General features: G+C 32.9%; 5 protein-coding genes across 14 annotated transcripts in view; 3 read left to right on the top strand and 2 right to left on the bottom strand.

Annotated features, from left to right (window-relative positions):
* Nucleotides 1–20,466: 20,466 nt before the first annotated feature.
* On the bottom strand, nucleotides 20,467–38,164 carry LOC139520487 (transcription factor 21-like). Its single transcript, XM_071313154.1, has 2 exons — nucleotides 37,620–38,164; nucleotides 20,467–20,713 (listed from the first exon to the last, which is right to left on the bottom strand). Exons 1-2 carry the CDS (start codon nucleotides 37,929–37,931, stop codon nucleotides 20,597–20,599), a joined length of 429 nt encoding a protein of 142 aa, XP_071169255.1. The 5' UTR covers nucleotides 37,932–38,164; the 3' UTR covers nucleotides 20,467–20,596.
* A 20,720-nt stretch (nucleotides 38,165–58,884) lies between these two features.
* On the bottom strand, nucleotides 58,885–115,335 carry LOC139503787 (kinesin-like protein KIF2A). The gene is made up of 21 exons (XM_071293692.1): nucleotides 115,156–115,335; nucleotides 111,697–111,791; nucleotides 106,226–106,309; nucleotides 105,745–105,802; nucleotides 98,603–98,719; nucleotides 90,295–90,442; nucleotides 89,605–89,708; nucleotides 89,032–89,194; nucleotides 86,682–86,772; nucleotides 84,159–84,225; nucleotides 80,492–80,580; nucleotides 79,456–79,673; nucleotides 78,966–79,012; nucleotides 78,625–78,713; nucleotides 77,472–77,582; nucleotides 76,941–77,008; nucleotides 73,475–73,601; nucleotides 71,000–71,101; nucleotides 66,196–66,268; nucleotides 63,271–63,333; nucleotides 58,885–62,809 (listed from the first exon to the last, which is right to left on the bottom strand). Exons 1-21 carry the CDS (start codon nucleotides 115,211–115,213, stop codon nucleotides 62,733–62,735), a joined length of 2,049 nt encoding a protein of 682 aa, XP_071149793.1. The 5' UTR covers nucleotides 115,214–115,335; the 3' UTR covers nucleotides 58,885–62,732.
* On the top strand, nucleotides 111,978–122,658 carry LOC139503788 (peptidyl-prolyl cis-trans isomerase G-like). Of its 2 annotated transcripts, none has more exons than XM_071293708.1 (4): nucleotides 111,978–112,134; nucleotides 120,497–121,368; nucleotides 121,734–121,885; nucleotides 122,285–122,658. In XM_071293708.1, the coding sequence occupies exons 2-4, from the start codon at nucleotides 120,507–120,509 to the stop codon at nucleotides 122,543–122,545; spliced, it is 1,275 nt and encodes a 424-aa protein (XP_071149809.1). In that variant the 5' UTR covers nucleotides 111,978–112,134; nucleotides 120,497–120,506; the 3' UTR covers nucleotides 122,546–122,658. The 2 variants fall into 2 exon arrangements, with proteins under 2 accessions (XP_071149809.1, XP_071149820.1); XM_071293719.1 differs by having other exon boundaries at nucleotides 111,981–112,148.
* A 6,481-nt stretch (nucleotides 122,659–129,139) lies between these two features.
* Nucleotides 129,140–134,914, top strand: LOC139503783 (enolase-phosphatase E1-like). Of its 2 annotated transcripts, none has more exons than XM_071293676.1 (4): nucleotides 129,140–129,241; nucleotides 130,368–131,250; nucleotides 132,898–133,049; nucleotides 133,354–134,914. In XM_071293676.1, exons 2-4 carry the CDS (start codon nucleotides 130,419–130,421, stop codon nucleotides 133,993–133,995), a joined length of 1,626 nt encoding a protein of 541 aa, XP_071149777.1. In that variant the 5' UTR covers nucleotides 129,140–129,241; nucleotides 130,368–130,418; the 3' UTR covers nucleotides 133,996–134,914. The 2 variants fall into 2 exon arrangements, with proteins under 2 accessions (XP_071149777.1, XP_071149767.1); XM_071293666.1 differs by having other exon boundaries at nucleotides 129,154–129,276.
* Nucleotides 134,915–139,749: 4,835 nt separating this feature from the next.
* The window catches only part of LOC139503746 (myb-like protein X), an 8,648-nt gene continuing 4,218 nt past the window's right edge, over nucleotides 139,750–144,179 (top strand). The window contains exons 1-4 of one of the 8 annotated variants that reach the window (XM_071293633.1): nucleotides 139,750–139,861; nucleotides 140,212–141,198; nucleotides 141,567–141,718; nucleotides 142,018–143,204. In XM_071293633.1, coding sequence (XP_071149734.1) covers nucleotides 140,331–141,198; nucleotides 141,567–141,718; nucleotides 142,018–142,248 — 1,251 coding nt within the window. In that variant the 5' untranslated portion in view covers nucleotides 139,750–139,861; nucleotides 140,212–140,330 and the 3' untranslated portion in view covers nucleotides 142,249–143,204. Of the gene's footprint in view, nucleotides 139,862–140,203; nucleotides 141,199–141,566; nucleotides 141,719–142,017; nucleotides 143,205–144,179 lie in introns of those variants that run through there. The other 7 variants (XM_071293647.1, XM_071293641.1, XM_071293654.1 and 4 more) reach the window with 7 other exon arrangements.

The raw sequence follows: 144,179 nt of genomic DNA, 5'->3' as shown, positions 1-144,179 counted from the left end.
ACAAGTATCTTGTTTTAGAGAGGGGTGCATCCTACTTTGTAAAAATTCACTCTGATTCAATCAAACAATTTTTGAAAGTGATGTTATCAAGTTTCTTCTTGATTTCATGATTGACAACAAATTTGCAACGTTTAGATGACGTGTTTTTCTACCAAGAATCGGCATTCCCATGGGAACCAACTGTGCACCTCTTCTTTCATTTAAATGAATCTGACTTCAAAAGGAAATAATTCTTTGGAACAAAGAAAATAAGTTGGAATTATCATTTAACTTTTCTTTCCGCTATATACATGATATTCTCTCTAAATAATTCAAAGTTTTGTGGCTGTTCAACGCATCTCTCCCATACAACTTAAGATAAAGGATACACAGGATACATTTAAGTCTGCCTTATATCTTGAATTATATCTCGAAATTGACAATAATGGTATGTTGAAAAGCAAAAGAGATGATTTCAGCTTCCCAATTATGAACTTTCAATTTCTATGTAGCAACAATCCAGTAGTATCTGCATAGGAGTAATAATATGTATATCCAAGTTTATACGATATTCCATGGCTTGTATTTTCTATCATATTGATAAAGGAAGATGTGGTATGAGTGTCGATGAGACAATTCTCCATCCAAGTAACAATTTATAAAAGTAAACCATTATAGGTCAAGTTACGGCCTTCAATTCACATAAATTCCTTGATAGAGGGTGACTATTCAAAAGAAAGCTATCAAACCAAAGGTTTCCAGTGGTGACGTTGAAATCATCCTTTCTTAAGTTTAACAGACGCCATCACGAGTTGGTTGACTGTTATGGAATATCCGTTTCACAGAATATGGCCTACCGAACAAGACTTATTACCGGGTTTCGTTTTACATGATTAACACGACTGGTACAACATGTGGCCAGGGTATTTTACCCTTCCGGAACACTGAGATCACCAAAATTTAATAGTGGGTTTTCTGTTTCTCAATTTTTAGTGTTCTTTGTTGTGTTTTGGGTTCTTTTGTTTTTCTGTTAGTGTTTTTTTTTCTTTTTGAGGCATGGCATTATTAGTTTATTTTCGACTTATGAGTTTAAAGGTCCATTTGATATCTTTCGTCTCTCTTCCACTAGTAAAATGTGTTACAAATTTATCTTAACATGTGGCATTTAAACCAGTAATTAAAGGGGTCAATTCTTCAATATTATGAACCTACTTCCATTGGTCTAAACAAAATCAATAACAACTAAGTGAGGTGTTTAGCTAGCAAAGAACTAGGTTTAATCCACCATTTTCTACATAAGCTAATGTCTGTACTAAGACAGGAATATAACAGTTGTTATCCATTCATTTGATGTGTTTGAGCGTTTGATTTTGCAATTTGATTCTGGACTTTCCTTTTTGAATTTTCATCGGAGTTCAGTATTTTTGTGATTTTTCTTTTTACAATTTTTTTAAATGTATTTTCTGCTTTTATTTCAATCGTTCATTATCAGTTTCTTTGTCCTTTGAAACTGTTCAGATACTAACCCTACCTTGTTGGTGAAAAATTCAAATAATCTGCTATTGAATATATATTTTTATATACCTTCTATATATATATGGGTTTATAATGTTGTCACGTCATAATTGCGTTTCAAGCTTTGTTGTTGAATTCATTCAACATTTTTTGGTATCTGTTAGTCTTCTTGTGTGACCCTCGGGCAATTTCTTAAGAACCAAGATTTTGCCATTGTGAATAAATAAAACCATGCAAAATTAATTACTAAAATATTTCAAAAACTCAAAGCGTCTAACTTTTGGGTCAATACCCCTGCAGGTACTTTGAAACTGACATGAAAATATGGATAATGTTTTATTCAAATTTGCTGTTATAAAATTACGATTTCATTTCAAATCTAGTAATGATTCTCCCTTCTGTGTTGACTTGAGTTATCATTGATATGTTCATAAATATAAATTAATTGTTATCAAAATTTAGAATTTTTGGTATACTAAGGCTTTTCTACCTCAGGAATAGATTACCTTAGCAAACTTTTAGGAATATTTGGTCCTCAAATGCTCTTTTACTTTGAACTTTATTTGGCCTTTTTAACAAGTTTTGATTCTATCGTCACTGATGAGTCTTTTGTAGACGAAACGCGCGTCAGGCGTAAATATGAAATTTTAATCCTGGTATCTATGATGAGTTTATTTACAACCAATGGGTCAATGCCACTGCTGGTGGAGATTTATTTCCCCGAGGGTACCACCAGCTCAGTAGTCAGCACTTCTGTGTTGACTTGAGTTATCATTGATATGTTCATAATTATAAATTAACTGTTAACAACATTTTGAATTTTTGAAATACTAAGGCTTTTCTACTTCAGGAATAGATTACCGTAGCAAACTTTTAGGAATATTTGGTCCTCAATGCTCTTCAACTTCGTACTTTATTTGGCCTTTTTAACAAGTTTTGAATCGATCGTCACTGATGAGTCTTTTGTAGACGAAACGCGCGTCAGGCGTAAATATGAAATTTTAATCCTGGTATCTATGATGAGTTTATTTACAACCACTGGGTCGATACCACTGCTGGTGGGGATTTATTTCCCCGAGGGTATCACTAGCTCAGTTGTCAGCACTTCTGTGTTAACTTGAGTTATCATTGATATGTTCATTATTATAAATTAACTGTTAACAACATTTTGAATTTTTGAAATACTAAGGCTTTTCTACCTCAGGAAAAGATTACCTACCGTAGCTGTATTTGGCAAAACTTTTAGGAAATTTTGGTCCTCACTGCTCTTCAACTTCGTACTTTATTTGGCCTTTTTAACTTTTTTTATTCGACCGTCGCTGATGAGTCTTTTGTAGACGAAACACGCGTCAGGCGTAAATATGAAATTTTAATCCTGGTATCTATGATGAGTTTATTCACACAAAGCTCTGATTTATAGTCCTGATTTGGTATAACGTTTTTCTTTTTGTCTAATCAGCTCTTCAGTATCTGAGTTATGTTTTAGGGTTTTCAATCATTTTCTTATCGTGCATTAATGGTTAATCAGCTCTTTAATATTTGTATTGGGTTTTTGTTTTTGTGATCATTTCGACCCCGCACATTGCTGAAGTTAATGCTGTTCCATTGAAGAATTAGCTTATCAAACATTTGCATATACTAAGCTTGTGACATCAGCAGTAGTATTCGGACACGATTGTCCTAACTTAACTCACCAAGTGCACCAGTGATAAAAAATTAATTGAATCTAATATAACCTCAAAACAAATTAATACAATTAGACTAAGAAAGAACGACAACAAGTATTGGGCGGTAATGTACTGATAAACGACAGGAGTTATTTCTCCTGTGTTAGCAATCATTAAGCGTATGATTCAAAATAAAATATATAGGGTATGCGCTGTTCCCAATGATGAATCAACACATTAGAATAACGCAAAGACTCATAGAACTCATCTACTATCGCGCTGTTCCCAATGATGAATCAACACATTAGAATAACGCAAAGACTCATAGAACTCATCTACTATCGCGCTGTTCCCAATGGTGAATCAACACATTAGAATAACGCAAAGACTCATAGAACTTTATATCTACTATCTCCCAACAATGACCCAACAGATAGTAGGTATCGTATTAACCGTGACAAAACATAAGATGAAAATGGATAATGATGAAGGAATGAATAATTTGATTGAAAAAATGTGAAGAAAAAAGGGAAAAACAATCATACAAGTAAATAAATGAATAACTTTTCTATTGCATGTGGTAACAGTCAATAAGTAATACGCATACATATCTTAGGATAAACTATTATTGACGTCTAATAGAGTATGCTTAAAGAATGAGTAATCGTTTGGACACCTCTCCTCCCATACAACTTTCGAGGGAGTCGAGTCGAAACCTAGGTCTCGAACCATTTCAAAATGTATTTAAAGAAAAGTTTAGAAAGGTTTGTTATAAATCATGTCAATACCAAAGTACTACTGAGCTGATGATACACTCAGGGACAGACAGTCCACCAGCAGAAGTATCGACCAAGTTCTGTACTACTGAGCTGATGATACACTCGGGGACAGACAGTCCACCAGCAGAAGTATCGACCAAGTTCTGAACTACTGAGCTGATGATACACTCGGGGACAGACAGTCCACCTGCAGACGTATCGACCAAGTTCTGTACTACTGAGCTGATGATACACTCAGGGACAGACAGTCCACCAGCAGAAGTATCGACCAAGTTCTGTACTACTGAGCTGATGATACACTCGGGGACAGACAGTCCACCAGCAGAAGTATCGACCAAGTTCTGTACTACTGAGCTGATGATACACTCGGGGACAGACAGTCCACCAGCAGAAGTATCGACCAAGTTCTGTACTACTGAGCTGATGATACACTCGGGGACAGACAGTCCACCAGCAGAAGTATCGACCAAGTTCTGTAAAAAAAAAATGAAAAATGAAAACAAAGCGTTATAAATATCTAGCGTCCGAAGCGTTTTTCTGTTGATTTCGAATTTATATGTTTTTCAATATTTTCATTTGTATTATTCGATATTTGGATTTTACACCAATAACAATTTGATTTGATTTGGTTAGATACATATACATTTATGATGGTAGCTATGGCTATATAACACTATGACTGAATAGTTTATGTGACAGTTAAATTGTTTTTATCGGAAAAGCTCTGTAGTGGACGAAAGGAAATTTACGATAACAAAAAAAAAAACAGGATTTAATTTGCACATTTCCCCTCTATTTTCATTATTTAAAGCAGAAAATCATAATTTTAAAATCCCATTTGAAATAAGAGATTCATATCTAATAAAAAAAAAATGAAAATAAGAAATACTTCATTATATTTTTTAGAAAAAAATACAGATTGACCCATCAACAGATTTATCTTTATAAATCATTAGGCTTTAAGTGTGGAAAGTTATTAGTAAAAAGGCAATTCCAATATATGATGTGAAGTTTTCCCTTCATTTTTATTTCCCTTAAACATATTGATAGGTTCCGTCCTATATGCCTATAGCCAGAAGATCAATTGTATTGAATCGAAGTCAGCAGATGTAAATTAGCTTTTGTACTTTATAATTTCTTTTTGATATAGTCTCCACTTTCAGAAAAAGGTTTCATTGTAGCCATTGTGACGATGTTTTTATTTATATTTTCCACATCGCACGTAACAGAATAGGAAAGTGCAAATATACAAAAAAACTTTAAGATATATATTTTTTTTTGTTACTCCTGCAGTTAATCTCTGCAATGCGAGATGGTAATGGAGAGATGATCTTGAATGTGGTGTGGGATGGTCTGAGGTTCAATTCCTTTGAAAGATGGTCGTGAATCGATGTCATGGTGTTGTTTTATCAATACTGAAGAGTATGTAAGCTAACTATAGAAACCATTGCATCAAATGCTTATCTTATACACCACCATTGTTTCGCCGATTATCCAGCTACATACCATTTCAGTATGAAACTCGTAACTATTGATGAAAGGCTTTATAAAAATAAAATTATTTATATTTTGCACTTTACAAACCATATCCTTTCAAACAGTGATCTGTTTTTAGCTCACCTGGCCCAAAGGGCCAAGTGAGCTTTTCTCATCACTTGGCGTCCGGCGTCCGTCGTCGTCCGTCGTCGTCCTGCGTTAACTTTTACAAAAATCTTCTCCTCTGAAACTACTGGGCCAAATTTAACCAAACTTGGCCACAATCATCATTGGGGTATCTAATTTAAAAAATGTGTCCGGTGATCCGGCCAACCAACCAAGATGGCCGCCATGGCTAAAAATAGAACATAGGGGTAAAATGCAGTTTTTGGCTTATAACTCAAAAACCAAAGTATTAAGAGCAAATCTGACATGGAGTTGTATTGTTCAACAGGTCAAGATCTATCTGCCCTGAAATTTTCAGATGAATCAGACATTTCGTTGTTGGGTTGCTGCCCCTGAAATGGTAATTTTAAGGAAATTTTGCTGTTTTTGATTATTATCTTGAATATTATTATAGATAGAGATAAACTGTAAACAGCAATAATGTTCAGCAAAGTAAGATCTACAAATAAGTCAACACGATCAAAATGGTCAGTTGACCACTTTAGGAGTTATTGCCCTTTATAGTCAATTTTTAACCATTTTTCGTAAATCTTAGTAATCTTTTAGAAAAATCTTCTCCTCTGAAACTACTGGGTCAAATTTAACCAAACTTGGCCATAATCATCATTGGGGTATCTAGTTTAACAAATGTGTCCGGTGCCCCGCCCAACCAACCAAGATGGCCGCCATGGCTAAAAATAGAACATGGGGGTAAAATGCTGTTTTTGGCTTATAACTCAAAAACCAAAGCATTTAGAGCAAATCTGACACACAGTAAAATTGTTCATAAGGTCAAGATCTATCTGCCCTGAAATTTTCAGATGAATCGGACATTCCGTTGTTGGGTTGCTGCCCCTGAAATGGTAATTTTAAGGAAATTTTGCTGTTTTTGGTTATTATCTTGAATATTATTATAGATAGAGATAAACTGTAAACAGCAATAATGTCAGCAAAGTAAGATCTACAAATAAGTCAACATGACTAAAATGGTCAATTGACCACTTTAGGAGTTATTACCCCTTATAGTCAATTTTTAACCATTTTTCGTAGATCTTAGTAATCTTTTAGAAAAATCTTCTCCTCTGAAACTACTGGGCCAAATTTAACCAAACTTGGCCATAATCATCATTGGGGTATCTAGTTTAAAAAATGTGTCCGGTGAACCGCCAAACCAACCAAGATGGCCGCCATGGCTAAAAATAGAACATAGGGGTAAAATGCAGTTTTTGGCTTATAACTCAAAAACCAAAGCATTAAGAGCAAATCAGACATGAAGTAAAATTGTTGATCAGGTCACGATGACCTGCCCTGGAATTTTCAGATGAATCGGATAATCGGTTGTTAGGTTGCTGCCTCGGAATTGGTAATTTTGAGGAAATTTTGCTGTTTTTTTGTTATTATCTTGAATATTATTATAGATAAAGATAAACTGTAAACAGCAATAATGTACAGCAAAGTAAGAACTAAAAATAAGTCAGTATGACCAAAATAGTCAATTGACCCCCTAAGGAGTTATTGCTCTTCATAGTCAAATTTTAACAATTTTCTTAAAATTCTTAACATTTTCCACAGAAAGTACTGTTATAGATAGAGATAATTGTAAGCAGCAAGAATGTTTCGTAAAGTAAGATCTACAAACACATCACCATCACCAAAACACAATTTTGTCATGAATCCATCTGTGTCCATTGTTTAATATTCACATAGACCAAGGTGAGCGACACAGGCTCTTTAGAGCCTCTAGTTTATTAGCAGGACCGATCTCGTCCAATTTCCCTCGGTTTTTGTTTGTAACCAAGATTTGTTTTCTCTCAATCGATTAATGACTTTTGAACACCTATATACTACTGTTGCCTTTATTTTTTCACCCATCTTACCCGTCAAATTTCAATACCATCATCATTGTTATAACTTATTACAAACTATAACACAAAGCTTACTCATCTTTCTAAAATAACTAGTTTTAATTAATTGGTTTTTTTATATTGCCACCGAAGCAGATAAAAAAAAATGTGGACATGTCCTTAATATTCAATTATTGTTTTCCTTCCATGTGCATATTTGTCTTAATTTCCTCTTGAAATTTGAAAAGTGTTTTTATTTTTGGTACAGGTTGTAGGATTTTTGAGATGCTTCAGATTAAGATTTCAGAATAAAGTTATATCACTACAATTATATTTCACTCTTAATGTTCTGTTAGTAAATGATTTTGTGTTTCTGAAGGGGGAAAATGTTTATAAATGTAATAATATTATAAGCAAATATATTTAATTAAAGTCAGTTGATAAACAAGCAAATCAAGTATAAAAAATATTCTACAACGTTTCCTAGCACTATTACATTTCCAACTTATATAATTAATACCATTCCTACTTAATCATCTGTAGATTGAACCCATCAAAATAACTGTCACTACAGCATGTCAACATGCTCATTTGTCGTTAATAACTTCAAGATAAAAGAGTTACATTTTGCACAAAGATTTTTTTTTAGTTCAATTTTTTTTTTATTTGGGACGAGATCTGAGAAAGGTAAAACGCCTTCATATGCACACTGAAAGCTGAGTAAAGAGCGATAACAGGAATTCAATTTTTAATAACTCTCGGATCAGTATGGATTATTCTTCTTTGTTTTCTTATTTGAACATTTCTTATTTTATTTCAAGTCTTTTTTTTTCAATTACAAATCATTGCTTATTGTTTGGAGTGTATATTTCGCCATTTTGCCCATTAAGAGCCCTTAATTCAAGTAATGAATATTCCAATTTCTATTTTGTATCTTTATTATAAGGTTTGCTAACTTTTTGTCTTTTACTTTTGATAAACATTGAATAAGCCTGACAATTTGTGTATTTTTAATTATAGTGCACAATTTTACTTTTATTGCATGTGGACTTTAGTGCACAACACTGTATAGTTTAATGGTTTTTTTTACATTCCTTTATGCTGGTACACAATAAATTGAATTTATACTAGACCCAGTCTGTTTTATAGTTATGGCTGTTTCATAACTTTTCGAGCATTTGCACAATTCTTCAAATAAACGACAACCATGTAACCATGGGCTCAAGAATAAAGAAAAGCGCTCAAACCTTCCCAAACCTGGTACAGTGGTGAACCATTAAATAAAGGCAACAGTAGTATACCGCTGTTCAAAACTCATAAATCCATGAACAAAAAATAAAATCGGGGTAACAAACTAAAACTGAGGGAAACGCATTAAATATAAGAGGCGAAAAACGACACAACATTAAAATGTAACACACACAGAAACGGACTGAGCATTAGACAAAATCCTAAGAGAATAACAAATATAACATCAAAACCAAATACATGAATTTGGGATAGATAAGTACCGTGACACGTCTTATAGTAATGTAAATTCACACTCAAAAATAAGAGAAAACAAACGACACAACGGAAACACAACGTTAAAATGTAACACACACAGAAAACGTGAACACAAACGGTAAACAGTGATTTATAACAATGCAGGAACAAGCCTGCTTTCAAGGACGCTATCAAACCAAGAGTTCAAAGTAGTGAAGCTGAAATTATCCCTTCGAAAACTCTACGGACGCGATCAAGAGCGGTTCACCGTTATGGAATATCTATTTTTTGGTCAAAATGAATATATCTTTCAAATTTTTCAATTTTAATTAACAAGTGTCTTAATTTTCTACAGATCATTCCATGTTCGTTTAAACAAATGTAAGATATTACATTATGCTTGAAAAAGATACGACTTGAAATGAATACTGTCATTTAGAGGTAAATCGTGTTCGTTTTTCCAACCAGGTCTATACCAGTGCTAGAAGGTCTTTGGATGTATCATATATTATGTGATTGATGTAAACTATCACATAAACAGCGATTTACGTCACAGGCATTTAAAAGCAGTATCTAACCTAAATTTTTAAAGCATTACAAATGATACGGATTTTGAGTAAATATTATTGAAAATTTACTGTAATTTTAAGGTCAAATATATTTTTTTTTTACACAAGGCAAAATTTGTATGGATTGACACCTGATCGGTAGCTTTTAATTAATTAAACTTAAGAATATTTGAAAAATTCAAAAAAAAAAAATGAATGAACATTTTAAACAAACACATTTAAATATTATCATTCAAACAGTCTAACAAAAAGTAAAATCACAAAAATTCTAATCTCCGAGGAAAATTCAAACGGAAAGTCCCTTATCAAATGGCAAAACCAAATGATAAAACACATTAAACGAATGGACAACAACTGAGACAGACGTCAATTATTTTTGGTGTATAAAAAAATCAAAGTGAAGTCTTTGAAACTCAATTCTATTTATCCTGTAGTCAACTTAGCTATTTAATATCTAAAAATGTTTCTACCTTATATGCTACTCTTTCGCATGATCACATAGATTTTTATGAATGAACTTTTGATAAATTAGTGTAAAAATAAACTGTTTCAGTCATAAACATATGAAAATCATGGTTCAAGCGCTTTGGTATTATTACGGCTTTAAATTTCGTTTTTGATAATACTTTTGTATATTTAATCAGAATGCATGAAAGTACTAAAAAGTGAAATAACAAAAATACCGAACTCCGAGGAAAAATTAATACGGAAAGTCCGTAGTCAAACGGCAAAATCAAAATCTCAACCACTTCAAACAAATGTTTAACAACTGTATCATTATTTGCAACAATAAAGCAGATACCATGTTAATGTGTATACTTTTGATAATCTAGACTGTATTAAATACTTTACGCTTATTTTCGCTAAGAGTTTCGGATTAACGAAGCTTATTATGTCATTTTTTAATTTTTTTTTAGTCAAAACTGTATACAAAAATATTAAAACTAATAATTTCAAGGTTAATAAAAATATTTCTGCATCAGAGATCGCATTTATACAATTGATGTCTTTTCATTGTTGTTCGAGAACTAAATATTAAAAAATTCAAAACCTATATTTAAAAAGATGAAGAGTTTATGATTAAAAAAAAGAACAAAAAATATAGTCAATTCAACACAGGGATGAGAGTTTTGCATCAGGGAGATACATTCCTTGGTTTTATATAATTTCCGAATTTTGTAACAGCAAATTTTAATAACACAAAATCCGTATTTGTATGCCAGTACCGAAGCACTTGCTACTGGACAAATGAAACCATCCGGGACTATCAGTCCATCAGCTGAGGTATCGACCCAGTGGTAATAATAACATAAACCGTAATAATTTTCTGCACCAGATGCGCATTTCGACAATAAATACAACTGATAATTCTAGTTGCTCATATTCTTTTTTTTTTCAATCATAAGCTTATGTACCCTCAGACTTCTTTTTTGACATATATTTCTTCTTTTAAATTATACTCTTTATAATTTGATGTTTCAAAATTAAGAAGTCTTTTTTTATTTGAGAGTTTACGTACTTTTAAACTTTTAGATATTTTCAGCATATCTGATAAATTTAGTACAGATATAAGCACATTATGTAACACATTCTATTACATTTCGGTCGTCTAAATTCATATGATTCATGTTTATAGTGAATGGAAAAAATCAAAATAATTGTCACAATTGCATGTCAACATGCTACTGGTTGTTGTAACATCTTTAGGATGAAAGAGACAATTAAGAGACTGATCCTTTAAGTTCAAACTAACATGAGATAGGTGGAACCCCTTCTTATGCACATCTAAAGCTTAATAAAGAGAGATACCAGGCATTCATTCCTAAGAACTATAAAATCAGCGTAGATTATTTTTCTTTGTGTTATGTGTTGTACAAATATATTATTGACTGTAAGAAATGGGAATAAAGGCAACAGCAGTATACCGCTGTTCAAAAGTCATACATCAATTGAGAAAACAAATCTGGATAACATACCAAAACCGAGGGAAACAAATCAACTATGAGAGAAAACAATGAAACAACAGAACACGGAAGTGCAATAAAAAACAAACGACAATGCAACATGCATAGAAACAAGCTATTAGATAATAACTGCCATATTCCTGAGTAGGTAACAGGACATTTAAAAAAAAAATGGTGGGTTGAACCTGTTTTTTAGGCTAGCCAAACATCGCGCTTAATGTCAATGTTGAATATACCGTTATAATGATACATTTCATGACGGGAATACAGTACAAATAAATGTAAGAACACCCAAGATAGAGAAATACATAAATGAATTAATTAATAGTACATTTCGACATGTTAACCACAGAATAAAAACGAATAACTCAAATTAATTGAGGACAGTACACAAACATAGCTTAATAAAATTACAAACTGTGTGTCTGCCACACGTATATATGAACGCCACAAAAAGTAACAACACTTGCAAATTTCGAAAAGTGGATGTAAATCAAAATTAGGTTTCTAATTATGTTATTTGGTGTATTTTAACTGTTTACAAAATTTAGAATTTTTGAAATACTAAGGCTTTTCTACCTCAGGCAAACAACATCGTTTTTGTATATAAAACTCATTAACTGCTTGATAAACGAATTAGGTATTGACAATTCACTTGGAAACTCAACATATACCCTCACGACACTTACCAAAGAGGAAATCCTGGATAACTATAGGTCTGTTTTATGTTCGCTTGGCATTCCAACCAAAGATGAAGAACTGGATCTTCCATCACTGTATTGGATACCTAAACTACATAAGTGTCCTTACAAACAACGGTATATTGCTGGGTCTTCCAAGTGCTCCACGAAACCTCTTTCTAAATTATTAACATCTATTTTATCAGCAATCAAAGACGGGCTTCAAAGTTATTGTGAAACTGCCTATTCTAGAGGTGGCGTGAATCAGATGTGGATACTTAAAAATTCCAAAGATCTTTTAGAGTACAAACAATCTAACTCTCTTTCATCTTGTAACAGTATTAAAACATTTGACTTTTCTACTCTTTACACAAGTATTCCACATTCCAATCTAAAATACAAATTGAAAGAGTTGGTATTGCTTTGCTTCATAAAAAAGAATGGCCAACGTAGATACAAGTGTCTTGTCTTAGGGAGGGACAAATCCTAGTTTGTAAAGAATCACTCTGATTCAAACAAAAAATTCTCTGAAACTGATATTATCAAGATGCTTGATTTCTTGATTGACAACATATTTGTTACGTTCGGAGGACGTGTTTTTCAGCAGACTGTAGGCATTCCAATGGGAACAAACTTTGCCCCTCTACTTGCCGACTTGTTTCTTTATTATTATGAGGCTGACTTCATGCAGGAACTTCTTAGGAAGAAAGATAAGAAGTTAGCAGTATCCTTTAACTCTACTTTCCGATATATAGATGATGTTCTTTCACTAAATAATTCAAAATTTGGTGACTATGTGGAACGCATCTATCCCATCGAGCTAGAGATAAAGGATACTACAGATACAGTTAAGTCGGCCTCATATCTTGACTTACATCTAGAAATTGACAATGAGGGTCGACTGAAAACAAAACTTTACGACAAAAGAGATTTCAGCTTTCCAATTGTGAACTTTCCATTTCTAAGTAGCAGCATTCCAGCAGCACCTGCATACGGGGTATATATCTCCCAATTGGTACGATATTCCCGTGCTTGCATTTCCTATCATGATTTTCTTGATAGAGGGTTGCTGCTCACAAGGAAGCTATTAAACCAAGAGTTCCAAATGGTGAAGATGAAGTCATCCCTTCGTAAATTTTACGGACGCCATCACGAGTTGGTTGACCGTTATGAAATAACCGTTTCATAAATGATATCGGATATGTTCCTTACGTCGTAACTACAATCCCCTTCCCTTTCATGAATGTGACCTACCGAATTAGACTATTTACCGGAGTTAAAATCACATAAGCAACACGACTGGTGCCACATGTGGAGCAGGATCTGCTTACCCTTACGGAGCACCTGAGATCACCTCTAGTTTTTTGGTGGGGTTCGTGTTGTTTATTCTTAAGTTTTCTATGTTGTGTCATGTGTACTATTGTTTGTCTGTTTGTCTTTTTCATTTTTAGCCATGGCGTTGTCAGTTTGTTTTAGATTTTATATGAGTTTGACTGTCCCTTTGGTATCTTTCGTCCCTCCTTTTACCTTAGCTGGATTTGGCAAAACTTTTAGGAATGTTGGTCCTCAATGCTCTTCAAATTCGTACTTTATTTGGCCTTTTAACTTTTTTGGATTCGAGCGTCACTGATGAGTCTTTTGTAGACGAAACGCGCGTCTGACGTATATACAAAATTTAGTCCTGGTATCTATGATGAGTTTATTTATAACAATTTGGCTTTATAACTTTTTTTATCTGAGCATCACTAATGAGTGTTGTGTAGACGAAAGGCGCGTCTGAGCGTCACTGATGAGTCTAATGTAGACGAAACGCGCGTCTGGCGTATTAAATTATAATCCTGGTACCTTTGATAACTTTTTACAAGAAAATAATATAGAATTGTGTTAGTAATTGTGCAAATAACTATATCGGCCTTTCTTCCAAATCAAACTGTGTAATACAAATAAATTATGTGCACATAGTTGCTTTAATTAGTTATCTTTCCTTTCAAAAACGAATATAAAATATAAAATAAAGAATAACTACAAACGATAAAAAGTAAAATAAAAAAAATACTGAAATGCAAAACGGAAAGTCCCTAATCAAATGGCAAAATCAACTGATAAAACACATCAAACGAATGGACACAAAACAATATCCGATCAGAATTACATATAAAACTTCGTAACTCAATTCATGAACGCTAGATATAAAAAAATACCGCGACACGTCTTACGGCAATGCGAATTCACACTCAGCAAAATACACAACTGTTTGTTTTATTTTCATTCTTGTGAAAAGTGTACTTGCCTAAATGGCCGCCGCTGATATTTTGGGATATCAATATGTAAAAACTAACCAGTACTTTCTATTTGTTTCATTTCACACAAATGTCCTTTGTTCCTCTTAGAAGTAGAAGATGAATTTCATTTCACTTTAAAATGTACAAAACTAAATATAATTAGAGACCAACTGTTTTCCAAAATTAGTGAAATAGTTCCCTCTTTTTAAATATGACTAATGAAGCAAGATTTAAATTTTTGTATACGTGTGTTGAGACTGATTTAATTGGAATTATTGTTAAATTTATAAGCGACATGTACATTTCTAGAAATGCTTTATTAAGCACTAAATAACTTTGTGGTACCACCTCCTCATATAATGTTTATGAAATTGGTATGATATATATATATGTTTGTATGTTTGTGTATAACAAATTTGTATTGTCTTGGTATCGATCCTGTAATTTTGGATTTTAAACCAATAAAAATTACTTACTTACTTACTTACTCACAAACGATCTACTGAATCGGTTTGGAAAAGTCTGTTGATGAAAAAATATCCTATTGCACATTATATTTTGCTCAACATATAAGAATTATTCCATCTAGGTTGATTTGTTTAAAATATGCATTTTTTTTTCTACAGTTTTTCATCATCTTATTGAAAGATACATTCATGTATAATTATGTATTTAAGAGCCAAAAATGAAGGCATTATTCCTCGAATGGAAAATTTATTGCGAGTTTGATGGAAGCTTTAAATTTCCATGCACATTTCTTTACATAGATGGAATTTATTTTGCCTTTAACGAAGTATGCCTACAGTACGGTTTGTTTGGGTTTGTTTATTGCGCTTTTACTACATGTATAGTAGAGGATTGAGACTCTAGTAACCACTAGTTCTGTGTGTTTTGTTTTAAAATTTGGGTCCATTATTTGGTGAACTAGTGAACATTATTGTTTTGAGGTTAGCTGAAGCCCGCCTCCTGGCGCAGGTTTTTTTTTTTGGCTGTGTTGAGGACCTTTCGATGGTCTTGTGCTGCGTTCAGCTCTTCGATCGGGTTTTTGTCTCTTAGACATATTACCTTTTTCATTCTTTATTCTATTTAACTGCAAGTTTGTACAAAATAAAAATATTAACTGGGATTTATTTCTCTCACAAAATCTCAAAAATGCATAGTTTTGACAAATCTTCGTGATTTTTGAATTCGATAAAGTAAACATTTTTCGAAAGGTCATATGATCTCTTTCTGAGCTGATTTTAATTTACCAACGTGTAAAAACCTAGTCCATAACACTTACTATATGTTATGAACTATTCCCTCATTTAGATTTTCATAAAAACGTTTTACCACAATCATTTGAAATGTTCACATCATTGTCCTTACTGCAACAGCATTAAATATCAAAGTGATGATCGATTCAAGTTTATCTTGAAATATTTACAATACGGAAACGAGATATAATAGTTTAAGTCTTTGAAGATTAATAAAAACAAGATGGAAAGAAAATATATATATTTCCCTAGAACACATGTTTGTAGAAAGTTATTTATTTTTACAAAAGTAGATACGAGAGATACCTCACGCAATTTCGATGTCGATATCTTAGGTAAATTTGTCTAGATCTCGTTAGCCTCAGTAAATGACATGGAATATATCTAGTGTGATGATAAGACAAACAGCTATCTCTATGCTACAGACACATGAGAGATGTAAATGGTGATAAATATATAAAATATCCCACCAAGTGTGACTTTGTATACACAAATTACCGCTATATATCAAACTTTTACTCCGTAAAAATCATCAATTTTCTACAAGACAGTGACAAAATACTACAGACATTAGACTTAGTATTCTACAAGACAGTGACAAAATACTACAGACATTAGACTTAGTATTCTACAAGACAGTGACAAAATACTACAGACATTAGACTTAGTATTCTTATTTGGTAGGTACCTTCAAGACAGGTGATAAATAACACAGAAAAATGGGAAGTCGTCCAGTTATAAATTGATAGTAACAAAAGATGTACACCCTGCTTTTTGTTTAGTACTTCCAATTCCCGCAGAATGAAACCGACTTTGCATATACACTGATGACATCGGTAGAGAAACCTATTAGTAGTGTATGCAACATATTTCTGTGACATGGTTAGACTGTAGTCATTCTGTTTATTAAATTTGTCACAGTTTTCATATAACTTTATTATATGTAATTTTAGTTGTAGAGATTTGAAGGAAACTCAAGTTTAGTGAATCTTTTTATCATAGCCTATTCCAAATTAGTTTAGAATTCAGCATAGCTAGGTTTTCCTTTTCTCTAGATCACTATGTTATTCTGATATAGACTTCAATGTTTGTTTTCGTTCGAGTAAAAATCAGGAGTTGTGTTATGATTGAAAAACATAGTCAACCCCGTCGCATTATAAATGTACATGTTCCAAGTCAGAAACCGATAATAGAGTGCTTGGCGTACGTTGCTTTCAACCATACTATTTTTTTTCGTTCATTGCTGGTGCGTGGATCTTAGTTTTCTCTTTCGTATTGTTACAAACTCTGTCATACAGGGCTTTTTGATATATGAGTTTTGCTCATGTTTAAAAGCCGTAAAGTTCCCTGTCATTGTAGAATCTATTCCTTTGGTCGACTATTCTGTATGAATTGCTGCAATGATAATCATATCAAATCTCTTCATCTAATTTTACTCTCTTGTATGTCTTATTTCTTGTCTTGTTTTGACTATACATGTATACTATTGGTACTTTAATTATGTTTTGGATTTTCATATAATTTTACCTTGAACATCACTGAAAAGACATAAAAATTGTCAAAATATGCATCTGTTGTTGTATTACTGCTTGTGATTAATGATAATAAATATTAAAAATGTTTACTTGGTCACAATTTGTTTCCGTTTTATTTTTCTTTCTGTCAGAAATACAAAAAAGAGGAGACGTGGTATGATTGCCAATGGAACAACTATCTACCAAGCGTGTAAACAACTAGTAATTATTCTAGACTATAATGTTGCATGTATTGCTTTTTATTTGCTTTCTCTTATTTTCAAATATTTATCGAAAAAAACGAAAAATATACTTTGACATATTTTGCTGTCCTACTAATTCAAATGCTAATACAGTAGTAGAACATATAACAAATACATACTGTGTTTGTTATATGTCTGGGGTGATATTAAATGTTTGGAATACTTAATATTATAAAAACAAAATAAGAAGAGAGAAGCTTATTCTGAGAAAACGCTATTTTTATACATTTCAATACAATGACAATATAACGGGCAACTTTGAATTCAAGAAATCATGTTTCGTTTTTGATGGGAGCAAAAATAAGATCATGACCGTCTTCGTCCTTATTGGAACGGGCACGTTACAATATATATATATATCAGATTTGTCTAAAGCTTTTGTATGCAAATTTTCTCAAATATTGAATATTAAATTCCGTGTTGAAGATAGTTCCACAAAGCTGACATTCCGTACTAAAATCCAACGATCGACCATTTATGTGTACATGTGATCTTCAACTATATCCAAAAATGCATTTTAAAAAATTTCCAAATTGCAATCTTCAATTAAAGTAAAAACTTTGATATACATCATAGACTGGTCAACGAAAGTTGAAGAATTTACAAATTTGAATCTCAGTCTTGTCATACAATCCTTTTGATTTTTTTATTTGGTTTGAAAAGAACATCAATATCAGTGAAATACTCCTAATTAGATAATTTTTGAGTTTGGTATTATTACTATTATATTATAGATGCAAATTATAAAAAAGGGAGGCGTGGTATGATTGCCAATGAGACAATTGTCCACCAGAGACTAAATAATAAAAGTAAGAAAATATGTGTCGCTGTATGGGCTTAAATAATGATTAAAACTCATATAATTTTGCTCAGGATGTTGCAACTACTACTAGAGGTAAGTTTTTCAACTTCACTTCGTACTTTATTTTGGCCTTTAAAAAACACTGACTGGAGCGTCACTTCATTCTTTTGTAAACAAAACGCGCGTCTTGCGTATAAAATTGTAATCCTGGTATTTATAATGAGTTCATTTACAACTATTGGTTTGATGCCACTGCTGATGGAGGCTTTCTCCCCGATGTTATCAGCAGCCAAGAAGTCAGCTAGCACTTATATGTTGCTATGAATTATCATTGATATATTCACAATTGAAAACTAACTGTTTATAAAACTTTAATTTTATTTTAGTAAAACTAAGGATTTACTAACCCCCTTGCTTTATTTGGCAAAACCCATTTAGATTGTTTGGGTCCTCAGTACTCTTCACCTTCCTACGTTTTTTAGCCTTTTAACCTCTTTTGAATCGAGGAACTGATAAGTCTTTTGTAGGGGAAACGCGCGTCTGGCATGCACCATTTTAATCCTTGTATCTATGATGAGTTTATTGTATAGACATACTCCAACTATTTCGTTTTTTCAATCGAACGAAATGTGATTCTAAGGATGATCATTTGTATACTATTATTTTATTTTGTTATTTAGTATTTTATATAACCTTCTTTTGATGTCCCGGCTATTAAACTTGAACGCAACTAGAATTTGTCTTTTAATTCCATTTCATGTAATTTTTCTACATGTCTACATGTCATAAAAAATAAAAATAAAAAACTACAAAACGCCACGGAAAACAAATTCAAAACGGAAGTTCCTTATCAAATGGCAAAATCAAAATCTCAAACGCATGGAAAACAATTGTCATATTCCTTCACTTGGTACAGATATTTTCTTATGTAGAAAATGGTGGATTCAGCTTGGTTTTATAGCTAGCTGCGTAAAGGTAAGAGTAATATACCGGTGTTCAAAAGTCGTAGATAGATTCAGAAAAAAACAAATCTGGGTTACAAAGCAAAAGCAATGGAACACATCTACTATAAGAGGAAAACAAAAGAACAACAATAGCAACGAATTGCAACAAAAACAAACTCGAACACACATAGAAATTAACTATTTGTTTACAACTGCCATATTCCTGACTAGGTACTGAACATCTTAAGAAAAAGCTGACCACAAATGAAAAAAACTCTCTCTGTATGACTGTGGTAATTACACCTACTGCATGGTAGAAAGATTTGCGACTTCTCTCTTTTGCTATACATTTTATATAAAAATACATGTTTTTTTTAAATTATTTTGATAACATGTATTGTTCGACTTTTACGAACCAGCTACGTTAAGACACATAATTGTATAAAGTATATTTGTCTAATTGGTCATTGTTTTGTCGTCAATTGTTTTTGTTTTTGTTTTCACTTGTTTGATATGAACACGTATAGAATTTATAAACAGTAATAAAATAATACTCGTGTTTATCATAAGAAAATTAAAATCGCTCGACGACAGAAATATAACCAAGGAAACAAATTAGCCTAAAACAATTCTTCTTTAATTGGTACCAAGTTGATAAAGATGCGACAACAAATGACTCTACAATATTTTTTTTGGAGAAAACTTAATTTGATATGAATATAGTGAAGAATATAACAAGTGACGAATACTTATGGTCATGTACTTTGTACATACTGTAATCAAGAACGTTCTTCAGAAATCATCATACTTATGGTCATGTACTTTGTACATACTGTAATCAAGAACGTTCTTCAGAAATCCTCATACTTATGGTCATGTACTTTGTACATACTGTTATCAAGAACGTTCTTCAGAATTCCTCATGCTTATTTCTTAAAATCTTACTTATCATGTTTATCAAATACTTAGAATAAAACGCATACTTTATTAGCAACGTTTTGTAGGATATTTTAAAAGATGACAAGGGCCGTTTTTGGCTCAACCTCTAAATTTTACTAAAATTGCAAATAACCGAAACAAGTTTTAACACAAAAACAAAAATGAAATTAGAAAATACAGGCACATTTCCCTAGTACATGTGGCTTTTATTTTCCTTGCAACGTTTCGTTCAGTATTTTATATTGATATTTGTGTGTGTTTGCCCTTTGTTTTGGAAGGAATGCGTTTTGTTGAGTCTTGTTATGTAATGATTGTGAAATATATGATATTAACAACAACACAATTTATGACTTAAAAAATTTAGATAATCTTTTACAAAGTTATCCAATACATCAATAAAACTGAGACAAAAGCGACATTCTAGAGTTTATCACTGGATTTCATTAATCTTATTTCAACGCTGTGAACGTTCATTATGACATCATATCGTCAGACGGTGACATCATTCTGTCGTTGTGCATTTTGATTGGCTCTGGTGATTTACTTTCTGTACCCGATCCAGATTTCGCACTGAAGCTGAAAGGCCATGTCTGAAAAGGAAAGGAAAATGATACAAGGTAAACAAAAAAAAAAAAAAAAAACATTAGATAAATACGAAACTAAAATTATTTTAAATAAGGCAATATAGTTTTCGAAGTAATATGATAATATCTGTAAGACCATATTTAAAACTGCACACATGTGGAATCCTGCTTGATTGTTTTCTGTCTTTATGTCAAAAAATAAACAAATTACAAAGTAATATATAGTTTTCGAATTTTAGTTTTATAAATCTACAATTCAAAGCACAAAACAAATGACAATTATCGAAATTTAATTGTAATAAAACCTTGCAAAATCAACGATGTTTAATAAAACAAAATTTAATAGCTTCTCTTATGTAGAAAAGATGGGGATGTATGTGTTAATTTTGGAAAGAATATCTCTGCATTCAAGATGTAATACAATGATAAATGTTCAGATGAGTTATTCTATTCTAACTCACTGTATGGTGTTAATAATTTTGAAGTTGTTCCTCATTTACATTTATTTGTTTTCTAACTAAAATCAATTCATTAAAGATACTAGACTTAGCATTTTAAATATGCCCAACTCGTGTTTCGTCTACAGAAGACCTGCAACTGGCGCTCGATTCAAACCAATAGAAATTAAGGCAAATTCAATAACAGAGTTGAAGAGCACAGAAAACCAAATCTTTTTTAATACGTTGTGCAAAAAATTGTAATGGCAATACATTGAATATGCCTGTGACAGAAAAAAAAAGTAATGTTTGAATAATTGTAACATTTTTATTAAATACTAGTACAGTTCATTTACAGAAAATGAACATATCAACACATGTTTTCACAAGAGGACTGACTACATTGTTTGTGATATCCCAGGGGACGGGGCCAGTAGTACTATCGACAATATGGAGGCTAAATTATTAACAAAGATGAAAAACATTATCGCAAAAACCCGTGTAACAGAAGCAGAAAAAAAAACATTTTGAGTAATTTAACGAAAAGAAATGTTGCTATTAAAGTTCGTTTTACATGCTCGGTAAATGAATATTTTGTCTAATTTCAGTTTGTTTTACATACATCCTCGTATTTGTCGATGTATTTTTTCTATAGAAACCCATATCACCATGTAATAACATAATTATAATTTCCGAACACATTTATATAAACCGTTACATCATTCTCGGAAACACATTTGTATATCTTACATTCTTGTTAAATAATCACTTAGTCTAGTAACCTATAACAATTTCGTGTTTTCATTCTAATACATGTGTTCTTTCATTGACCGTAAACAAATACATGTCTAGAATGAGAGAATGGTTTTAACTTTTAAACCGGACGGGGATGTTACATAAGTATACAGGACGTTAACTGGAGTAGACACCTACCACGGTGCCGCCACACACCATTTAAGAAATAATTTACGTAAACTCCATCAAATACTGTTGATTGTTAAACTGTAAATGTCGTCACTCTTATAAGTTTTCCTGTCATGTTGATTTATATCTGGCCGAAATCTGTCATAATTTACGAGGCGAAGTATAATTTATTTGCATGAATTGTTTTACTTGTTTTTTTTAAATGATGAGAAAGCATCAACGTTTTTTTTTTTTTTTTTAAAGTAATGAGTTCATTCTTACCTTTTGTATTTTTTTGGGGACAATATAAATGTGATAAGTACAAATACGATAGAGAAATGCACATAAAGGACAACTTTGCTTAATGCCATTAAAGAGTGAAATAAAAAATCAATTTGTGGTACCGAATAAACATGTCATGTTTCTGTTAATTCATTCATAATATAAAGATTGTATACATCCCCTAGAATAACGTAGTTGATGTCAATGTACAATGAATAGGGTCGCATAATTACGAGGCAGAATGAAGTAAGAGATTGATTAATTTATTGAAAATTTCGTCTAAAGTACATAAGAAATGTTAGGATAACCACAATAATATATGTCATATTCATAAGTCTGGTTCGGGTTAAAAAATAGATATAAACATATCAGGTTAACCCGTGATAAAATTATGGCTATTTATTTCGCATTCTTTTGGTGTGTAGAATGTATTTAACATTGGGTCAGAAGACCAATAAAACACTAATTCTTAACATGCTCATGCCGGGGAATTATATAGCTTATTATACGGTATGAATTTTCCTAATTGTTGAAGGTCGTTCCATGCTTATAGCTGCTAAAAATATCACATTGTTTTATTCTTATATCAGTTTTGAATTTATAGGTATATGAAAAGTAATAATAGCAAAAGCAAAAAGGATTCGTGTCCTCTATTGCCCCAAAAACTACCATAATGGCATTAATGGTTCAATGTCGTTTTTTATGATACTCTGTTTTGTATTTCAATATGTGTTCTCACAACTCTTGTACAAACTCCGAAAACTCGGACATGTTTAAGGTTTATTAATTTCTATAGCTAGGTTATACTTCAACGTTAGACAAAAGACAATTAAAGTACGACAAAAAGTGTTGAATGATTTTAATTATACTTTAGTTTTATGAATGTGTACTCACTTATTATTACTCACGACCCAATGAAAGATAAATAAAATGAATAAAATAAATAAAAATAAATAAAATACATATATTAAATAAATAAAATAAATTAAATAAATTAAATAAATAAATTAAATTAATTAATTAAATTAATTAAATAAAATTAGATAAATTAAACAAATTAACAAATAAAATAAAAATAAATAAATAAATAAATATAAAATAAATAAAATTAATAAAATTAATAAAATAATAGAGATTTATACCGATCATGCATTATACCGTTTAATTTCATCTGGCAAAAAGTGAAACCCATGAAATAACCTTGCAACAGGTAATGAGTGAAAAGTGATATTCTTGAAAACCCTAGACTACTACAGTAATATCTCATTTGTAGTTACATCTTTTCTCTCGTAAATCAATCTTCAAAGTAAAGAATGACTTTGTCAGCTGATGTAACACAGTATATTTATTACAAATGAGCAAAGCGCACTGATCTCAAATACTATTGCAAAAAAAGAGAAAGGATATTTAAGGGGACTTGCAATTTGACACTGACCACATTAATTCAACACATTAAGGTTTGAAGAAACAAAAATGAAAGTGTTAATGATCATAATTACTCTAAATATTAGCACAACAATTTTAAATCTGCAAATTTGCAGAAGCAATTTTTTTGTTCTTGACTCGCCGGGATTCGAACTCATGCTATTGGGAAATCGAGACAACACCGTCTGCAAGTGTCCAGCGATCTAGACCACTCGTCCACCAAGACTGACAAATATATCTTTTATATATATAAGTAAGGAATAAGGGATACATGTGTACCAGGAAATATTTTATAATATTTAGAATAGAAAAATTTATCATTTTCAACAGTGATAAATCTTTGAGAAGTCAGCATTCGCCATGAAAACTTGGTCAATCATTTTACTTGAAAACAAATAATAACTGTCTATGGTTACGTGGAACACATTGGAGCTGTTTTTTCTTCAACAAAGATGTTCCAATTATTAACCATTTGTTTATATACTTGGCAATGTTTTATTGTTTATGTTAAAGGTGTTCTGATATTTTTAGAAAAACTAAGAAAAACAAAGGTATGATAATTTTCGTCAATGAAAGCCAAGAGCATTAAATACAATTGTATTCGTTGCATATCTGCTGAATAACATGCCTAATTCATCTTCAGCACCCTCACGTTGTCAAATTAATGTGTAATGAGCACAAACATTATGGGATATGCCACAAGAATTACATATTTAGTCAGATGGTTGTTTTATTTAATAAGTGTTATCATTACAGTCAGTGTGATTTTCATGCACACTGCTTATATTTTGTGATGTAAAATTTTGCAGTCAGTGGTGTGAAGAGTAAAATAAAAAAAAATACTGAACTCAGAGGAAAATTCAAAATGGAAAGTCCCTAATCAAAATGGCAAAATCAAAAGCTCAAACACATCAAACGATTGGATAACAACTGCCACATTCCTGGCTTGGTACAGGCATTTTCTTATGCAGAAAATGTTGGATTAAACCTGGTGCGTTGAATGTAAAATCTCGCAACAAGTAGTGTGAATGGATTGTAAAATTTTGCAATAAGAAGTAAAACTTGTAAAAGGAACTCATTGTGACAAAAAAAACCAATAAACAACACTTTTATAACTATTCTTCACAATAATTGCTTCTTCTTGGTCACCTAAATGAATGTTTGCTAAATTTTGTGCTTGCAAAACGGAATAGTTTACACCTAAGAATGCACTGACAGTGTTGAAAGTAGAATACATTTGGCTAAAAGACGACTGAGAGATACCTATTTATAAAAATATTAAATATTGGTATAATGCAAATATAAAAGTTATAAGTCTACCTCAATAGTAACAAAATTAAAAGAAATAAAGGCCTGAATATGGATGAATATTTATGAAACCATTCAGTTATTAAATATATCATATAAGCAAATGATCTTTATTGCTTGTGAAGTGTCGACAGAAGAAAGCAGTAACGATAACCGCTACAAATGGTCTAAAGTTTAAGATGTGCATTGATATGCTGCAAGAGCAATAACAAAAATAGTCACATATTGTCTTTCTATACTCATGTGCTGTCGTCGTAAGAACCACAATTAAACTATTATAAATAAACACACACTTTCAAAGAATATAATATATCAACAGTCTTACATTTGTCATTTCGGTGCCTTTTATAGCTAACTATGCGGTATGGGTTTTGATCATTGTTGTTGGCCTTTAGTTGTTAATTTCTTTGTCATTTGGTCTTTTGTGGAGAGTTGTCTCATTGGCAATCATATATATATATATATACAACATCTTTGATTTTTTTATATAATTATCAGAAACGAAATGTAAGGTTGAAAAAGCCATATACATTTCAGGTAACTGGTACGCCAATGAGCGATCTCATGGATTTTAATAAAACTTTACAAGCAACTAAAGGAGATAAATATTGAAATCCCAAAACATTTTTACAACATTTTAGATTAATGATTTGATTTACCACTTTTTGTTTAATTGAAAATAAGGGTGGCAATAGCCTACTTTTTTAAAGTATAATTTATAAGGCTATATTTTTTTTAAACAAATAATCGAAGTCAAAATTACAAAATATAAAATAAAATTCTGTTTATTTTCTGGGACTATTATACTAGTCCCATGTATTTTAAACAATCGGTATATATTGCTAAATCATTTGATATAAAATACGTATTTTATTGTGTATAGTTCACTAATTTACGTTGATATATTTTGTAAACATATGAATTTTGACAAACGAGTTCATATTATAGACTTCTGACTAAATGCATTATACCTACTTCTTATTTTTATATAATGCAGTAATTTTGAAAACATTTAGGGGTTGTATGTACGTATACCTATGAAACATTCCGGGCCCTGGGTATGCGAACTTCTCGGTTGAAATTTATTTTCAGGTTCTGGTAGAGATATTTACCCTTATAATATGTATTTGGTTAATTTTTTTTTATATGTATTCAGAAAATTTCTAAATCTTATAAGGCCTCCGGACTAAAAAAAAACCATTTATATAAGGGCGAAGAAAATATGATAATGATGCATGAAGTAAAACCTACTGCAACAGCTCGGAGTAGATTTAAATCTTCTAACAATAGAAATGAAAATGAAAACAATATTATATCAATAACTAAAATTAATTAATCTAATCTTTAACAAATGAAATTTGTTTTGGACAAATTATGAAAAAAATGAAGAATAATAAATAACACTTTAAAAGTACGACGGAAAAGAACAAGATAATTGGATAATTGGAATTAAGTAGTTTGGTTCTCTGCAACAATCGCAGAAACTGCACTAATTTGTAGAAAATTATTCCTTCCTTCCAACATTAATAAGTGATAAAAAATTTACAAAATTGAAACGGTCATAAGAAAATGTTTTAAAAAAAACCTTACAACCTCTTATCCATTCGGAATACCAGAATTCATCTCGATTTTAAATTGTGTTATGTTTTGTAGACTATTTGTTATTTTTCATGGGGTTCTTTCAGTTTTTTTTTTGTTTGTGATATATAATATAATTCAGAAGGATAAGATGTAGTTATGCATGATACAAATATGATTGAGTACTTAGGCAAACGAAGAGCTCTTTGATTGTTTTTCTTAATTTTAAAGTCATAGTGAGGCCCACACCACGGAACAGAATTTTATCATTAGCTCCTTCATACATTTTGTTTATTTATAAAAACAGTTGCAGTTAACATATGAATTATTATATACTTTCAGTATTTAGTGGTTAGATTATAGATTTTTAAAGTTCTATATATTTTTAGATATTGATTTACATTACAGAGAACTTGAAGAGTCAATAACCTTTTTCATATTGAACTTAACTAATTGTTATAAAACAATGAAACTACGTGTTATTTTCAAACTGACAAATGAACTTTTGAGTATCCTTGAAGCTAGAACATCTTTGGTGGGACGGAAATTTATTTTCTCTAGTTGTCATATTGTCATGTGGCAGACAAACTTGATTTATGACTGTAATGGTGTATCATCTAAATGGAATTAACTTTTTAATCAAAAGAACTCGGCTCATATATTTACATAAGTATGATAGATAAACACAGTGCAGATTAGTTTTTGAAGAATTTTACCTGTATTTTTATAAAAGTTCTGAAGTAAAATTTTGTGTTTTTCTATGAAAATAAAAGTGAAAAGTACAATTCAATGTTTGATATACATCATATACTGGGCAGCGTACGTATAACAGTTATGTCAAATCAATCTTTTATGTTTGACATACACAATTATACAGTTAGATCAAACGCTAATGACTGGACGTGTAAAATAGACACAATATCTTCTATTTATACTAATCGAAGTTTGTCATTGCCGAACACCGTGTTTTTCGTATACTTTTCGTGGCGTTTTAATTGAAACCTACTCCAATGTATAACCGCCGATGATTTAGTATAGAACGGCATGCTCTCGGTATCATCAGAGTTGGTACTTTGAACTGCCCAAATGTGATCGAGAGAATAAATTGACGCGATATTGTTTTTGCTCTTGTCTTTCATATATTTGAGGGGCATGATGGGTTATTTTCGTTCTTCGTGATCGGCGCATTTTCGCTATCGTGATCCTTTTTTCTACAGATTTTTTTTTATATTTTCGTGATCATTGAAATTTATTTTCTGTGAATCGTGATTGACCATAAAATCAACTCATGAATCGTGATGAGACCACCACCCCACCAATCAGGCCCCTCATATTTATCATTGAGTTCTCTCACGGTTTTTAAAAGATTTTTACTTTTGAGTCCTTTTTGTCACAGAACTCTACATGGCATTTGATTTTTGTGTTGTTAGAGTTTATCTCCTTCATATATAACCCCTGTCTCATTTTCTTAGCATGTGTTTATTAACTAATTTAACATACTGAACGAACAGGAGTTTGAAAGCTACAGTTGAAACAAGGGATGCAGAGCTTGACATATGGTGTGGATACTGGCAGAAGAATGAATGCTAACATACATGTATGTACGCTGGTGGTAACCTTTAGACGAGTACGGTCGTTAAAAGATAGTATCGTTACCTCCATATGCGAACATCTATAGAAGATAGTAAGGTGACCTTTAAGTTTTTAAGGTCGTTGAAGACTGTAAAGTGATCCTTATATGCGAACATCTATTAAGAAAGTATGGTGACCTTTGAGTTTTTTAAGGTCGTTGAAGACTGTAAAGTGATCCTTATATGCGAACATCTATTAAGAAGGTATGGTGACCTTTAAGTTTTTAAGGTCGTTGAAGACTGTAAAGTGATCCTTATATGCGAACATCTATTAAGAAAGTATGGTGACCTTTGAGTTGTTTAAGGTCGTTGCAGTCAGAATAGTAACTATCAAACGTGTATACTCATTAAGGACAGTAATGTGACCTTCATATGCGAACATCTAATGCAGTGGCGGATCCAGAGGGGGGGGTTCCGGGGGTCCGCACCCCCCCTTTATTTTGGCCGATCAATGCATTTGAATCGGGACATATGTTTGCACCCCCCCTGCACCCCCCTTTGCCCTGGGCTAGCACCCCCCTTTCGAAAATTCCTGCATCCGCCACTGCAATGAAGTGATATGGTGACTTTTAAATGTGGACGATCGTTGAATACAGTATGGTGACCTGAAAGCAAGTTCATATGCGAACATGTCATGGGTAAGTATGGTGACCTTCAAGTGTGGAAGGTAGTTTAAGACAGTATTGGACCTTATGGTGGACGGGTACCGTAATTTATCCCTTTTTAATTTTCTTGTTGGTTTCTCGTGTATTGTGGTTCTGTATACATTTTGTGTTTTTCATATCTATGATGGAAAAAAATAGTAGTAATTATAGAAATTTATTTGTTTTACGATAAAAAATAATCTAATAGCGGAAGTTGAAACTGAAAGGCTTAGGTAAAGATTATTTGTAAATCTAGTGCAACAAAGATGTTGCAAATCACAAGCATTAGAAGTCATTCGATACAGAGCACAAAAAAATATTTAAACGATTAAAAGATATGAAGTTAAACTAGACTTGTGTATTGTTACTCGGCCAAAGTGGATTGTCATATCTGTTCGAGTTATCTTACAGCATTCAGGTAAAATTATGGTTTAAAGCTCAAGGCAATTTTATATTTTTGCCTTGCTCTGTTCCTTATTAATCCAGTGTTATAAAAAGACATAACAATATTTAACAACATTTTAACGTGATTGTTTTGTTAATGATATCGTAGCGGGAGGTATCACACGTTATGATAAACATATAAAAGGTTCATTTTACTGATAAATGTGCAGTTTTCCTAATTTTTTATCACATTTTCTTAACATTTAAAGCACCTAAGATCTGATCAGAGTATATAAGGAATGTAATATTCTACTAACACAGATTTTATTACACCAGTAAGAAGAAGAATATATACTAGAGACACCTTACACTTACAGAGAAAAATACTAAAGTCACCTTAGTTAGAAATACGGAGACACTTTAATTATGATAAAAAGAAAAAAAGACGGTTTACATGTACAGCAAGAATACCATAGACACCTTACATTTACAGAAAGAATACTAAAAAGTAAACTAAAAAAAATACTGAACACCCGAGAAAAATTTAAAAAGAAAGTCCTTAATCAAATGGCAAAATCTAAAGCTCAAATACATCAAACGAACGGATAACAACTGTCATATTCCTGATTTGGTACAGGCATTTTCTTATATAAAAAAATAGTGGATTAAACCTGGTTTTTAGTGCTATCTAAACCTCTCACTTCTATGACAGTCTCTTCAAATAACATTATATTGACAACGATGTGCGAACAAAACAAACAGACCCAACATGTAAAAATGTCAAAAATAGGGGTACAGCAGTCAACATTGTGTGTTATAATGTTAATCACTATAAAAACAAACAAATATGTAACAAAGAAGCACAAAATTATGCTCTTTTACTTCGTATTTTATTTGCCCTGTTTGATATTTTTTTATTCGAGCGTCACTGATGAGTCTTTTGTAGACGAAACGCGCGTCTGGCGTAAATATAAAATTTCAATCCTGATATCTATGATGAGTTTATTTGCACATAGACCAATAGATATAGGAAGATGTGGTGTGAGTGCCAATGAGACAACTCTCCATCCAAATAACAATTTTAAAAAAGTAAACCATTATAGGTCAATGTACGGCCTTCAAAAAGCATATTACCAAAAATTAAAGACCCCTTACACTTGCAGAGAAAAATACTAAAGTCCCCTTACACTTTCAGGAAGAAAACGAAAGACACTTGCAATAATAAGAGAAGAAACCAAAAGACGGTTTACATTAGCAGTAAGAATTGTAAGCACACCTTAAATCTACTGTAACAATATCAAAGACACCTTACATTCACAGTGAGAAAACTAAAAGACACCTTACATTTACAGGAAAAATACTAAGGACACATTACAGGAGGAATAACAAAGACACCTTACATTCACAAGAAAAATATTAAGGACATCATACATTTACAGGAAGAAAACTAAAGGCATTATACAATACAGAAAGAATATACTAAAGAAACCTTAAACTAACATGAAGAATACAAAAGACATATTTGTTTTTCGTTCATTTTTTTTTACATAAATAAGGCCGTTAGTTTTCTCGTTTGAATTGTTTTACAGTGTCTTACCTTTTATAGCTGACTATGCGGTATGGGCTTTGCTCATTGTTGAAGGCCGTACGGTGACCTATAGTTGTTAATGTCTGAGTCATTTTGGTCTTTTGTGGATAGTTGTCTCATTGGCAATCATACCAAATCTTCTTTTTTTATATCTTACATTCACAAGAAAAATATTTAGGCCATTATACATTTACAGGAAGAACCTTGCATTTACAGTGAAATTACTAAGGACAACTTACATTTGCAGGGATCTTCCATTTACAAGAAGAAACTTAAGAAATCTTACATTTACGGGAAGAAAACAAAAGGCATTATACAATACAGAAACATGCATTTATATGAAGAATACTAAAGATATCTTACATTTACGGAATGAAAACTAAAGATACCTTACATTTACAGAAAAAAAGGAATAATACTTAGAACACCAAATATTTACAGAGAAAAAGCTTACAGCGAGAAAAATAAAGACACTATATATGTACAGGAAGAAAACTTAGAACACACGTTAAAATAAGAAAAACATATCAAGGCCTTTTTGGAGATATGTGCATGTAGATGGATTTTTTTTTAATACTGAGCCGAATGGCTGCTGTTCTAAAATCATATTGTAACGAAATTTTAATCCGAACGCACTACCGTGCGCAACGTACGTACATTCACAGGAAGAAAACTTTTTTTAATTTACAGGAAGATTACAAACGGCACCACGCACCATAGCAAGAACATTAAAGAGACCTACATTTACAGTAAGAAAACTAGAGACCTTACATTTACAGGACAAATGTCATCATACATTTACAGAAGGAAATTATAGACACCTTTATTTTACAGACAGAGTAATAAAAACATATTGCATTTGCAGGAAGAATTGTTAAGACACATTATATAAATAAGTAAATAAGAAAACAGTATAACTTTCCAAGAAAACATAAATTCATTTTAAAGAAAAGTTTCTGTCTTTCATATACAAACTAGTCAGTTCAATTCAGATTGCAAACAATACATACATTTACACATATTTTTGTAGTTTGCAGCAATTTTAAGAGTAGACTAATTTTGTGTCCAATAAAATAATTGATTTTGATGGCAGCTCTAGAATAGCCTCTGTTTAATTTAGTGACAACATTTCTAAATTCATGAACATTTAAAATCTTGATATATCATATAGATACTTTTCTGTTGTTTGAGACCGTATGTTAACATCGAGATATGTTTGGGTTATTGTGTTATTAGGTTCTGTATCACTGATAAAGACACAACATTTCCTTTTTACAGAATTTTATTTTCCAAATATAGACCAATAACGTCCAGAACAAGTCTAAATTTTGGACACTCAAAGATAAAAAAAAATGGACACTCAAAGATAAAAAAAAAAAACACAAAAAAAAGAAAACAATCACTTGGTCTATTTTCTTTAGAGTTGTAGTCATATCTCTGTTTCTGAACTGTCAGTTAATTCCGTTACAGACATTTTATTGAATTTCGTCATTTTTTCCACGTGAGATGTTTAATGACATTACTAAAGGGAAGTAGATATAGGTTATTTGAAATGACTCATTAGTTTTTTTTTTTTTTTTTTTTAAGTATAGATGCAGGTGCTTTTATCAATAGAAGTTTTCAATGCAGCCTGCTTTAAATTATAGTATCTGAAATCTTTTGTTTGTAATTTATATCTGACGTTTGGTATGCCACAAGGTGCTAAAGACAGATTCTATGCTGCTCTAGTAATAGGTGGACTTTTTTTTTTGGGGGGGGGGGGGGGGGTAAGGGGTACACAGAAAGTTCAAAATATTTATTTGTGCACCAATGTAAACCCACACAATAGTTACGTTTTAGTTTTAATAATTACATGAAAGATATTTAATGATAAATAACAATTAAAATACGATTAAATTATAGAATACCACCAATGAAAACCGAAGTGAATTTAAGGCTTAATTTGATTGAAAAGGATATTGCTCTATGGAATTGAGAGTTGAACTTCCAATGACAACCAGCATGAACATATCAAGGTCAAAACATGTGAAAACCTCAACTAAAAGAATCTCACAATGAATGAAATGAAGGTAGAGGGATATATATATATATATAAACTATTTCAACCGACTTCAGAAATAATAACACTGCAATGTAATTAAAACAATCCGATATCTTGCTTTTAAATGAATATATCGTGTTCCAACGGCACGTTTTGCATGGTGATTTACTAAGCTCTCACAAAGTCAAAAACAAATAATGGCAAATCTTGTGTACCCTATGGTAGCTTGTTGATCAGTTGCTTGGTGTAAAAAGCCGTTTACATTTCTAATTTCTCATTTATTATGTCGATGTATGCATTTATTATATTTTGATTGATTTACGTTGCATTCGAATAATATAACCTTAAAGTTTTTCTACTAGAAATTATAATGGAAGAAACACTTTACATTACTAGTATTACAAACTTATTTTCTTCTTCTGTTTTCTTTTAGTATTTAAAATATTGTTGACCATAATATATTGAAAATACTTATAAAGGATATGATTTTCAAAGAATTCAAAACATAATGCTTTCCTCTCGCTATGAGTTCGTTTTATTTATGTTTCCATCAATAATGTATCTTGCTTGACACGTTTTGTTTATTTTGAATCACTTTCATTGAAGTGTATTGAAAACGTTCCCTTTTCAAAATAAGCAACATCTAGACTCCTTGTTTAAAATCTCTATGATATACCCCAAAAGAGGGACGAACGATACCAGAGGGACAGTCAAACTCATAAATCGAAAATAAACTGACAACGCCATGGCTAAATATGAAAAAGACAAACAGAAAAACAATAGTACACATGACAAAACATAGAAAACTAAAGAATAGGCAACACGAACCCCACCAAAAACTATGTCATGATATCTTTTTTTTTACATGGTAAGATTCCGTTGTTTAAGTACAAGTGCTTAAAGCAAAAGCCAAAACAATCAGAAATATTAAATCTTTTGACATGCATATTAATGCCTCGTTCACACGGACATTTAATTCGAATTGAATTCGCTAATCGCGTTCACACATTCTTCTTTTTTTTATTTCGAATTAATTCGAATTGGCTAATTCGAATTGGCTAATTCGAATTATCTAATTCGAATTAGAAATACGCTTTTGTGAATACGAATTAAAAGTTAACGTCGTTTGGACAGTAAAGCGAATTTGACGCGCATTGTAATTCGAATTAAAATTGACGTTAGGCCGGTATCGTTATGCCAGTTGTGTTAGTCAATATGTCGTTCTACACAACTGGCATAACTATACTTTTATTTAAAAGTAATTTGTTAAAGCTTTCTTTCTTAGTGTCTTCTGATTGTAAATATATGATGTATTGGCTTATTCACACTTGTCTTGTTGCTTTTCAGTCAAATCATTGGTGTAATAATATTCACCAAATTACATTTGTCTAACTCTGTGAAATGGTGGAGAATATAAGAAAGATTTTTATAATTTTGAAGAAAAGTATGCAGAATTGTTTTGTTTGATATCAGTATCTCATTCAACGTCATTCAGCTATAAAAAGTTTCTTATTTTCCTTGAAAATGTCTACTTTGAAAAGGGTAAATGCTGTAAGATTTAAATATATATATACAACGAAATGTAATGCATAAATTGCACATGACACCCATTGGTGGCCTTCGTCTGTTTTCTGCTGTTTTGTCGGGTTGTTGTCTCTTTGACACATCACCCATTTTCATTCTCAATTTTATTGTTCATATTGTTTGATGAAGAAGACTTTTTAAATATGATTTACTAGTACTTGTGTTTAATCCATACTGCTTTAATTTAGCAAATAAAATATTTTAAACTTACGATGAAATACCTAAACACACACACTCTGGTATTTCGCAACAGAAGTTCCGGGTTATGAACCATTTAATATCTAATATAAAAAAGAAGATGTGGTATGATTGCCAATGAGACAACTATCCACAAAAGACCAAAATGACACAGACATTAACAACTATAGGTCACCGTACGGCCTTCAACAATGAGCAAAGCCCATACCGAATAGTCAGCTATAATAGGCCCCGATAAGACAATGTAAAACAATTCAAACAAGAAAACTAACGGCCTTATTTATGTAAAAAAAATGAACGAAAAACAAATATGTAACACATAAACAAACGACAACCACTGAATTACAGGCTCCTGACTTGGGACAGGCACATACATAAATAATGTGGCGGGGTTAAACATGTTAGCGGGATCCCAACCCTCCCCCTAACCTGGGACAGTGGTATAACAGTACAACATAAGAACGAACTATAAAAATCAGTTGAAAAAGGCTTAACTCATCAGATGAACAAAAATAACGCTGTTCTCAGCTGTGAATTAAACCAATAGGAACGGTTTGACAGTTTTATATATAGCACCGTCCCTTGGTGCCTCCTGCAGTTCAGCTAGATATATTTAGCCTACTCACATTATTCTTTTTTGTTACTTTCTAGAGGTGTGCCTGAGACAAAGGTTTTATATATATACTAATATGTGAAAACTGTTGTTTCTTGTTTGTGTTTGTAACTATGTATACTGTATTGTTTATTATATTTGTAAAAGAATAATATAACAATGATATTAAATTATGCTTCTTGTGAGCCCATTTTATGGAAATAAAGCATCTTCTTCTTCTTCTTCTATATCATGTACGAAATTTGATTTGGAATTGCATATAAACGTTAATATTCCGGTAAGATCAATCGACTTCAAGTCCTTTCTCTTTTTTAAAAAGCACCATTTTGGGGCCGAAATAGTATTAACACTTGAAATAAAATTTACTGACTCTTATACAGATACAATATAAAGACTTAGAGATTTCATGACGGAAGATTTTCAAGCAAGATATTTTTAGAACTTAAAAGTATGTACTTTTACCAGCATGACACTTTCATTTGATTGAGTCAGTATATTCTTGCGCGATTACATGTTTATATTCAGTCAGAATATTTAGCAAAATATTTTCTTTTCCAAATTGTTATTGAATCTATTGCTAGTTAGTTATAGATTTTTTTTAAACAAATGCTAAAGATAATTTCAAATCTCAGAAATTTAAATTTCATATGTTTATATATATAAGGAGAAAGAATATATATTTTGTAAACTTTGAAGTTTGGTACTGTAGCGTGAATGTGTTTTTATCATCTTATAAAATATTCCAATGAAATCTAATTTTTCAAATATCGAAAGATTGTGGTTTAAATACAGAAAAGGATAACATAAGAAGCTTTTGCAAATAAAAAAACAAAATTGATTATTAAAAATTAAGATAAAATAAATAAATATAATAGATAAATAAGTAACAATTGTCGATATTTCACATTCATTCGTTATAATATATATTTGGTTAAATATCTCTCATCAATTGCAAGTATAATTCAATTTCCCTTGACGCGTTTTACCAAAACTGATTTCATTTAATTCAACTATTTTTTGTTTGTTTTATATACATTAAATATATTATTGTTTCAATTATTTAATTAAAAATTGTTCAGTAAAATGTAATTTGTAGATATGTTTTTGGTCTACTTTTAGACGATTTAATATATATATATATATAGGCCATGTGTCCGGAACATCACCCTACCTAATCAATTATACCAAAGCAGAAGGTTAAAGAAAAAATCACTTGCTGGATTTAAAACAACATTAAATTTATGAGTCTACCGTAGTGTTTTTAGTTGAGCACATGAAGTGATGACAGAATATAAGATATGAAGTTTCTGTGGGTAGATATCATCTCTATATCCAAGTTTACATAGCTAGGTATTTTATCTAACTGGGAAATCAACTTTAATGAAAGAATCAAGTGCAAATTGACAATTTCTTCGGATAGCATTCGAAGAATATTTATACCTACACAAATTAATGATGTTAAACAAGCCTTTCTCGTAGATAAGTTTACACTGATAAAATATATTTGTGTAAAGTTTCTAATTTCACACGCTAACCGGGTTTATAACTTCACTGCACATTAAAACTCCATAAAAACATCGTCAAATAAAAGTATATATCATTTAATTGGTTATATAATTGCATTTTTATTGCATGTTTCTGCAGCAAAATGCAACATGGCAATTAAGTTGCGAGAGATGATGATAAAGTAATAACAATTAGCATGAAACATAAAACATAAATTGTCCTTATCTTTTTGTACAGAGAAGAAAATGTCACAAGGAATATAAGTTTATGTAAGTCGCATTAAAATTTATTTAGTGACATTGTAGGTATTCGTCAATATAAATTCCAAATTCAAATAAAGAAAAACTGAAGAAAAAAATTTGTATGACAATGTCAACACTATGAGAAATAAACGCGTCACAAAAATAATGAAAATGGATCGGGAGATTGGAAATTTTAGCTAATTTCTGTATTATTTGTTTTACATTTGTTTGTGAAAAACACAATAATTATTTGTATTTTTACAAAAAAAATATTTTAGTAAGATTTGCTCTGCAATTCCAAATTTACACAGATTTCAATGTTGTATGACAAAAAATAGTGGAAAAAATATTAGACAACAAAATAAATATAATAACAGTGCACATTATAAGACTAATAAAACACCTGAGTAATTTCTTAATCAGAAAATATTCATTTATAACCAATAATACTAATAACATTTCTGGAATGTCATCTGTTAATATTTGTACATTGTTATTTTTCTAAATATAGGCAAACTATAGATATATAACAATATTTGTGTCCTTACCAGATTAAGTGGATGTATAAAGGAGGTCTGTGGATCAACATCGTCTTCGCCATTTAAAACTTGTCTGAGGTGTGCAATATAACTAGATGCCAATCTTAAAGTGTCTAATTTTGATAGTTTAGTGTCAGCTGGTACCCATGGTAGTGTGGTTTTCAGTTTTGAGAAGGCTTTACTTAACACACGCATCCTCGCCCTTTCTCTAGCATTCGCGGTGTTCCTTTGTATAGGAGGCTTACCGAACTTGCCTCCTTTTGAAGCATAGTCACTGTCTTCGTCGTCTTCACTATAATACTCCTTCTTCCTTCTCGGCATTTTTGTTTTTCATTTATTCTTCACTTCTTTCACTTTCTTGGGACATTACTCACAGAAATTCATGCATTCTTTTAATAAAACCTAAACTAAAGATAATATTTTTTATCCAAAACGTTGTGTACTTCTGCAACAGATTAGCGATCACTTATGATCCATGGTTTATTTTATACTATCTACATATAAGATATACAAGAAGTTAAGTAAGGATAGGTATCCATCATCAACCTCGTGTCAAAAGTAGAAGACCTCTGTGTCACGTGATGCTAATGGGAGTTACTTACTTTTCTTTAGTGAATGTGATAGGTGTAAAACTAGACATCCTTATGGTTTATTGTCTACAAAATATAATATTAAAACATTGTTTCTATAATATTTTTCATGTTTTATTCAATTAAAATATTGTTTCAATTATTTTTTTAAATGATAAAAAATAATTTTATAAATTATGATATGTTCATGCACACGCAAAAAATTTTGATCCAGTTTTGTTAGCTGAGAATAGCAAAATATTTACTTTTTGCTTAAGCCGATATTTAGTTTCAATTTCATAAGAACTTTTTATTTATTCTATTCATCCCGTTTCAACAAAAACACGGATGTATTTACATACAATATTTTTTTATTGAGTTGCTTTATTTCAATTGGCAGCAGCAGTGCTCAATATCAATATCAAATTTTAAGAAAAATAGTGAAGCGTGAGTGTGCGCGTTTTGTTTTCTTTTATGTTTTTTTTTAATTACACCATAAACAATACGGGAAGCAGAGTACTAGTGTACCTGTTTTCATATTTCTTTTTATAATATATCTAAAAGTGATCTTACTTTTCAATATTGATTGTATGTGTCAAGAATCATCAGTGACAATATTTTGTATTGTTTCTCTTACTTTTTAGGGAATGAAGAGCAGCGAGTGTTGATTGTTAAAATTAGTATACCACTGTTGTTACAGGAAAATATACCTTCACAAATTTAACATACATGGGCGTTTTTCAATAAAAACGTATTTTCTTGTCCCAGCCACTTTAAAAAAAAATATGTTTGATCTTTGCAAGTAATTTTTTGTGCAGTCAGTACATTGAATTAGATTTAACATTTTTAAGCAAAGAAACAGTTTATTTTTAGAGGGATTGATAAGATATTGACTCCTGAATGGTCCAAAACAACCAAAATGGCATGTCCCTAGACCGCCTGTTCAACATTCATACTCTAAAATATCGTAAAAAAATAAGAAATAAATGTTATTTTTACTTTACATAAGTTCTTTAATAATTCAAAAGTATGTTCAGAACCAACATATTTTAAAAAACAGCTTTCAATATAGGATTTTTAATTTCAGAAGGTGTGTCCCTCACAAAATGTCCACTACGAAACGAAGTCATTAAAATTTGCCAATAAACAGTTTTATAAAACCAATGTAATTTTTGTTTGCAAGAGATATAGACATTAGGGTCTTACAAAAGAAGTGATGCTTTTATAACGGCAATTAAATTGTTGGTAAGAAAAAGTTAGCACGTCAAATGGACCAGAGTGATACCGTATTTGTGTTAATGTCCACTACGAAACGGGTCAAATCTCCTTCAGTATCTGGTTTTAAAATTATGAAAAAAATATCAGTGTACAGCTTAATAAATGCTTTGATGAATACAATCAGTCTTGTTACTATTGCAATATAGGGATTGTGGGGGGAAACATAAAACATGCGAATATGTCCCCTACGAAACGGTCCCCTACGAAACAAGTATGGGAGAAAAACGTTTCGTAGTGGACACTACCACTACCATGCAGTCTTTTTTTAATCTTTTTCAATTATATTCGTGCAAAACAAATAACAAGGGTTAGTTTCATGTAATTTTTATTATGTTTTTATTAACATATAATAGGGTTGATATCAACTACGAAACTTTTTGTCCACTACGAAACGGTTTTGTCCACTACGTAACATGAGTTGTACCTTCATATGTGAAGTACTGTCTAATCTTTTTAAACGATAAAAATGGCTTTCCAATTCAGAAAAAAAATGAGATTATTCTAGTATTTAATGTAAACCAACTGGAATGTCTATAGGAAACATTTAAAATTGAAAAAAATATGTGTTTAGAAGAAGTTTCGTAGGGGACTTTTACGAAACAGTACACAAATTATGAAAATAATATCATTTTAAAGAATATTTAAGATTGCACTTTTTGTTTACAAACAGGTCGATAAAAGCTATTAGGTATTTAAAATAACTCTTGAAATCAAATTTTAGACAAGTTGATTTTCCATTTTTTTTAGGTCTGAAAGTTACGCTTTTATTGAAAAACGCCCAAATGTCAATAGCTTGATAAAAATTTGGAAGATCAACTCAAAGGGATAATGTATGTCAATAACTTATCATTTCAACCATTAATGAAATGCAGCAAATTTAATTTTTTGAATATTTTACTTTTTACTACTCTTTTACCTTGCTTTTACGAACAAATTTGTTGAGCTTATATAAATTATTTCTGCTTGAAATCGTTTCGAATTGTAAAAGGTCTGTGTTCTGATGCTCTCAGTAACTAAAGCCATTGTAAATTCTACATATCCATCTAAGCAAAGCAAATAACTACAGATCTATATGCGTTGTCAACAGAGTAACGCCAAGCAAAGAACTACACATCTATATGCGTTGTCAACACAGTAGCACCAAGCAAAGAACTAAAGATCTATGCGTTATGTCAACACAGTAGCACCAAGCAAAGAGCTACACATATATGCTTTATCGACACAGTAGCACCAAGCAAAGAACTACAGATATATGCGTTATCAACACAGTAGCACTAAGCAAAGAACTACAGATCTATGTGTTATGTCAACACAGTAGCACCAAGCAAAGAACTACAGATCTATGCGTTATCAACACAGTAGCACCAAGCAAAGAACTAAAGATATATGCACTGTCAACACAGTAGCGTCAAGCTAATAACTACAGATCTATGCGTTGTGTCAACACAGTAGCGCCAAGCTACGAACTACAGATCTATGCGTTATCAACACAGTAGCACCAAGCAAAGAACTAAAGATATATGCGTTTTCAACACAGTAGCGTCAAGCTAAGAACTACAGATCTATGCGTTGTGTCAACACAGTACCGCCAAGCTAAGAACTACAGATATGTGCGTTATCAACACAATAGCACCAAGCAAAGAACTACAGATCTATGCGTTATCAACACAGTAGCACCAAGCAAAGAACTAAAGATATATGCGTTTTCAACACAGTAGCGTCAAGCTAAGTACTACTGATCTGCGTTGTGTCAACACAGTAGCGCCAAGCTAAGAACTACAGATTTGTGCGTTATCAACACAATAGCACCAAGCAAAGAAATAGAGATCTATGCGTTATTAACACATCAGCACCAAAAAAAGAACTAAAGGTATATGAGTTGTCAACACAGCGTCAAGCTAAGAACTACAGATCTATGCGTTTTACAACAAAGTAACGTCAAGCTAAGAACTATGTAACATTGTAATATATATCTTGTAATTTTTCATTAATAAATACTGTTTAAACTAAGCTAAGAACTACATATCTTTACGCTTTTTGAACACAGTAACGTTAGGCTAAGAACTACAGATCTATGCATTATGTCAAAACAATAACATCTAGCGTTGAACTACAGATCTTTGCGTTACAACAACACAGTAACATCTAGTTATGAACTGCAGTTTATGTGGTATGTCAACACGTGAAGTCATTATAAGAACTACAGATCTATGTCTTATGTCAACACAGTAGCGTTAAGCTAAGAACTTAAGATGTATGCTTTATTTCTCAACATAGTAGCGTTTAACAGGAACGACCATTTAACTTCCAAAAAAGGGGGGTGGTATGGTTTCTTGATTTTCCCCATACTATATAGTGTTAATTTTTCTGACTCACAAAAAACATACTCCCCTTGAAGTTAATTGGTTGCTCCTTAAGCACCTACATTCTACGATTCTATCATTTGCCTTCACCTAACCGTTGGACAGGTCTTTTTGTTTCTTGTTAGAATATCGACTATATAGTGGTATTTGCAACATATTGTATGATATTTCCTCTAAATAATGTTTTGTTTTCTGTGATGTTAGATTTCTGTATTGTTGTAATAAGGTACATTGTCGATATCGTGCATATCAATATGGTGCATTTCAGCTGGTTGCTTGTATTAAATCTACACACGTGTATGTATATCTATGATATTTTCCGGGGTTGAAAATACTCCATATCTGTTCACTTTGACCAAAAATCATTGCTGCAAGTTTTTGGGAAGAGGAGTTGTGAGTGCTCAAGCTTAACCAACAAAATGCACAAGTGAAAAGGGAAGAATCACTGCATTTTTATGATACAGGCGATGGGGTTGTTCTGTAGATCCCAGCCTCGTTATATAATCTAAAGTAATCGCCTAAAAAACTGTTTATATGGTGTTAGTCTATGGTCACAGAGAAAGACTATGCAGGCGTTGATATTTCCATGCAAAAGACTACCAATTTTTATTCTGAAACAATGAAATATGCTGTGATAAGAATATTAAAAAAAATATGATATCTTAAAGCCTCGGACACACCTTACCGGATAGCACGAACGGACGCCTAACGAATGAAAATAAAAGTTGTCCGTTAACAAAATTGTTATCCGTTGAGAGTCCGTTGATGTACTGACCGAATAAAACGGACACGTACCGGACAGAACGGATGTCGAACGTACATCCAACGGACGAGTACTGCATAAAACGGACACCTAACGGAAGCGTACCGAAAAAAACGGATGAACAAGATATACGGAAAAATCAAAGGCGACAATAATAATACATGTTAATCGCATATATATTCAAAATGTTTCTGTGTAAATGGTTTTGGTTTATTTTTCAAAATTCCGCCAAAGGGCAGTGTCTGGCCTGAATAAGAACTGCTTGATTGTGAAGACATGCCTATACTCTAAGATCGATTCTGAATAATAAGAATTCATGAACCTTAAGAAATCTGACATACCAATAATTGGCATTTCTGACGCGAAATTTTCAATTTGCATTTATCCGTTTCAGATCCGTTCATCATCCGTTTTATCCGTTATACGTCCGGTAGAAGTCCGTTTCTCATCCGTTTTATCCGTTAAACGTCCAGTAGAAGTCCGTTGGTGAATTTATCTCCCAGACCTCCAACGGATGTATAACGGACACGTAACGGATACAAAACGGAAACGAAACGGACGAGTACCGTACAAAACGGACGCCTAACGGACGTTCAACGGACATTTTATCCGTTGGACGTCCGTTTAAAGTTTTGAACATGCTCAGATTTTTCCACCGTACAGAATGGACGCCGACGGATAAAACGTACGCTTAACGGACATGCAACGGATATGGACGGACGTCTAACGGATAAGACCGGATGTCTAACGGACATGAACGGCTTGAAAAAAAGTTATCCGTTAGGCGTCCGTTCGAGCTATCCGATAAGGTGTGACCGAGGCTTAAGGTATGAATTATCTAAAGCAGGGATACAGTGAGTAACTGATCAAATCTTTCATTAATATTTATCCCAATTGAGTGATTAATTACATTTACACTGTTGCAGATTCACAGTGTTTGAAGTCTTACAAATAACATTTAAAAATGCCGATTATGTCATATAAGTAGAGTACAAGTCTTGTTGTGCCGATTATGTCATATAAGTAGAGTACAAGTCTTGTTGTGCCGATTATGTCATACAAGTATAGTACAAGTCTTGTTGTGCCGATTATGTAATACAAGTAGGTTACAAGTCTTGTTGTGCCGATTATGTCATACAAGTAGGGTACAAGTCTTGTTGTGCCGATTATGTCATACAAGTAGGGTACAAAACGGACGCCTAACGGACGTTCAACGGACATTTTATCCGTTGGACGTCCGTTTAAAGTTTTGAACATGCTCAAATTTTTCCACTGGACAGAATGGACGCCGACGGATAAAACGTACGCTTAACGGACATGCAACGGATATGGACGGACGTCTAACGGATAAGACCGGACGTCTAACGGACATGAACGGATTGAAAAAAAGTTATCCGTTAGGCGTCCGTTCGAGCTATCCGGTAAGGTGTGACCGAGGCTTAAGGTATGAATTATCTAAAGCAGGGATACAGTGAGTAACTGATCAAATCTTTCATTAACATTTATCCCAATTGAGTGATTAATTACATTTACACTGTTGCAGATTCACAGTGTTTGAAGTCTTACAAATAACATTTAAAAATGCCGATTATGTCATATAAGTAGAGTACAAGTCTTGTTGTGCCGATTATGTCATATAAGTAGAGTACAAGTCTTGTTGTGCCGATTATGTCATACAAGTATAGTACAAGTCTTGTTGTGCCGATTATGTAATACAAGTAGGTTACAAGTCTTGTTGTGCCGATTATGTCATACAAGTAGGGTACAAGTATTGTTGTGCCGATTATGTCATACAAGTAGAGTACACGTCTTGTTGTGCCGATTATGTCATTCAAGTATAGTACAAGTCTTGTTGTGCCGATTATGTCATACAAGTAGAGTACAAGTCTTGTTGTGCCGATTATGTCATACAAGTAGGGTACCAGTCTTGTTGTGCCGATTATGTCATACAAGTAGAGTACAATTATGTCATACAAGTAGAGTACAAGTCTTGTTGTGCAGTATCTGTTTGCAAGTCGGACGCTATTTTTCTACCAACAAGACCCTATGGATGAGAGCGTATTTTTTCCGGATTGATCGTCCTCACCGGAAAGTCTTTTAGGTTTGGGTTCTTTGGATGCTAGAATCGATGAAGAACTTAAACAGTAATGTTTTTTCAAACGTTGATCAAATTTTTAGATGGTAAGTCAGCAAAAATGAGAATCTTTTTTTCTTATAATACTCATAAATTTTGGTTGACGTTGTTTGCACGCGAGAAGTCTCTATAAATGTGTTTTTGGTAACACCAGTTGGGTGAGTGGCGGCGAACATCTTATAATTGCTTTGTTACAGTATCTATGACATTTCAATACCAAACCTTGGCCAAGATCTCAATACAGTCTTCAATGCCATTTGCATGAGGGATGTTAGTATAGAGTGAGGTAACGTCATGCGAGGAAATAATAGTTTCTGATAAAAGAGGGTCAGTTTCATGATATTCGTGTTATCTCCATATTTTATATAACAAGTTTCTAATTTACAGAAAAGTCTACATTTTAATTGAAATTATTTTGAAAAAGTATGAAATATTTGCCACTGTACGTTATTTCATCAATCTTTTTACTCGGTCTTCCTTCACAGAAACGCACTGACAGCATAAATTAATTGATTGCTGAAAGCTTTGAATAGATTTTGATATTTTAAAGAAATCTTGGATAACTTTTATCATCTACGACAAAAGTTCCATTTACCTCTGAACTAGTATTGACAACCATTTACTTATTCGATATACATAATTCCTCATTTCCTAAAATTTCACGATCGCCAATTCGCGTAGCTGTTATCCTGTTATCTTAAGTTAGTGAGAGATTATAATATAAATGTGATAATTTTATTTGCTATATCATTTACTTTTCATCATGCTAATTTTGATATTCGGATAAAAAGTAAAAAAAATAACTATAACCCAACGTGTTTTTAAGCTACTACAAAGCTCATTGTGTGAACAGAAAGAAAAATACATCGAATTCAGAAATAAGAGGATAATTTTTCTAAACTTATTTAAGATATGAGATCACTGTTTTCGTTTTTTGTTAATTGATGAATGATATTTATCTGCAGAAAACACATGCAGTTTCTTGATCAGAAAGAACACTAGACGATAGAATCCTGAAATAAAATACAAAAATATAGCTTTTAGAAAAGAGAATTTAAAAGCTATAAAATCAGTGTTTATTTTCCTGCAAAAAATGTACTATAGATGATCATAGATTGATGGAATTATCTCCCCTATTAAATTAAATTCTAAATTTTCGTTGTAGTAAATCACAACGTTTCCTGTATTTTGAATAACAGTTATAACAGTTAGAATGTAATAAAAATGTTTTCTTCTTGAATAAAAAAAATTTCATATAAACTGCATTTCCAGAGTAAACTGTTCTAAACTTTAAATCGCTTTTATACTCAAAAGAATTGCGTACCAGGAGGATTTATGGGCGAGTGCTTAATTTTCACATGAAAACAGTTGGTTTTGAAGCATTCTTCGTAGTCAATTAAAATGAATAAGAATAATAGATAAACACATCGTCATTAGGCAGATTGGAAAGATAAAGGTAGGTAATTATATTATTTGTTTTCTAGAAGACAAAGTACACATAGAAACGTATAACAAATACATCTAGAATAGTCTAAAATCCTTTTTTTTACGTTTTAAAATTTTGAATAGAACCGTAAGTTTATTTTTTTCATATGCCCGAAGAGTCGTTAATCGAAGAAGACTAATTAAAAATGGAAAGGCTTCAAACACATTCAAGATTTCTGAGAAAAAATCTATAGCTCTCGAACTTTATTCTCCTAATGGAAATGAATTTTAGATACCATATTCAAAATAGAACGATTTCAAATGTCACTTCATTTGTTTGGGTTAACCCCCTTCTCCCCTTCAAAACAAAACTGAGTTGATTATTTTAGCCTGGAAAAACATACAGTATTCGTTAGACATATTTTGAAAATATAAATTCCTTTTGGACCTGCTCACATGCCTACATTGAAAAAAATACTGTGTTGGTTAACATATGACAAGAAACACATTAGAGTATTGTCACATATAGTCTCTTAATTATTTATTTTGTCAATTTTTCTTGTAGTTATGCCATTTTAAAACCCAAATTACTATAAATTTAGTGTCCCTATTAATTCAAATTAATTTATTGTGCAATATATATAAAACTTATATACATTCTAATTCCGACAGCGATACCGTTAACTTGTGTGAGATCGTATGTTCGATTATAAACTTTACTGTGTAAATGTCCATTAGATTGGCTTTAGATATAAACAAAAACATAGACAAGTGTCAGAGGTGGTGATATCAGTCAAACACATGGCATCCAATGAAATATATTGATGGGAGAAAAATTACTTATTTACAAAATTTGTTTTCACTTGAAAACATTAAAATCACATTCTTTCTTATTAAAACAATATTAGATAAACATTTCTAGAATAAGTATCATTCTCGTTTATATTAGATTATAATGTTGAAGGCAGTTACCTCTTTTTAGAATGATAGGATAAAATAATAATTGATGGGCATTTTTTTTTTTTATTAATTATGCACATTTTTTCTTTATTCAATATATATCTGAAATAATAAGGCAGTAACTTCTGTTAGAATAATAAATGATGGGCAGTTTTTTCATTATACATAATTTTTCATTATTAAATATATATCTGAAATCAAGTTTGAAAATATGAAAATATTCCGTAATCATAAAATATACATGGCTTTCAAATGATTCATTTGCCTCGCTTTCATTAAAGTATAGACCTAAGGCAAACTTTCATGCAATTTTAATATCCTTTCACAGCACTGTTATCGTTATGAAAAATTAATTTATCAAAAAAGCGACAGATTGTGTTTTATCTCGGTATACCACATGAGTATTAAATAAAAGTTCAACCAACAAAGTCGCGTGCTTACAACGTAATTTGTAAGAAGTTATCTGCTTACATTCACTTTGAAGCAAATTAAAACATGACTTATGGGCGTGATCTTAATAACGTCTTCATACACGACTTTCATCCGATAATCCGGCGCCGATTTTTTAGTATTATCCTGAAATTAAAACTGTGGGGCTAAAGTTGAAAACCTTGAATTAAATATTGATACCACATGAAAGTTATTATTAATTGAATTATCTAATGATGGTGTTGTTAAATATGTTCTGACATATATATGGACTATAAATTTCAATCGTGATTTCCATAAATGGTTCTGTGTGGCCCGTTTCAAAAGGAAGCAGTCAGGTGCCAAGCAAGATCAAAGTAGCCGGATACAATTAAATATGATTTATACAATAATATATCACATATTTTTTTCTTTCTATTATTGTCATTATAAAGATGACTGAAAAGTCAATTGTTTGACAATATAAAAAAATGTGAAAATTGAATATCAAAGAACATATAAGATATAAGCAACTACAATTCTCTGTATAGCCTTCCACAGTGACAAAACCCATACCGTTTAAAAAGTTATGAAAGGCCCTGAAATGACAAAATGTGAAACTATTCAAACAAAACAAAAGTAAAAAAAATTACTGCTTAAACAAATATGACAGACAGCAACCACTGAATTACACGCTCCCGACTTGGAACAAACATATAAGAATGTGACGGGGTTTTATCATGCTTGTTGCCCAACGCCCTAATAAAATCAGTGGAGACACAGTATAAGAAGAAAAATTTGAAATCTGCGCGAAATGGCTTGAATTTTAGGATTTGCAAAAAGCACAAAAACATCAAAAAGACAAACCGATCTAAGAAAATTATGAGCTACTGAAAGCAAGTTCAAAGCCAATTAAAACTGATAAATACAGTATATTTTTTAATACTGAGATATCAACCAATACATATCCAACAGATTTTAATGACAAGCTGAGTCCATGTTCAACCTTTTTACAACCATTCGCACATAAAACAAAAAGGTTTCAATTGTTTAAAAATAGGTTTCATATTCATGATAAGAGAAAAATAAAGATAAACCTACAATATATATTTAGCAAGTTCGTTGACTGGTATAAAGGGAGAGGATATATGTATGAGTGAACACTTTTTGCTTTGGTAAAAGCATTCACAAACAACTTAATCATTACAGGATTCTTGTACGTGTAGTGGAAATGGCATTCTCCCTTCGACGGACATTGAATTCAGATCAAGATAGGACATTTTTGGAGGACTCCCAGAGAAATGCATACCTGTTGTGTGAAGGATGCCCTTCTTAATATCTTTGTGTGTGGAAAAACACAAAAAAAACATCTGCCGAATTTAATTAATAAAAAACTAAATTGTATAATGTTAAAGGGTATATTTTTGAGTTGAAGACATAAATTATATGACGAGATGAATGAAAATACAGGCTAGAAAAGCATGAAAAAATGTACATTGACTGGACGTGTTAGAGGTCAGTATACAGAATCTAAAGATTGTTTTGGTGAAAAGGAAATTCTCCATGTCTCTGGGTGTGTTTGAGAGTTTTAGAACCCGACCACATGCTCCTCTGCCGATGAAATGCAGATCAAGCACTTGAATTTACATGACGATGTGTACCTTTATAATTTTGTGAAGCTGAGATAATCGCTGGTTAAAAATAATAATAATGGGGTATTGGACCTACTTTCAACGTCCATTTTAACTTTTTTTAATTTGAGCGTCAATTAGTCTTTTGTAGACGAAAAACGAATCTTAAGTACAAAACTTGAACCCTGGTACCTATATGAGCTTATTCCTTATCAAGACCATGACACCCACAAGATAGATTGTTTTGGAAAATCTAGAGATCTATGAAATATTTGATTGATTATTGATTAGGATATTTGTGCACAGGACTATGGAATCTGAATCTAGAACTAAATATACTCTCTACACAATGCAAATACTGTGTTTTAGATTCCAAAACCATAGTGATATACCAGGAACGTTATGGAACATTCATGTTATTCAGCACGTATTTCAACTACTTCAAACACTTGACAACGACTTTCTGATAAATCATGATATTCTGTCTGTTTGATTGCCAACTTGATTTTTTTATTTCTTAAGTACTTATCATCTATCTATATTTATTCATACTTCGAATATTAAATAGATACAAGGACACTGCTTTTTGTAACGTAAACTGCAATCAAACAAAGGGATTATTATTCTTCAAATTTGATAGCAAATAACCATGATATCAGTCTTTAAAAATCGATTGATATATTGCTGTTTTTTGCTTAACGTCCAGTGGAAAATATATCACTCATTATACAGATGTTCGCTACCGTTTCAAATTAAAAAGCTCTTTAAAATAGATATAAAAGATGTGGTATGAGTGCCAACGAGACAATTCTCCATCCAAGTCATATATGGTAAAAGTAAACCATTATAGGTCAAAGTACAGTCTTCTACACGGAGCATAGGCTCAAACCGAACGGCAAGTTATAAAGGGCCAAAGATTATTATAAATTGATCAATCATCATATATATAGATATAATAAAAAAAAAACCAGGAAAATAAATATAAGGTCCGTGTGTTTGTTTTCGAAATGTAAGCCATTGAAAATTAAGCGTGAAATTATTCTCTCTAGAATGTTTATACATTTAACTTTGGTACCGTTTTCTCTTTACAAAAAAACTAAGAAAAAACATGAAGGACTATCTTCTGACACCAGACTCGGACTTCTCTTGAACTGAATCTTAATGTGCGTATTGTTATGCGTTTACTTTTTTACATTGTCTAGAGGTATACGGGGAGGGTTGATATCTCATAAACATGTTTAACTCCGCCGCATTTTTGCGCCTGTCCCAAGTCAGGAGCCTCTGGCCTTTGTTAGTCTTGTATTATTTTAATTTTAGTTTTTATGTACAATTTGGAGTTTAGTATGGCGTTCATTATCACTGAACTATTATATATATTTGTTTAGGGGCCAGCGGAAGGACGCCTCCGGGTGCGGGAATTTCTCGCTGCATTGAAAACCTGTTGGTGACCTTCTGTTGTTGTCTGTTCTATGGCCGGGTTGTTGTCTCTTTGACACATTCCCCATTTTCATTCTCAATTTTATCCAAAATTACTAGCGTATTGGCAGCGTACATGATTTTTTACCACGCCCGGCGTACGTCGGAGCTATACGCTGATGTGTGACGCCGGTATTAAGAACCAAAATAAACTAAAAGGTAAATCCAGTGATCAGATTCTGGCTGCAATATGTGTCAAACTGAAAATGTGTTGGCAATTGGAAAAATAAATGTTGACACATTTTCTAGCAACAGATGATATAGTGTGTATCCCTTAAGGATTTTTTAAATGGTTCTTTAACGTGCATATTGTGTATGGCGTGTCGTTTTTCCTGTATACGTCGCTCCGATTTACGTTACCATTTTGGACTGCAGAGATGTAGCCAATCTTTTTCATTGCGTTTTTTTTTAAAACGGACAACACTTCAGCAGCTGGGTTTTACTGCAGGGCGAGTGACTCTTAGCCAATACCCAAATCAAACGTACGGGAGTACTTAGAATTGAAAGGCTAATTACTTTCTAAAACATAAACATGCAAAAAACGTACATAAAATTGCTATAAATATGTCATACTAGTTTTTGTTTGTCGTAAATTAATGAAAGGTAAAATGATTCGAATTTTAATAAAATTACACAATAAAAGCTAAAGTAACTGAATAGTTTTGCAAACCACAATATGATACATGATGAAAATAACCAACGTCAGTCCAACATTCCATCTTGAAAAAAAATATTATTTCTTTTTTGATTAACTAAAATGATTCCAAAACGAATTATGAATTTCAAGACTACTAATTGGTATGTAGATATATTAATAAAAAAAAAGCCTACATGTTTAGAAAACGCCTACTATGGTTTCCATATGCTTGCGCTCTGGCCAGATGCATTTTTTCATTGATACACCAATATTTCACAACAGTAATATGTCAAAGGTTTGATTATATAAAACACAACATCCGCTGTAAACAAGTTTTCGCACGTGCCAAAATAACGCGAGAACCCGTGTTACCATGAATTTTATGTAATTTCTGGTAATTAATGTTTGTAAATTATGATATCATATTGACAGCTACGTTACAGAAACCATATGATATAATTTTGTACAAGTCGCACGGTATAAAACCTCATTTTGTTTTATTGTTCATAGTACAAGACTACCAACTACATCGTTGGTAAGAAAAACGAGAAGCACTTATGAACCACAGCAACAAACACCAGGCTTGAGCCTTCCAAGATATGGGTATATTGTGGGCAGAATCAATTTGCGCCAATGGCAGTTTTGAAAAGGTATTAATTGCGCCACTCTCTTTTATTTTGATGGTATTAATTGCGCCAATAAATGAAATGAAATTGCGCCACATTTACCTGTAAATATTTTTTACTTATATCATACCTGCACATGTTTTACCTATAGCATACATGTACTATTATTAAAATTTCGAATGGAGAATTAGATTATATGTCATGAAACAAAAGTCCAGAAACAAGAACGTCAAATTTTGAGAACTGCGTGCAAAAGAAAAGCAAACGATATGTTGCCAGAGCGACCTTCTAAAATAAAAAAAAATTCAGAGCTCTTCAAAATTGAAGAAGAAAATTTAGAAAAGAAAGATTTAAGATATGTGCGTCAGTCAATGTATATGGAGAGAATAAAACTGCATCGGGCTCAACCTAAAAGTCAAGCAGAATTTCACAGAATATTGGATGATATTGGTGTTGTTACAAACAAAGATGATGACTTTGTATTGTGTAAAGAGCCAGAAAGCGGGATAATTTTATTAGGATGATTATTTTATTGGCGCAAATGAGCGGCATGAGAACTTTCAAGGACATACCAAATATAGTTATCCTATTACTTATGATAAGAGAGAATTTAACATTACAAAAAATCTGAACTTTTTTTTTCAAGTGGTCACTGAACCATGAAAATGAGGTCAAGGACATTGGACATGTGACTGACGGAAACTTCGTAACATGAGGCATCTATATACAAAGTATGAAGCACCCAGGTCTTCCACCTTCTAAAATATAAAGCTTTAAATAAGTTAGCTAACGCCGCCGCCGTAACCGCCGCCGCCGCCGCCGGATCACTATCCCTATGTCGAGCATTCTGCAACAAAAGTTGCAGGCTCGACATCAAAATCATAGAGCACTTTCAATGCATTCCATTTATTCATCAAACTTTGCTACAGTTGTTAAATGATTTGGTGTATTATTTTTTTTCCTTTCAGAATCAAATAACACTGTCCACCTTCAAATGCTGTTTATTTACCCCTTTTTTACCGTGGTTTTAACTCACACTTGCATTGTGCGATTGTCGAAAAAATACCGGTTAATGTGAGTTAGAGTACGGGAAGACAATAATTCTAAAGCAGTTCATTTTTTACAAGAAAGCTCTTGTACACGCTATGTTTAGGTAAAACTTATCATTTCAAGAATATAAAACTTTTTTTTAATTTGAAATATAATATGACTTTAATGTTATAAAATATCATTGGACTACAATAACGATCGTTTAAAAGTATTTACAATTCAGTTCAAAGGTGACTACCGTTATCTCTGTAACTGCAATTTTAAATGAAACACCCTGAAAGACTAGTCCATTCAACTTTAATGCAAAAGATGCACTAAGAAAATAATGTCAACATCCAAAAAGGAAAAGCAAATTTTTGAGTGATCACAACTGGCAAGCATGTAATTTAATGTTACATTAAAATGAATATAGAATTTGCCTTATCAAATTTATTTCAAAATTTGAATATAAACAGTGAATTTCTATGAAATAACAAAGCTGTCCTGTGCTGACAGGCTGCATAAGATTATGTAATTTGTTATTAATATAAAAAAAAAAGTCGCTAATCTGTGCATTGGAATAAGTTTAGACAAACTATAAATCAGTTCAAAAAATATTCAGAGGATGGTTATATGCTTTTGTATTTCCGTATATATGAATACTATTGAAAGCTGTTGCCAATTGTATGTACACCAGAATTATCTGAATGAACAGAACCAATAAATAGGACCGTCCATTGATGCATGTCCCTTTTTCACGTGGAAAAAGGGAATTTATATGTTTAAACAATTGTATGCGTCTATTACTTCAATAGTTCTATTAAATACCAAATGCGAATATAATTATATAACTTTGCCTGTCAAAAACATATGATGATAGGAAGATGTGGTACGATTGCCAATGAGACAATTCTATGATAAGAAGATGTGGTACGATTGCCAATGAGACAATTCTATGATAAGAAGATGTGGTACGATTGCCAATGAGACAATTCTATGATAAGAAGATGTGGTACGATTGCCAATGAGACAATTCTATGATAAGAAGATGTGGTACGATTGCCAATGAGACAATTCTATGATAAGAAGATGTGGTACGATTGCCAATGAGACAATTCTATGATAAGAAGATGTGGTACGATTGCCAATGAGACAATTCTATGATAAGAAGATGTGGTACGATTGCCAATGAGACAATTCTATGATAAGAAGATGTGGTACGATTGCCAATGAGACAATTCTATGATAAGAAGATGTGATACGATTGCCAATGAGACAAATCTATGATAAGAAGATGTGGTACGATTGCCAATGAGACAATTCTATAAGAAGATGTGGTACGATTGCCAATGAGACAATTCTCAACAGGACACAAAATGATGTAGAAGTTGACAACTTTAACGGCTTTCAAAGATGAGCAAAACTTATACCGTACAAAAGGCACCGAAATGACAATCTAAAATTCAAAAACAATTCAAACGAGAATATGTAAACAAACCATACGGTCTCCAATAATAAGCAAAGCCCAGAGAAAGAACAGACGATTATGAATTTGTTTATTACATGTGATACAACACAATCCATGAACAAAACTTTTGAAGTGTCAAACAGGACTACACACACAACATATCGATAAACTTAAATGCCAAAAACTTTGTCAAGGAGAAAATCAAAGAGCTTAAATCGTCGCCATTTTTGTGTTTGCATTTGTTTGGCTTTATAACTATTTTGATACGAAAGACACTGATGAGTCTTATGTAGACGAAACGCGCGTCTGGCGTACTAAATTATAATCCTGGTACCTTTGATAACTATTTACACCACTGGGTCGATGCCTCTGCTGGTGGACGTTTCGTCCCCGAGAGTATCACCAGCCCAGTAGTCAGCACTTCGGTGTTGACATGAATATCAATTATGTGGTCATTTTTATAAATTTCCTGTTTACAAAAATTTGAATTTTTCGAAAAACTAAGGATTTTCTTATCCCAGGCATAGATTACCTTAGCCGTATTTGGCACAACTTTTGGGAATTTGGGATCCTCAATGCTCTTCAACTTTGTATTTGTTTGGCTTTATAACTATTTTGATATGAGCGTCACTGATGAGACTTATGTAGACGAAACGCGCGTCTGGCGAACTAAATTATAATCCTGGAGAAGACGTTACTAAGTTGAAAAACTTGTGTCTAATCCATTTGTCTCTTTTTGGAACAATAAAATATGTTTAAACTAATGTCAACGGAGTTAATTTAAGCATTGATGACCGCGTATCAAATTATAAGCCTGGTAACCTTTGATAACTATTTACATCACTGGGTCGACACCGCTGCTGATGGACGTTTCGATGGTATCACCAGCACAGTAGTCAGCACTTCTATGTTGACATGGATATCAATTATATAGTCATTCTTATAAATTTACTGTTTGAAAAATTATGAATTATTCGAAATACCAAGAATGTTTTTATTCCAGGCGTAGATTACCTTAGTCGTATTAGTACATTTTTTTTGGAATTGTGAGTCCTCAATGATCTTCAACATTATTCTTGTTTGGCTTTTTAGCTATTTCAATCTGAGCGTCACTGCGCAATTATGATAAGTCTTATGGAGACAAAACGCACGTCTCACGTATCAAATTTTATCCCCGGCTTAGTATATATTTAGGATTTTGATTGATTAACGCACGTCGTTACAAAACCCATAGCCCCTGGGTGTTGCTAACCCATATCCCCGGACGTTGCTAACCATTATCCCGGGGAACTTCACGCAAGTTTTCCTTAGTTCCATGATTGCTCCTTGTGAAATATTGAATTCTGTAGATTATCCTTGATGTTTGTAATTAAATTTTGTGATTCATTAACGATTTTGTCCTATAATGCCGATTATTTACACTCATTTCATTAAATGCATCACTTGACTGCCACATTTTCAAGGAATGGGACTACTGACCTAGCTATGCAAATTACCCACGTTGACGTCACACCATCTATGGCGTAACGTTCACAACATTGAGCGCCAAATTTGACTCAATCCAGTTTCTCTGTCTCCGTATTAAAAACGTCTTATATTTGACTACCTGTAGGGTTCTACCAAAGGTAGTACCCTACACCCCGTAAAAATTATGTAAAATATCCAAATTTCAATAAAACTTTTTTAGATAATGGAAAAAACGTTGTTTTCGCGTTACACTTTGTACCTGAATTTACATAAAACTCGCCCGATTCGGACTAAGACCGGGGATAAATTCGTTATCTACGTTCATATCCGTAGATATGGATATTTTAACACCCTTCAGTACCCTGTACACCCTTCGGCTACGCCTCATGGTGTACTGGGGTACTTCAGGGTGTTAAAATATCCATATCTACGGAAACCTGGTACCTTGGTAACCTTGATTCATTTGAAATTCATTTTTTTTTTACACTTCAGAAATAAAACAGTATTCCATAAGCTATATAACACGTTATTTATGTAAAATACCAATGACGATTCTTGAACTTCTAAAATATAAAATGTTTGCATATACTTCTCAATATAATTTCATCAAAAGTAAAACTTGTATTTACAAAATGATTAATTAATGTAATATGATATGGAAACAGCAATCTAAATAGGGAAACCAAGTGTATTGGTTCGTTTGAATTTTGACACATTAAATCTATCAAATATTATTTGCCTTTTCAAACTTGATTTAAGACAGATTAAGTAAAAAGAAAAAGGAAAGTAATTGCTAGTGTCATGTCACATGAATGAAATAAAAAAAAATCATGAATAACAGTACCAACTTAAGGAGTTGGTAGAAACGGGAGCTTTTGTGTTGATTAACGTTTACTGAACAAAACGAATAACAAAGATGCATATCTATTACCAATGTTCACTGAAAGTTATAAGAATTGGATATGCCACTGCTTTTACAGACTGAATTTTACAGAATTTAATTTTCTGAGTCAGCAAAGTTTGGTTCTTTACTAAACTCCTGATTGAAAGAAAGATATAATTAAACCAACGAAGATGTAAAAATAACAAGAAGATATTAAGAACACCATTTTTGAATCATCTAAATCAAACTTTAAACATGGTCTTTGTCCTCATTTAAAATGCTATAGTTTTAAATGCAACTGACCGACTAAACATTGCATACTGTTCCAAATGTTAATCTACATTTATCATATACATCACTTTATCACTTGAAACCAATATGATTAAATATCTATCTAAACGTTTTACTTAGAAATAATGCTAGTAGTATTTTATGCTGGTCAAGATACACAGAACCAACACAAACAAAAACAAACTTTGTTTTGTACCAAAATTGACTTCAACGATCATTTCATATCATATAGGAAGGGGGACAATTCAATCTCAATTACATTTTATAATGTTTCAACTATATACCAAACGAAAAAATTCAACCTCAGCAGTTTGATGTTACTACTGTTGGTGCTTTATGGAAAAAGCTTATTTATTTATTCTTGATCTCATTCCTTAATATTATTCTGGGACTTCAAGTACAGATTGCTCTCAAATAAATTGACAGCCTATATACGTTATTTTTCCTTGAATAGGGGTGGTTGGAAATATATTTGCCAATGCATTGAGGTTCCTGCAGGTTATGGAAAACAAAATCGTGTACTGCCCATCTTTGACACTGGTAAAAGTTAACATTTTCAAATTCTTTATATTATCCAACATAAAAGTTAAAAAAATGCTTCTAGAATGATCATCGGTCCTCAAGCTTTCATTTGATACCAAAGTAGCCCAAATATTTTACATGTTTTAATTAATGCGTAGTTTTTTTTTTATTACTGAATGGTCATTCCGAGAGAGCCCTGCATAAGATTTTGTTTAAATGGAATATCATACATATGCTGCTTTTTGTAATCCAGTAAGACTGGATGGCTCACAGCATTAATTATACTTCTATAAGCCATGCTGGTCACCTTTGTTGATCTGCAATGAAAAAGGAATCTTCCCTGGAATGGTGCTACTAGAGGTTATTTCAGCACGTTACAGTCTTTTTATAATATATGTACTTAAAGCTGTATTTTAACATACAGCAGAAGAAAAAAAATCTGTTTGCTTTTAGTGGTTGTTTGTAATATTGGTAAATAAATCTGAATTTTTAATTTGAGCTAAATAAGGGGGCTATTTTAGGGTCTTATCAAACCTACTCCATTTATTTTCTGTAGTCCTTCAGCAACATAAATCACAGGCAATGAAAAAAAACCCATTTAACTACAATATCCTACCTACAATAATTTATGTAAGCTCTTTGAATAATCCATATTAATCAAAACTCCCAGTGGAATAAGCCAATTTTTTTCTTCTCTTTTTTATCAATAAAATTTTAAGGAATTAAATATATCTTACAATTTTAGTTCTCTGGCAGTCCAAGGGATGATAGAGCCCTTCTCCATACTGACAGTAAAATATTTGCTAAAGTTAGATATCCCTTTTGGTTGTACAGGGTGTATGAATAAACAGTCCGAACAAGTCAGAATGAAGATATTGAATCTAATGCCTCCTTGCCAGGCAAAATGTCTTCCCCAATATATCATACCCTCATTTTCCTATGGCAATCCAAATTTCTTCCCCTTTATCTCAGTAAAACTCAATAAAGCAGTGTTCTCATCATGTATATGCATGTATATAATTAACGCTAAACATGACATCAAAAAAGGGACCATCAGTCAATCAATCAATTAAAAAAAAAAAAATAGTAAACATTTTCTATGGTCAAAACATGAGAATTGGGGAGTGTACAGTATTGTTTTCTAAAAGGAAATTGGTCTCAATACAATTTAACAAGATTTAAAATTAAGGAAAAGATTTCAACTATCTATCTTCCGTCATTAAGACCACAGCTTGATGTTTTGACTGCAAATTACAATTATTTGATGTCACATGTACCACTGTATCAACTTTCATGGGGTATGTCAGTCGGTATTCCAGGCATAATAAAATAACAAACACTATGTTTCAACAAGTATGTTGTATTGTCTCGTGTCAGAAGCAAGAAATAATAATTCCTAACAAAAAAATCTGAATTATTGCATTATTATAATGACAGCAATACACTTCTTCAATATCATAACTTTCCTCCAAAACATTAACAGATAGGCTTTACATGACCAAACAAGTCCCTATTTATGTGTAAACATATTGGTTTATGCCAAATCTTTATACAAAAATCTTAAATCTTTGCGGCATTCTTTCACAGTACCATTTCTTTTTCATGCTATTAATATTGAATAACAAAAAATACTGGGGTGGGGAGTTTTAAAGATAATATAGTACAGAAATCGATATAAAGTTTTTCTTAAGGTGCATGTGTTCAATTCTATAAATAAATCTCATTTATATTGACACACAAATACAAGTTGTGTGGAGAAGAATTGTTAACAATAAATTCTGTAGTTACAGTGCATAATAATGCCCTACTCATTTTAATTTGCATACCAACATTTACACAACTGAAAACTAAAAATTGTTCAGGAATATTGCCGACTTTGATCTTTTATCAGTTTTGTTCATTGAGCATTTATCCAGTACCAACATCTATAAAATATGGACGGACAAATTGTCATTACACCTTATGTTTGTGAATTCATGGTACCACATGGTACACAGCCATCCAAACAAAAATCATTTTACTGTCAAAATAAAAGTCGGCAGTAAAGCTTATCATCTAATCACAAAATAGAAAGACTGAAAGACAAAAACTGTTCTTAATGGAACATCTTATGTACTGCAAAAAATACAAGCATTTAGATCTGATTAGATAAATGAGAGAAACATTACTCCGTGTTTATCAGAACACCTTGAAATATTAGTCCGGACAAGTATGAATTTCAAGTCTTCCTTAATTCCTTAAACTGATTATTACTTTGTTTCTATTGATGATTTCATGGCAGGATGAAATAAAATAAAACGTAGAATAGGTGAACCTGGCCTACTCAATCATATACTGAATTAACACGGAACTTATTAATAATAACAAAATAATGGGGTCACTGTAAGATGGACTGAATCAAATTTGCTAATAAAAAAAATGTGTATAAAATAAATTAAATGTAAAAAAAAGAACAAAGCAAGAGCAAATGACATTCAATCATATCATACCATATATATGTTAACAGGAATCATTTAGGTATAATATTTGTTGGTGTATTATGACATTCAATCATATCATACCATATATATGTTAACAGGAATCATTTAGGTATAATATTTGTTGGTGTATTATGACATTCAATCATATCATACCATATATATGTTAACAGGAATCATTTAGGTATAATATTTGTTGGTGTATTATGACATTCAATCATAGCATAACATATATATGTTAACAGGAATCATTTAGGTATAATATTTGTTGGTGTATTATGACATTCAATCATAGCATAACATATATATGTTAACAGGAATCATTTAGGTATAATATTTTTTTGTGTACTTTAGCCTAGACACCATCTAATTAAACATTTAGATCATGTCTGATGGTCATATAACCCAATACAAACATAAATATAACATGTTTAATAGTTTTTACAGCATTTAATATATTTGAAACAAAAAGAAAAGCATCTTAAATTTTTGTCAAACTAGTAGGTAATGCCCCTTTAAGAGAAAAGAACATAATTTTATGTCTTTTTAATGTTATAAACATTATTAACCAGTAGAAATGAATATTTAATTAAGTTGTTCCATCATGTAAATCAATTTTATACAACAATACCTATAAATGTTGGTTTTGACACCCGTCCAAAGAAAAAGGTCGTCATTCTATAATGAGAACACTGACCATTACTACAGGATAAGTTAAATTGTAGATGGGACAACTTTTAAAGCTCACAAAAAATATATACAGAAATATGGTTGGTTCTTGGTATCTATGGTTTAAATTAGGTAAACAAAAACTAAAAACAAGGAAAGATTTAACAAGCAATTATAATTGGGAGTGTATTTCTGGAAAAGTAGGAGTGCAGTTCTATAACATGGAGTGTTCAGTCTCAAATGAATGACAACGTTCTTTTGTCTGTATTCACTGGGATGTGAAAGCTATGAAAAAGATATTCAATATTCACCTTCCCTTTATCAACAAAATACCTTAAAATTTGAACCGCTTGATATAATGTATTACAGTATATTGAATATGTTATAATAAATACGTTTCCAGAAATATACTCCTCAATGAATAAATAAACTCTAATGAAGTCAGTATGATTATTATAAACAAAACAAACAGAATTCATACTATATAATGTTTTAAATATCACAAAGAGCAACAACCACATTGAAAATATAAATGGAATCAACATGTAGATGTCATTTTCAATTTGTTCTGATTTTAAATGAGAACATAAAGATGAATGTTGTACTGACAAGGACCATAAGTTAATGAATAATGAAGCAACTTTTAAAATCACATATTATTGTGTAAATCTATAGCATTTACAGACAACGACAGTAGTCATGCCAATTACAATACTCTATATTGACTCTCTGTACAAAATAATACAATATATACAAACTTTACACATCACTGAATATATACATTTAATATGCAAATATCTTAAATCCTTAATAGTTGCGTCCCCATTAGATAATCTTAAATCCTTAATAGTCGCATCCCCATGAAATAATTTTAAATCTTTAATAGTGGCACCCCAATGAAATTTTAACATTTTTTGGGCTCCTTGAATTAAAAAGAAATCATGAAGTATTATAAATCTACAAAATAAAATCCTGGATGTTCATAGGACAATGTTTGCTCAGTAAAATGTCAAAACCAATAGTCTGTAATTTATTTTAACATTACAGAAAACATTTTAACAGATGTTCTGACTAGCAATAGAGATCATTTACAAGCTTCATGAATACATATTACATCAAATATTTTACAACTTCTGCCTTCAATTTTCTGGTTTTATCAAATTGAGGTATCACACATGAAGACATTTATATAAGCCCTTAGTGTCAAAACAAAAATAATATTTGATATTACTGTGATGCATAATAATGATAAACAGTACATGGTGTGGATTGTGTTCTTCTATCTAGTCATTACAACAAGCATTCAAAACCTGAGCAGAAACACCAGATTTATGGCAAGAAAAGTTTGCTGCAATACTGATATCGTACTATGTGAACAGATAGTCAAGTTTTGTCTTGGACATTAAATGTTACAAAAATAGATTATAAATACTGAAAGGAAAACAAGCTCTACCTGAAACAGAGACAGTACATATAAAATAAATGCATAGATCTAACATTCAAATAAAATTAAAAAAAATAATGTAATATAAATATCAAGATTATGTGACAGTCTGTCAGAGATATACACAATAAATAAATCCTAATTATATAACAATGTATACATTCACATAGTAAATCATGAACTCCATTTAGTAAGAAGATTTTGCAGCAATAGATCTTGTGACTTCTGGTAAAAATATAAGATTACTACAGTTTTACATTAGTCCAGATAAAACTGTTAATCTTTCTTCAAAACTTAAGCATAATTGTCTGACACTTCACATTAAGAATGATCTTTACTTATACTACAACATATGATTGTGATACAATATTGTGTGTTATAGCAGAAAATTGTACCAATCTAGATGATTGTATTTGACTACAAAATAAGCTTAAAGTATCACAGATGAACAACCTCTAAAACTCTTTCTCCCTCTCTCTCAATCATCACATGATTTGACGGACAGTTTGATGACATGTGACTGATCACATGATGGCGCTGTATCATTAGGAATACTGAGTAAGATGACAGATTGCATAATGACAGGTCCTTCAGCAGATTTTTCATTTCTTCTTAGCTTTCATGTTTTTACTTAGATTTTCCTCTTCTTGTATCTCTTTTCTAAAACCGGCTACCTTTTCTGTAAATATAGATAGTCTTACAATAAAACAATATTTATAAATAGCTATTTAACACAAGTTTTGTTCTGTTATACTTCTGATTAATGAAATTCAGAGAAAGTAGAGGAACTAAAATGATGCAGAATTAGCCTACAGATACACTGAAATTTTATCATGATTAGACAAAACCTTAGGAAGGCTAACTGCCATAATTATATAAAATCAATAATAAAACGGAAAAAAATATCATTCTTAAGGTGAAGTCTCAATTAATAAGCATAATTACCTAACACTTTACCGTAAGAATGATCTTCCTTATACTACAACATAATTATGATGGTTATAAAATATTGTAAGTAATAGCAGAAAAAGTTTAACAGTCTAGATGATTGTCTTTTACTACAAAATAAGCTTTACACATTGTGAGTAATAATATTTCCTTAAACAAAATAATTCACTCATTCAGTATTAATGGTCTTACCTCGCAATTGTGTAAGAGCCTGTATCTTTCTTGCTAATAATGTATCTAATTGTTTTGCATAAGCTGAAATATAAAACTTTAATATATTTCTTAAACACAGAGAAAATGTCATCAACATAGACTTTAATACCTATACAGACTTTTTATTTGGTAATAATACAGAAAACGATAAAGCCCCAATCAGAACACATCTACACTTATATCTCTATCATGGTGTTTTATGGGATTTTTATTCTATCAAGTTAACCTTTTTAAATATACATATCCCATTGTGGTAGCAAAGTCCATTCAAAACATACATACTTTTAATCTAACTTATGTGTGGACAAGTGAAAATAAATTACTTTATATGTTTCTGACCCATATCTGGGAATAGGTAGGCAATGACTGTTAATAGGGAGACCTGGGGTTGAAGTCATAAAACTTTGCTCAGTGCTCGGAGCACAAAAATCATGCTCGAAACATGAAATCCAACATTTTGATTGGTTGATTTTCGAGTACAAGTACAAACCAGATGCTCCGCAGGGCGTAGCTTTATACGACCGCAGAGGTTGAACCCTGAACTGTTGGGGCAAGTATGGACACAACATTCAAGCTGGATTCAGCTCTAAATTTGGATTGTGATTAAATAGTTGACACAGCATAGGTTTCTGACACAGAATGAATGTGTTCTAATGAACTTAAAATTTTTGTTTTCTCTTAGAGCAATTCACTATGCTGTTGAATATTAATCCTCTCAAAACAAGAATGTGTCCTCAGTACATGAATGCCCCACTCGCACTATCATTTTCCATGTTCAGTGGACCGTGAAATTGGGGTAAAAACTCTAATTTGGCATTAAAATTAGAAAGATCATATCATAGGGGACATGTGTACTAAGTTTGAAGTCGATTGGACTTAAACTTCATCAAAAACTACCTTCACCAAAAACTTTAACCTGAAGCGGGACAGACGGACGGACGAACGGACGGACGAACGAACAGACAGACGGACGGACGCACAGACCAGAAAACATAATGCCCCTCTACTATCGTAGGTGGGGCATAAAAATGTTTGAAGAAATTTTCTTTTTTATTTATGAAATTTCAAATGAGAAAAATTGAACCCAATTTTTTTAATCACATCCCCCTTTCCCTTATTCCAAAACTAATCTCAATTAAAATTTCTAATGGAGTTTGCAACAATAACTACTCATTTAAATACATCATAAAATATTAAGATGTAAAAAAAACTGCTTGTTATCACTGAATGTTATTTATTATAATTTATCAGTTGGTAGTAAAAAGTGAATATACATTGTATATTGTATATAACAAAGATTTAAGTTGATTCTGGACAAAGAAAGATAACTCCAATTAAAAAAAAATCTTGCTATTGCACAATATTTTGCAATTAGATATTTCTTGCTTACTATTCTGGACAAAGAAAGATAACTCTAATTAATTTTTTTTTTGCTATTTCACAATATTGTGCAATTAGATATTTCTTGCCATTGCGCAATACTGTGCAATTGAAAAGACTTGCTATTGCACAATACTTAATATAATAATTTTAGATCCTGATTTGGACCAACTTGAAAACTGGGCCCATAATAAAAAATCTAAGTACATTTTTGGATTCAGCATATCAAAGAACCCCAAGATTTCAATTTTTGTTGAAATCAGACAAAGTTTAATTTTGGACCCTTTGGACTTTAGTGTAGACCAATTTGAAAACAGGACCAAAAATGAAGAATCTACATACACAGTTAGATTTGGTATATCAAAGAACCCCATTTATTCAATTTTTGATGAAATCAAACAAAGTTTAATTTTGGACCCCGATTTGGACCAACTTGAAAACTGGGCCAATAATCAAGAATCTAAGTACATTTTTAGATTCAGCATATCAAAGAACCTAACTGATTCATTTTTTGTCAAAATCAAACTAAGTTTAATTTTGGACCCTTTGGACCTTAATGTAGACCAATTTGAAAACGGGACCAAAAGTTAAGAATCTACATACACAGTCATGACAGTTAGATTCGGCATATCAACATGATCAAAGAACCCCAATTATTCAATTTTGATGAAATCAAACAAAGTTTAATTTTGGACCCTTTGGGCCCCTTATTCTGTTGGGACCAAAACTCCCAAAATCAATACCAACCTTCCTTTTATGGTCATAAACCTTGTGTTTAAATTTCATAGATTTCTATTTACTTATACTAACGTTATGGTGCGAAAACCAAGAAAAATGCTTATTTGGGTCCCTTTTTGGCCCCTAATTCCTAAACTGTTGGGACCTAAACTCCCAAAATCAATACCAACCTTCCTTTTGTAGTCATTAACATTGTGTTTAAATTTCATTGATTTCTATTTACTTAAACTAAAGTTATTGTGCGAAAACCAAGAATAATGCTTATTTGGGCCCTTTTTTGGCCCCTAATTCCTAAACTGTTGAAACCTAAACTCCCAAAATCAATCCCAACCGTTCTTTTGTGGTCATAAACCTTGTGTCAAAATTTCATAGATTTCTATTAACTTAAACTAAAGTTATAGTGTGAAAACCAAGAAAATGCTTATTTGGGCCCTTTTTGGCCCCTAATTCCTAAAATGTTGGGACCAAAACTCCCAAAATCAATACCAACCTTCCTTTTGTGGTCATAAACCTTGTGTTAAAATTTCATAGATTTCCATTCACTTTTACTAAAGTTAGAGTGCGAAAACTAAAAGTATTCGGACGCCGGACGACGACGACGACGCAGACGCCAACGTGATAGCAATATACGACGAAAAAATTTTCAAATTTTGCGGTCGTATAAAAACTGACTCAAAACTTTTATGACCGCAAAGCCTGTTCCTAACTTGAAATAACCTGTCCACCACATACCTAGAATTAACTTTCTATAATTGTGATATTGTTACAATCAATAATATATTTTACCTTCAACGTCATAATCCACATCATCTGTCATTTTTGCAAGTTTTTTATCCTCTGTCGTCCATTTTTGGGTATTCTGAAAAGATAACATTAAAATTATGTTTCTCATACATTTTTTCAAGACTAATATGTTGTAGATTTGTTAGTTTTTGTCTTTCTTATGGATAGCATATTAGCTCAGGGTAAAATAATCGAATATAAATGCCCAACCCATGGTTAAATGAAAACAAATCTACGGCTGCCATGAATTATTTCGATTCTAATAGGTCAAATTAAGAAATTTTGTTAACCCTGAAAGCCCTATACATACTTAACTGATTTGGCGGCTCCATTTTACCCAATTTTAAGAATATAAGTAGTATCATATAATTCAATGATTATTTTTTCTTTCAATGTACTTTTATTCATTCTGACGCATACAAGAAGCTTTAAAACTCTCTGTATTTACACATTTGATTTTTTGTTTACGGAAACATACTTGTGACTTCACCTTGTTTTGTAGCCATGCCAAGAAAATAACATCATTTCGTGAATTTTTTGTTTTATGAAATTTTACCATGAAAAATAAATTGAAATGCACTGATTTGTTTATTTTGGCTGTAGAATAGAGATAAATATATTGTATCTGAATCTTGGCCTACGTAAACTGGGGGTTTTGATGTCGAAAATTGAGAATATTTGGCAGTACAAATAAGTTGGTCGTAGGGCGGAACAGCCGTTTTTGTGTATTACTGTATTTGCGCTAAAGGTAGATGTATTGCGATTATACTGGTTGACGATAATAGGCCGTCATATTAGAATTTTTAATATACTTTTCTGCATAGGATCTGGATGGTAAGTATTACTTTTGATTTTACAGCACTCACTTCATACTAACAACATTTCACTTGAGCAATCTGCTAAAATATTTTACCAGTTGATCAGTTAGTTGGAGAAGAAATCTAACTGCAATTTGGTAAACTGTTTGAGCCATTGCTATTGTGATACCCCAATGGTCACTGGATAAGCACAGTAACAGTTTAAAATAATTGCAATCTTTTCTATAATGGCCTTATTCAAAACCACAAATTGAAGAGCAGCTGGTCTTCATGGAACCAATCATTACGTGAATATTTCACAAGGATAAGTTTAATGCGATGTTAACCCTTTCGCGGCGAGTGTATCCTTGAGGATACACAATGCGCAGGGCGGATGTATCCTTGAGGATACACGATGCGCAGGGCGAGTGTATCTTTCAGGATACATAAATATTGTCCCAATAAAAGCCGCAGTTTTACGCTATTTGCCGTTCTTAACAGTTGAAATCAATGTTTCATTTAAAATCTACGATATCTGAGGGTATTATTTCAGTTCTTCAACAGCATTAAAAACATCGTGAAAGGTAAATAAATCAAATCGGAAAATTTTATTTTCTAAAATTAGAACCGGAAACACGTTTTGAGGTCATGTGGGGTTTCAAAATGGCTCCTCTCGATAACGAGGAGTGGAAGTACAGCTGTTTTCTGTGTTTTGATGAAGCCCTTTATAATTCTTAGGTAGTTTTAACTATATAATAAAAATAAATGGTTAAATATGTCTTCAATAAATATGATAGCGATCTTTTTAAAGCCTTTGCTTCCCACAAAAATGGGAACTAGACAAGTAAGTTTTTTCGCGTTCATGGCTTTGCTACAAAAACAATTCTCGATTTCGAGGGAACAGAAATATGGCTTTGAAAAGCTGGTACTCGGTTGACACATACACTTTGATTGAGTATCGGGTGAAATAAGCGGATAGGGCTGTGAATGTACGGGAGAACAATGCACGAAATTGAAAGTAGTTTGGAAAGTGAAACTTCGTCTGCTACTATTGCAGTGTGAAAATGTCGTCAGACAAAACTGATGTAGAATTTGCATGTTCAGTGAAACTGATGTAATAAATGCCGGACACGAGGTCTTACTTAATGAGGAAAGGTTACGAAATGGTCAGAATTGGCAGGGGAAAGATGACAGTGAGGGCTATAATGAGGAAGCCATAGGGGAGCAGGAGGTTAATATTAATTGGTGAGGAGATGGTGGTGATTGGTGGCACAAACATTACAATGAGATTCAGTGGCGGATGCAGGAATTTTCGAAAGGGGGGGTGCTAGCCCAGGGCAAAGGGGGGGTGCAAAACATATGTCCCGATTGTCCCGATTCAAATGCATTGATCGGCCAAAATAAAGGGGGGTGCGTACCCCCGGAACCCCCCCTCTGGATCCGCCACTGAGATTAGTAGTGTTGAAAAAGGTCTACACATATATTTGCCCCTTGTGGGAATACTGGGCTAAGTCATGTCATGGGTGCTGAAAAGGAGGTGTCAGATTTCGGGCAACTTTATATGGACAATCCTTTTCTTGAATGCATTTAAATCAACAAAACTGATAACTTTAAGCTTTCCACTGATTTTTATAGGTGCTGTTATGCCACTATCCCAGATAAGGGGAAATGTTGAGCGCTCACAAACATGTTTAACCCTGCCACACTAATCTTATGTGCCTGTCCCAAATCAGGAGCATGTAGTTTACTGGTTGTTGTTGGTTCATGCCTGTCATTTTCATTTTAGATTAATTGTCAGTTTGTAATCAAGTACATGTAGCTATATATATAGGCAGTTAGTTTTCTCAGTCGAATTGTTTAATATTTCCCATGTCTGGCGGGCCTTTTATAGCTGACATTACATTATGCTTTTTTCTCATTGATGAAGGCCATATGGTTGCCTATAATTGCTTACATCCACTGTATTTGAACTTTGGTGGATAGTTGTCTTATTGGCAATCATACCTCATCTCCCTATTTTCATATTCACTACAAAGGCAAAGGCAAAATGACAACAAAATGCCTTGGAGCTACAAATAAGAAATGAAAGCATTTCTTGGTCTTGCATACCATTTACTAAGTTGTATTGGTTAACAGATCCAATAATGGTCACCTCAATATTTTCTTGTACAATGATTAGGGACAGGTATACCCATATTTTATGGTACCTTCATTTCTCTGACCATCATGTTGATCCTTTCGGTAATATTAAACCTGTTGTTTCATTAGTTGAAACTCTGAAGAACAAAACAAATGTATCAATCTTGTTAATATAATATATATATATTGGTCATGTTAAATGTTGGCCAGTTCGCAAGATAAGAGGTTAAACTACCCCTCTGCCATTGTTGACTACACTTCAAATGTGGTGGCTGACCAATACATCTAGTATTATTGTTATTATCAAAAAAAATTGCAATGGCTCAAAAAGTATGTTTCATTTTAGTTGGGATTGTTAAATTTGTAATACCTTCATATTTACCATTCATCCAACCTAAAATTTCTTCAGTTTTCTTGTTTGCTGGTAAAAAGGATTGATAAATAGATATTTTGTGCTGGGGTGAGCAGGGGAAGGCCATTACTAGACATAAGTTTACACACATGCCTTCAAACTGGAACAAAAAAGAGAGAAGTCAAATTTGCTGTATTTAATTTGTTCTTGTTGTTTGTTAAAATTTTATTGTTGAACGTTCATACTTTAGTTATCAAATTCTCTTAGTTAATTGTAATACTGGTTATATAAATGGGAAGATATTGCTTAATTTTTTATCAAAATCTAAAGTTTTGTGACTTGATATGGGAAAAATGAAACTGCACTGAATTATCAAGAAAGGATGAAACATATGACAGATATGTGTACATGTGTAATGAGAGTAGAAATTCATTGTGTAAGTGATTATTCTTCGCATGATTACAATGTACATGTATATATATGATAACTAAAGTATCTATCATAATTAAAATAGTAATTTAATATATTTTATATACTCAGTGATTAAAAGTTTTTCAAATTACACAATCAGAAAATCTAGAACAAAGCTGTTGCATATTGGTAATAGAGGAAGTTGAAAAATAACCAAACCTTTGAAAAATAGACCAACTACAAAAGTACTTGTATATATATAATGGTTGACCCTGGTAAATTAATAAGTCTATTTTTTTTTATCGACTTATAAAAGATAATGACTATATTCTGCTTTTTTATTCTTCTAAAATAGGCAGCATAGACAGAAAAATATTTTTTTTTTTTTTTTTTTATAAAGTATTGTAATGTTTACCAGGGAAAATGAAACAACAAACATATCTTGTTTGTTTAATAACACTCTTTAATACCAGTGTTTACAATATCAACAACGTATCCGTGGTAATCGTATATAATCGTATCATGATCTATCACTTTGAAAACGAGTAGTCGTTCGTCGATTGACAGAGTTGTCTTTTCATCAATACAAATGGCGGTCGGAAACGAAAAGTCAAACGGTCAATTTATGAGAGATAAAAAGCTTCGGTTTTGCTATACATGATGTTTAAATGACAAAAACGGGTGATAAGATAAATAAGAAGACTCGGTAATAATGATTTGCTGAATATTATCCGTTTAAACACATTTTTAACGTAAACAAGTACATCCGAATGTCGACATTTTGGCAACATTGAGCTAACAAGGTAACAAAAATCGATCTTCCAAGCATTGTAAAGACATTATTCTTTGTTTTAATTTTAATTCACTAGGAAAATCTTGTACAGAACAACCTTTTGAACTTCTGTATCACTTGTTTAGGCGATCCGAGACTGCGTTCTCGAGTTACAGCACGTTTTTCAATTTGCAACTTTTCTTGAAGCGCCGGTCACGAAATTAATTCAGGCTGGGGAATCTGAGCGTGCAAATTTGCCTCGGCCACAGAAACCCGCGGAAAAAATAAAATCAGTAGTGAAAGTGTTAAGTTATATTGATTCTCTATATAACATACCTCTATTAATGTTTTATGATCGTCTATTATGTCTTCCTCTAATTCCTGCATATGATTTACAGCTTCATGGAATGTCAACATATCATCAGTCACCTCTTCTTGCTGTGAACAGAGGTAATAAATTTAAGTTTTGTAGGTTTTTAAAATTTTAGTTCAGTTATGATTTGGAGCTGAGTATGGCTTCCATTTTCATTGAACTAGAACACATTTTTATTCAGGGGCCAGCTGAGGACAACCTCCTGGTGCATGATTTTCTCGCTGCATTGAAGACACATCTGTGGCCTTCAGATGTTATCTTCTCTTTGGTTGGGTTGTTGTCTCTTTGACATATACCCCCTTACCATTCTCAATTTTACAACATTCATAGGAAATTTTCCATTGTCATAACATATATTTTACGAGATGAACTGATGTAGAAATAAATAGCATATAACAGTCGATGATGAATAAGATTTGACCAATCATATTACATCATTTATCATATATTTAGTAGTAAATACAGTAGTTTTAAATATTTGATAAATAGCCTGCTGTTTAATCCATATCGTGAACTTTGATGTGCACCCTTTATCACACCCCTACAAAATAGGTCTGAAATGAATGGTCATTCGGGCGTGAAGCAATTTATTGAATGACGTAATTGTTTGGCATGTGATGTCACAAACGTCAAGTTTTCATATTTTTTGGCACACTAAATGCAACTATAAAAAATACAAAACACACATAAAAATACATTAAACAAAATATTTTTAAAACAACAGCACGCAAATTGTAAGGTACCCCAGGTGCTTGGGATAAGTAATTGAGCAGTTCTTTTAAGGCTTTTAAAACAAGACAAAAGTAGAACTGAAGGTAACCCAGTGTTATGGATCAGAAAACAGTTCATATAATATAATACTCTCCTGTTGAAATATATGATAAAGCGTATAAAACATGGCAAAATCCATATCACATGCCGTATCACCCTCGAGCAATATCATCCCTCTGGCCTAAAGGCCCTTGGGCTGATACGACATATGATACCTATTTTGCCATGCATTATTCTCTATATAACAGTCAATGATAAACAATATTTGACCAACCAATATCTATTATTCAGACTATTGTATAACAGTCAATAATGAAAGCAACACGTCTTACGGTTAAGGCTGCTAACTTTGTCAAAGTTTGGCGGAAAAAGAATAATAATAATAAACTGTCAATTGTTCAAGAACAATTGAGAGGTCTTTCCTTTTGTAATGTAAAATAAATGTTCAAAAAGACGTAGAATGTACTGAATAGCTTTTAAAACACACTGAAAATCCTTTAAATAAGGTTAAAAACACTAAATTCGCTATATGGGACATGACCTTGACCTTTGACCTTTTGACCTTTGTCAAGGTCATTAGTCCCCAATGTCATTGCTGAAGACCCCATGGGTCTTGGACCTTTGGTTATATAGAAAAAGCTGATTTAGTCTTTTTAGAAACCTAAAACAGGCTTTATGCCCCTTAAAAAAAGGTCAAATCTCTCCGGTCAAAATGTAACAAAGTTGCGCGGTAATGACCCAAACATTTTCCACTATTTAAAACTTCTGTAAGTATAATGGTTGCTGAGATTTTCCCATAACAAGGTGTTAGGTCAAAGGTCAAGGTCAACATACAAATTTGACCTTGAGGTATTTTTCAAAGTCACATGAATTGATGATGAATGGTGAAGATCCTAGGTCTCTATGACTTACGGTTTCTGAGTTTTGGTGGTCCACCGACACCGGTTAATTTTCATAGGGGCATAACCCTACCAATGAGTCGTTGAATCTTTTCGATCCAAATGTAACGAAGAACTGGGGTCTGGTCCTGAACAAATTTCACCCTTTGTTTTTTTTCTACCTATTATGGTTACGGTGTTGGAACGATAACAAGGTTTTTTGGTTTCGGAGGGATTACTCCGAACCGACAAAATATTTCGACTAACAGGGTGAGTTCCAGATAGGTATTCATGACACCGATACAAAGTGTGAACATGAAAGCGACACGTCTTACGGTTTAGGCTGCTAACTTCGTCAAAGTTTGGCGGAAGAATAATAATAATAAACAGAAGAAATACAGTAAGGTCTTTCCCTTTTGTAAAAGGAAAGACCTTAATAAACAAGATTTGATCAACAATCATACATTCTATAACATTAACAGTCAATTATAACCATTATTTGACCAACCAACATCCATCACATAACAGTCAATGGTAAAACAAGTTTTGACCAACATAAATCCATCAGTCAATGATAAACAAGATTTTACCACAAGAAGTAGTGTTACAACATAGACTTAGTCATTAAATTGGACTAAAAGTTACAACAGCAAGAAAGTTCTATATTTAACATATTCATGATATTGTAATTTAATCAATCACATTCTAGATTAGTTTGTCTGTAAATGAGCAATTTGAAAACAAGTAAATAGTGTCAAATTTGATATGTAAACAAGGAAAATAACTTACATTAGTGGTCCTCAGTAAGACCAGATCACTGTTTTGAGGAGACATTGGTCCAAGGTTATAGTTGTTGGGTAAAGCTACTTCAGCTGGTTTCCCCTCCACTGGCCCTCCTGGACCAAGTTCTTTTACTCTATAAAGAAAAGTATAACATTTTAACTTAATTTTATTAGCAGGGTACAAGAAATGTTCCTACCCTTACATTTTGGTATAAAACATAGACCACCATAATGATCATTTGAATCTAATAAATAAGACAACAAGAAGCATTCATATCCTCACATAGATCTCATACTATATCAATCTCAGTGGTAAATTGTGTGTAATAAATATCGTTTAAAAACTTGTCCTCACTAGAAAGTATTACCTAGACCTTGGCAGTTAAATAGCAACACTTGTATATAATTTCCTATCAACTATATGTATATGTTACAGGCATTTTCTAAATTTAGGCATTTTGTAAAATGACTGAATTTTCAGGCAGTTTACAAAATGCCTAATCTTGACAGACATTATACAAAATGACTAAAATTACCTAGTCATTTTGTAAAATGACTGAAATTTTTAAACAAAATTCAACAAATTGCCTGTCCAGTTTTAGGTAATTTGTAGAAAAAAGATATCATTGAGATGCAATAAAAAAAAAGACAAAAACACAAAATCTCGGAAATAAAATAACTATGATAACTAATGATTTGAGAATTAATTCATTTTGCAAAAAACAGATTGGAAGGTTTGTACATGTATGTCATATGATATGTCCTTTTAGTGAAACTAAGTTAAGTATGTCCTCACTCTGTATTAAGTTACTGAGCGTCACTGATGAGTCTTGTGTAGACGAAACGCGCATCTGGCATACTAAATTATAATTCTGGTACTTTTGATAACTATTTACTAGTAGTAAATTTATCATTATGTTGTCAAAACGACAGAAGGACAAATTGTTCTTTCAATAGAATAAGATTTACAATGAATTTTTAGAACATCTAGATTTAAAATAGTGAATTGAAACATATGAAGCAGAGAAAACGTTTGTTTATATTTGACTGATTGGTGTTTGTTTGTTTCAGTGGCAAATATTTCATGCATTTATAAAGACGAGAACCGTTTGAAATAAAAGAGTGTCAATTTCACCATCTCTGCATAAACCTAATCTATTATAAATTGCATCTTTTACAAAAATTTGCAACACACAAAATCCATTATTGTGCATGTGGTAACTTTTCTGAACAGCTGAGTAGTATATACTGCAAATTCACAAAATATTGCAGGTTATTATTGCGTAAACTGCAACAGGACAGGTAAGCAAAAAGGAATATATGCAATGTTTAATTTGTTTAGCATTATTTGTATGCAACATTTCTTGAAGTTGCAAAAATCAAACTTCAATGTCAGTAATTTTCAACAATTGCAACAAAAAGTATTTATTTCTTGTTAGATTTATCTTGAGAATTGTTGCTGAGACACTGTGATTAAGTCATGTAAGTGCTCTGAGACACTGTGATTAAGTCATGTAAGTGTTCTGAGACACTGTGATTAAGTCATGTAAGTGTTGTTGCTGACACACTGTGATTAAGTCATGTAAGTGTTGTTGCTGACACACTGTGATTAAGTCATGTAAGTGTTGTTTATGTTGCTGAGACACTGTGATTAAGTCATGCAAGTGTTCTGAGACACTGTGATTAAGTCATGTAAGTGTTCTGAGACACTGTGATTAAGTCATGTAAGGCAGATTTTACAGTATTGTGTTCTGTCTCCTACTTTCATGTTGCTAATGTGACGGAGACAAAAATGAGTAACGTTAGCGACATTTGGACATGTCACATGAGCAACAACATCTTTAAAAGTTAAAATGTATGCACACAGTGATGTTTAATATATGCCTGGAGTAATAAAATTGTACAGTCTGGTTTAGAATTTCTAAATATACAGAATGTCATTTGCAGGTGTACTTTATATCAAATGAATACACAAGAAACCAAAAAATTAGTAACGTTAGCGACATTTGGACATGTCACATGAGCAACAACATCTTTAAAAGTTAAAATGTATGCACACAGTGATGTTTAAAATATGCCTGGAGTAATAAAATTGTACAGTCTGGTTTAGAATTTCTAAATATACAGAATGTCATTTGCAGGTGTACTTTATATCAAATGAATACACAAGAAACCAATTCGTAATAGTAACATTAGCAACATCTACTATCATGACATTATGTTTTGTTGCGAACGTCTTTTTGATGGACGGAATACATTTAAGGTCCTCTTGTAACGATATTACATACAACTTACCTTCTTTGCTTCCCCATCATGTGAAGGAACTGACTCCGAATCTATTTCTGCAAAGGGCGATATCGTAACTCCTATACAGGAGAGTTACAGATATAAATATATGTTGCTCACGTGACACTGATTTGGACGGAAACCTCGAACAGTAACGTTCGCAAAAAATAAAACAGCCAATGATATTGATTCCTCAAGTCCTTTGACCCCCTTACGTCATCCAAATTTAATATGATTGCTATTTTCAATTATTTATAAAACCCGGGATAAAAATAACTACAATGGGCTGTCTGAGAACTAACAAGAAAATTGCGATCGTGACATACCACAATGGACGGAAAAGACGTGACGTTAGCAACAATATTATTAAATTACCTTTTTTAGCCTTTACCAATAAAAATCTGCCTTAAAGTTATGATTAAAACACAAAAGAAGACTTTTTATTAAAATATAAGTCCATGTTATTAGGCTCCACTTATAAATAATACTTCAAAATTCCACTCCAAATAAGCTGGATGTCAGTAAAGTAGGTCATGATGTCTATTCCATGTCCAATATTTTGAAATTGAAAACCCTCTAATTCTAACATAAAACACAAACACAGAGTAATTTTTATTTTTATTTACTCAGAAAGACACATTTTATTCAATAACATAATGCATTACTCCATTACACAGTCTGTTTCACAGTTTCAGCAATTGCTTTTTTGATGGATACAAAAAACAATAATTCCTTCTTATTGTAAAATCTGCCTTAAGTGTTGTTGCTGACACACTGTGATTAAGTCATGTAAGTGTTGTTGCTGAGACACTGTGATTAAGTCATGTAAGTGTTGTTTATGTTGCTGAGACACTGTGATTAAGTCATGTAAGTGTTGTTGCTGACACACTGTGATTAAGTCATGTAAGTGTTGTTGCTGAGACACTGTGATTAAGTCATGTAAGTGTTGTTTATGTTGCTGAGACACTGTGATTAAGTCATGTAAGTGTTGTTGCTGAGACACTGTGATTAAGTCATTTAAGTGTTGTTTATGAATATAAAGGAAACTTAGGACTCAGATGCATATTTCTCACTGTAGACAATGCATCATACATATACATTCATAAAGATTATCTGAAGGCATAATTAATGCTGACATTTTATTATCAAAATGTTACAAGTTGACCTGCTAAATTAAGTATATTTACCTATCAGCATAGCGTAGTGTGTTTAATGTATGTTCGCAACAACTCATTCCTGGTGATACCATAGCAATCTGTAGAAAATAAACAAGTAAATGAACAACCTTAATGGTTTATGCATCTTGAAATTATTGCAAAAACATTTCTTTTTCTGACCCAGGATTTATACTCACAGTCTTATGAAGGTCCACCAATTAATTGCAAACGCTAGGCGTTACTCAGTGTAATATGAAGATTCAATAAAGTTTTCAAAGAAACAATACTGTTGACATATACTTTTATGTTGTATGAATAATAAGAAATAATGGACATTCATCAGAGCTTAATAATAAAGCACACTAGGCTATCTCATTACCAAGAATACCAAAAAAAAATAAAAAAAATAAAAGGTAATAAAAAAATTTGCATACAAAAACTCAAACTTTTTCTTTTTTCTTTTGTGATTTTTCAAATATTTTTTCTTTCCCTACAGGTTTAATAAAATGACAAGATAAGGACTGTCTTTCACATAACATGCCTAACTGGTATATAACTTACCATACATGTCCTTGATTTTTCTCCAATAAATGAATCCCTAAGGACCTGAGTAAGTTTACTTGCTCTGAAGGGTTGATGAGCTCCTTTCTGACTCAATTTTCTAATACATTCCTGTAATGCAAAACATAACCTATGTTCACATTCATATAAATAAAATTACAAATATCTAAAATCCTAAAATTACACCCCAAATTACAAAAATAACAAATAATGCTGTAAACACAAAAAACAACAACACCAGAATGCATTAGTTGTGAAATAGATGCCAACCCCCTTTTGACACAATCAGTAACAATCTATCAAATTTTCAGTAATTTTGAAAACTTTTCAGTAATCATTCAAAAAGTTGCATTTAACAAAAAAAATTACTGACGAATGGTTGCAAAGTGATGTGCAATAACATTAAACATGTTATCTTTAGTATGTATTCCATTCATTAGTTGTTCAGACTGCCTCGACTTATACATTTTCGTTTTGTCAAGGAGAAGTAGAGAAATGGGGAGAGCTACTTCATAAAATGTTTGCCTCTTCGGAAATCAGTTAGTTACCAAGTGATAGGTTGATAACTCCCGACAAACCAGAAGTATAAGTTTGGCGTTTTCTAAATACCGATCCAGGCTGGAAAAACAATGATAAAAACCCGCGTTTTACTAATTGAACGGCGACGCCCGGGAATCTGCAACTTTTCGACTTTGACCGTAGTAGTGTAGTTTTGATCGCAAAATCGGAAAAATTACGGAAAAATAGTAATGGTTGCCATCTATGGAAATACAAGGACAGTAGAAAGTCTTATATGACTTATGTATGGAGCATAATCACACACAAAGGGTTTAAAACAAACACGATCTTCCATTAATTTTGTACAGTGAGCTTCTCTATTGGTTCAAGCAATGAGGAGAAACTTTATTTTCTGTTCAGTTTCTATACTTCATTTTAAAATTGTTCTATTTTATGTTCATCCACTAATTATCTTCTCACATTCTTTCATGTACCTAACCTTACAGTATTTATACATTTGATCATAACAACCTTTTGTTAATTTCTTTCAGCCAGTATATTTGACCTGACCACATAGTTGAATATATATTACAAACTTTCATTGAAATATGGAGAGCCAGAATATGCTATCATACAACTTTATTGTTATAAATACCTTTAATGCTAACAAACTTTTGTTGATCTCTGCCCCTTCCATCCTTGTCTGTCTGTCAGAACTTGATGTATCAGCACCTCGTTCATTACCTGAAAATAAAGTTACAAGATCAAATCCAGTTAGTTATTTCATTTTGCAAAATCTTTAAAAACCACATTTTTCTGAAATTTTCTGATATCATGAGAGAATAGATGTCAAATAGATATGATAAATGTGTTAAAATGAACAGTATCACCGATTCATGTTTGATTGAAATATAATGGAAATTTTTGTATGATTTACATAAAAGATGAACAATGCAAGAAAAATACAGAGGTTATACTCAAGACATAACAACTTACCTGCCAAATCTATTAAAGAAAATTTACCATGCAATCTACCATTACTCCTGAAATATTAAAATCATTAGTTTACAAACTTTCTAATACTTATTTACAAATAATCCCTGTAATTTTTAAGGTGTTTCAAGACTGAACCACAAACCCTGCCCCATTTTTGTGTGTCTATACCAAGTCAAGAACCTTGTCAGCAGTTTTCTTATGCAATATTTGAATGTTTATTCATCTAATGGCAGATTTTATGATTGGTCATGTTTATTGTTTTTACACATCTTTTTTAAGACTGGATGATGAACAGCATGACATATTGGATAAACACTGTATGATGCATTCTAGAAGTCTTTTGGTTACTGTCTTGTAAATTTTTACATCATATCTCTTTTTATTTTTTGAATTCAGTGTTAAGCCTTAAATAAGTAAGAATTATGATTATTTAAGAACAAAGTTATAGTTTATAATTCATGGAAAGTCCTTTTCCCTGTCTGTCATGTACCTTTTCCGTACAAAGATCTGGAATACTGCATGTGATCTAGAAGAATGTTGATTGGCTGACGTCTGTCCTGATGTCCGTACATTATTACCATGTTGTATAAGTCGTAGAACATCATCTACACTGTCTATGGACTCTTCCTTAAGTCCAACCACTTGAACTTGTGCCTTTGCGTCTTCTAATACTCGTAATTTTAATTTCTTATTCAATAAATCAAACACCTAAAAAAGACGGGACATGTCTCAATAAAATACTGATGTCAATTCTTTTTCCTTATGCATTTTCTTCATAAGTTTTAAGGCCATCACTTCGTACTGTCAAAAACAAACCCAAAGAACAAAGAAACTGTTCTGTTTTTCATTCCAGCATACAATCATACAAGAATGTGTCCTAAGTACACAGATGCCCCATCCGCACTTTCATTTTCTATGTTCAGTGGACCGTGAAAATGGGGGAAAACCTCTAATTTGGCATAAAAATTAGAAAGATCATATCAAAGGGAACATGTGTACTAAGTTTCAAGTTGATTGGACTTCAACTTCATAAAAAACTACCTTGACCAAAAACTTTAACCTGAAGTGGGACAGACAAACGGACAAACAGAGGGACGGACAGATGGAGGAACGGACGCACAGACCAGAAAACATAATGCCCATAAATGGGGCATAAAAATATTTAACTTGCTGTTATACCAGATATACTGTAATCAATTTTAAAATGCAGACTCGTAAAGAACTAATTTTCTTAAGCTACCTGGTGTATCAGTTAACATGGATTGCCCAAGATTGGAGCAAGATTGGAGTACATGGATCCTTGTGTAAATCTTATTTTTCATAAGTGCATTTATAATTTAATTTTATATCTAACAGCAGACCACTCGTTTTATGTTGTGTTGCATGATTAAATTCTGTAATGTATTATATTTTAAACTTGTCAGGTTTATTCTGCTTCCGAATAAATAATTCTTTTAATCTGTACCTATAAGTTTACCTTGGATATGTTGCTTCCAATAATTTATCACCTTTAACAAACTACTTACTTTCCCACTATAAATCTCAAAGAAACTTGAATGTACTGTCAGATCTGATTTCTTATACTTGGAATGGTAAAGTTTGAACACATCTCTAGCTGTAAGACAAACATATATACATGTATATACATTTAATATAAGGCTTCTTTCTATTTTAGATAATTTTATATGTTCATGTCTCAAGACCTCACAAGAATCCGTGAATTGGAAAACATACAAAACAGCAAAAACAAATCATGATTGTCTATACTTGTAAATGATAAATGTAATAAACAGCTGCGCCATGAGCGCATGATACGCCCCTTGTCTTGTGTGTGAATTTTTATGCACTCATAATAAATAGTTTCTAATATACGGCGCCACATGTGGAAACCCCCCTTTTTTTAACAAAAAACTCAATAACCCTAAATAAAATTTTGAAACATCACCAAAAATAAAACAGATCTTTAGATTAAAATAACTTAGAAGTGTGTAAAATTTAAAGCAATAATCAAAAATTGTTTTTGAGATACAGCTCGACATTTGAAAACCACCCCTTTTTTAAAACAAAAAACTCAACATCTCTAAAATAAAATTTTGAATCAAAACCAAAAAGTATACAGATCTTAAGATTAAAATAAATAAGAAGTGTGTAAAGTTTTAAGCAAGAATGATAAATTGTTTTTGAGATACAGCGCGACATGTGAAACACCCCCCCCCCCCCCCCCCCCCCCCCCCTCTTCTTTTTTTTTTTTTTTACAAAATACTCAATAACTCAAATATAAAATTTTGAATCTTCACCAAAAAGTACACAGATCATTAGATTAATATAACTAAGAAGTGTGTTCAGTTTTAAGCAATAATCATAAATCATTTTTTGAGATACAGTGCTATATGTGAAAAAAACACACCCCTGTTTTAGTTACAAAGTCCTACTCAAAAAGTTTTCATCTAATTTTCACATAAAAGTATACAATGTTAAGTTTCATGAAATTCAGATAAGTCGATCTCAAGTTACGGTGCGACGTGTTTACAGCAGACAGAAGGATGGATGGACACTGGACATTTGTATACGATAATACGTCCGTCAAAATTTTGACAGGCGTATAAAAATCCATCACATAGCATACAATGCTCACATGAAGCCAAATAACACATTTTTACAATTTCTTAGTTCCTAAAAGATGCAATACATATTTCATACATGGCCTTAATGTGTAAGAGGTATTTCGTTAACAGGAAGATGATGATAAATTAATCTGACAATGCATCCATCAGTATGATTTGTATTCTGGAGAAATATGAGACAAAAACTTTATGAGACAGACTGACAGAAGGAAAGACATAAACCTTAAAAACCCCTCTTTTCAAGCAATGGTTTTACTAAACATGTTTAGTGTGAAAGTGATATAATGTTGTTTTTTTCCAGATGCCAATGAATCCATTTTACAAACATAATATTGCAGAATTTTATTTTATATCTATTCAATTCATTTTTTTAAAGCTCCATAGAAAAATCTTGTTGTTATGCATTAGGAAAAATTTTGCCACTTTCAACTGTGGATCTGACAGTCATATATATGAGCTATAAGTCACCAGATAAACAAGAAGTAATTGTAACAGGATGCTGTTACGAAGTCTCCCAAACAAAGCTCCCATAACTCGCCATTCATATGTTCATTTGATTTGATTTTTTGTCCCAAGAATAACAAGTTTTCAAACAAGAGGGGGTGGGGTGACCCCCCAGGGACTTCCCTTTAACTTCATTTCATTTGTTTTATTGTCCCCTACAAGAATATATATGGTTTAGGGGTGGGGATCTGGACCATTTACAAGATAATAGCACATTATGAAATTGAACGGGGTGGGGATGACCCCCGGGGACCTCCCTTTAATTGCATTTGATTTGTTTTATTGTCCCAATTAGGAATATATATGGTTTAGGGGTGGGGATCTGGATCGGTTACAAGATATAAGCATATTCTCAAATTGAAGGGGGTGGGGTGACCCCCTAGGGACTTCCCTCTTATTTCATTTCATTTGTTTTATTGTCCCCTACAAGAATATATATGGTTTAGGGGTGGGGATGTTGACCGTTCACAAGTTTTCAAACAAGAGGGGGTGGGGTGACCCCCTCCAGACTTCCCTTTTATTTCATTTCATTTGTTTTATTGTCCCCTACAAGAATATATATGGTTTAGGGGTGGGGATCTGGACCGCTTAAAAGATAATAGTACATTCTCAAATTGAACGGGGTGGGGGTGACCCCCAGGAACTTCCATTTAATTTCATGTGATTTGTTTTATTGTCCCATACAAGAATATGTATGGTTTAGGGGTGGGGATGTTGACCGTTTACAAGTTTTCAAACAAGAGGGGGTGGGGTGACCCCCCAGGGACTTCCCTTTAACTTCATTTCATTTGTTTTATTGTCCCCTTCAAGAATATATATGGTTTAGGGGTGGGGATCTGGACCATTTACAAGATAATAGCACATTATGAAATTGAACGGGGTGGGGATGACCCCCGGGGACCTCCCTTTAATTGCATTTGATTTGTTTTATTGTCCCAATTAGGAATATATATGGTTTAGGGGTGGGGATCTGGATCGGTTACAAGATATAAGCATATTCTCAAATTGAAGGGGGTGGGGTGACCCCCTAGGGACTTCCCTCTTATTTCATTTCATTTGTTTTATTGTCCCCTACAAGAATATATATGGTTTAGGGGTGGGGATGTTGACCGTTTACAAGTTTTCAAACAAGAGGGGGTGGGGTGACCCCCCAGGGACTTCCCTTTAACTTCATTTCATTTGTTTTATTGTCCCCTACAAGAATATATATGGTTTAGGGGTGGGGATCTGGACCATTTACAAGATAATAGCACATTATGATAATAGTACATTCTCAAATTGAACGGGGTGGGGGTGACCCCCAGGAACTTCCATTTAATTTCATGTGATTTGTTTTATTGTCCCATACAAGAATATGTATGGTTTAGGGGTGGGGATGTTGACCGTTTACAAGATAATAGCACATTATGAAATTGAACGGGGTGGGGATGACCCCCGGGGACCTCCCTTTAATTGCATTTGATTTGTTTTATTGTCCCAATTAGGAATATATATGGTTTAGGGGTGGGGATCTGGATCGGTTACAAGATATAAGCATATTCTCAAATTGAAGGGGGTGGGGATGAACTCCCAGGGACTCCCCCTATATTTCATGTGATTTGTTTTATTGTCCTATAATCATTTCTGAAGACTGCATGTATCTACCACTTACAGTTTTCAAGTTATATTCATTTGAAATTTTTAGAAAATAAAATCCCATAGGGTTCTATAGTAAAACCCTCCCTTCTTTCTACCCCCCAAAATAGCCCTTAATAGACCCCAATGCACAAACGAAAGATTGATGGCTCACCTAGACATATTAGTCTACCATTTTACGAAATCCTAAGTCAATCTGACAAGTGGTTTTGGAGAAACGCTGCGGACAAGTTCATTTTTTAAAGTGGCGGAAGAGGAAGAGGAAGAGGAAGAGGAAGAGGAAGAGGAAGAGGAAGAAGAAGAATAATAAAAATAATAAGAACTGACCAAAAACAATAAGTCTCCAAACTTTGTTTGGGAGACTTAATAATAACTACCAAAGTCCCAATCTATGGAGACATACAGTCTTGTAATTCCTTAATAGGCTTACCAGCTAAACAGTATATACCCTTGGAACAGTCCTGCTGTCCTTTCGTAGAAAAATCTCCACCCATAGTCTGAAAAATACAATGAAATTTAATTTGAACTATAAACAGCTAAGAACTTAAACATTAAAGAAATAAAAAAAATGTCTACTTTTATTTTATTTCACTTAAGGAGGCTCGCGGGTATAAGATTTTCAGAAAAAAATTAAAAATTAGTTTTTCATTACAAATTTTATTGATTACCTTAAGTAGCTGTTACTTTATCATATGGTACAAAAATCATTCCAAAAAATCAATTCGTGTTGGCCCCAGCGGACTTTTAAAATGTAGATGTCATTGAAAAAGCTTCAAATTATCTCCCTTTGATGCAAAAATGCCATTTTTCGGCATAAAAATTGAAAGATCTTTTTTAACTCATCGGTGACCTATATTTTTTATTGTTGTTTTCGAAAAAGCTGTACATAGACTAAATAATTGTAAAATTTTAGCGATTTCTGTAATTTAGTTCTTTTTTTATTTCGATATTGCCGCTATTTCTCCTATTAGTTCAACAGAAAAATAGGACATTAACAAAAATGTATGCTCCTTTCGAAGGCAGATTGTGAGCGTAAATGAACGGTGACCCCATTTTTTTATTTCATTTTTCTATTAAGTATAAGATAAAGTTCATTTATAGAAAAATATAGAGAAATCCTATATTAAATAAAAAATTTCATTTAGACCCGCGAGCCCCCTTAAAAACTTTATTTTTCTATATTATTGATTATAAAGTGGAACTTGATAGCATTTCATTTAGGTGCGGGAATTCTCGCTACATTGAAGACCCATTGGTTGCCTTCGGCTGTTGTTTGCTCTATGGTCGGGTGGTTGTCGCTTTGACATATTCACCATTTCCTTTCTCAATTTTAAATCTTTCAAAATATACGATAGACTTTTATAAATTAATTTATATCAATTAAGCTTTTTTACATGTATTTTTTCTGTTCCCTGGTCAGCTATGCCAGGGTTGGGACAAAAACACACACACACACACGACATTTGAAGTAGGAATTTGAAATTTAACTAACAGTGCAAAATTTTATACCTAATTGTAACACACAGTGGTTAATCTCTTACATGTGTTTTTATTCCTAACACACAAAGGTTTAGTTGATATCTTACATGTGTTTTTATTCCTAACACATAAAGGATTAGTTGATATCTTACATGTGTTTTTATTCCTAACACACAAAGGTTTAGTTGATATCTTACATGTGTTTTTATTCCTAACACACAAAGGTTTAGTTGATATCTTACATGTGTTTTTATTCCTAACACACAAAGGATTAGTTGATATCTTACATGTGTTTTTATTCCTAACACACAAAGGTTTAGATGATATCTTACATGTGTTTTTATTCCTAACACACAAAGGTTTAGTTGATATCTTACATGTGTTTTTATTCCTAACACACAAAGGTTTAGATGATATCTTACATGTGTTTTTATTCCTAACACATAAAGGTTTAGTTGATATCTTACATGTGTTTTTATTCCTAACACACAAAGGTTTAGTTGATATCTTACATGTGTTTTTATTCCTAACACACAAAGGTTTAGTTGATATCTTACATGTGTTTTTATTCCTAACACACAAAGGTTTAGTTGATATCTTACATGTGTTTTTATTCCTAACACACAAAGGTTTAGTTGATATCTTACATGTGTTTTTATTCCTAACACACAAAGGTTTAGTTGATATCTTACATGTGTTTTTATTCCTAACACACAAAGGTTTAGTTGATATCTTACATGTGTTTTTATTCCAAACACACAAAGGATTAGTTAATATCTTACATGTGTTTTATTCCTAACACACAAAGGTTTAGTTGATATCTTACATGTGTTTTATTCCTAACACACAAAGGATTAGTTGATATCTTACATGTGTTTTTATTCTTAACACACAAAGGTTTAGATGATATCTTACATGTGTTTTTATTCCTAACACACAAAGGTTTAGATGATATCTTACATGTGTTTTATTCCTAACACACAAAGGATTAGTTAATATCTTACATGTGTTTTTATTCCTAACACACAGAGGTTTAGATGATATCTTACATGTGTTTTATTCCTAACACACAAAGGTTTAGATGATATCTTACATGTGTTTTATTCCTAACACACAAAGGATTAGTTGATATCTTACATGCGTTTTTATTCCTAACACACAAAGGTTTAGTTGATATCTTACATGTGTTTTTAACTTTTTATACATTCCTAACACATAAAGGTTTAGTTAATATCTTACATGTGTTTTTATTCCTAACACACAAAGGTTTAGTTGATATCTTACATGTGTTTTTATTCCTAACACACAAAGGATTAGTTGATATCTTACATGTGTTTTTAACTTTTTATACCTAACACACAGTGGTTAATATCTTACATGTGTTTTTATTCCTAACACACAAGGTTTAGTTGATATCTTACATGTGTTTTTAACTTTTTATACCTAACACACAGAGGTAAAGTAAATATCTTACATGTGTTTTTCCACTCCCAGTTTGTCCATAAGCAAAACATGTTGACATTCCACCTTCAAATATACTCTCCACTAATGGTTTGGCAGTAAATCTAAAATGAACATCTCATAGAAATTACAAATGCAAGAATTAAATTAAAAGTCAATTGTTCATGAACAATTGAAAGGTCTTTCCTTTTTCCTTTTATTGATATAGTCTTCTTAGTTCAAAAAAAATATTGTTGCTAAGGACTTTTATGTTCATAACAAGTGGTTGTTAAGGACAAAGGACAAAAATCATTCCTAAGGATAAAAATATTACTTCAAGGATTATAAATATGATATGCACTATTCATAGTTAAAGTCAAAGTTAAACAAATAAGTGATTGCTTAGGACTTATATGTCGTTGCTAGGGACAAAAATGTCATTTCCAGTATTAAAAATTGCATATTTATATTATTCAGCCTTTTAAGTTCAACAAGAATAAGTCCATAGTACACGAATACCCCACTGACACTATCATTTTCTATGTTCAGTGGAACGTGAAGTTGGGGTCAAAACTTTAATTTGGAATTAAAATTAGAAAGATCATATCATAGGGAACATGTGAACTAAGTTTCAAGTTGATGTCACTTTAACTTCATCAAAAACTACCTTGACCAAAAACTTTAACCTGAACTTCGCACTATCATTTTCTATGTTCAGTGGACCATGAAATTGGGGTCAAAACTATAATTTGGCATTACAATTAGAAAGATCATATCATGGGGAGCATGTGTACTAAGTTTCAAGTTGATTGGACTTCAACTTCTTCAAAAACTACCTTAACCAAAAACTTTAACCTGAAGCGAACGGACAGACGAACGGACAGACGAACGGAGGCATAGACCAGAAAACATAATGCCCCTCTACTATCGTAGGTGGGGCATAAAAATATAAGGTTGCTCAGGTGTTTCATGTCGTTGCTAGGGACCTTGAACTCTGACCTTGACCTAATTTTATAGATCTTATTATGCTGAAAATTTTTGCAATTCATAGTTTCTTTCTCTAACCTCTTTTGAGTTATAAGCAAAAAAATCATCATTTTGGACCCGAAAAACAGTTTTGGTGCCCTAGGTCCATGAAAGTTGGTCCAATAATTTTGGACCACACATAACATATGTTTATCTCGACAAGACACACATTTTTTCAATTACATTTTATCAGCCATCTTTAACGGTTATTGAGTAATTCTGATAACAAGCTTAGGTCAAAATCTAGGTCATGACCTTGACCTTTGGTCAATTTTCATGGTCATGTGAATTGATGATCAATGGTGAAGATCCTAGGTGGCTACAACTTACGGTTTCTGAGTTTTAGTGGCCAACCGACATTTGTTAATTTTCAAAGGGGCATAACCCTACCAATAAGTTGTTGAATCTTCTCAATCCAAATGTAATGAATAACCAGGGTCTGCTCCTGAACAAATTCCACCCTTCATTTTTTCCCCTACCTATTATGGTTATGGAGTTAAATTGATAACAAGGTTTTCGGTGTTAGGGGAGATAACCGCTATAAAGGAAATGTTACGGGGTCGTGCCATAACCACAAGATAGCTTTTAGTCAACCGATACTAGATACCTAATATCATTTTAACATGTCGCGTACTTTATTCGGGAAATGTTGTTAAAGTTTGGCTGAAAGAAGAATAATAATAATCAGAAGAAATACAGTAAGGTCTTTCCTTATAGAAAAAGGAAAGACCTTAATTAAAGAATGTCCATAGTATACTAATGCTCAACTTGCACCATCATTTTCTATGTTCAGTGAACCGTGAAATTTGGGTCAATACTCTTATTTGGCATTAAAATTAAAAAGATTATATCATAGGGAATATTTGTACTAAGTTTCAAGATGATTTGACTTGAACTTCATCAGAAACTACCTTGACCAAAAACTTTAACCTGAAGTGGGACAGACTGACGAACGAAAAAAGGAACACACAGACAGAAAATCATAATGTTCCTATTAAAAGTGGGGCATAAAAACCATGGGTATCAATATCTAATACGGCACACATCATTCTAATATATGGCAAAATTATCTCAAATAAATTTTACAAGTATCTATCTACACAAGACTAAACTCCTAGTCCTAGGCCTGTTTAGGTTCTTCTTTATTCAGTTCTATTGTTTTTGCCACTGGCCAATTGGACAAAATGAAGCTCTATTGATTATTTCAAGATTAAATTTCTTTTCTTTGAGTTTATGACAAGTTTTCTGACAATATCCTCCAATGTCCAACACCTTTTCTTTGAGTTTATGACACGTTTTCTTACAAATCTTTAAATTTCTATAAATAAAAAGCAAATGTTCATTTCTAGTTTCCTTACCTGTATACCATATCATTTGTAGCATTCTCATCAAAGGCATAATCAAATCTAAATGTTTGGTTTTCTAAGAACTTGGTTAAGTCTACTTTTGTTTTAGGTTCGTGTACTAGGACATTTTCTTTGTTGGGTAATGTTAATACATCTATATCCTTCTTCGAAAGCTCTGAAAAAAGAATCATTTTTCAATGACTTGATATTGCATAATATGTAAATGCATTTCAACATCACAAACAAAAATTAAATGATTCCTACAACATGATATTTCTGATCAAGCAAAAGCTGGTTGATGTACTGGCTGAATCTCCTAAAATATTCATGTCTGAAAACTGCATTGTCTGCTTTCTTAATTACAAAAAAACAGAAAACCTTTCTTTTAAAGATAAATAAACATGGTGAATAAAAAATAAAATTTCCTTTTAAGGTAATCTTGACTTTTCATTATTGTGCAACATGGAAGTGCTGATTTATGGATAGACAGCCAGAGCGATAATTATTAGAGCTCTTTTTATTTGACTTCTAGGCAAAGTCAGTTAAGATATTGTACACTTTAATACTCTTCCGTGTTAGTTTTACCTTTTTTATTCAATGGCCTTTTTCTGACACAGACACAAATCTGGTGGTTAACAGTAGGATCAGAAGAAGTTAATGGTCGGAAATCAAGTCCAGCTCGATATTCCCTGAAAAAAAAAGTAAATTGGGTATTAAGATTTGATTCAAGTCCATGGAGATATTTCCTGTAAATATATCAAATAGCATGCAGGCAAGACGAACATCTAATTGTCCAATGGACTGACAGTTTATGCTGAGATTCAACCACTGCACTTTAAGACAGCTGAAGTATCAAAATATCAAAATGGAGAAATGTCTTATTGCATGTGAAAATCTGTTTCTCTTATGATTTTTAAATGATAGGCAGACATCTTTCTTCATCAATGCTTCCAACAATATGAGCTCCTTCAATTTGATGTCCTCAGACATGGTCACCTTTTTAGCAAAACAATCTTTTTTTTAGTCATTATTGAATTTTGACCAATGAAGAATTGAAATCAAATGAACCACATGTTGATTTTAGAAAAATTATCAATCATTCAAGAACACCATGAATCAGCTAAGCTTGAGAAAACTTTCTAATGAACTGAAGCAAAGCATTTGTTAAGTTATTTGAGCCAAAAATAAGCTCACAAGTTACAGAAGCATTTTAACCTAGACCAGTGAGAGCTTTCAACATGTTAAACTTACTGCTAAGACTTTATTAAAACTTACTTAATCATAGCCAAAAACTCCCAATTAGGATCTGACATGTCATAATCTCGCTCATTTTTGAGACGAGCTGCTTCCTGGTTAGCTCTTCGTTCATCTCTTTTCTTCTGTATACCTTCAACAGCTTTTACACAGTTGGATTTCCTACGAGCTGAAAGTCATTTAACAATAAATAGATAAATGAGTAATAATCCCCAAGGCCAGTCACTACTAATTTTCATAACACTTAAATCCAGAAAGGTGTACTGTTTTATTTCATTGCATCATTACCTACAACTTAACAGTTAGACATCCATCCATATCCGTTGTATGTCCCTTTAGAGTACGTTTTATCTGTCAATGTCTGTTGTGTCCGGTGGACATTTTTTAGCATGTCCGGTAGGCATCCGTTCTGTACGCTACTCGTTCGTTTCCTTTCCATGTACTTCTACGGGACGTTCAACTGATAAAACAGATGTTGAACGAATAAGAAACAGACTTCTACCGGATGTATAACACATAAAACAAATGTTGAAAGAATGAGAAACTGACTTCTCCCGAAAGTATAACAGATAAAACTGATGATTAATGGATCTGAAACGGACAAATGCCAATTGAAAATTTCGCGTCAGAAATGCCAATTATTGGTTTGTTTAATTTCTTAAGGTTCATGAATTCTTATTATTCACAAGTGATCTTAGAGCAAGGACACGTCTTCACAATCAAGCAGCTCTTATTCAGGTCAGACACTGCCCTTTTAGTCCAGTCATTCTATGGTTATACCTCAAACTAATTGCAACAGAAATGTTTTTTGTGGAATTCGTGAGAAATATAACGTATAAGAAACATATCAAAAATCGAGAAAAATCGAAATAGGGGAAAGTCGTCAATTTTAGCCCTAAAAAAATCTGGATTTTACTTCAAATATTATGGAAAGATATGGCGCCCGTAGATTAAGAATGACGATATGGGAGACAACTCGTAATGGTCAACTGCAGACGACGCATCTAGGTTCCATCCTTTTCATTCTGGTAAGTTAATATAAAACTTATATATAAAAGTTTTATACGTATTTAACATTCTTAAGAGATAACGCTACCATGCAAGGTATTTTGGATGTTTTTAAAAGGCGTAGATACACGGGAAACGTCAAAATGTAGTACGCGGCAGAAATGAGCTCATTTCGGTTTGCCGAGGTTTCTAAACCAGAAATCACATACAAAACAGCTCTGTTTTTTATATTTGGACTACAGTATAAACAATACATACATTAAATAGTCCCGTAAAAAGGAAATTTTATTCTTATTGCCAGGAGTTGCTGACGAAAAAAAAAAACTATGGAACGCCGATAGTGCCAAAAAAGTTACAATCGAACTAAATTTAATTCATGGAAAAATGAAGTTGTACCGATAATTAAATACAAAATTGATGCAGACAAATCGTGTTATGGAGCTACCATTTATTTTTTCATGTTAGTATGGGGGCTAGGATGAAATAAAAAAAAAATATAGGGTGGACAGGAGATGAGACAACTTAAAAAAAAATCAAATCATAAAAAATGAATATTTATTAATCCACTAAAAAAGGGAAATTAATATTCAACAAAAAAACAATTATACAATTCAATTGAGAACAGATACGACATCGGAATAATGTATTGATTATAAGTCAACATATATCTTTTTTAATATTGTATTCAAAACAAATCTTATATGATAAAAATAAAATGAAAGCAAAATCAAAATCATTTAATCTCATCTTAACAGTTTGATCTTCTTTTTTTTTTAGGTAATGATGGATGCTTGTGTTTTTTGTCGGGTGTCTCTACTAAATGGTGAAGAAATAACACAACTGAGAGAAAAAGGATGTAACACGGTTAATAGGACCAGCCAAACCAGAAATGATACAATTGTCACAACTCCAGGACAAAAAGTTCATCAGAAATGTCGACGTGATTACATTAATGCTAACTCAATCAAGAAGGACATGCGAGATAAGGATGTATCAATAACCGAGCCAACTCGTGACTTACGATCTTCTACTCCTGATTTTGAGTTCCAGAAGAACTGTTTATTTTGTGGATGTTTTGCAAAATTTTCAGAGAGCAAAAGGGGAATCGACGTGTTTCCTGTCAGGACAACAGATTTTTCTAACACCCTTAGAAACATCTGCAAAGAAAGAAATGATGAATGGTCCGAAATCGTTTTGAGGAGGCTCAACATTGCACCATCAGATTTGCACGCGGCAGACGCAATATACCACCAAACATGTAGTGTTAATTTTAGAACTGGTAAGCAAATCCCCGTCTCGAAGCAAGCAAACAAAGAAGTCAAACGAACGACACCAGGACGACCAAAAGAAGATTCATCAGAGAAAGCTTTCCTGCAAATAGTTAGACAATTGGAAGAAACACAAGACGAACTTGCATCCGTAAGCGATCTTGTTCAGGCTATGGAAGACATTTGTGGAGATAAGGCGTATAGTGTGGTGCACATGAAAAAGAGACTGCAAACTTATTTTGGATCCGATATCATCATCACGGAAGTAAACGGAAAGCCGAATATAGTCACATTCAGGAGAACAGCATCATCTATACTGAACGAATTTTACAGAAGACCATCATCTAAGAGTCCAGAAGAGGAAAAACTATCGATGATAGAAACAGCAGCTAAGTTAATAAAGGCTGATATTATGAGTCTTAAAGATTCAAAAGCTGTGTATCCGTCTTCTGTTGATATAAACTCAGAGCAAAACATTACATTTGTCCCAGATTCGTTACAAACATTACTACGTACATTATTTAGTCAAAACGACTCTTCTGTTAAAGTTGCATCTGTTGGTCAAGCTATTATTCAGGCTTCCCGACCAAGAACACTTATTGCACCGCTACAAATTGCCCTCAGTGTACAAATGCACCATCACTTTGGATCAAGATTTTTATTGGACACTTTGAACACTCTTGGTTTCGCTTCTTCCTACACAGAGGTTCAACGATTTGAACTTAATGCTGCTGCTGCTGCTCATGACAGAACCAACACACAGTTTGGGAATGGCACTTTCGTTCAGTACATAGCTGATAACGTAGACCATAATCTGAGAACTTTAGACGGTCATGGAACATTTCATGGTATGGGCATGATTGCAGCTGTCACTCCAGGATTCAGACTTGACAAAGCTGTCCCTAGGCTGTCTCCCACACTAAAGGAAGTCTCTGACCTAGCAAAAATTAACATAGAATATTATAAAATGCAATCTAAACAATCATTACAGGCAGAGTTCGCAACCATGAATTATGAGCCAAATATGATCGATACAACGTGGAAGTTAGACCTTCTGTCAAAAGTATGCTGGCCTTTGACATGCAACCGACCCAGTTGGTCCGCAATAATGCACAAAGTGATGGACGGTGACTACCCAGGAAGATCATCTGTTGTTTTTTTGCCAATGATAGACATGAATCCTAGTGATCTCACATGTATAAATTCAACACTTAACTTCATAGGCAAGCACGCAAAGGCTCAACATTGTGTACCTATTTTGACATTTGATCAACCCCTCTATTGGAAGGCAATGAACATAATTAAAGATGAACCATTGAACAGTCCTTTAAAGTCAGTTATCTTGAGACTTGGAGGCTTTCATTTAGAAATGAGTTTTGTAGGCGGCATTGGTCACTTGATGGAAGGATCAGGAATCACTGAACTACTTGAAACAGTGTATGCACCAAATGCAGTAACTCATATGACTAGTGGAAAGGCGATTGCACGAGCAGTAAGGGCACATTTTTTGATAGATACAGCTCTCACGTCAATAATCTTGTCACACATATACGGCATACCACTTCCAGATGAAATCGAAAATGAGACTGGTACCAATGATTTTAATCCAGCAAATTACATAAATACCAACAGTACCGATATTAACGCTGATGATCTTTCGGATGAATTGCATGAAGCAGATGCGATGTTGGATGAACTACTGAAAGGAGACATATCTGTCGAAAAAGCTTGCGACGATGTTTTAATAGATCAAATTAAATCTAGGATAGATAACTTTCGGGAGTCACACAAAAGTTATCGTACTTCACAACTATGGTTCCAATATATGGATATGATAGATATTCTCCGTAGATTCATCAAAGCTGAAAGGACTGGTAACTGGGAACTACATTTACAAACAGTCAAGGACATGCTTCCGTATCTTGCAGCTTCGGGACACAATCTGTATGTCAAATCATCACGGGTATACTTACAACAAATGGAGAACTTGAAAACAACCCATCCCGAAGTATTAGCTTTTCTACAATCAGGCCATCATGTTATAAGGAGGAGTGATAAATTTTGGGCAGGTCTTTCTTCTGATTTGGTCATAGAACAGGTTTTAATGAGAAGCTTAAAGACGACAGGCGGTATGACTCGAGGAAGAGGTATGTCAGAGGGTCAGCGAGCCCAATGGATTTTATCTATGCCAGACTGCGCGGAAATGAACAATGCTTTGCAAGAGTTTACTGGAGTCAATTATGGAACAAGTGACCAACATAAAGAAGGTGGAGAGTCAAGGAGATCAAGAGACTGTCAAGATTTGAAAACATTTTTATCGTTTCTTATTAGCAGAAGTCCTTTTGTAGAGGAAACGAGTTTGCGAAACATAGAAACAGGGGTCTCGGCGGACAAATTTGTCAATGTTGATAATTCGAAGGAATTAGGCATTAAAATACTGAAGTCCATGGACGGAAAAAAAATAGATGAATTTTCATTTAAAAGGAAAGAACAGGCCACTATCTTAAGTGCAAAATCGGCTATCAAAGTTGATGATGATGTCATTATTGTTGATTCACAGCTTCTCTTCCAGCGCTTTCTTGCTGCATCAAATGGCATATATGAAGATCAGTCCGAAATATTCACCTATGAACTCTGTAGTCATCCCAGCTCAATGTTTGATCCAAATGGTCTCATGCGAACAGCGCAAAAGTCTAGTCTTGCAGATACTATTTGGGGAAAGGGCGACTGTTGCGCATTTGAAATGAGCGAAAACGACGAAACTCAGTATGTTATTGATGGCGGCTCTCTTCTCCATCGTATACACTGGCAAAGCGGACTTTCTTTCGGTGAAATTTGTCAAAGGTACATTGACAGCGTAGAACGGAAATACAGTAAAGCTATAGTTGTATTTGATGGATATGCTTCGGGTCCAGATACTAAAGATGCCACTCATCAGCGGCGCACCAAAGGAATCATAGGCACAAAAGTTTCATTCACAGAAAGAACTCCTTTCAAATCTAAAAAAGAAATATTTTTAGCAAACATTGAGAATAAGCAGAACTTTATTAATCTCTTGAGTGCAAAGATGGTAGAAAAGGGAATCAAAACTAAACACGCAGATGCCGATGCTGATGTTTTGATTGCCCTTACTGCCATCGAATCAGCGAAAACAAAAGCAACTGTTTTGCTTGGAGAGGACACTGATCTTTTGGTACTACTCCTTCATCATGCGGACGTTACATCAAATTCGCTGATATTCAAATCCGGCAATGTGTCAAAAGTTAACACACATATTAAAATATGGGATATTTTGAAGACCAAATTGCTGCTTGGTGAGGAACTATGTACATTTTTACCTTTAATTCATGCTATCAGTGGTTGTGACACAACTTCAAGAATGTTCGGTGTCAGTAAGGCAGCGACCCTAAAGAAATTTGGAGAACATGACTTTCTTAAGAGTCAGGCACAGTTACTTTACAATGCTAACGCAAATGATGATGTTATTTCTGCTGGTGAAAACATTATTTCCTCTTTATATAATGGTGCTCCATATGAAGGACTGAATGTTCTTCGCTACAGGAAGTTTGCTGCAAGAGTATTGACAAACAAAACATGCGTTCAAATTCATACTTTGCCGCCAACATCAAATGCGGCTTCATTTCATAGCCAGAGAGCTTATCTTCAAATGAAAATGTGGATGAACAAGGACAATCTAAATCCGTGTGAATGGGGTTGGAAAGTCGCTAATGGAAACCTTGTTCCGGTTAAGTGTACAATGGACGCAGCTCCCTCTAAATTGCTGAACATTATTCGATGCAATTGTAAGACAAACTGTGACACTAAAAGATGTACTTGTAGAAAAAACGGACTTGAATGTTCAGTAGCTTGTGGCGAATGTAAAGGAACTGGTTGTACAAATTCGAGCAAAACAGTTGACATGGACGATTAAGTGACAATCAATTTCTAAAGATTTATGTAGAATACGCAAAAACCATAATAAGCATAATTAAGGGGTTTCGGCAAACAATTGCATGGTTTTGTTATCATATAAAGTAAATATTTTGGTTTAAAAAAAAGTATAATACCGGTCAATCGTTTTTTATTGTTGTTATATGATCTATTGATTTTACGAATTGGTCATTATTTGATCCATCTAAACACTTCACATATATATAAAATTAATTTGAAGACTCATGATATAATTTGATTTTTATTAAGAAAACATAAATTCCCAGTTTTTATCAAAAATACTAACATTTTCACCCAAAATTATCACTTCCTATACTTCAAAAATCATCATAGTTTATATTTCTTTATTATTGTTATAAGATCTATTGACTTGATTAAAAATTATGTACGTTGCTATTTTCGTTTTTTAGTCGCATCAAATTTCCAGTTTTCGGCGATTTTTCATCAAAATCCAAGGTTTTCACCCAAAATTTTCAATTTCCTGATCTTTGCAGTTCATCAACGTTTACATAAATCATAACTATAATAAGATCTAATGACTTTCTTAAAAATTGTGTCCGTTGCTATTTTTGTTTTTAGTCACGGCAAATTTCCAGTTTTCGGCGATTTTTCATCAAAATTCAAGGTTTTCACCCAAAATTTTCAATTTCCTGATCTTTGCAGTTCATGAACGTTTAAATAAATCATTACTGTATTAAGATCTATTGACTTCATTAAAAATTATGCAAGTTGCTATTTTTGTTTTTGAGTCACGGCAAATCACCAGTTTTCAGCGATTTTTCACAAAAAATCAAGGTTTTCACCCAAAATTAACAATTTCCCTTCATCCAAACATTCTCGATTTTTTTTATGTTCAACAGTACACCTAAACCAGCTTGGAAAACTAGAAGAACATTCTGTTGCAATTAGTTTGAGGTTTGGTCATATTTTGGCTAGAATGACTGGACTATTTGGCATCATTTTGAAGAACAAACCAAAACCAGTTAGGCCTAAAAAAAAAAATATGTGTTTCCGGTAACATCATTTTGAAAAATAGGGTCGGTAGGTCGGAATTCTTTTTTTTTTTTTTTTTTTTTTTTTTTTGACATCGTAAATGAAATCCGGAAAATTATCATGGTTTTTCCAAGTCCGGATCCGTAATTAGTTTCAAAAACCGGAAGTGTGCCATTTGCAATGTTTTTGAAGCACCTGCTGTGCAAATTTCTTGGATTTTAACCTATTTGGAATACCTTTTGGCATTAATAAAATGTTTTACTGGCTTTCTATGCAAGTAGAAGCAAGAGAGAAAAAATATTATGTCATCTATCAGAAGCCTGTGTCAAAAACGGGGTCGGTTGATACAATTTTTTTTTTTTTTTTTTTGAAGATCCAATAAAAAAGTTAGGGTCGGGGCTAAAAAAACAGGGTCGGTCGGGTTACCGGAAACATCGATCTTTTTTTTCTCGGCCTTACACAGAAACATTTTGAATATTTATGCGATTTACATGTATTATGATTGTCACCTTTAATTTTTCAATATTATCTGGTATGCTTCTGATAGGTCTCGACATCCGTTCTGTCCGGTATGTTTCGCTTCTCGTACATTGCATATCCATTGTGTGTCCGTTATGCATTCGTTACATGTCCGTTTTATTCGGTCAGTACATCAACAGACTCCCAACGGATAACAATTTTGTCAACGGACAACTTTTATTTTCATCTGTTAAGCGTCTGTTTGTGCTATCCAGTAAGGTGTGACCGAGGCTCAAGTGACATGCCTTGTCAAAAGATTTCATGTTATTCAGTGAAAACAAACTTAGCATATTAGTATCTACAGCCAGTTTTAGACTATTGAAGCAACATTGCTCTAGATACACTCATCTGAAAGTGATCAACATCCAAAAGTAGATTGTCTTTACCAATAATTATGTTTAAATTTCAGGGTTTTTGAAAGCATACTTTACATGACTAATACCATATGTTGTTGACAGGTGTTAATAGGGGAAAAGAAAGACTATCTACCCTCTGGTATTCCCCACATTATCTACAGCAATAATGGCTGTGAATGACCTAATACATGTCCTCAAGATAATACCACTTATAATTATAACAGAACTGATTACCTGCAGCCCCTTTTGGATCTGTATCTGGTTGTTGTTTATTTACTGGGTGACCATTAGATACTGGTTGTTGTTGTGCTTGATAACTCAGTCTTGACTTGGCAGATGATGGAGCAGCAGCTATTTAATACAATAACGTTATGAAATAAGGACATTTGTGGTGGCTGTAGGTGAGACTAGATTTAGATAAACAGCCATGACATATATACATGTCATATATACAGAGTGAATTTTGTCACATTCATTGTGGTCTTTAACAGAATCTCAATCATTATTTGTTCATGTCCTATTGTGTAGGTATTTCATGGCATACAGCCCTTAAAGGAGAAGAACTGTATACAAACACGACTGTATCCAAGCAAGTAAATAACATTTTACATCACTGTTTTATTAAACTGTTATCTATATCTAATCATTTGCTAACTGATACCCTGATTATTGGATCTCAACCATGTCAACCCTCAAGATTTAGTTAAGTTCCTTCCTTCATTCATTAAGGATGTTTGCTCCTCCATTTTTTGATTTTTTGCCAGATTTTCGGAATCCTCTGGTTTTATCTATGTATTGTCATTAAAAAATTTTGCCCACTAACCCCTACTTTTCTTTTTATAATTTTATTACATAAAGTTTAAGAAGCCATTTTTCAAAATTTTATAAAATTCTTGTTATTTTTTCATAGTTTTTGAAACAAATAAGGTGCCAATGTTAAATATATGAAAAATCTAGAGAGAATTATTTCCCGCCAAATTTTCAATGGCTTATATCTCGAAAATGAGCACACGGACCCTCCATTTTTTTTCTACTTTTTGAGTTTCTTTATTAATATACTATCAATTCATAATTGTCTTTTAAAAAGCTTGTTATTTTTTAACAGAGTAGCGAAAATCCTTAAGATATTTATGGATCTTTCAGCACAATTTAGTTGAAATTATCCATTGGTAATGTTGAATTTAGACGACAGAGAAGAATATATTTTTTTTACAAAAGTTTGTGATGTCAGACGTGTTATTAATAACGTTAACTAACATAGTAAGCACAAAATCAATACTTACTTAGTTTGAAAGCACTGCAAAAACAGTGCAATGTGAACAGGTTTTTAGTTAGTGAATGTTTTTTTTTTTATATCAACATAAGATTATGGTCAGTTTTGTTTGCTTCTTTATGTTAACATGATTAACATTCCACTAAAAATACCAAACATTATGGAAGAGAAAGTTATCAGTTACAATATTTTTACATTTTCCCCAGTACATTATGGACAAATTATAGATTAAAACTGTCCATCCATATTTTATTGTTCTTCCATTTCTCAACATCCTTGTGGATAATCAGCATGGCTTCAGATCAAAACGCAGCTGTGAAACACAGCTACTTACTTTAAGTCATGAACTACTTAGTAACCTCCATAATGGCATACAAATTGATCTTATTATTTTAGACTTTTCCAAGACATTTGACAAGGTACCTCACAAAAAGTTATTAAGGAAGGTGGATAACTATGGCATAAGGGGAAATACCTGGAATTGGGTATCAGCATTCCTTAATAACAGAACATAACAGGTTGCCCTTGACGGAGGTATATAGTCAAATGCCTGTGGTAAGTGGGGTGCCCCAAGGCTCAGTTTTGGGTCCACTACTTTTTCTCATCTTCATTAATGACCTACCTGCAGCAGTAACATCAAAAACACGCTTGTTTGCAGATGATTGTATCTTATACAGAAACATTAACAAATCACCAAGATTGTAACATACTACAAAATGATCTAAACTGCCTAGCCAAATGGGAACAAACTTTGGGTATGCAATTCCATCCAGAAAAATGCAACTCTCTCACTGTGACAAGATCACAGTCACCATTCAAACATGAATATGTATTAAAAGGCCACATTTTAGAATTCGTCAGCACTGCAAAATATCTCGGTATCACCCTTTCTCACAACATGTCTTGGGATACACATATCAACAACATTACTGCAAAAGCAAATAAGATCTTAGGCTTTCTTAAAAGAAACTTAACTAGAGGCTCTCAAGAGCCTGTATCGCTAACCCGATTCTACTTGGGTTTTTGAAATCATATGAAAAAATATAAAATTTGGCTAAAAGTGACAACACAACCTCATTGATAAGGAAAGGAACATGTTTAATTTCATTCAGAAGTCCCCCACTGGCGGCCATTTTGGATGGCGGATCGGCTACAAAGTAACAACACTTGGTCAGCACCTCATAAGGAACATTCATGCCATGTTTGGTTTTATTCCATTCAGTGGTTCTCTAAAAGAAGTCATTTGTATGCATTTCCCATAGGGTCCTATGTTAAACTAAGTCCCCTGCTGGCGGCCATCTTGGATGATGGATCTGCTACAAAGTAACAACACTTGGTCAGCACCTCATAAGGAACATTCATGCAATGTTTAGTTTTATTCCATTCAGTGGTTCTCTAAAAGAAGTCATTTGTATGCATTTCCAATGGGTCCTATGTTAAACTAAGTCCCTGCTGGCGGCCATCTTGTATAATGGATCGGCTACAAAGTAACAACACTTGGTCAGCACCACATTAGGAACATTCATGCCATGTTTGGTTTCATTCCATTCAGTGGTTCTCTAAAAGAAGTCATTTGTATGCATTTCCCATAGGGTCCTATGTTAAACTAAGTCCCATGCTGGCGGCCATCTTGGATGATGGATGGGCTACAAAGAAACAACACATGGTCAGCACGGCATAAGGAACATTCATGCAATGTTTGGTTTCATTCCATTCAGTTGTTCTCTAAAAGAAGTCATTTGTATGCATTTCCCATAGGGTCCTATGTTAAACTAAGTCCCCTGCTGGCGTCCATCTTGGATAATGGATCGGCTACAAAGTAACAACACTTGGTCAGCACCACATTAGGAACATTCATGCCATGTTTGATTTCATTCCATTCAGTGGTTCTCTAAAAGAAGTCATTTGTATGCATTTCCCATAGGGTCCTATGTTAAACTAAGTCCCCCGCTGGCGGCCATCTTGGATGATGGATTGGCTACAAAGTAACAACACTTGGTCAGCACTCCATAAGGAACATTCATGCTATGTTTGGTTTCATTCCATTTAGTGGTTCTCTAGAAGAAGTCATTTGTATGCATTTCCCATAGGGTCCTATGTTAAACTAAGTCCCCCGCTGGCGGCCATCTTGGATGATGGATCAGCTACAAAGTAACAACACTTGGTCAGCACTCCATAAGGAACATTCATGCTATGTTTGGTTTCATTCCATTTAGTGGTTCTCTAGAAGAAGTCATTTGTATGCATTTCCCATAGGGTCCTATGTTAAACTAAGTCCCCCGCTGGCGGCCATCTTGGAAAATGGATCGGCTACAAAGTAACAACACTTGGTCAGCACCCCATAAGGAACATTCATGCTATGTTTGGTTTTATTCCATTCAGTGGTTCTCTAAAAGAAGTCATTTGTATGCATTTCCCATAGGGTCCTATGTTAAACTAAGTTCCCGGCTGGCGGCCATCTTGGATGATGGATCGGCAACAAAGTAACAACACTTGGTCAGCACCTCATAAGGAACATTCATGCCATGTTTGGTTTCATTCCATTCAGTGGTTCTCTAGAGGAAGTCATTTGTATGCATTTCCCATAGGGTCCTATGTTAAACTAAGTCCCCTGCTGGCGGCCATCTTGGATGATGGATCGGCTACAAAGTAACAACACTTGGTCAGCACCCCATAAGGAACATTCATGCTATGTTTGGTTTTATTCCATTCAGTGGTTCTCTAAAAGAAGTCATTTGTATGCATTTCCCATAGGGTCCTATGTTAAACTAAGTCCCCGGCTAGCAGCCATTTTGGATGATGGATCGGCAACAAAGTAACAACACTTGGTCAGTACCTCATAAGGAACATTCATGCCATGTTTGGTTTCATTCCATTCAGTGGTTCTCTAAAAGAAGTCATTTGTATGCATTTCCCATAGGGTCCTATGTTAAACTAAGTCCCCCGCTGGCGGCCATCTTGGATGATGGATCGGCTACAAAGTAACAACACTTGGTCAGCACCTCATAAGGAACATTCATGCCATGTTTGGTTCCACTCCATTCAGTGGTTCTCTAGAAGAAGTTCAAAATGTAAATTGTTAACGACGACGACGACGACGGACGCCAAGTGGTGAGAAAAGCTCACTTGGCCCTTCGGGTCAGGTGAGCTAAAAATAAACCAGGAAAAACAAAAAGTTTGGCATACAAATCCATGTTACGTTTGAATTTAGAATACTGCTCTTCAGTTAGGTCACCTCACACCCAAAAACAAAAAAACAACATTGAACCAGGTGCTCCGCAGGGCACAGCTTTATACGACCGCAGAGGTCGAACCCTGAACAGTTGGGGCAAGTATGGACAAAACATTCAAGCGTGATACAGCTCTGAATTTGGATTGTGATAAAATTTTTGACATTACATGGTTTTTTTTTACACAAAAAAATTGTCAAGATTTTACAAATCTATTAAAGATTTCTTCTTCAAACTTTTTAAATCTACAATTAAATAGTTGACACAGCATAGGTTTCTAACACAGAATGAATGTGGTCTAATGAACTTAAAAGTTTTTTTTGCCTTTGAGCAATTCACTATGCTGTTGAATATTAATCCTCTCAAAAAAATGTTTGAAGAAATTTTCTTTTTATCTATGAAATCTGAAATGAGAAAAATTTAACCCCCCCTTTTTTTTCACATCCCCGTTTCCCTTTTTCCAAAACTGATATCAATTCAAATTTCTAATGGAGTTTGCAACAATAACTACTCTTTTAAATACATCATAAAATATTAAAATGTAAAATAAAGTGCTTGTTATCACTGAATGGTAAAGATTGGTTGGTAGTAAAAGTGAATATACATTGTTTATTGTATAAAACAATAAAAAAAACTTCATCAGCAACATTTTATATTGGGAAATTTCCAATGAAGTTATTTACATAAAGTTATTGGCAAATAAAAATAGAAAATGACATCATAGTCATGTCTGGCAAATGTCCAACATACATTATCTAAAAACATTTTAGATAAGATAAGGAAAAAAAGCTTCATCAGCAACATTTTATATTGGCAAATTTCCAATGAAGTTATTTACATAAAGTTATTGGCAAATAAAAAAAGAAAATGACATCATAGTCATGTCTGGCAAATTTCCAACATATATTATCAACTACTATTCTATACAAAAAAAGATAACTCCAATTGAAAATTAATTGCTACTGCACAATATTGTGCAATTAGATATTTCTTGCTATTGTGCAATACTGTGCAATACTGTGCAATTGAAAATTTCTTGCTATTGCACAATACTTGATATGGAATCCTGATTTGGACCAACTTGAAAACTAGGCCAATAATCAAAAATCAAAGTACATATTTAGATAAAGCATATCAAATAAGCCCAAGAATTTAATTTTTGTTAAAATCAAACTTAATTTAATTTTGGACCCTTTGGACCTTAATGTAGACCAATTTGAAAACTGGACCAAAAATTAAGAATCTACATACACAGTTAGATTTGGCATATCAAAGAACCCATTTATTCAATTTTTGATGAAATCAAACAAAGTTTAATTTTGGACCCCCATTTGGACCAACTTGAAAACTAGGCCAATAATTAAAAATCTAAGTACATTTTTAAATTCAGCATATCAAAGAACCCCAAGGATTCAATTTTTGTTAAAATCAAACTTAATTTAATTTTGGACCCTTTGGACCTTAATGTACACCAATTTGAAAACGGGACCAAAAATTAAGAATCTACATACATAGTTAGATTCGGAATATCAAAAAACCCCAATTATTCAATTTTTGATGAAATCACACAAAGTTCAATTTTGGACCCTTTGGGCCCCTTATTCCTAAACTGTTAGGACCAAAACTCCCAAAATCAAACCCAACCTTCCTTTTATGGTCATAAACCTTGTGTTTAAATTTCATAGATTTCTATTTACTTACATGTATACTAAAGTTATGGTGCAAAAACCAAAAATAATGCTTATTTGGGCCCCTTTTTGGCCCCTAATTCATAAACTGTTGTGACCTCAACTCCAAAAATCAATCCCAACCTTCCTTTCGTGGTCATAAACCTTGTGTTAAAATTTCATTGATTTCTATTTACTTATACTAAAGTTATTGTGCGAAAACCAAGAATAATGCTTATTTGGGCCCTTTTTTGGCCCTTAATTCTTAAACTGTTGGAACCAAAACTCCCAAAATCAATCCCAACCTTCCTTTTGTGGTCATAAACCTTGTGTCAAAATTTCATAGATTTCTATTCACTTAAACTAAAGTTATAGTGCGAAAACCAAGAAAATGCTTATTTGGGCCCTTTTTGGCCCCTAATTCCTAAAACGTTGGGACCAAAACTCCCAAAATCAATCCCAACCTTCCTTTTGTGGTCATAAACCGTGTGTTAAAATTTCATTGATTTCAATTCACTTTTACTAAAGTTAGAGTGCGAAAACTAAAAGTATTCGGACGACGACGACGCAGACGACGTGATAGCAATATACCACCAAAAAATTAAAATTTTTGCGGTCGTATAAGAAGTACAAAGAAGGGCAGCACGCTACGTCACCAACAGGTACCACAACACCAGTAGTGTCACTTTCATGATTGACCATCTTCAATGGAAGTCACTTGAAACTCGCAGAAACATCAATCGAGTAACTATGCTGTACAAAATCTCACACCATCTCATTGCAGTAGACCCAAACCTTTACCTTTTACCACAGCCAGTCAAAAACACCAGATTCACTAATTCATTACAATACCAAACATTTAGCACAAGAACAGATTACTTCAAGTACAGCTTTTTTCCATTCACAGTTGTACTGTGGAACTCACTTCCATTGAACGTCATCAGTGTTAACTCCCTGGATCAGTTTAAAATACTGATCCAGAGTCAGTATATTTAGATATCCAACCTGTTTGTAAATATGTAAATGTTTTAATTTTTGTTTTGTTTTTGCACAAAATTATTTTTGAATTATTGTACTCATTAGTTATTATATTTTATTAAGTGTCTGTTTGCGATGCGCTGACGTATAGTCATCAATGTGCTGATGGATCATTGTATGATGTAGATGAGAGAATGACACCAGGTGAATAACAAATCAATACCATACCTTTTTTAACCACATTAAGTTGTCTATTTGTTGGCCCATCACCATCTGGTTTCGACCCCTGAAATGAGTTCCTCATATTACTCATAACTCACAACAATAATATGTCTAACTTTACATACAAGATGTTGGTCCTTTTATAAGTTTAAGTCTGACACAAAACAGTTCATTCTGTCAAATAGTGATAATCCCAGTACTGTTAAGTGTTACTAATAATCAATATACACTTCTCCCATGACATTTAGGTTAATTAAATATACATTCATCTTCAAAGATTTACTAATTACACTAATAGTAACAACCATGACAATACAATAATATTTCCTTTTGTTTTCATTTGGATTACTTTTGATATGAATGAAAAATAATAAAATGTGTAATGCCTTGTTTAAATTTTAACATACTAAAGCTCCTTGAAGAAATATGTAAGATTCTTCATGGATATGATACCCTGGACACAGATTAAATTGTTCATATAATCTACCTTAGATGATTTGCTTTCCCTCCCTGTAGGTGCAGGGGCTGAGACTAAATCTGGATTCAGTAGAAATATAGCCTCTATCTCAATCTATAAATAACAAGAAAATCACATAATCATGATAATGCAATGCAATCATAAAATACAATGTAGAACAAACAGTCAAAGGTCCAAAAATTGTAAATTCAGTTTAAGTTGATTTTTTTCTGTGCTTTGCATAACAAAATAATAGCTTAATCTATATTTATTTTAAATTATTCAGCTTAATATTTGTTAAAAATCAGTTTTATGTAAAGTAAATGATTTGGCTAAATATTTAAGCTGTTCAAACATGACAATATTTACAACCAAAAAATATTTATCTAATTTTCTTGATAAATTCTCAATGAAAATAATTGTGACTTTCTGTCCTTATACACATTTTTTAAAATTATCTGTAGAATGGTTAAATTTTTGGATTTCTGGGGAAAATGTTGGGTTGCTACCTCCCAAAATCTCCTTTCATCATTGTCATTAGAAGATATATTTTCTAAACCCCTGTTATTATTTTCACAAAGCTTAAGGTGTATTTGCCTGAGCTGCCTATTTTTCAAATATGATTTATAATAGCAATTTGTAGAATCTCTCTAACCATGCTAACAAAGTGAGGAATGCAGTTCAATACATGTAAATCTAATAATGAAAAAATGTCAGAACCTGCTACAATGACATTAAATAAAATAAAGAAACAAATATTTTTTATAGTAATTGGTACATGAGTATACCTCTTTTATATTCCTTATATTTTTTTTATTTTATTGTTTACACCATCATGACCATATAGTCCATCAGCTAGTTTTCAAAAGCGCTCTAGTTAAGGAGTTTGTGTTACACCCCAGGGTACCGCGATTTTTTTTGATAGAATTCAACTTCAGTATCTTATTAATAAAATACAAGGTGTTAGACCAAAAATAAAGTGTCCAAAAGAGGTTTAAAAACGTCCCTTACAATGGTCCCCTTATTTAGCTATCGAGACTAAGTAATTTGTAATTAAAATTTTTAATATTAAGCGATTGAAAAAAAATAAAGTATAGGTTAAAACAACTAAAACAGATATAAAACTATCATATTTAATGTAAAATTAAAGATTTTTTGTTTTAAAAAAGTGTGTATTTACATTACAAACAATCCAATTTTTTGGGTTAAAATTAGGCATATTTTCTCATTTCATGAAGAAATTCGTAATACAATTATCCGTTTTTGTGAATAAAACTTTAAAATTGACCAGTATACAATGTTTAAACTATTTACAGTATGTATATATGGTCTAAAATATGAATTATTCAATAAAACGTAATGTACGTGCAAATACTCGTAAAATACCGGAAATCATCAAATTACCGTCTTCGATTCAGTCGACAATATATTCATACCTGAGTGCACATATACGCACTTTAAGCTTATCAATTTGCAACTGAAAACAAACATTTAATTGTCGATTATATTGTTTTTGTGAGTCAAATTATTTTAAAAAGTAAATGTGTAACAAAATATTTATGAAAAAATTACAAATTAAAGTTAATTTTTAGCATTTTGAAAAGGTGCACTCTATCGAACTCAATAAAGGTGTGCTTTTTTACATTTTGTGTTTTAGCTATGTGGTGATTGAGTTAAGATTGTTAAGTCATTCGATCGATAAACATTGCTTTGAACGTAGGTCAAATAGTCAGTTGGGGAATTTGTTAAGACTTTTTACTTTCGTTGGCACACAATTATGTCGATTTGACATACCATCTGGTTGTTATTTATTTTCTTTTCGTAATATATACATTGTTTCTCATTTGATAGTGCTTTTTATCATTTTTCTTTCCTTCTTGATTGAATATATTGCTTCACTATTGTTTTATAAATTTTGTACATATTGTCACACTACATGTGCTTTTATAACAGTCATTTGGAAACGGTTTGGCGATGCAGGGCTGGGCGCTCTCCTGTTGGAGTCTGGAGTTATTGGGTCAGGTTCTTTGACTGGTGTATGTGAAGGTAAACATTATAATCGAGCGCTGCGATTGCTCAAAATTGTTTTTGAAGCTTTTGAACGATTACGTTGGGAAGCATTTGGTTCTTGGCTGAATTCAAATGATGAGAATGAATTTCTCGATCCTAATTTTCAGCATCTGTTCTGTCAATCTTAGCTCAAATCAGACAAAATTTAACAGAAAACAACTTAAAAACCTTGCTAATTTCACCTTATGTTGGTAAACTATTTGAGGCCTTTAGTGTTTATTGCAATCTAAGTGAGGAACTAATGAAAAAGTTCTGGAATTCTTACATAGAAATGGTCGAACTTTTATTGGTATTTATAAGAGCAACAAGGGAAAAAAATTAGAAACTTCATTTGGCATGTGTTGAAAAAATGTTACCATGGTTTTTCGCATATTACGTCAAAACTATTCCCGATACACGTCAGTCTATTTGCTTCATATGCAAAATCTGCCAAATACATATCCTGATGCCCATGTATATCTTTCATCTGGTGGTTTTTGTGTTCAGAGAAGCTCTCATGGATTTTCTAGATCTCCAGTTGACCAAACAATCGAGCAAACGTTGAACAGAGATACCAAAACAAGAGATGGCGTTGTTGGTTTCAGTTTGAATAAAGGTTCTGTTAAACGTTGGTTGCTAAATGCACATGAAAGAGCTTCAATATCATCAAAATGTCGAGATTTGGCATGAATAGTTAATCCTGAAACATCCACACAAACAGAACTTGACAAAACTCGAATGAAATGAGATGAAACTGACGTTTTGAAATTGGTTCAAACACTGAAAAGGTGGACAAACCCATTTGAGACATCTGAGCAGCTATCAGGCTTGTCATCGGGCACTGTTTCTTCCTCTGAATTAATGTGCGACGCCTATAAAAAGGGAAAGTTTTGCATCAGACAATTTCATCAGTGAACGGCTTGTTCAAAAGTCTATCGGCATTTTCAAACCAATTAAAAGACAATCATTGCTTACATTTTCAACAAAGGAAATAAAAGGTAAGCAGTTAATAACTGATATATGAACAACAACACATTGAAAGTAGATATAGAGTAATAGCACAGACAAGACAGTTGGATATGCGAGAGGTCCTCAAGTTTGAATAAGGTCCTCTTCCATAGTCTCTTGCAAACGTTGATGGTACACTAGTAAAGACAAATAAATCTGTCCTTGCTGGTCTTTTAGAAAAGGGCGTTGAACAAATGCAAGCTATTCCTGATGAAAGCAAGCATGTGGATATTTGATGGCATGGCAGTCATTCAATCCATCACAAGGATACCAAGTACTTTTTCTGTTTGGCAAATGTTGTTTTTAAAACCATCCTTTCAGTTTCAAATAGAGCTCCCCGCATTGATTTTGTCACTGATCAGTATCCCACAATATCCATAAAAAAAATTAGAACGGGATCGCAGGTCCTTGGGAGGGCAAATCATAACAATAATTTCGAGACCATCACAATCGTGTCCTGGGCAATGGAAGAAATTGTTGTCAGTTGGTAGAAAAAAAGTTGCTCTTGTTTAATCCTTGTGTCGGAATGGAGTAAACAATCCTATAGATTTTATACACTTGAAGGAATTGATTTATTTGTATCACTGTTGAAAATGAAATAATGACAAGTGTAAAATGCACTGAGCTTCTAAGCAAACAGGAAGAAGCCGACACAAAAATGTTTCTTCGTGCAAAACACGCAGCTGACAAAGGTTACGATCCCATTGTAATAAAATCAATCAGATGTGGAAGTTTTGGCCTGCTATTTTCAGAATCGCATCAGTTCAAATATTATTCTTCTGATAGGTACGTCTTCCAAATGCAGATTATTAAATGTGCAATCAATGTGCGCAAAATTGGGGGAGAGTGTTTGTAGAGCACTGACAGGATTTCACGCCTTTAGTGGTTGTGATTCAGTTAGTGCTTTGTCTGGTAAAGGAAAAAGCAAAGCATTTGGCGTTTTGAATCGTTCAGTGGAGTTTTCAGAAGGTCTATCCCGTTTTGGTGAAAATTTTAAAGAGGTAGGCGAAGAACTGTCAAAACACTCGAGAGGTTTTTGTGTGCTATATATGGATACGATTATAATAACATCAATGAATTTCAGATTTGTTTTGCTATGCAAAAAACATTCATTGTCATCTACTGACCCAACAAAAGATGCAATGTTAAAGCACATCAAACGATTCAACATTCAGGCAAAGATTTGTAAATCTACTCTATAACACAACACTGTTCCATCGCCAAACAACCCTGATTGGATTGTTAAGAACGATTTGATCAGCATCAATTGGATAGACCAACCGCCAGCGTTAGATGCTTTATTGATACTGATAAGCTGTTCATGTATAGCTGCGTTGGTTGTGCCACCAAAAGATGTTCATGTATTCCACACGGTTTATCCTGTACAGATGGCTGCAAATATACAAGTTATTGTAGCAACAAGAATAATCAAATCGTTGATATGGCTGACGATGACGACGAAGATGATAAAGATGATGGTGATGATGATTCGGTAGATGGCGTTGACGAAAATGAAGATGATTCTATGGATTGACCTTCTTCGTGACCTTAAAAAGTGGTGATTCTGTTGTTAAAAGATCTTTAATATAGATCTTGAAACCCTGACAGTTCTTTTATTTTTTTAGTACTATGTGTGTTTTTCAATAATGACTGTGATATACATTGTTTATGTTTGTGTTTGCCATTGATTCCATGTTTTTTTCCCTTTCTTACCTTTGAATTTTGTTCAACTGCCTTTAGTTACTTGATGCTCTATGTTTCAATGTAAAAAATTTACCTTTTTTATCAAGAAAACTAGTATGTATGCTTTGGTTCATTCAACATCATGCATTTTGAATATAACCCTCCCCCTTTTTGTCTTGGTCCTATACGATTTAAAAATTAAATACAAATTAGCCTCCGTATCAATAAGATATGATTTGTTCAATTTAATAAGGGTAATTGTACCGAATACTTGGTTATTTTTTCTTTTTTCTGTATATATGTGTGAAACAAAATTTTTGATATACTCTTAAATAAGACCCCTTTTAACCCCTTTTGGACACTTTTTCAAAAGTCTAACACCTCTTAAAATATTCTTCAGACATTACTCTTTAGACTTATACTAAAAAATTGCGGTACCCGGGGGTGTAACACAGAACTGTAATTTTGCCTTACCAGCTGATGGACTAATACTCAATTCAATGAATTGTCGGTTGTGCCATTTTGATTTAAATTCATCCTTTTTCTTTTTTTAAACTATATAGAAAAATGTCTTTATAGACTAGTGTTTCAAACATCAACTGTTGCTGATTATTAGTCTTATTTTATCATTATTTGTATGATGTATATCATATAATTTGTAAATAAATTTGAAAACTTTAATAAATTAATTATTGTTATCTAAAGTGTTAGGATTAGACAGTTTAGAATGAATTTTCTGAGAGTTGTACTTAATATCCTACTTCTTTTCCTTTAGTTTCTCCTTTCTCAAACCATTCTACAGTGACACTCTTAGATTCTGGATTGGTTCCACTGATAACTGCTGAATGTATTCTTCCTGTAAAAATACATCAATTAAAAAGTATGTAATGCATTTTTATATTTTACACTTCAATTTTTTGTATATTAGAATATTAAACTATTATGACTATCACACAATTTGTGGTAATAAACAGCTGTTTTAAATTTTCAGTTAATTATCAATAAATTGTTTGTGTAATCAATCACATGTCAATCAACAACAAGTGTCATATAATTATATAATAACAAAGGCATGTCATGTGTGACAATAAACTTCAAAATGTACTGTAAAACTGTTGGAATTGTATGGTAATTGTCAAAATAACTGCAAGCTGATATAATTCTTGGAAAGGGAGAAGAGAAAATTCATTTCAAGATAGGTATAAATTAAAACGTATGTTTAACAGTGTATTTTAAATTAACATTATAAATTTCATGTACATGTCATGCATGTGTATAGGAACAGACATAACATATAGATTTTTTTGGCACTTCAGTTTCCTTTTAAAATACATTGAATACAAATACAACTAATTCTACAAATAATACAATTCAAAGCATTAGTTATAGGCACTGGGTACGGTTACATGGAAATGTAACAATAATAAAAAATATTATTGTTACATTGGAGACGAATTGACGGAATGCAAAGTTGGGTAAGGAACCGATTAATTACGAATGTAACAATAATTATTTAGGCTACGGTTACATTGCGTTATTGTTACATGAAAAACAGCAATGTACGCTAGATTTATTAAAATTAAATCTTCTATATAGTTTTGTTGCTTAATTCATTCATGTCTACTAAATAATACTTGTTATAATAATAAATAATAAATATTATTATTCAACAAATGGTGTTTAAATAGTTTTAGGTATTAATGGATTTGATGTTCTTAAAGATACTACTTCAAATTAGTAGTGCCAAAGGTGAAAAATATAGTTCAATGGTTTGTTGTTGAAAACTCGGGCTGAGAAAACTTCACTTTTAAGTATTTAACTGCACACCTACTTGTATTACTGTCATTATACTTTGAACAAAAGATGAAGAGATTCCTATTACCAATTTTGTTTGGGTGAAAAATTTTAAACTTGCATGGGATGCGTTTGAAACGAAACTGAAACAATATCAAGACACAAATTTCATACAGCTATACAGACGCACAAACCAAAAATTGATACATCAAAAGTAAAGTTTGCTAACTGTGAACTTACACTGTGAACTTCTGTATACATGTATAAAATTGAGAATGAAAATGGGGAATGTGTCAAAGCGACAACAACCCGAACATAGAACAGACAACAGCTGAAGGTCACCAATGGGTCTTCAATGTAGCGAGAAACTCTCGCACCCGTAGGAGGTGTCCTTCAGCCTGTCCCTAAACAAATATGTATACTAGTTCAGTGATAACGGACGTCATACTAAACTATGAATTTTACACAAGAAACTAACATTAAAAAATCATGCTACAAGACTAACAAACGCCATGCAAAGGCTCCTGACTTGAGAAAGCTCAAAATTGCAACGGTTAAACATGTTTATGAGATCTTAACCCTCCCCTATACCTCTAGCCAATGTAGAAAAAAAACAAACGCACAACACTACGCATAGTAAAACTCAGTTTAAGAGATGTCCGAAACCGATTTCAGAATCCATGTAGGACGTACTATAAAAAAAAAATGTATGTTATACTTGTATGTATTGTAAATATAAGATAATGTCTTCAACTTTTATTATTTAGTACATATTACTAGTCCATTCCGGCGAACATTGCTGTTTTTCATGTAACAATAACGCAATGTACATGTAACAGTAGCCTCAATAAATATTGTTACATTCGTAATTAATTGGTTCCTTATCCAACCATACATTCCGGCATTTAAATATTTTTCTCACACCGGTCAGGAAATGTGAAAATAGCACAAAAATTAGAGAAAAGTAGATTTATAGTATTTGAATGCGAAAATATTTTTACACTTTCAAAATTTAAGTGACGAAATTGATTTGAAATACTTTTGTCTATGTGAAAACTGTTTCGTAAATTACGAAAAAAGTTGAGGACGAGCAAAATCAAAACATGGACATATGCAATCTAATTAAAAACCGATCTCTCATCGCTCCTGTTTCTGATATGTTGCGTGGGAGATCTAACGAAACCCGCTTTGAGGTCACATGTGAGTGACCTCGTAGGTGTGTCTTTTTCGACCAATGAAATTGAGTCTTCCACGATCTTGGAAGTTTAACGTAAGGCAAAGGGATGTAACTCATTTTATTTACGACGAAATCGTCAGTCATAATAATTCATAAACTTTTTTGATTGGCTTATTAATAGGTCGTCAACTCATTTGCATATCTTTATAAATTCATGACTTTTAGTTCACTCACATGTGACCTCAAAGCCGGTTTCGTTAGATCTCCCATGCGACATATCAGAAACAGAAGCGATGAGAGATCGGTTTTTAATTAGATTGTGGACATATGTGTCCCTCCGGCAGCAAGAGGGTTAATGCGTGTGGAATGCGTAATTTTTCCTTTTGGGATAAATTATCTTCTGTCAGCAGTGTCATTCATGCATAGGTAGTTATTAAAGTAAGAATACTGATTTTGTTCATAGTTGATCTGGTTACAACTCCAAACAGAGTTTCAGTGGCAGACGAAGAAAATTTACGAATAAAAGATGTTTGACACGCTTTTTGGAATACAGAATTTGTAGTCCGAGATTACTCTGACGTCCAACAGCTGTTTTGCCAGACAAGCTGGGGCCGTGGGACGTCAGAGCTCGTCCCATATCAAAAAGTGGATATTTGCCCACCCAAAATAGATGCGCTGCTTCGTCGCTTCTGATGCCGACTGACGGCCTTGGAATTATATAAATCGGGCATCAATCTGTTCATTTTTCATTTATCTCTACATTTATGTAAGTTTCACCTACCTGTCAACCTTTATTTTTCCATATTTTAACAGTTTTCACAGTGACCCATCGATTTCGGCATTTTGACTTTTTATTTATTTTGGGTGGGCAAAGAATAAACATATTTAATGCAAGACATGGATCGCTTATCTCTAAGAGAGATGCACAACTGTGATAGTCGAGTTTGGCATATTTATACCCCTTTTATACTGCTAGTATTTCAAACTCCTGTGATAATAACTCATTTGGCAATATATAATTTTATGTTTTCTGAAATACTGTCCATATCCAAGGTTTTTCTGGGAGTTTGGGGGAATTGATGTACCACAGCCTCTCAAAGTGAAAACAAGACACTGAATCACTATTAGTCATCCAAAAAAATAGTTTTTAAAATTTTGGTTAAGTTTACAAAAGTTTTAGTGACCAGGACCAGTCATAAATAGTTATTTATTAGCAACCGATTGGGGTCATATTATATTGATTGTTTACCGTCAGTCCTCTGTATGTCGACATTAACACCGACTTTCAATTTTCCCATTTCATCCATGGCTAGTTCACGCTCATATATTATCCAAGAAAGATTTTAAATTAAATCAAAATTTCATATTTTTTTCAGGTCATCCGTTAAAAAATTTGAAAGGCATGTACGCATGCGCATTGTTTTGGTACAATTGTACATCCGGTAAAGGCACAAACAGAACGATCGCACACGGGCTGTTCTATGTATCAATGTTATAAAACACATCTTGATATAATTGATCGTTTATTTAAAAAAAAAAAACATGTTTAAAACTAGAACTTAGAATCTTGTGTCTGGATTTCTCAATAAAATTTGAACTATAAACTTTAGGTTATTCAAGATACATCTACAAAATAAAAACAGGCAGTCTACAAATCGCCCCACACCAAATCGCCCCACTTTTTCACCAACTCGCCCCACTATTAAAAAAAATTAAAAAAATCGCCCCAACCTGGTTAACCAACTCGCCCTACTTTTTAAAAAAATCGCCTCACTTGTGAAAAGGGTTAAATCTAGTTAATTTTTCCCCTGTCAACTCGCCCCACTTATCATGAAAAAAGGAAAATTCTACTTCTATATATATATATATGTAATTTTCAGGTCTACCAACTAGCCGCAGAATACAAAAAAAAAAAACGAAATTTATTAAACTTTTTTAACATTCTTAAAATATAATTGCACTTACATTTTTGTATCAATATTGGAGAATAACTTTATACTTTTCAGCTTAGTTATTTGTATAACAATTGAAAAGAAACCTGTTAATTGTATCATAATCATACTATTGATGCGTGATTAACATTTATATATAACTTTATTGCAAAAACAGAGTTTTTAACAGCAATTTGATTTTATAGCACTTTGCTTTGGTGTTCAAAGGTATTGACGTGGGCAGGGACAAAGATATACAACGGGATTGCATCTTTTTTATAAGTGGTTTATCTATTTGTCATGAGTGGGGTCAGTTGACAGACCTTATTTCAGCGGGATTTTAACCCTTTTCATAAAGGGACCATGTTATTATAACTATTTGCAACGGGAGTTTGCCCTTTTCATAAGTGGGGCGAGCTGGTAAACAAGAGTGGGGCGGTTTTTTAGAAAGTGGGGCGAGTTTGTGAAAAAGTGGGGCGATTAGGTGTGGATTCATCTATAATACTAAAATTACGAGGTCCAATTTGTCAGCCGTCATCACGTAAAAACGACGAATAAAAGAATTCAACTTTATATATAACTAATATAGTACAAAGGTGTAGATTAAAAATTACACCACTCCAGGTCCTTTTGTTTTCCACGTAATTAATATTGCCAATAATTAAGAGGTTCCGGGTCGAGTCCGATACCGATACCAATAGTATATTCACCTGTTACCGATTACCTTATCTGTACGTTCCGCATCTGACAGGCGCACCACCAAACGGTGTATTCAGGATTAATATGCTATATACACGGGTCATAACCACAGGATTGACACTACTAAATTGTCAAATGGTTACCTATTGTAATATTTTAATCAGTAAGACTTTCTAAGATAACAAAACGAATACTAAAAATCTGGACTAAAAATAAGGCGTATAGGTACAGTTTTCAATTTGTTAGCGGGCATGACGTAAAACAGCAATCGAATCAAAGAATTCAACTTTATTTATAACTAATATAGGACAATGCTGTTGATTAAAAAAATACTCCATTCCAAGACCTTTTGTTTTCCAAATAATTAATATTACCAATAATTGATAAGTTCCAGTTCGACAGGTTCAAACAGAAAGATTTGAAAGCAGAGAAAACTGTGTATCTTATAATCGGCATGACTATATCAGATGACAATACTAATACAAAAATAAGGCTTCAGCCTTGCGCATAGTTATTTACTTTAATTCAGTCCCGGACCCGCGATATCACGGGTGTGTTCTAGTATCTTTATAAATAAACGTGAATGACTGAAAATGATATAACAGGTGCCAATTAGGTACCCTGAATTAAGCTGCAAGAATAGTTATTACTATCAAAATTAATTTATCCGTATGTCAACATACAATGAGACCAACAGAGATATGTTAAAGAAGTCATTAAACTCAATTAACACATGGCAACAATGAGACCAACAGAGATATGTTAAAGAAGTCATTAAGTTATAGTTATTGACCAAGCAAGTCGGTATATGCCATTTAATCTGCACAGCATGAGATGACCAAATAACCCGAACGACGTAGGAGTTCGGGTTATTGGGTCATCTCGTGCTGTGCAGATTAAATTACATATGCCGATTTGATTGGCCAATAACTGTTTTAACACATGACGCAATCAATTTACGTGAACGTTTTAGAAATGTGGACGTTATTCCGCAATCCACTGATCCTAGGAAAGTTTCTTGTAGGGGAAATACGACTTTGGTAAGTTTAAAATTAATATTTTTTTTGATATTTAGACTCATTCTAAAATTGCGATGTAATGGTGTATTTATTTTTATCGTTTCCGTTAAATTTATTCCCAATTTTTATTTAATTGGTGACGATTAAGACTTTGACATATTGTGTACTTTCAAATTGGTGTATGAAAAGAAAAATAACTGCAAGGGTTATTGAGTTTAAATTAGATTAATTGCTTTTGAATTTCTTTCCCTCAATGATATGCTTAGAGAAAAAAAAAACCGAGGAAGATTTTATATTTTCTAAATTTTAAATGTTAAATAAACAGAAAATATATTTCTCTTTTAAAACATTTACCCCCCCCCCCCCCCCCCAAACCAATTTCCTTTTTATCTACTGTATTACTTTTTAAGACACGTCCATCTAAATAAAGTCTGATTGATCTCCAGCTAACCAGCTAATCCCCGTTTTGAAACTAACTTAAATATGATCCTCATTAAATTCGATCCAAAAATAGTCCTTTTATAGGAATAGCTATCCAAAAAGTCGTTATAATTCCATTGAGTCTGAAACTAATCCTAATCAGATTTCTTTTATTCGGATATTCTAAGATACATTTCTTTTTTGGCAGAAATTACCAAAAATTGTTTTAACTATCTTTCTAACTTTAAAACACTGATTTAGATTTACGTTGTACACAAAATATAATAAAATAGTTTATGTCCCAGCTTAGATAAAAAAAAAAAAAAAGGAACGAGAAACCTTTCGTTTTCCTATTTTGAAACTACGATGTTTGTACGAAGTTCAACTTTGTCGTAATTTCAAGGCAGATAGCGGATTCGGGGGTGGGGGCGAACAGGTCTTTAACCCTTGGATTGGACAAAGTATCGTGTTTTAGCTTAAAATCGTCAATTTTGTCTTTAGTCTCGCTACACTCGGTGATATTTTTTTTAATTTGATAGAATAACGCCCCTTTTAAAATCCAGGAACCGCCCCTTAAGATAAAAATAGATTTGAACTGTGCAGTATATCTGAGGTAGTTAATGCACACCTTTGCTGTGCATTATCCAGATTATAACACTGTAAGAACAAAGAGATTTAACTCTTGCCATGTGTTAAACTCAATTAACACATGGCAAGAGTAAAATCTCTTTGTTCTTACTGTGCTATAATCTGGATAATGCACAGCAAAGGTGTGCATTAACTACCTCAGATATACTGCACAGTTCAAATCTATTTTTACCTTAAGGGGCGGTTCCTAATTTTACTAAAAACAATATTGACGATTTTAAGGCAAACACGATAATTTGTCCAATCCTTGGGTGAACGACATGTTCGTCCCCACCCCCGAATCCACCATCTGCCTTGAAATTACGACAAAACTGAACTTTGTACAAACATCGTAGTTTCAGAATAGGAAAAAAGAAAGGTTTCTCATTCCTTTTTTCATCTTAGTTTGAACATAAAATGTTTAAGTATTATATTTTGCGTACAACTTAAAACTTAAATTAGTGTTTTAAAGTCAGAAAGAAAGTTAAAACAATTTTTGGTAACTTCCGCCAAAAAAGAAATGTATCTAAGAATATCCGAATAAAAGAAATCTGATTTGGACTAGTTTTAGATTCAATGGAATTTATAACGACTTCTTGAATATCTATTCCCCATATTTTTGGATCGAATTTGAAGGGGGTCATATTTAAGTTTGTTTTAAAACAGGGAGATTAGCTAGAGATCAATCAGACTTCATTTAGATGGACTTGTCAGTAGATACAAATAATTTGGGGGAGGGGGAGTAAAAGATTGGAAAGAGAAAAGTATTTTCTGTTTATTAAACATTTAAAATTTAAAATATAACATCTAATTCTTCCTCGGTTTATCTTTCTCTATTAAAAAAAATGGTAATAGATTTAATTGAAACATTAAAAAAAAAAATCTACCATTAAATTGCAATTTTACAATAAGTCTAAACCTAAAAAAAAGTTATCAATTTAAAACTTACCAATGCAAGTCGTATTTTCCCCTTTCTTTACCCTACAATAAACTTTCCTAGGATCCGTGGATTGAGGAATATCGTCCACAAGTAAAACGTTCACGTAAATTAATGACGTCATGTGTTAAAACAGTTATTGGCCAATCAAATCGGTATATAGAATTTAATCTGCACGCGCTCAGGATGACCCTTTAACCCGAACTCCTACGTCGTTCGGGTTAATAAGGGTCACCTGAGCTGTGCAGATTAAATTCTATATACCGACTTGCTTGGTCAATAACTATAACTTAATAAATGTTTTATTAAAATTGGACATTTGAAATTAAGTTTTATTCCATCTGCTGATGCCGCAAACAAATAATTAATTTGCAATGTTTGATACCGTCCTTTACAAGATAACCAATATGGTCCTAGCTTTGAAAACAATCAAATAATTAGTGAAATGACAGACGGCGAAGTTGTTTTGAGCTTGGACATCGAATAATGAACTCACAATGTCTCAAGCCATTGACTTAATTACTCTTAAAGCTTTGTATCGAACAGTGTCATATAGGGACATATATATATGCCAGTTTGAGAGGGAAAGAATAGAAGTCGATAAATTTGAGAGGATTAATAATACATCATTTAAGGTTTGTTTGAGGAATATGAAAAGTTTAAATAGATATAAACAAAAATTGCCAGATGACTTCTTTTTATCGTTATACGGTTAATATCACAATTTAGACTGCTCAGACTGAACAGTCAATTGATTTTCATTTTTTTTAACAGACGTAGGCATTTGCTACATCAGCTACCACATTAAAAGATTCATAATAACCGGGAACAGGAGCATCAAGAGACTTAATTAATTGTCGAATTGACTGATACTATGCAACAAAACATGATATGAATTAAACACGTTTTTTCATCTTTTACCTGAATATCTGTATAATTTTTTATCTTTGTTTACAGTAAATAAAGAATGGAACCACATGAAGGGAAAAAGCATAATACCACAGGGAAACGAGAAAACTCATATTCTGTCGAGGTTTATAATCCGGCCAAAAGGCATAGGAAAGACCAAAAGGAACAGATCCGACATCAAAGACATGAAAGGTCAGAAGGACGAAACAGCTGGGCAGGCTTTGAAGACAGTCAAAACTCAGGGAGAACAGAAAGATCCAACAGTTGGTCTGCTTATGTAGACATTCAGTCATTCAAAAGTATAAAAAGACGCGACAGCTGGTCAAGCAATGAAGACAGTCAAACACATAAAAGACACGACAGCTACTCATCCATTAGAAACAACCATAACACTAGGGATATAGAAACAGATACCACAAGGTCAACACATAAAGCCAAACAAGCACTTAGAAGTCCAGAAAGATATGGTAGCTGGCCAACCAGCAAAGATGGTCGGTCACGTAAAAGATCAGACAGAGGTGACAGCTGGTCAGCAAGTGAATACAACGACACACGTAGAAGTTCTAACAAACGTGACAGCTGGACATCTAGTAAAGACAGACATACAACAAGAAGTTCTGTAGGACGCGACAGTTGGTCACCTATTACAGACATAAAGCCAACTAAGAGGATAGAAAGACGTGACTACAACTTGTCAGACAACAATAGAAACTCGTCCAGTTCGAGAACATTAAAACGTCATAGCTGGCCAACCAGTAAAGACAACCAGACATCAAGAAGATATGACACGGCGAATGACAGAGAATTTGAATTCTTTTGGAAATCACATTCTCCGTACAGTCAGTGGTATCTAAGTAACTTCACAGTCGATGGAATCACGTTTAATTGCACGGAACAATTCATGATGTATAGTAAAGCAAGTAAGTTACAAACATAAACCAATACAACTATTTTACCCACACGTTCATCAATTAATATTGGCAGATGCCAACAGTATAATATTCTGAATTTTTAAAACTTTTATCAGACATGTTCCTACAGATGAACAAACTTTCTATAGAAGATTTTCGTCTTCTCGTAAGTACATCTTGTAATTTGTTTTGATGTAGATCACAAGTGCAATTTAAAAAAAATTAAAACAGTGAAAATCACACGAAAGAAATTAAGGTTATTACTACTAGCAAGGAGGTTATATGAGCTCATATAACCTCCTTGCTACTAGTATGTATATATGATTTTTGCAAATTAAATGAATTAAACTGATCAATAAAAACATTTTTTTCAGAATTGTTCAAAGATAAAGAAACAGCATCTGAGATTCTAGCAGAACACGAACCCCGTGAACATAAGAGACTGGGCCGTCAGGTGAAAAACTTCGACCAGAGCACATGGGATGACAACTGTATGGATATAGTTATTCGTGGGAACAAAGCCAAGGTAATATAGTTTATTGTTTTAGTGATCTGGTTAAATATACTAACAAACATGATTAAAAGAGGGACGAACGATACCAAAGGGACAGTCAAACTCTGCTGCATATGAAGAAAAATATTTATGTGCAAGTTAATTAAGGTGCATGAACCAATACATTATTTTCACAAACTCTTTTTAAATGATCGAGTACAGTCTATTTTTATATTCATGTTATCCTGTTTTAATACTATAATATTCTAGTTACTAGTATCAAGAATTTTGGGAACTACCTTTATCCCGGAATTTGTGGATTTCCTTTATCTTGTGTACTATTCAAGTTATAAAACATCTCGTCGTCCTTACTTTGATAGTAATTTTTAAAATTTAAATAACAGCGTTATACATTTTCTTTTTTTATTACAGTTCGAACAGAATGAAGACCTTATGAAAACTATCTTAAAAACGTTTCCCAAAACTCTAGCTGAGGCCAGCCCATTTGATACGATATGGGGTATAGGGCTATCAGCCGACGACCCTAGAGCTTTGAATAAAGAAACTTGGAAAGGAAAGAACTTACTTGGACATGCCCTGACAAAAATCAGGGATAGGTTTGTGGAAAAGAAAGAGAAGGTAAAACGACAGAAAAAGAAAGCAGAAAAAAAAACAGCAAAACAAAAAGAATAAGGAAGAAAATAAGAGAATAAGACGCTAATTTCACAATTTTAGGAGTCGATTTCATTGTACAAATTCCTATATTTATTGTCTGCAAATGCATTTGTTCTCATATTTAAAAATGTAGTGCTTGAATTATACATTCACAATACAATTTGTAAATAAAATGATATTCTTATTCTAGAATTAAAAAAAAATAATGTTTGTGTATCTTGAAGCAGTTGCATTGGTTTTCGCGACATGGATTTTTCTAATCTAGACCTCATCTGACTTTGTAACGATAGAATTCTGTTAGAATGTTTATACTAATACGGATTTTTCTTAACTTCTACAACCTGTTTGAACTAAATGTTGATAAAATTAGCACCAACGTCTCTAAACTCTTAACCAAGAACAACTAAGAATTACCCAGGAACTCTTATCACGAATAAACAAGATGTTGGAATAATTACAGAAGAAAACTATAAAAAAAAACCTGAAAAAACTTGTCTCTTTTAACAGATGGATATTCGTGAAATCAGATTTTTCAATTGTATAATCCCGAGAGCTAACATCACTTTGTGCATACCAGAAAGGCTATCTTAGAACATGGTTCCAATTTGTAAAGCTTAACACATCAGTGCAACCAATGAATATGACACACATGAAACAAATATTCCCACCGGCCGTTAGCAATCAATACTGTTAACCACGCGAAACCAATGAAATTAACACACAAAATGAGAAAACAGTTCGTTCCGTTATCAACCAATTCTTTGAACCACACGAAACCAATGAAATTAACACACAAAATGAGAAAACGGTTCGTTCCGTTATCAACCAAATCTTTGAACCACACGAAACCAATGAAATTAACACACAAAATGAGAAAACAGTTCGTTCCGTTATCAACCAATTCTTTGAACCACACGAAACCAATGAAATTAACACACAAAATGAGAAAACGGTTCGTTCCGTTATCAACTAATTCTTTGAACCACACGAAACCAATGAAATTAACACACAAAATGAGAAAACGGTTCGTTCCGTTATCAACTAATTCTTTGAACCACACGAAACCAATGAAATTAACACACAAAATGAGAAAACGGTTCGTTCCGTTATCAACCAAATCTTTGAACCACACGAAACAAATGAAATTAACACACAAAATGAGAAAACGGTTCGTTCCGTTATCAACCAATTCTTTAAACCACATGAAACCAATGAAATTAACACACACAATGAGAAAACGGTTCGTTCGGTCAACAATCAATTCTTTGAACCACACGAAACCAATGAAATTAACACACAAAATGAGAAAACAGTTCGTTCCGTTATCAACCAATTCTTTGAACCACACGAAACCAATGAAATTACCACACAAAATGAGAAAACGGTTCGTTCCGTTATCAACTAATTCTTTGAACCACACGAAACCAATGAAATTAACACACAAAATGAGAAAACGGTTCGTTCCGTTATCAACTAATTCTTTGAACCACACGAAACCAATGAAATTAACACACAAAATGAGAAAACGGTTCGTTCCGTCAACAACTAATTCTTTGAACCACACGAAACCAATGAAATTAACACACACAATGAGAAAACGGTTCGTTCCGTCAACAACTAATTCTTTGAACCACACGAAACCAATGAAATTAACACACAAAATGAGAAAACGGTTCGTTCCGTTAACAATCAATTCTTTGAACCACACGAAACCAATGAAATTAACACACAAAATGAGAAAACGGTTCGTTCCGTTATCAACTAATTCTTTGAACCACACGAAACCAATGAAATTAACACACAAAATGAGAAAACGGTTCGTTCCGTCAACAATCAATTCTTTGAACCACACGAAACCAATGAAATTAACACACAAAATGAGAAAACGGTTCGTTCCGTTATCAACCAATTCTTTGAACCACACGAAACCAATGAAATTAACACACAAAATGAGAAAACGGTTCGTTCCGTTAACAATCAATTCTTTGAACCACACAAAACCAATGAAATTAACACATAAAATGAGAAAACGGTTCGTTCCGTTATCAACCAAATCTTTGAACCACACTTAACCAATGAAATTAACACACAAAATGAGAAAACGGTTCATTCCGTTATCAACCAATTCTTTGAACCACACGAAACCAATGAAATTAACACACAAAATGAGAAAACGGTTCGTTCCGTTAACAATCAATTCTTTAAACCACACGAAACCAATGAAATTAACACACAAAATGAGAAAACGGTTCGTTCCGTTAACAATCAATTCTTTGAACCACACGAAACCAATGAAATTAACACACAAAATGAGAAAACGGTTCGTTCCGTTATCAACTAATTCTTTGAACCACACGAAACCAATGAAATTAACACACACAATGAGAAAACGGTTCGTTCCGTTATCAACTAATTCTTTGAACCACACGAAACCAATGAAATTAACACACAAAATGAGAAAACGGTTCGTTCCGTTATCAACCAATTCTTTGAACCACACGAAACCAATGAAATTAACACACAAAATGAGAAAACGGTTCGTTCCGTTATCAACTAATTCTTTGAACCACACGAAACCAATGAAATTAACACACAAAATGAGAAAACGGTTCGTTCCGTTATCAACCAATTCTTTGAACCACACGAAACCAATGAAATTAACACACACAATGAGAAAACGGTTCGTTCCGTTAACAATCAATTCTTTGAACCACACGAAACCAATGAAATTAACACACAAAATGAGAAAACGGTTCGTTCCGTTATCAACTAATTCTTTGAACCACACGAAACCAATGAAATTAACACACAAAATGAGAAAACGGTTCGTTCCGTCAACAATCAATTCTTTGAACCACACGAAACCAATGAAATTAACACACAAAATGAGAAAACGGTTCGTTCCGTTATCAACCAATTCTTTGAACCACACGAAACCAATGAAATTAACACACAAAATGAGAAAACGGTTCGTTCCGTTAACAATCAATTCTTTGAACCACACGAAACCAATGAAATTTACACACAAAATGAGAAAACGGTTCGTTCCGTTATCAACCAAATCTTTGAACCACACTTAACCAATGAAATTAACACACAAAATGAGAAAACGGTTCGTTCCGTTAACAATCAATTCTTTGAACCACACGAAACCAATGAAATTAACACACAAAATGAGAAAACGGTTCGTTCCGTTAACAATCAATTCTTTGAACCACACGAAACCAATGAAATTAACACACAAAATGAGAAAACGGTTCGTTCCGTTATCAACTAATTCTTTGAACCACACGAAACCAATGAAATTAACACACACAATGAGAAAACGGTTCGTTCCGTTATCAACTAATTCTTTGAACCACACGAAACCAATGAAATTAACACACAAAATGAGAAAACGGTTCGTTCCGTTATCAACCAATTCTTTGAACCACACGAAACCAATGAAATTAACACACAAAATGAGAAAACGGTTCGTTCCGTTATCAACTAATTCTTTGAACCACACGAAACCAATGAAATTAACACACAAAATGAGAAAACGGTTCGTTCCGTTATCAACCAATTCTTTGAACCACACGAAACCAATGAAATTAACACACACAATGAGAAAACGGTTCGTTCCGTTATCAACTAATTCTTTGAACCACACGAAACCAATGAAATTAACACACAAAATGAGAAAACGGTTCGTTCCGTTATCAACCAATTCTTTGAACCACACGAAACCAATGAAATTAACACACAAAATGAGAAAACGGTTCGTTCCGTTATCAATCAATTCTTTGAACCACACGAAACAAATGAAATTAACACACAAAATGAGAAAACGGTTCGTTCCGTTATCAACTAATTCTTTGAACCACATGAAACCAATGAAATTAACACACAAAATGAGAAAACGGTCCGTTCCGTTATCAACCAATTCTTTGAACCACACGAAACCAATGAAATTAACACACAAAATGAGAAAACGGTTCGTTCCGTTAACAATCAATTCTTTGAACCACACGAAACCAATGAAATTAACACACACAATGAGAAAACGGTTCGTTCCGTTATCAACTAATTCTTTGAACCACACGAAACCAATGAAATTAACACACAAAATGAGAAAACGGTTCGTTCCGTTATCAACCAATTCTTTGAACCACACGAAACCAATGAAATTAACACACACAATGAGAAAACGGTTCGTTCCGTTATCAACTAATTTTTTGAACCACGCGAAACCAATGAAATTAACACACAAAATGAGAAAACGGTTCGTTCCGTTAACAATCAATTCTTTGAACCACACGAAACCAATGAAATTAACACACAAAATGAGAAAACGGTTCGTTCCGTTATCAATCAATTCTTTGAACCACACGAAACCAATGAAATTAACACACAAAATGAGAAAACGGTTCGTTCCGTTATCAACTAATTCTTTGAACCACACGAAACCAATGAAATTAACACACACAATGAGAAAACAGTTCGTTCCGTTATCAACCAATTCTTTGAACCACACGAAACCAATGAAATTAACACACACAATGAGAAAACGGTTCGTTCCGTTATCAACCAATTCTTTGAACCACACGAAACCAATGAAATTAACACACAAAATGAGAAAACGGTTCGTTCCGTTATCAACTAATTCTTTGAACCACGCGAAACCAATGAAATTAACACACAAAATGAGAAAATGGTTCGTTCCGTCAACAATCAATTCTTTGAACCACACGAAAACAATGAAATTAACACACAAAATGAGAAAACGGTTCGTTCCGTCAACAATCAATTCTTTGAACCACACGAAACCAATGAAATTAACACACAAAATGAGAAAACGGTTCGTTCCGTTAACAACTAATTCTTTGAACCACATGAAACCAGTCATGATAAAATAGACAATATACCTGAGAAAAAGTGATAAATTTCACAAATCTTAAGATTTAATTGTTTACTCGTAAGATTTTGTGAAAAGAGCAGATAGTTCTCGTTGTTAATACAATCAAATTCGTGAACCATATATGAAACAAATGAAATAAGCATACTTGAGAAATGATGGTTCATTCCGGTAAAAAAATAAAATCTGCGATCCACAAGAAACCAACAATAATTGTCAGACTGCAGGAAACGGTGCACACATGCAGTAATACAATGAGTAATACAATCAAACCCACTGAATGTACTGTTCGTGTAACATCGACTGTGAGACATGTATAGCGCATGATTTCTGCAACTGCCTCATGTCCATGTTATGTCACACCCAAAATATGTCAAACTCGAACTTAAAATCTGTATATATGTTTAACCAGTTAGTGGAGTTGTAACTTGGCTCATAGTTTCAAATATGCCTCTGCATGGCGAGTATAGAGTTGTAAAAAACGAACTTCTATCGAACGCATCATTATTTTAACACTATAGTAAACAAAATGTAAGTTTTAAAAAAAAAGTGTCCTTATTGCTGTTCTTCATCTCAAACTCACATTTAGGCCCTAAGTAAATGTATATAATAGGTTCCTCTGACGTAGGAAGGATTTTCCTTAGGCCCCAGCAGTCAGACGTCACTGTAGCTATCTCGGACTAAATTGATATCAAGGAAACACTCCAAACCCAAATTAAGTTAAGAAAGTACATAGCTCTGGTTTGAGCGAAATCTTTCAGTGCTGAATGTTGGACTCGGTTGCGGGCTAATACCAACAAATACAACTTATACATATACAGTCATAATGCATTGTCAATTGAACTGTCGTGTATTGATTAAATAACTTATATTTCGACAACTACACTTTAAAATACACGTGTATGAAAAAAATACGACAAGGTTTAAAATTGCGTAAGAAATGTGTCAGGGTGTATTAAAAATATAAGCTCATTTACACAAATCCTTCAAAATTATAAAGTCTGTGGATCGATATTGTTGATGGCATTACTATACAATAATCAACTGTCTCTCCCTCAGATGGTTAATCTATAGTTGATAGAATTCATGTAAACGAAGATATCTCGAAATATAAATTTGTTGTAAACTAGTATTTTTAAGAGGCAGCACACAAAAAAAAACAAAACCCGCGAATACAAGAAGAGTAAAATCGCAAAGGAAAGAACATTAAAATTCGATCGGATGATGTGAAATGGACATTGTTGGAGCCTGGATCCTTTTCAAGTGTATTTATGTATTAATGAAGACCTTTTGTTTATTGTTTGCTGTTATCTATACACGAGGAAACGGACATAGTTTACATAATATAAATAAGGAATATTGAACAAAACGTCGGAAGGACCGTGAAAAAAAACCCAAAGGAATTGAGAATAGTGGACAAAACGTACAAAATAAAGGGCAAAATAAAATAATGAATAAATTGGTTCTAAAATAAAAATATTAGACAAAAATTGACAAAATCACTAGACAAGAGATAAATGTTACAAAAAAATAAAGAAATGAGGGACTCCCATCGAGACACTCTCACATGTAAAGATTGGAATAAACATACCCGCGTTACGCGTGTAAATGGACCAACAAAACAACAACACCAACAACAACGATATAACAACGCTTATAATAACTATTTTATTCTATATAAAATAACTCAAATGAAAAATGCACGGAAATATTTCGGGGTTTTCCGACTGGATTCTAAAATTAACTGTAGTTTTTGTTTATCAGTTCAACTTTCGTTTTCAGAAAATCCACTTTTCACAGAAAGAAAACACAAGTTGGTATAAAGTTTGTTTTATTGGAAAACAGTTCTTTGGTAAGCGGACCTTTAAAATGTATAATTGATGAATATAATTCAATAGATTTCATAAAATTTCATGGTTACAAGTAGGCTGATCGCTGGGCCACTCACTCTCATTTGTCCCTTATAATATTGAACAAAATATAGTGGTCAACGTTACAGGAATCATCTAACCAAACATCTTTAATTTGTTTACTGGATTTTGTCTGTTCTGTCCTTGTATTTGAACTTAATTCTGAATTTAAACTTTGGAATGTCAGAAAGAAGTAAAATTGGCAGCTATATATATATTGGAATTGTTTGAGTCCAGATCATAAATATACTTCCTTATAGGTTTAAATTAACTATAATAAAAAATGTGATTAATCATATTCTTATTAAATACTCTTCATAGACAATGAGTTGAATGCAAATGTCAAGGCTTATCCTCAAAAGTAGATATATATGTATTATCAAATGGATATCCATATTCATTCTGGAGACCATCTTTATCATTATATAGTGGAGGTCTCCGTTGGCCTTACACACTTTTATAGCCCCCAAGAGACGTATTTCAGGTATGCTTTATTCACAACTTTACTAGATTTAGGACGATTTAGAGCTTGGCTTTTTATAAATAAGCGATATACAGTTTCAGATGTCATTCTAAAATGAGACTTTTTTTTTAGCTTTGTTATCAAAGCCATATTCTAATTCCACTAAAATATGGAGTGCACGTGCATTAGGTTACATTAAAGTTTCAAATTTTGAACAACGTTATTGTTGGTCTCGCACGCTAGTAAATACTATATATAAATCATTCTTAAAGTAAGTGTTCATGTTTTAATTCATTCTTGAATGACGAAACAGTGACATTCCTTGAACATGTGTGCTTATCACAATATGGGTGCTTTCCGCAGTTTACAAGTTCTAAATATTCCTATTTAAATCCAATTAAGTCATGCTCTATGCTCATTTAATATCTATCGTAATTTTAATCCTGTTATAGTTACACAGTGTGCTAGTGTTGTTGGTATTTTATGTTTTAAGATCAATTATAATTATTTAAAAATTGACGTCAACTAGATAAGATATCAAATGAAATTATGCTTGATTTCTTCTTTCAGTGAATATAGGATTTTAACATCTCATAATCTACTAAAAAAACCATCTAAAATATGTCCGAATGTAAAGCAGATTCGAGTGGCCACGATGTTGCACATTCCGATACATGTGAACAAGCAGCCGCACCAGAGATATTTGATGTACCAAGACCAGAAAATAAGTTAGAAACCATGCAAGTTGTCGGTACTGAAAATATATCGGAAATCACGAACATTGGTGTTACAGAAAATATACCAGAGCAAAATAAGATGGAAACCGAACCGTACGATACCATCGCTAATACATCTCAAGAAAAGTTGAATAACACCGAAGCTATTTGCGATGAGGCTCAACTAAACCTAAATAACACCACACAGCCTGGAGAGACAGAGAATCTACACACTGACACACAAGGATTACATGACAATAAAAACTATAACGAGGTTATAGAAAGCGCGCAAAATGGAAATGAACAGAATAAAACCCAACAAACCGAACTTTCCTCAAAGGAACAGAATGCAGATGACGACAACAAAGAACAGAAGCCCATAGATAGAAAAACTAGATTCAAAGAGAATTCATCAACGGACAAGTGTGAAACTGAATCCATGGATGATAAGAATTTATCAGAAGAAGCCAAAGACTTGTCAGTGAATCACGAAGTAGATGTACAAAAACCAACACTAAATAGAAAAAACAGATTCAAAGAGAATATGTTGGATAGTTATAATGACGACTACAATTATTTGTCAGAAAAAGAAATTGAGTTAAAAAATAAGGCTTTAGAACAATATGAATTCTTTTGGAAATCACATTCTCCCTTCAGTCAGTGGCATTTATGTGACTTCACAATCGATGGGATCACGTTTAATTCTGCAGAGCAATACATGATGCATAGCAAAGCAAGTAAGTCTAGCTACATTATATCATGTACATGTATATTATTTTTTTTCGTATCATGTTTATATGGGTCAAGATGCGTATTAGTTTCTCCATAGGCCGTAATGGTAACGTTTTCTTCTGTTGCTCAGTCCATATCGTTAACTTGGATATGTATAATGGCTCGTTTCGAAGCTGAGACATTTTCACATATGTGGTTAAATTTTCGGGGTACGAAGTGAGCTTACTTTTTCCGTAAATTAGCAAACCCCGAGTATCATTTTGTGATGCGGCTCCTGGTGGTAAAAAATCCTGTTTTTAACACAATAAGTTCTTTGAAAATTTAATACTTTGAACACATTTAATAGCTCCCTAGTTTTTACACATTTATTCTGTGTTCCCCTATTTTCTAAATTAACACAAATGGTTCAGCTCAGTCATTTGTTTATCATAGAAATGTGTCAAATATCACTGCACAGAGATTTTTTGTTTACACGTGACTTTTGAGTTCCTCATTTCAAGGCGCATTAGGGATATTGTCCCATATGTACGACTCGGAGGTGCGATGATGACGCTAAATTGCGATGGTATTCGCTTAAGTGTGAAGTTTCTATCGCTGATGTACTATGGTCTCTCAAAATATGACTCGTTGTGGCAAGCTTAAAATCTACATATGTGCAATATATTTTAGAAGTATACTTTTTAATCAGGTATGACGTATATAAATATTCATCTATTGTTGTCTATAAAATATGGTATTTTGGAAGGGAATTATATTTTTTTTGTATGGTTGACTGGTTGTTTGCCTACACCCCCTCAGCCCCTCCCCCCCCAGTGGCAAATAATTTATGCCTGTTCAGAACTAAAAAAAACAAACAATACATATAATATGTAGGTCCTGTAATAGAGTCTGTACGGGATGAAGTTCGGGGAAATTTAGACTGCCACTTGATAATGAGGGTATTTTGGTTAGGGCCAGCAATTATGCCTTGCAACAGGCAACCTTCAGAGTTGCAAATGAAGAGCGCGTAACGTGCGGAGAGCGTGCGACTCTATTTACATTAGGCATCGTTTCAACATCTCATTCTGACGGGACGTTACTGTGACTTTGTACATCAACACAGCCAAACAGACGCCCAATTGGGGAAGGGTTTTACTGCCGGTCGGAAGAACACCAAGAGTGACATTACTTCTATTTCCAGTCACCTTTGGGTTTAAAAGAATCTAGATATCAAATTAACAGGTGTCTTCACAAGATGTCATGCTTAATAGTTCCAAGCCAAAACAAATAATATGTTAAAACAGAGACTATGCCAAAACACCAGATTATTGAAATGCCAAACATAACATTCTTTAAGGTGTATTTCACAATCCCCATATTTATTTTCGATAAAAAATCAAGACTGTAATATAATAGCGATTCGTACAAACTAGTTTCCTTAATATGCATTTTTTTTAACCCAAATCTTTTATGGTTGACCACTGAAGTTAATAATAATCAAAAAAATCTTGTAAATAAAAACGCAAGTAAAACTTTATTTTGATTCCGAATATTGAAAAACAATTTAAACGTCTGCTCTGGTGAACTTATTTTTCGAATATAATAAATATGTTTATCTCTGAAAGAACCCCCACCGATCTAGACTATTTTATTTAATTAATCCTATCTTACAGTGCTTTTTGAAGATGAAGACATTGCTTATGATGTGCTAAGAGAATCCGACCCTCGAGAACAAAAGAGATTTGGGAGGCTTGTTAGAAACTTCAACCTACAATTATGGGAAGCAAATTGTTCAGCGATTGTTGAACGTGGAAATAAAGCAAAGGTACAATATATTTTAAAAAAGCTTCAGTGACACGTGACACATATTTAGCAGCTGTTAACATAAGAAGGGAAGTTGTCAAATTTACCGGAATTAATATGAAATATCGAAAAACATATATATATAATACTGGTAAATGTATTTATTAATGATAATTTTCATGTTTATAAGCCACAAAAGGGTCTATTCTTTAAACAAAACTCTGAATGACATTCGTTTGCTTTTAATTTCGGCCTAGTCATTTAGTACAGTGACTAAATGTATATTCTAAAAATTCTCATTTACTTAATCCTATTTCTCTTTGAAGTTTTCTCAAGATGAAAACCTTAAAAGAATACTCCTGGACACTTATCCCAAAACTCTTGTCGAAGCCAGTCCATATGACGTAATTTGGGGAATTGGACTTGAAGAAGATGACCCTATGGCATGGGATTGTAAAACATGGAGAGGGCAAAATTTACTTGGAAAAGCATTGACCAAAGTGAGAGATGAATTGAAAGAAGAAAAAAAGAAAGGGGAGAATCGAAGTGAAGAATATCCAAACACAACGATTAAGAGCGGCAATACCATAGAAAAAGATATAACGGATATAGCTGATGAATCAGAGGAAAATAGTAATTTAGTTGATGACAATAAAACAGTAGAATTTACCACAAATCCAGAAGCTCTTCCTGTTGATATTCATGGTACATCAAGTGTTGAAAATAAGACAAACATGGAAGACACAACAGTTGAGAATCCAGATAATAGTGATACAACCAAAACAATTACCGGGGATAGCCAAACGCCTGAATCTATTATCTCAGAGGCAGATACTAGTGAGATAGACAAAACAAGTACCGGGGATAGCCAAACTCTTGAAATGAATATCCCAGAGGCCGATAATACAGACAATTCGAATCCAAATGCAGTCGACATTTCTAAAGTATCAGAAATAACACACATGTAAAAAAAAATTGAACAGAAACCCATTTTTGTGATCAAACATTCAAACTGCCAAAATTACAATTTCAGAAAACTGGGTTAATAAAATCATTTTATAAAATTTTTATGCATGCCAAATTTTCTAAAATTTAAGCGTGTCCATAAATATGAGCATGTTATTCAGCGGTTGTCATAGCCTGCTGTTTGCCTTATATTTCTCCTGTCATTTGTTGTAATTAGGATACACCAAGTAGATCGTTTCTCTTTTAAAATTGTTTCTAGGAACCTCCTTAACTAGTTAACAATGCAGTACGGAATTCTTCTCATTGTTTCGTCCATAACGAATGAATGAATTTGAGTAGTTTGAGTTACACGATAGTCTTATAGGCAGTCATACCCGATCTCCTAATTTTATAATTTTCATTCTCTGAGGCCAAGTAAAACATATGACTCCCCAGCAGGGTCTCACACGCTTGACAAGTAAAACACTGTAATATATAGTGTATTAAAGTATACATTTAACATCAACATTAATTGACAATCTCGTCATTTATTGAGGTAACTTTAAACAGGATGTCTATGAGGAGTTTATTGACTATATTTACAGTCACCTCCAAAAGTCACCAGGCATGCAATACATATTTGTTTCTTAGTTTATTTATTTTATCATGCAAAGAATTTTAGTAATACGTATATTATTTATCTTTATATTTAGGAAGTTTATAAATTTTTATTATAAATATATTATTTACCAGATATTGTTTACTATGTACCATTGTTATTTTACTGTCAGCATTTCTTTTACTTTTCTCTCTGTGATCAATTTGCTGTTTTTAAGATTATAATGTGTAAATTATCTTTTTTTTTTAAATGCGTCGTATAAATTATATAGTTATCCCTTCTTTATTATGTTTACAGTATTCATAATAAATATAATGGTTACAGTATGTATTTCTTTTTACTTAATGTATGAGGTAATAATGGTTAATGTTGCAATAACGTTGATTGTTAAAAACAACAATTGACCTCAGATAACACAGAAGAGAAATGAGAAATCAAGAAAAGAGGTCTCAAGTACTCTTCTTCATTCAACAATTCACACCAAAATCTAGCCCACGACTTTCCATTTACAAAACTCAGTAGCACACAAAACATTCAAACTGTCAAACAGATGAGCACATAAAATAATTTTTCATTGTCAAATCATAACTCAGAATTTTACTGATGATGTTGTCTTAATAAGGGGCAATAGTACAAACCTGTGTGATCTTTCAGATTTTTCGAGTTTTGCATGCACGTGGAACTAGTATGGTAATTTTATAATTTCATAGCGAAATAAATATATAGAATAAAGTTTCTGGTAAATATGAACATACATGATGGATAAATAATACACATCCAAGTCCTAATTGAATTTATCTGATACATGATGTGCAGGAAGTGTGTCTACACGTTTAAGAAAAATAACAAAAAATCTGCAAGGCAAAATGTCTCCCCATCTAACAGGCCTTATTATCTTTTGTTGTTAATCCGAATTCAAACGGATACTATTACTCCATTTTTGGTAATATCTTAATGACGTGGCTCGGTACTTGTACATCCTGCCATTTTCAACTATCATATCTTTGTTTTATTCACACATTGTTTTCAATATAACGAAATTTTATGCGACTATCATACAAGTGAAACGTTTAAGGTTTATATGGAGCTATACAACCAAGTTTAATCCACAATGTTATACGTAAATGCTTATACCAAGTCAGGAATATAAAAGTTGTTTTCCATTCGTTTGATGTGTTTGAGATTTTGTTTTTTTTGCCATTTGATAGGGGACTTTCCTAGTTGTAGTTTCCTTGGATCTCGATAGGTTTGTTGTTTTATTTTTTTCTTAATAGCTGTGGTGTGCGTCAATGATGATATTTTACGACCTTTATTTAAATTAAAGTCCTTACTATAGTTATTAAAACCAGGTTGCATCCACTATTTTCCACCTAGGGAATGCCTGTCAAGTCAGGAATGTGACAGTTGTTTTTACATTCGTTGTATATTGTTTGAGCATTTAATATTGTCATTTGACTTTGAAGTAACTTTCCGATTTGAATTTTCTTGGAAGTTCGGTATTTTTTTTATTTTTTTTAATGGTGTGTGTCAAGGAGATATTTTATCACCTTACCTGTTTAATATATAAATGAGTTTAATGGCAGATTTGCAAGTGTAAACGTTTGTTGTTTACCATAAGTATTTATTTGGAACGCCCACAGACAATTTCAAGGAAAAAATATTCTATAAATTGAGTTCATTGGAAGCGCTTTCTGGCTTTACCTTCATCATGGTCGCTCAAAAAAAAAAAAAAATCAGCAATGGATTTAATGATGAAAATCGTATTTAAAAAAAAGAAAAATACCAACTGAAAGGATAAATTCCAGATGTTAAAATTTCTCAAAACAATTTATGCCGAAAAAGTAGTTACTATTCAACATTTTAAACTTTCCATAAACCAACCAGCCTAACATGCATACTATGCAAGCTGTTGGAAAGAGTAATTCTAGAATGAAAGATATGAAGATCTTTCCTAACTTAACTAGTTAGACTGCTTTAATATCTAAAAAAATCTGCTTTAATATGTAAAAAAATCTAGAACAATATCGAGGATTGATTGAAACCAAGAAGGTTGTATATTACATGTAAATGAATTCACGAGGATCAATTTTAGACTAAACTTGGCTTACCACAAGGATCAGTATCCTCACACAGGCTATTGAACATATTTTTAGCAGACATCAAGAAACAACACCAACGGACAAATCTTCAAGTTTGCAGACGATGGCATAATATGGAACGAAAGACAATATATCAGTTAAGTTACAGAAAAGACTGCAGACACTGTTGATATAATCTTAAAATGGGCTAAAATGGAGAATAAATGTAAACATGTAAACATTGATATGGCATAGAAACACTAAATGTCAGTTATTTCACATCTAAAAACAACCCTTTACTCAAACTACTCGGTGTAACAATGGATGAAAAAATAAACGTTAGACATGCGCACCAATTAAGTACGAAAGAACCAATAACGCCAGAAAAGTAATCAGGGTAATAAAATAAAAGAGACGGAAAATATCAAGCAAAAGTACTCCTCTGTATGATGCAGTCCATTCTCGAATATCCATATAAAAAGATGTGGTATTACTGCCAATGAGTCAACTCTCCACAAGGGACCAAATGACACAGATATTAACCACTATAGGTCACAATACGACATTCAACAATGAGCAAAGCCCATACCGCATAGTCGGCTATAAAAGGCTCCGAAAGGACAAATTTAAAACGATTCAAACGAGAAATAAAATAAGGCCTAATTTATGTACAAAAAATGAACGAAAAACAAATATGTTACACATCAACAAACGACAACCACTAAATTACATGCTCCTGACTTGGGACAGGCACCGCATTCAGACAGAATGTGACAGGGTTAAACATGTAAGCGGAATCCCAACCCTCACCCTAACCTGGGACAGTGATGTAACAGCATAACATAAGAACGAACTATAAAAATCAGTTGATGAAGGATGAATGCAAATAGAAATCTATTTAGCAAAACAAAGAGTGGACGTGGCCGCGTACTTGTATATCCCAACAACAAAGAGACATTAGTACTGTTGTGAGAGTACACTCGCAGTTACTGACAGCAAGTTAAAAGCCACTAACAACTAATACACAAAATCATGCATCTAACACTAATCTAGTTTCGCAGGTCACATCAACTGAAAATATTTTAAAAACTTGGAGCTACTGATCCAAAGAAAAGGCCCACCAGTTTGCATAGGACTACCAGGAACATCAGGTATAGAAGCAATGGTAGTAGAGGCCAATATATAACCTATTGACACAATATGTCAGTTCGAAAATTAGCAAAAAATCTTTACAAAAACATAGTCGAGCCAATTAAACAACAGATTAAAGAATATATAAACAACAATGAAACGTACGAACAGCAAAATTCTCCATGTGGCATGGACATAAATCAAGCCATCGACATGTTTAAAGGAACAAAAGTGGACTTTAAACTTGTGTAGCTAGAGTTTACTTGCAGTGTTTAGCTGACTATGCGGTATGAACTTGCTCATTGTTGAAGGCCGTACGGTGACCAATAGTTGTTAATTTATGAGTCACTTGGTCTCTTGTGGAGTCCCATTGGCAATCATACCACAGCTTCTTATTTATATTTACAAAGCTGATGCAGATCTTATGATGATGAGAGCCCCCGTTACTACAGCAGATATGAAAGCTCAAAGAATGAAAGAACAGAACATACGATTCAAAGAAAATAAGTGGTTCGTGGCATTATACTTGCTCTAACTCAACTGTGCTAGCATTTACAGGTTGCTGTTGTCTGGATTACTCGGGACCATATGGAGAAGGAGCAGTTTATATATATATACTGGAAACAGACAAGGAACCAGCATAAGAAGACCAGTGACCAGTAGAGGTTCAACATTATTGCTGACCTGGTAGCTATCTTCACGATATTTGACCATTGCATTGTCAAAACTCAGTGAACATATTTTCTGATAGCCAGCTGACAGCTGTTGGCATCATGACACTCAAATGGAAATCTTCTAATTACATCGACACCAATACATACATTAATGATTATATGGGGACACGACATATCAACATCCTAATCTTGAGTCCAGGTCATTCCAATATAGCCAGAAGCGAGATAGCGAACCAGTTGTCATAAGATGCTACAAAGGAGGCCTCAACATAAAGTGACCAATACAATGATATAACTATGACAGATGTTAGAATCACAGGCAGAATTTCACCAAAAATTGAAATGTCACAGTAGATGAAGCATAAGTGAAACCGATAGACAAAAAGGAGCTGGCACCTGTTGTTGGTAAGGTTGCCCAACTCAGTGGCGGATCCAGAACTTTTCATAAGGGGGGGGGGGGGGGGCTGACTGACCTAAAAAGGGGGGCTCCAGTCATGCGTCAGTGGTTCTCTATATAATCAACCAAATTTTTTCCCACGAAAGGGGGAGGGCGGATGGGTCCCCTCTGGATTCTCCAATGCAACTTAGTACCTGAATCCCGAAACAAAAACAATAATATCAGAACTATGAAAAAAAAATTAAAAATTGTCGTTTGTTGCTGTGTAACATAATGGTTTTTTGTTCATTATTTTGTACAATGATTAGGCCGTTAGTTACTCGTTTGAATTATTTCACATTTGTCATTTCCAGGCCATCTATAGCTGACTCTGTGGTATGGGCTTTTCTCGTTGTTGCAGGTCGTACTGGAACAATAATTGTTAATTGCGGTGCCATTTAATCTCTAGTGTAGAGTTCAGTTTCTCTTTGGCAATCACATCACATCTTCTTATTTTGAGCATCCAGACAGATACGAAAACACTACTGGCACCAACAACAAAATAGACCTACGAAAGAACAGCACATATTATAGAATGATTAGAAAGTGCAGGGCGATTTCGAGATCTAGGAAGCCATGAATCCCGAACCTGTGCCTCAATAAAGTAAACCAAAGTACCGCGAGATATACTAGGAGAACTTGGAGCACCAGATTACGATGACATTGATAGTACCATGAGACAAGTTGTGTCAATATTTTGACCTTAGGTTCAGGACCAGGAAACATTTTTGAGCCAGGGATGTACAAATTCATAAAATCACTTCAAGCTTTTTGAATGCCAAAGCATGTGTTTTATTAATTTCACGGATCATGAGGGCTTGATCCGATCCGATTTTATAATTATATTTAGTGTTTTGAGTGGGCGTTGCCAAACAACTTTCAATTTGTTTCTGTCGCTTGTGAAATACATTTTTTTATGTGGAAGAGATCAGTTGGTATTTTACTTATTCTGTAAGTTTATTTAAATGATCATTTAGTGACTTGTAAATAAAACAGTATTTGATTAGAAATTTATCGTACGAATGATTTAACTTGAATAACTTAATCGCATTTATCATGTTTATTTATTTACACATTTACCTGTGATTATGTCTTCCAGTCATCAAATACAGAATTAACAGTTATAAGTTGCATAATATATTAAAATTCATTAAATCTCGGCCCAAACAAATATTACGCAATTAATTGTCTTTTAAAAGAGCGGTCCCTAGGGACACGTTGAAACATATCAATTATTTAACGTATATACTTCATATTTTAAAATAACTATACATATTAATAAAATAATTTAAGTTTTACAGATTTTTTTTAAGTAAAGGCTGAAGTCAAGCTGACTATTTCCGTGCGTAAAGAATCGACAAACTAAGATGTAAGAAAGAAGGATAATAAGGAGCCTGAAGTTAATGCCGACAAGATCCCAATGAATTCTACAAAACAGAAAGAAAACAATGACTTTAATATCAGCAGTCAATCAAATCATGTTAATACTGAGATAGGTGCACAAGTATATAACACAGACTGTCACGTAACTGGCGAGAAAAGTCAAGCATCTAATACTAAAGAGGGTGCATGTGCTGAAAGCACTAACGAAAAGGAGGATATGATGAATAATGTGAACAAATCCAATAATTCAAACAAAAGTGGGGACAACACAAAGTCAGTTGCCGATAAAGATCAGACGTCTGCTCTAAATAAGGTTACAGAGGGGGCTAGTGGGAATAAAGGTATGAACGATATCGAACCAGTTGATGTAGAAAATAAAAATATAAAGGACTTCAGCTTAAATAGTGCTAAAGGAGATGCAACACAACTAAGTTTTATAAGTGCTAAATCAAATAATGACACGGACGATAAACATAAACAAAATATTGAGGCAGCTTGTAATACAGAGACTCTTTCCAAACAACAAGTGGACGTCAAGGACGATAAAGCAAGTACCGGTGCAAAATCTAAAAACAAAAAGTATGTAAAGCCTGAAGATGCCAAAGGCAACTTTTACAACAATATCCAAAACCAACAGAGAGACAAAAGAAATATGCAACAAAATCAAAATGGACAAGTGAAAACAGATGAAAAAAATAAAAGAGATCAAAAAGCAAGTAAAGGAGCTACTCGTGATTCAAATAAAAAACCCAAAGAGAATGCAGCATTGAGACAAAAAGCGTTCGAGGCTTATGAATTCTTTTGGAGATCACACTCTCCCTACAGTCAGTGGTATCCAAGTGATTTCACTGTCGATGGGATCAAATTTAACTGTGCAGAACAGTTTATGATGTACAGCAAAGCAGGTTAGAATTGTTCTTTTTATCGTAGATCACAGTTGAAGGATAAATACATGTGTAGACTTATGAATAGAATTCCCAAGTAGAGGTATTTCCCCTCTGTTTAATTAATTAATCTCCTGTTTTATTTTTTATTTTAGAATATGAGTAACAGTTAAATTATCTATGTTACTACGAACATTTACTGTTACCTCGGATTTTTTTTAACAACAACATGTATTTGAAGCACTTATTCAAGGTTTTAGTTTATTATATGTAGCTTTATAACTTTTCTAGTATTATTCAAGGTTTTAGTTTATTATATGTAGCTTTATAACTTTTCTAGTATTATTCAAGGTTTTAGTTTATTATATGTAGCTTTATAACTTTTCTAGTATTATTTGGGGATGAACAGACTGCAGAAAAAATACTCAATACCTCTGATCCTCGTAAACAGAAGGATTTAGGTCGACTTGTGGAAAATTTTGACAAAAGCTTGTGGGATGATAGCTGTTCAGCAATTGTTGAACGTGGAAATAAAGCAAAGGTAATATTTCTAAAGTAAATAACCATCAAACAATTTTTTTTAAAAGAAAAACCATGCTGAACTGGTTGAATTCGTTCTTTAAGATTTTTCTGTTTTTGTGTTTTTCTGATAGGGTTCAATAATATCAGTAAACTGCATTTCTTTTTAAAATTTGCTTATTTAAGTAAAATTCATTAGGAATGCATGATGACGAACGATTTTTGTACTTTCCTTGTAAATTCCTTTTATAAAAAAGCAGCAAAATTGATTATTTAAGAATGTCAGGGGAACAGTTTAATCCAAACCATTCTTTATTTCAGTTCTCACAAAATAAAGAACTTAAGACGACTATTCTAAAGACTTTTCCTAAAATGCTTGTCGAAGCTAGTCCTCAGGACAAAATCTGGGGTATTGGACTCGAAGAAAAGAACCCATTGGCTTGGGATTGTAAAACATGGAAAGGGCAAAATTTACTTGGAAAAGCATTGACTAAAGTGAGAGATGAGTTGATGGAGATAGAAACTAGTCAAGAATACTGTGTGTCAAAATAAAGAAACGAAGGAAGATAGAACGACAGAAAATACAATGAATAGATTAGTAGATTCTGATTCCAAAAAAGTCGACGAGGAAGAAACAAGTTTAAGTAATAACAGCAGAGCAGAAAAAATAACCGACGTGTGACAAAGAACCAGCAAATGTATTCCTAATCTTATCAATGCAAACTAACTTTGAGAACAATGGAGCATTCAGAATTGAGATTCTATATAACGGATACAGATTTTAATTTGTTTGATATAAAGCATACTTCCTAGACACATTGAAGAAAGCACATAAATAGTTATTCGAAAAAGTCGTAGAACAAGTCTGGAATAACGAAGGTACAAAGCCTGTGAAAACATTTAAACAGAAACATAAAGCGATTGAAATGAGAAATTGAACTTTCACTTTACAGGGTTTACATTATCATAATTGCAGCACTAGATCCACCATTTCTATCAAAAATCATAAAATAGTTAGTAGAAAGAAACAAGTGTTTTCAAATTTATATTTTGTTACATCATGTGATTGACTTAAAACATCAAGATTCGCGCGGTCCGTTTTAATATCTGATTGGAATGCACTGAAATTATATGATATTATTCTTATTATACAATATTTATTACCTAAAAGTGTTTTGAGCAACGCACGTTTTACATTTTAAATTTTAAGTACGATTTATTTTTATCACTTACAATGTTTATATTTATGAAATTTAATTTAATTGTTTTTTTTTATCCATCTATCTATTTATCTAATAACACTTAATTTAAATTTATATTAATTTTTATGATGTAGCATATCATACTTCCCAAGAGGTTTATACATTTTTTAAACATTTTATACATGTATATTTGTTTTTTATCACATTTAAACATTTTATTGTGATAAACATTGGGTACAAATTTTAAATATAGATCTGTTTATTTATGTCTTTAATATATGAAATAAAGTTTTTAAAATAGATAAATAATGCGACATTTGTACTTGTGTTTTAGTTGATTTATAGAATTATTATAAACCACGACAATTGTAAAAGCCATCACTGCACCATACATACACTGACGTACTTCTAGTGAAACACATTTACAGAACTACAGTAGAATACATATGAAAACAAGAATGTGTCCCAAGTACACGGATGCCCCATCCGCACTATCATTTCTATGTTCAGTGGACCGTGAAATTGGGGTAAAATCTCTAATTTGGCAATAAATTAGTAAGATCATATAATAAGGAACATGTGTACCAAGTTTCAAGTTGATTGGACTTCAACTTCATCAACAACTGCCTTGACTAAAAACTTTAACCTGAAGCGGGACGGACGGTCGGACACATAGACCATGAAACATAATAGCCAAAAATGTGGCAAAAACACAACTCACCAAAGATACCAGCCTTTTGATATGTACGACAGACGCATGTTTTGTCTACAAAAGACTTACCAGAAACGATCAACTAAAGGGCCAAATAAAGTACGAAGTTGAACACTCATTCCTGTTCATTAAAACATTTGATATAAAACATTATATATAAACAAGTCTAAATTAAAAACAACGTTCAAACCTATGATTGCGTTGGATAAAAACCGCAATTGTTATATGTGTGCATGTAAAACAATTTCGTTGTAGAGGGGTCTAAATACTGCACAAACAACATTTTCAAAAAGACGATTGCCAAATAAATTGATCACAAGATGTAAAAAAAATGGATTTTAATATTAATTTAATATCAAACAGAAAAAATAAACTTGCGGCAAAGATGGTAAACCACAAACATGAGGTGCAAATGAGGTGCAAATGTGTACACCATATCCGGATTTTGACAATTAATGTCTCTTCAGTGATGTTAGGAATCGAAACGGTATTTGGAAGGCCATAAAATTTGCCTCAATTTAGGAAAGATTCATGCATTTTGAAAGATAGGGTCGAAATAGGATGAACAG

This window comes from Mytilus edulis, chromosome 1 (genome assembly GCF_963676685.1).
Source record: "Mytilus edulis chromosome 1, xbMytEdul2.2, whole genome shotgun sequence".
NCBI lineage: Eukaryota > Metazoa > Mollusca > Bivalvia > Mytilida > Mytilidae > Mytilus > Mytilus edulis.
This window is presented reverse-complemented; position numbering and strand designations above follow the sequence as displayed.

Bases quoted from the DNA above. Each gene is read 5' to 3' on its own strand.
- LOC139503788 (XM_071293708.1), top strand. From the start codon at position 120,507: ATGGAACCACATGAAGGGAAAAAGCATAATACCACAGGGAAACGAGAA. The intron at 121,369-121,733 runs GTAAGTTACAAA...CATTTTTTTCAG, and splicing joins CATGATGTATAGTAAAGCAA to AATTGTTCAAAGATAAAGAA. The intron at 121,886-122,284 runs GTAATATAGTTT...TTTTTATTACAG, and splicing joins TTCGTGGGAACAAAGCCAAG to TTCGAACAGAATGAAGACCT.
- LOC139503783 (XM_071293676.1), top strand. From the start codon at position 130,419: ATGTCCGAATGTAAAGCAGATTCGAGTGGCCACGATGTTGCACATTCC. The intron at 131,251-132,897 runs GTAAGTCTAGCT...CCTATCTTACAG, and splicing joins CATGATGCATAGCAAAGCAA to TGCTTTTTGAAGATGAAGAC. The intron at 133,050-133,353 runs GTACAATATATT...TTCTCTTTGAAG, and splicing joins AACGTGGAAATAAAGCAAAG to TTTTCTCAAGATGAAAACCT.
- LOC139520487 (XM_071313154.1), bottom strand. From the start codon at position 37,931: ATGCCGAGAAGGAAGAAGGAGTATTATAGTGAAGACGACGAAGACAGT. The intron at 20,714-37,619 runs GTAAGGACACAA...TTTCCTTTTCAG, and splicing joins TTATACATCCACTTAATCTG to ACATGGCCTTTCAGCTTCAG.
- LOC139503787 (XM_071293692.1), bottom strand. From the start codon at position 115,213: ATGGATGAAATGGGAAAATTGAAAGTCGGTGTTAATGTCGACATACAG. The intron at 105,803-106,225 runs GTAGATTATATG...AACTCATTTCAG, and splicing joins GGGAAAGCAAATCATCTAAG to GGGTCGAAACCAGATGGTGA. The intron at 79,013-79,455 runs GTACATGACAGA...TTAATATTTCAG, and splicing joins CAGATCTTTGTACGGAAAAG to GAGTAATGGTAGATTGCATG.